Genomic DNA, 144,179 nt, shown 5'->3' on the forward strand with positions numbered 1-144,179 from the left:
AATATTCATGATAATAGAAACAATATGGTAATAGAATTTTACCACCACATGAAACCCAGGAGATCATTTAACTAAACCCTTCATTTTAGGGGTGAATAAATTATAGATCAGAGATGTGAAGAAACAGTTATTTGTGATGCCTTTGCTGTCTTAAAGGGATTCAGTATCTGTAGCTTATTTTTTTCCTAAAATTTAAACTTAATTATCCTCTTAAATCCCTACTTGTGATTTGGCTTTCATCACTTTCTAGTGGTTAGTGTGATTTGGGTGAGAAAACTTAGGTGCAGAGAGACGACTTGACCAAAGTCAGAGATTGAGGTAAACTAGAGAAAAACCTGGTGTTGAATTTTAGAGTGCTAATCCAGGGAAAAAATCCCTTTAAAAAAAAAATCTGCACTCACTTCTTTTAATACTGGAAAAAAAGATAATAAGAATCTTCACTTTTCACATGTTTTTTGCATAGATTAAAAACTTTTTTTATCTTAATTTTTTTGCTTAAGTGTAGTTGACACATAATATTACACTAGTTCCAGGTGTACAACATAGTGATTCAACAAGCTTATATATTATACTATGCTCACCACAAGTGTAGTTACCCTCTGTCACCATTCAAGGCTGTTCTAATATCACTGAGTATATTCCTTATACTGTGCCTTTTATTCCTGTGATTTATTCATTTCATAACTGCAAGCCTGTATTTCCCACGTCCCTTCACCCATTTTGCCCATCCTTCCACCTTCCTCCCCTCTGGCAACCATCAGTTTGTTCTCTGTGTTTATAGGTCTGATTTGGCTTTTTGTTTATTCATTTTTTAAAAATTCCAGTTATGAGTGAAATCATATTGTATTTGTCTTTCTTTGCCTGACTTATTTCACTTAGCTAATACCCTCTAGGTCTATTTGTGTTGTTGCAAATGGCAAGATCTCATCCTTTTTTATGGCTGCATAGTATTTTACGCAGCACCTCCCTTATCCGTTCATCTATTGATAGACTCTTAGATTGCTTCCATATCTTGGCTATTGTAAATAATGCTGCAATAAACATAGGGATACATATATCCTTTCAAATTAGGGTTTTCATTTTTATTTGGGTAAATACCTAATAGTGAAATTATTGGATGATACCATATTTCTATTTTTAATTTTTTTGAGGAACCTCCATAGTATTCTCCACAGTAGCTACACCAGTTTACATTCTCACCAACAGGGATTCCCGTGGGCAGATTCCTTTTCTCCACACCTTCATCAACACTTGTTATTTCTTGTCTTTTTGATTTTAGCCATTCTGACAGGTATAAGGTGATATCTCCTTGTGGTTTTTATTTGCATTTCCCTGATGATGAGTGATGTTGAGCATCTTTTTATGTGTCTGTTGGCCATCTGGATGTCTCCTTTGGGAAAATGTCTATTCACGTCCTCTGCCCATTTTTTAATCAGGTTGGCTGTTTTTCTGGTGGTGCGTTGTATAAGTTCTTTATATATTCTTAGATATTAGCTCCTTATCAGGTATATCATTTGCAAATATCTTCAGTAGACTGCCTTTTTTGTTTTATTCATGGTTGTGCAAAAGCTTTTGGCTTTGATATAGTCCCAATAGTTTATTTTTGCTTTTATTTCTCTTGTCTCAGGAGACGTACCTAGAAAAATGTTACTACAGCCATTGTCAGAGAAATTACAGCCTATGTTCTCTTCTAAGTATTTTTTTATGGTTTCAGGTCATACACTTCAGTATTTAATCCATTTGAGTTTATTTTTTGTGTGTGCTATAAGAAAGTGGACCGGTTTCACTCTTTTACACATAGCTGTCTTGCTCCTAGCACCATTTATTGAAGAGACTGTCTTTTCCCCATTGTATATTCATCATCCTTTGTTATAGATTAATTGACCATATAATCATGGTTTATCTATGGGCTCTCTGTTCTGTTCTGTTGACCTATGTGTCTGTTTTTGTGCTAGTGCCATACTATTTTAATTACTATAGCTTTGTGGTATATCTTGAGATCGGGAATTGTGATACCTCCAGCTTTGTTTTTTTCTCAAGGTTGCTCTGGCTATTTCAGGTCTTTTGTGGTTTCACACAAACTTTAGTATTATTTGTTCTAGTTTTGTAAAAAATATTGCTGGTATTTTTATAGGGATTGCATTGTATCTGTAGATTGCTTTGGGTAATATGGACATTTTAACAATATTAATTCTTCCAATCCAATTCCAGCATGGAATAACTTTACATTTGTTTGTATTGTCTTCAGTTTCTTTCATCAGTGTTTTATAGTTTTCAGTGTACAGGTCTTTCACCTCTTCGGTTAGGTTTATTCCTAAGTATTTTATTCTTTTTGGTGCAATTGTAAATGAGATTGTTTTCTTAATTTCTCTTTCGGCTACTTCATTATTGGTGTATAGAAACACTACTGATTTCTGGGTATTGATTTTGTGTCCTAAAACTTTACTGAATTTACTTATTCTTGTAGTTTTTGGTAGAATCTTTAGGGTTTTCTATGTATAGATCATGTCTTCTGCAAATAGTGATAGTTTAACTTTTTCTTCACTAATATGGATGCCTCTAATTTATTTTTCTTCTCTGATTACTGTGGCTATCAGATTTCTGGCTCTGATTTCCAGTATTATGTTGAATAACAGTGGTGAGAGTGCACATCCCTGTCTTTTTCCTGATTTTAGAGGAAAAGCTCTCAATTTCTCTTCATTGAGTGTTAGCTGTGGGTTTTTCATACGTGGCTTTTATTATGTTGAAGTATGTTCCCTCTAAACCTACTTTTTATCATGAATGGGTGAGTTGAGAGTTTTTATCATCAATGCATGTTGAATTTTTTCAACTGCTTTTTCTTCATCTCTTGAGATAATCATGTGATTTTTTTTATCCTTAATTTTGTTGATGTGGTATATCATGTTGATTGATTTACAAATACTGAACTGCCCTTGCATCCACAGAATAAATCCCACTTGATCATGGTGAATCATCATTTTAATATATTTTTGAATGTAGTTTACTCATATTTTGCTGAGGATTTTTGCATCTGTGTTCATCAGGTATATTGGGCGGTACTTTTCTTTTTTTGTGGTTTCCTTATCTGGCTTTGGTATCAGGGTAATGCTGGGGTTGTAAAATGTTTTTGGAAGCTTTCCTTCCTCTTCTATTTTTTTGAATAGTTTGAGCAGAATAGATATTAATTTTCCTTTAAATGTTTGATAGAATTCACTTGTGTAAGCCATCAGTTTTGGACTTTTGTTGTTTGGTAATTATTAATTACCAATTCAATTTTGTTGCTGATAATTTGTTCAGATTTCGTATTGATCTTTAATATTTCATCTGGTCCAAAAAAGACTCTGAAAAGTCAAATATATCCTGCAAATTTTGTAAAACAACTTTTCAAATGGCTTACCTGGAGTGACATGTTGACTTATTAAGTTCAGATAATTTTTTAACTTGTTTGTCTTTTAGGGGAAAGGGGTGGTTATGATTGATTTCAGTGGAAGACTTCAAGTTGGATTGATGCAACCAACTTAAGCAAACCCTTTTTTTCTGAATTAGCTCATTATCTTACATGAAGAATGAACAAGTTTTAAAAGTAATCTACTACTGACCAGTATTATTCCCTTTATTCCAATAAAAACATAGTTAAGAATAATGAAGTGATGGGATTATGTAGGACTTTTTACAATAAGCATGTGTTACTTTTATTGTTTTCTTAAAAAATATATCAGAATTAAAATAATGTGGGTTTATGGTGATTTTATTTTCTGATCAGATCACTTATTAGTGCTCCCATAAGACCATGTATCATACATAACAGCACCACTGAATTTCATTTCTATTTAAATTAATAAAGTTGCAGGAATCCTTGACACCAGAATACAATGACTGACAGTCATATCCTAACCTTGTGAAAATGCGGTAATACTCATTTGCACTGTCTTCTCCACAGAGACCATGTCTTATTTATTTTGTATCTCCAGTTCATAGAACAATAATGCACTCAATGAGTATCTTTTGAATGAATCTATTTATCTATCAAATTCTATAATCCTGGTATACATTCTGAGTTCCTATGGGTAGGGCAAAATTCCAATTCTAAATGTATATAAAACAGAGTAGTGTCCTAATTTGGCATTATAGATCCATCATATATAACTTGATACAGCTGTTAAAAGAGAGGAGGCTGCAAGGCATAGTAAATAGTAGAGAATGCACCCTTCTCAATGCTGATGACATGGTTTTATTAATACAGACCACGATTTTCCTTTAGAGCTGCTGAACCTATTGCCTACTTACTGTCAGAACAGTTTAACATCAACTGTGCTACAGCGAAAACCATTGTATTTGACAGACATTCTCCAGTATTTAAATGAACAATACTAAGTAACCCCATACAACAGGTCAACTCATTCAGCTATTGGAATGTATATTTTGCTGTTAACTTACGCTGGTGGGTCCATGAGGATACAATTCTACTGAAAAAAAAAAAAAAAATAGACATTCACCAAAGGCCAGGCTGAACTGCTTTTATGGTCAAAGCAGCCCGTTGGTAGTTTACAGAGTGCCTGGCTCTCTAGGAACCACCCTCCTCCCTGCTCAGAAAAGGGGATCCTAATCCCTCCTGCCAGCCGCCTTTGCCTCCCTCAAGATTACATGAGTCTTTAGATTCTGAGGAAAGCTGCCAGCTGCCTTGACTGGAAAAAAAGATAAGAGAAACCTTGCTGAGGAGAGGGAGGGGCCAAGACTAGGAGGGAGTAGAGTGGAGCTCCTGGAGGGAGCTGAGGGGATGAAACCCAAAGAAGAGATATGCCCGCAAAACAAGTTGGAATAGTGAACAAAGGCTCTTCAGTGCCTGGGCTGAGGTAGAATAACAAGGGGAGAACCCCATGGTGGTGCAGGAGGAAGATGGCGAAGGGGTGAGGTTACTGATTGCCAGGGGAAGGGGACAAAGGGAAGAAGAGCTCAGCTTCCTCATCTGTTCCTCCCTTTGCATCTAAGGTCTACATTGCAGGGCTGTACCTTTGTTTCTACCAGTTGGGCAACTGACATAAAAGAGAAAGCGCAGACACCACTGAGAGCAGTTGTTTTTTTATTTTTAAAAACAATTTTTTTTAATTTTTTTTTCAATGTTTATTTACTTTTGAGACACAGAGAGACAGAGTATGAACGGGGGAGGGTCAGAGAGGGAGACACAGAATCTGAAGCAGACTCCAGGCTCCGAGCTGTCAGCACAGAGCCCGACGCAGGGCTCAAACTCACAAACTGTGAGATCATGACCTGAGCCAAAGTCGGATGCTTAACTGACTGAGCCACCCAGGCGCCCCTTTTTAAAAAAATTTTTAATGTTTATTTATTTCTGAGAGAGAGTGAGAGAGAGAGGGAGAGGGAGAATATGAGTGGGGGAGGGGCAGAGAGAGAGGGAGACACAGAATCTGAAACAGGCTCCAGGCTCCGAGCTGTCAGCACAGAGCCTGACAGAGGGCTCAAACTCACGACCATGAGATCATGACCTGAGCCAAAGTTGGATGCTTAACCTACTGAGCCACCCAGGCACCCCAGGAGCAGTTCTAAAGCAACAGAAATACTGTGGGCCCATCAGGGAGATGCTGTTCCTGAAGCAGTTATTGGAAGTGTGAACAAAGCCTGGTGATAGTTAACACCAGCCTTCAAACCTTCTCAGGCCCAAATTGTCTTCCACCATTTATGGCACAAGACCCTAGGGTCTCAAGTGAATACTCATCCGAGGATTTGAGCAGAGTCAGTATTACTTTTTGAGAAAATAATTTGGCCTTGTTTATTAGGAAAACCCTGTGTCCTGATTCTTCACAGAGGTAGAGAATATCTAATAGAAAATGTCAGGCTGCTAAGGAACTTTAAAAAATAAGGTTGTTTTTTTTTCTGCCATGTGTGGCATTTTAAAAGGCAGTATGAAATATTGGCATCTCAGATCCCGGTAGAGGATTCAATTATGACATGACAGTCATTTGCTTGCCAAAGCGTGGCCGCAACATCTGTTATGTTAAAGAAAGCTGTTAGGGCAGCTGGGTCAAGTAAATTCTGTAGAAAAAATTTCGTTTCAATGGAAAGCTGGCCTTGTGCATAGCAATCCCTTCCAGATGATAAGATAGATTCTAGCCCAGTGCAATGTCTTTGAGCTATTCTGCCACAGTGGTAGGCAACTGATAGATACGTATATTATGTCTGATCCAGCAGTGATTTTAATTTACTTCCTCCGCCACATGAAAAAAGTAGTTTGGCCCTATTTACAACGTTCCTTTAATCCTTGTGAATTTGTGCTGCTTTGACTTTTCCTTTGAACTGGTTTATAACATCTCTCTGGTTCCCTCATGTCATATGATTAAAAAAAAAAAAAACCTCTATAACCCATGTTCATTTTAATGGCTGTATGGGAGCCATGATTTTACCATTTTCTGAAAATTATTTTTTAACAGCTCTCTTCTCTGCTAGGCTCTCAAAGCACTTTTTCTCTACTAGAGGTAAGAAGAGAAACTAATATTTACATATTTTACCAAATGTTCTTCAAGTGACCCAAGGAATCTTTGAAGTCAGTTCATCAGGGAGAAAATTATTGCAGCCCAGCTCAAGCTCCACCAGGAGGCTGACACTTTTATTGTAAGCCTTGATGTTCTGGTGCTTTTTCAGGTGCCTCTGTTCTTATCATACGAATTCTTGTGAGCTGATTTCGCCCTGCTCTCTGGGGAGATAGCTTCAGGGCTTCTGAGCACCAGTAAGGTGAAGTTTGCCAGTTGCCCCCTCTTTTTGCTTATTCTGGGGCACTGTGACCTGCCCTAAATTGTTTTTGAGGAAGGTAGACTCTATTAATTCATAAAATAATTGCCATGCCCCTCCCTTTTCCTGCTATCAAATAGCCAAAATTCTTAAGGTTGCTCTGATGTTCAAAATGACAAATTTTATCTGAAAATGACGTTTTCAGGATGCAAGGAACTGTTAATAACTATAAAGAACACTTATTTCGCAAATTTTGTTCAAGTGTGGAGTGGAGTATTTTGTGTTGGTTTGCACTCAGCTGCAAGGACCAAGCAAGACAAAACCTCTGTCTTCAAGGAAGTCATAGGGGGAAAAAAGCAACAACAACAAACAAACAACTCACACATACAACTAACTATAAAATAGTGGGAGAGATCATCCAGTAGCAGTGGCCAGCAAGGAGACAAGGGCACGACAGAGGGACACCGTGCCCTTCTTTGACGTGCAGAAAAGCTGGGTCTTAACTTAGATCATTGGATGTCAATCCGAAGTGTTGAGCAGCCTCACAAGATTCCAGGTCAATGCCATGCTTTTGAAAAAGAGTAGATAGAATGTATGCATGGAATCAGTGGTATCCATGCAGAGAGAGAGTGCAAGATAGAATCTGATGATTTTGTAGAAGGTCTGCTTCAGCAGAAAACGATGAAACGTCTGAGTGGCATCAGGACACAGCAGGATAAGCTAATAAAGGGAGGGGAGTATACACCCTTGCCTCACCACCTGGGCAAGGAGGACCTTAGGCCCTGAGCTGAGCTACTGCTCCTGGTGGCTCCAGGCTCATTTTCATGTTATCTCTTCTCCACTGAAAAGCTCATTTACTGAAAACCTTTTTGTGAAGAGTAAGATTGTTCTATCCTATTACAAAAATAATAATAACGTGAGATCAGGGCTATACTTAGCAGTATGAATGCAATGGGAGAAACAGGATGGGGCCAAAAAGTGAATATAATTGCTTGGTAAAGAAATTTATCTAGAATTTTAATTGAACAGACTTGAGAGTTGTCCAGTCAGTTTACAGATGAGGAAACCAAGTCCCAAAGATGTTATATGATCACAATTTTTCCAATGATGTAAGGGTAGAGACATAAAAGTGTGTGCTCACACCATGATTGAATAGCACATACATTTTACCTCTGAAGCTACAGCGGCTTTTTTTGGTCAATACAGTGAATTAGCCTGCAAAACGTGTTGCTGTATCTCTAGTCAGTCTACTTGTGAATGTAAAGAAGTCATTTGTAAAGGCTTTTGGCAGGCTAATGTGTTAGGCCTGGGGGAGAATTTCTCAGGTTTTGCTGGATATCCCATTATCTGAGCTGTTATCTAAGCTTCAGTTCTGGGAGGTCTCCTGGGCTAAAGCAGACAATCTAGTAACTGGGGAAGCTGAGATGGGTAGTGGTTGTGGTACCGCTAGCAGGATTTATCTCCTGGATTGGCCAGAATTAAGTGGAGCAAGAGCTACAGCTTTTTTGGCCAGGGTTCAGGGCTGGGCTCCTATCCCAACAGGGAGCTAGGGTGAAAACCAGAAGCTGGGCAGGAGGCCAGTCAGATGAAATGGTAACTGAATTCCTGGGGGTCTCCATTTCCCTCCAGGAACACTGGACAAACGAATTCCGGATTCTGTTCATTCATGGGAAGGAAGCTTCAAATGTATTGATAGACTGAGCCATCCCCAACTCAGAGCTCAGGTGGGGAGCAGTTGGGTAGGGTTGGGACAGTCAGGGATTGACAAGGATGGGCACTATCTTTTATAGATTTGGGGTTTCTAGGGCCACCTGGGTGGCTCAGTCAGTAAAGCATCTGACTTCAGCTCAGGTCATGATCTCACAGTTCGTGAGTTCGAGGCCTGCATCGGGCTCTGTGCTGACAGCTCAGAGCCTGGAGCTGGCTTTGGATTCTGCGTCTCCCTCTCTCTCTGTCCCTCCCCTACTTGCACTCTTGTCTCTCTCTCCCTCAAAATAAATAAACATTAAAAAAAATTATAGATTTGGGGTTTCTTATAAAAATATTACCTATAATAGTAGGAAATCCAGAAAAAGATAAAGAGGAAAAGTTAGAATTAACCATGAATTCATAAGACAATATTATAGATATTGTTAAACTGATTTTCCACTCAATATATTGTGCACATTTTTGAGATCATTAAGTGTATATTTTTATTAGAAATAACTTATCTTGGGGCACCTGGGGGGTTCAGTTGGGGCACCTGACTTTGGCTCAGGTTATGATCTTGCAGTTTGTGGGGTCGAGCCCCATGTCAGGCTCTGTGCTGACAGCTTGGAGCCTGCTTCAGATTCTGTATCTCCCTCTCTCTCTGCCCCTCCCCCACTCGCTCTCTGTCTCTCTCTTTCTCTCTCAGAAATAAACATTAAAAAAAAGAAATAGCTTTTCTTATTATACACATATAATGGATAATTGTCTAAGCTGGCATTAATTACCCCTGTTTGTGTAATTAATCTTAATTCTAATCACAGATTGAATTTAACAGTTGAGAAGGATGTGATAGTCATCTTGTCACTCTCCCTTTACAGATACAGAAACTGAGGTCCAGTTTGATTCAGTGATTTGCAAGTTTGAACATTGTAGGTTTTTTTTAATGTTAATTTTTGAGAGAGAGTGTGGGGTAGGGGCAGAGAGGGAAACAGGATTGGAAGTGGGCTCTGTGCTTACAGCAGAGATCCCAATGCAGGGCTCAAAATTCACGAATCGTGAGATCATGACCTGAGCCAAAGTTGAACGCTTAACCAACTGAGCCTTCCAGGTGCTTCTGAACACTGTAGGATTAAACAGAGCCAAGGCTAAAATCACTCCAGTGTACTTTCTGTGATACCTTGAATTATTTATTTATTTCACAGGCATGTGGCTTGTCTGCATTGCCAGACTATGAGTTCCTTGAGGAAAGAGCTAGTGTTATGTGGTGCCTTGCTACTTCAAGTGTGTCTTCAGATCAGCAGTAATGGCATCATCTGGAAGCTGGTTAGAAATACAGAATCCCAGACTCCACCCCAGGCCCAATAAATCAGAATCTACATTTAACAAGATGCCTAGGTGATTCATATCCACACTAAAGTTGGAGTAGCGCTGAAGGAATGGTCATTAAATATTTGTCGTTGTTATGGTGTTTGGTCCCCATCTTCACCTCCCATGGGGCAAATTCATGTGTTGAAACCTAATTTTCACTGTGATGATGTTCAGAGGAGGGTCTTTGAGAGGTTATTAGGTCATGAGGGCTGAACCCTTTGTCCATGAACCAGGAAGTGGGTTCTCACCAGACACCAAATCTGCCAGGGCCTCTATCCTAGACTTCCCAGCCTCCAGATGTGAGAGAAATAAATTGCTGTTGTTTATAAGCTACCCAGTCTCTGGTATTTTGTTATAGCAGCCTAAATGGACTAAGACAGTGGTATTAATTGTTTTGCTCATAGCAATGGAAACTGATTTCAAGTGCTTGAAAGCAAAAAGGAGAGGGATGGCATTTGTTGGAAGAGACTGATGTGTTATGGAGAATTGAAAAACAGACCTTGGGGATTAAGCTTCAGAGACCTTAGAGATAGGATTTGGTTGACTTTTTCTACGGGGCTTTAGCATAAATGTGACTCCTGGTAGCAAAGTCTTTCCATTCCGAGTTGTAAATGCCAGAGAGACAGAGAGAGAGAGAGAGAGAGAGAGAGAGAGAGAGAATACCTTCCCTTGAACCAGGTTTATATTCTCTTCATCGGTGCCCAAGATGCAAGGTCATGAAGCAGCATGGCCATTGGACCCCACCCCTGCAGCCATAAGCCATTCCTGGAGACGGAGGGTCGTTGCAAGATAGGCACCATTATAAAAGTTGCTGGCTGTAATTTTAAAACTAAAGTGGTCACGTTTTCTGCTAATAATTGAGCATAGAAGTATGAGAAGAACCTATTTTTAGTCTTTTCCCTTCTGCAGCCCCTGTTTCTCTGATTTTCTTTGTTGCTGTTTTTCCATCAAAGAGATCATACATTCTAATGATTTCAGCAATTAACATTTTGCTAGTGACACCCAAATGTACTTCCAGCTTGAATCTCTTTTCTGAGTTCCAGCCTCATATCTCCAAATGTTCTGTCACTACTTAAAGTTCAACATGGCCAAAATTGGGTTCATCATATGTCCCTCCCAATCTCTTTATTTCTATCAAGATGCTACTGTTTTCCATGATAACTAGCATCTGTGGCTCCTACTTTGTTTTTCAGATTTCAAATCCTGAACTTTAAAATGTAGATTTCTTTAATATCTTCCTTCTATCCTGACTGCTAACCAGAGTTCAAATCTTCATCCACTCTGATTTAGATCATAGTCTGTTACCTGGCCATGCCCCTCCTTCTTTCAAATCTTTCTTTCTTACCATTGCCATGTAGAATTTTCTTAGATTCCACTTGCATCATACTACTGCCCACCTCAAAAAATACTGAATCCTAATTCAGGGTATTTTATTTTTCAGGATATTTTATATATAGACATAAAATAAAAATATATAGATATAAAATATAAATATATAGATATAAAAGATCTAATTTGGTCTAACCGTTCAGGATCCAATCCAAAAATATAAAATAGATATATAAAATATAAAATATAAATATATAGATATAAAATATAAAATAGATTTTATATATAGATATAAAAAATATATATATCTTGTGGTTGTCACCATAACATTGGTAACTCGGAGATCCCCACTGTTAATGATCTACTTAAAAATTATTTGAAAAGAAATTTTTCTAGAAATATTCTATGAGATAGATAGCCAACTCTATTAGACATGAATAGCATTAGACATTCTTTATGTTGACATAAAGAATAATGCGTTAGCATAACCATCGACCTGTTAGAGGAAAAACTATTTCTTCTACTCACACCAGCATTTCTGACACCCAGCCTGTGGGTTTTGTACACCAAGAAATTCTCCAACTCTCTGGACACCAACTGGATGTCCTATAATTCAGTTAGGACATTAACTACCTGGAGCTAGTGTAAACTCCACACGTTAAGGGCGCTGGCCCATAAGACTGCACCCCACTTGGGATGCCAATTGCACCTCTAGGCTGTCACCTGTGCTTCTGACTGAATGGCTATGCATCAGAGGTTCCCATGATCCCTTCCCCAGGTTTGATAATTTACCAGAATGGCTCAATAGAACTCAGGAAAAGTGCTTAATTTATTAGATTACTGATTTATTATAAAAGGATACAACTCAAGAGCAGCCAGTTGGAAAAGATGCATAAGACAAGGCGTGCAGTGCCTCCGTGTCCTCTGGGCAGGCCACCCTCCCAGCCCGCCTAGATATAGACATGCTCAGGAACCTGGAAGCTCTTGAAACCCTATAGTTAGGGTTTTTAGTGTAGGTTTTATTAAGTAGGCACCATTGATTAAATCATTAGCCATTAGTGCTTAACTCCAGCTCCTCCTTCTCCCCTCCCCAGAGATCTGGCTGCAAGTTCCAACCCTCTAATCACCTGGTTGGTTTCCCTGGCAACCAGCCCCCAACCTAAGCTATTCAAGAGCCCCAGCCACCAGTTATTTTGTTAGCATACGAAAAGACACATCATTTTGGAGATTCCAAGGGATTTAGGAGCTGTAAACCAGAAAACAGGGACAAAGACCAAAATATATATTTCTTTTAATATCTCCGTGTCACACCTATTTGTTTTTTTTAACTTTTTATTTTGAAATACTTTCAGAGTTTCAAAAAAAGTTACAAAAATAGAGAGTTTCCATATGCTCTTTATTCAGGTTCCCCAAATATTAATATGTTCTAACCGTGGTATAATAATCAAAACCAGCAAGTTAACATTGAAACAATATTAACTAATGTACAGACTTCATTCACATTTTGCCATTTATCCCACTAAAGTTCTTTTTATGGCCCAGGATCCAATCCAAGATTCTGCACTGCATTTAATTGGCATGCCACTTTAGTTTCCTCTAATCTAGGACAGTTCTGCAGGTTTCATTTGTTGCTCGTGACTTTGACACTTTTGAAAAGTTCTGGCCAGTTATTTTTGTGGAATGTCTTTTGATTTAGATTTGTCTGATACTTCCTCATGTTGAAACATGCATGTTGAATTATGCCTCCGTGCAAGAATACCACCAAAGTGATGTAATATCCTTTTCAGGCCTATCAGGAGATACATGACATTGGTTTGTCTCACTGGAGGTGATAATTTTGATCACTTGGTTAAGAAGGTGTCTGCAAGATTTCTGCATATACAATTACTATTTCGCCTTTATGATTAATAAGTATTTTGTGGGAAGATATGTTGAGACCATGTAATATCCTGTTTTTTACCATCCTTTTGCTTACTAATTTTTTAATTCATCAATTATCCTAGCCTACAATAATTACTAAGTCAGGTATTGCCAAATGATAATTTTCTTATTTCCATCATTCAGTCTACATTTATTAGTTGGAATTCTGCTGTAATAAAGAGCTGTCTCTTTTTCCACATGTACTTATTTATTCAATTATTTTTGAATTTATTCAAATATTTATTCAATTCACAAGTCAGTATGGACTTGTGAATGTTTATTCTATGAGTTATAACCTATTATATTACTACTTATTTTCTTGTTCAAATTGTCCATATTTAGCTATTAGATTCCATTCAGAAGTTGGCTCCTGTGACCTTTCAACATGCCTACATCATTTTGTTGTTGCTGTTGTTGTTGTTGTTGCTTACTTTTCGGCCAGAAAGTTCCAGCTCATCTTGTATTTCTCCTGCCCTAGTCCTGGAATCAGCCATTTCTCTCCACATCCCTGGTTATTTCTATTGCCATGAGGAGAATGACATTTGGAAACCAAGATCTGGGTTCCTGGTGTGTTCATTCCTACTGTAGTGTCATTGCTTCTAGGCCTCTCAGTGGACAGAGCTGGGAAGTGTATGCATATATATATATATATATGTACATATTTATGTATGCATATACATATGCATATATGTCTACTTCTATAACATTAACTTTTATTTTTATTTTATTATTATTATTTTTTTTTTAATTTTTTTTTTCAACGTTATTTATTTTTGGGACAGAGAGAGACAGAGCATGAACGGGGGAAGGGCAGAGAGAGAGGGAGACACAGAATCGGAAACAGGCTCCAGGCTCTGAGCCATCAGCCCAGAGTCCTACGCGGGGCTCGAACTCCTGGACCGCGAGATCGTGACCTGGCTGAAGACGGATGCTCAACCGACTGTGCCACCCAGGCGCCCCAATATAACATTAACTTTTAATGTGCTTTCTGTGGGGTCATAGATAGGTGACTTGTAGCTATCTTTAAAAAAATTTTTTTTCAATGTTTTATTTATTCTTGAGAGAGAGAGAGAGAGGGAGAGCATGAGCGAGGGAGGCACAGAGTGAGAGAGGGACACAGAATCTGAAGCAGACTCCAGACTCTGAGCTGTCAGCACAGAGCCCGAGGTGGGGCTCAATGAGGAGCCATGAGTTCATGACCCAAGCCGAAGTCGGATGCTCAACCAACTGATCCACCCAGGCACCTGACTTGTAGCTATCTTTGTGGATATCTTTTACTGGTTCACTTTGTATTTAAAAAGAAAATATGAAATAATAGTTAGAACTGGTTTAGCTGCATAAAATAAACAATGTTTGAAATATTTCCAAACAGTATTTGAAACAAGATAAAGGTCGATTTTTCCATTTTTCTATTTTATAAAAGAAGTTTGGAAGTAGACAGGGTGGAATGGAAGTGTCACAGTCATTAAGGACCTAGACACCATCCATGTTTGTGTTCTACCAATCCTAACGTGTGGCTTCTGTTTTCAAAGTCATGTCACAACTTCAGATAATGGTCCAATATGTCTGTTAGAGTTCCAGCCATCACGTCCACATTTCAGGCTGGAAAAAAGTAGAAAGGAATAAGGGCAAAAGGAGTCTCTGTCCCAAGTGACTCAACCCTTTCTAGAAGTCACCTGACAACTCTGCAGACATTTCACTGGCTACCCCATCAACATATAAGGCCAAGAAGTGATAACTTTTAATTGGGACATTGTGGCTAGAATGAAAAGTTTCATGACCATGCATTGCTGGGCCCACATTTGAGGTGGCCCCTGTCAGCTGAAGTGGCCTTCTTTGGATATAATGTAACTTTCCCATAGAGTAGAAATTAGTCACCAATTGTTTCCATGGTTTCCATTGTTTCAATGGTTGTTTCCATCCCATTCCTCCCATTGAAGACTTAATGGCCTGGTGTGGGACTAGACCTATAGCAATTGACTGTAATATGATATATTAAATGCTATTATAGAAATAAGTACAAGGTGCTATGAAGGAATGAATAAGTAGCTATAGAAGTCTGGTAAGTCTTTACAGGAGTGACGTTTGAGCATGTTTCAAAGGAAAGGGCAAAGAATGAACATAGGTCATTTTAGACAGACGTGGAAACAAGAGAAAGATTTTATATTCATTAAATACAGGGTCTTTAAGTGTGATTGAGAAAGAGGCCTGGATTGGAGATAAATTGTGGAGAATAGGTGATGCAACAAATATTTATTAATTCAACAAATATATATGGCAGACACTGTACTGGGCAATGGGGATACAGTGGTGAATCAGATAGACATAGTTGTTACCTTCTGGCAACATTATGAATAATGTAGCAGGGAGGACAGAAATTGAGCACATGGTGAAATGTGGGCATATAGTGGGGATAATAGAATAATACCTATTCAATATCTAAATAATAGAATGACATCTACTCTGAGAGGGAGGGAGCAGGTATGCAAAGATGGTAGTAACATTTAAGCTGAGCCCTGAAAAATATATAGGGACTGGAAAGAGGAGGTTGGAAGAGATGGGGAAGAGGCTAGGAGAAAATTCTGTTATAGTGCTGGACATCTGGATATCCACATGGAAAAGAAATCAAGTTGGACCTTTATCTCACATCATACATTAAAAACCAACCCCAAATGGATCAATGCCCATATGAATATAGGAGCTAAAACCATAAAACTCTTAGAAATAAATGTAGGAGCAAATATTCATGACCATGAATTTGGCAATTAATTCTTAGATATGACACCAAAAGCATAAACAATAAAAGAAAAAATAAATTAGATTTCATTAAATTCAAAAGCTTTTGTGCATCAAAGCACAATATCAAGAAAGTGAAAAGAGAGCTACGCAATGGGAGAAAATACGTGCAAACATGTATCTGACAAGGGTTTAGCATCCAGTATATAACCTAGTCTTACAAATTAATAAGACAAACACCCCAGTTAAAATATGGGCAAACGACTTGAACAGACATTTCTCCAAAGCAGATATACAAACAGGCAATAAGCTTTATATGTTCTCTCTCTCTCCGTGTATATGTATTATACTCAAAACCATTAGTCATTGAGAAATGTAAATCAAAACCACATGAGATACATCTCATACCTACTAGGATGCTTATATCTAAATATCAGATAATAACAAGTGGTGAGGATGTGGAGAAATTTGAACCCTCATACATTGCTGATGGAATGTAAAATGGTTCAGCTGCTATGGAAAACAGTTTAGTGGTTCTTCAAAAAGTTTAGTTAAGCTACAGAGTTACCATATGACTCACAATTTCATGCTTAGATATTTACTCCAAAAGAACTGAAAACAGGTATTCAAAGAAATACATGTACCAGCATGTTTTTAACAGCACTGTTCACAATAACCAAAAGATGGAGACAGCCGAAAGGTCCATCAGCAGATGAAAGGGTAAACAAACAGTGGTGTATATGCACAATGGAATATTATTCAGCCATAAAAAGTGATGAGGAATGGATACATTCCACAACATGAATAAATCCCCCAAATGTTATGCTAAAATGAGAGAAGCCAGACATAAAGAACTACATATTATATGGTTACATTTATATGAAGTATCTAGAATATGCAAGTCCATGGGGACAAAAAGCAGTTTATGGGTGCCAGAAGATAAGGAGAGGTGGGAATGGGGAGAAACTGCTTAACGACTAAAAGGTTTTACTCTGTAGTGATGGAAATGTTCTGCAACAATATAGAAGTGGAGGTTGAACAATATTGTGAATTTACTAAATTCCACTGAATTGTTTGCTTTAAAATGATTAAATTTCTTTTATGTGAATTTCACTTCAATAAAGTACAAATTCTGTTATCAGTGGTCTATAAAGTCCAGGGCAATGGAAACAGTATGTGGGAAGGCAGAAAGGCCCAAAAGGAATTTGAAGAATTGAAATAAGATAATTGTAGTCAAACATAGTAAACTAAATTGAATCACGAAAATATAGGATGGAGAAGTAGGCAGAAGCCAGCATTAAGGTGATAATAGTAAGAGATGTGTTGATGGGAAGTAAGAGGATGAATGTCATAATGTAATTCATGTTTGTTTGCTTTTAAAAATCACTCTGGGGGTGCCTGGATGGCTCAGTCAGTTAAGCATCTGACTCTTGATTTCAGTTCAGGTCATGATCTCACAGTTCATGAAATTGAGCACCATGTCAGGCTCTGCACTGAGCTTGGAACCTACTTGGGATTCTCTCTCTCCTCTCCCTCTCCCTCTCCCTCTCCCTCTCCCTCTCCCTCTCCCTCTCCCTCTCCCTCTCCCTCTTCCTCTCCCTCTCCCTCTCCCTCCCTCTGTCCCCTACTCCCCACTCTCTCTCTCTCTCTCACACACACAATAAATAAACTTTAAAAAAGAGATCACTCTGTTTGCTGTGTAGGAAATGGATTTTAGGGGGTCATGGAGCATTCAAGGAGTCTGATTGGAAGGCTATTTTAGAGATCTAAGCAATAGACAATGGTGGTTAGGTCTAGGAGGGAGGCAATGGGAAATAAAAGGACTTGAAGAGATTAAGAGCTTGATGTTTGATTAGATGTAGAGGTAGGATTGCCACATAAAATATAACGTGCTCAGTTAAATTTCAGTATTTGGGAAATATTAACACTGAAAAATTATTCATTGTTTACTTGAAATTAAGATTCAATTGAAGGCCCTGTATTTTTAATTTCTAAATCTGGTAACCCTACATGAAAGGTGAAGGACATCTAGGTTTCTGGCACCAGCATCTGGCAGGTGATATCTCTCTTTTCAGAATTGGGAACATGGGGGAAGGAATCTGTTTTTCTTGGAGGACGGCACGTCACACATTCAATTTGTATTGTAACCATATAGATTGATAGAATCACTCAAGGAATGTTTGCAGAGTGCAAAGAGAAGAATGTACAGGAGGATATAGGATTATCTATAATTAAAAGATGTTCAGAGAAAAAGAAGCCAGTGTAGGAGACTGAGAAGGTTTTCTAAGACTGGAGGATGGAAACCATGATGGTGGTGGTGTGGAAGCCCAAGTCAGAGAGAGTTTTATGGAGGAAGTACTCTATAAGGTAGAAGTTACAGAGAAGTCAAATCAAATGAAGACTAAAAAAAGACCAGCAATGTTGGCAGTTAGGAGATTTGGGGAGACTGAAACAAGAATTCCTTTGGTGCACCTGGGTGGCTCAGTAAGTTGAGCTTCCAACTTTGGCCCAGGTCATGATCTCATGGCTCACAAGTTTGAGCCCCATGTTAGGCTCTGTGCTGATGGCTCAGAGCCTAGAGCCTGCTTCCAATTCTGTGTCTCCCACTCTCTCTACCCCTCTCCAGCTAGCACTCTGTCTCTCTTTCAAAAATAAATAAGTAAAAAAAAAAAACATTTTAAAAAATTAAAAAACAAAACAAGAACTCTTTTAGTGTGATGTTGTAGGGGGAGGGTTGTGCAGATCTAAATTTCATGGGTTATGGAATGACTAGGTAAGGAAATAGAAGGAACTACACATTTGGTAATTAAGGGAATGGTGCTAGAATAGCTAGTCAGTCATGGCAGTAAAGAACATCAATTCTAAATGCTATATTTTGTCCTCATCTGTTAATTTTTTTCTGAAGGGCACTGAAGCAAAAAAATTAAGATTCCATCTTTAAGACCATAGACAAATACAAAATGAAGGAGTGTGGATTTTCAAGATATTTCCTTTTGTTTTGCAGAGGAAGACCAAAACTCCTTATATCTGACTCAACTATGATATAACTAGTAGCACTATAGCTAGAATCTAGACAAACACAAAATGAGTTTTCTTTTTCCTTTCTTTTCAAGATTTATTTGCTTTTCAGTTCCAGTGATCTAATATAGTTGTTCTCTTGAATATCTGATTAACTGTACTTATCACTTTATAATATGTAGGGCAGGTGTGTTTGTGGATCTATGAGCCAGAGATAGAAGAGTGCATCTAAATGCTAAGTCAATTAGCGTTGATTTGGTATATAGTGAAGCATACCATGTTATAAGAAAAATAAATATAACTTAAAGGCGAAGAAACACTAAACACCCAGTTAATTTATGGTGAAGCATACTTAGTTTATGATTTGGGTACATACTTTAACTAGAACAGTGTTCTGTGCTCATTTTTATTAAATACTGTAGGTGTTTGCTGGGGCATGAGGTAATAACCCAAATACAATTAAAATGACCATAAAATTAGGGTCTCCACATAGGCTCCCAAGGATGGGTCTGTTTGAGGCTTCTAGTCATCAGCATTGGGTGGTCTGCTATTGGTGCATGATACTTAAATAGAGCTTTTTCCCCCTTAGGTCTGTAAGGTGTTAAGGTGTTTTTATAAAACCCCATAAACCCTTGTTAAACACTTTTTTTTTTCATAAAGAAAACTTAAATCTTTATTTCACATGTTTTCTGTGGCACTATTTTGGCATTTTAACAAGTCCTTTAAAGAATCACTCTAATAATTGCATACACCTCTGGGATAGGGGTGGAGGGGTATTTATTCAGGGTTGTTTTTTTTTTTTTTTTTTATGTCAAACTGCCTGACACACTAAGCAATGAGCACAGCATTTTGGTACATTTTAATTTAATAAGGAAAAAGATCAAAAGATTCTCCAGGTGGAGAAAGTTAGGCTAATTTGGGTATTGTATATTAACTGATTTAAAGGAAGGTTTACCTACTGACTGAATTGACTATGATTCAAATATTGTAAATTATTTACTACAATGAGGGCTTCCCTAACACTAAACACTACAGAAGAAATAGCAGCACTTTTACCTACCCTGACACTCCTCATTCCCTTTTCCCACTTTATATTTTCTCCATAGCATTTACTACCTTTGAACATAATGCATAATTTATTTGTTGTATCTACTATTTTTAGTCTGTCTGAATGTAAACTCCATGAGAAAGAGACTTTGTCTTTTTGTTCACTGTTTTATATCCAGTGTCTAAGACAGTGCTTGTGATATGATGGTATACAATAATTTTGTTTAATGATGGAGGGAGGGGGGCGCCTGGGTGGCGCAGTCGGTTAGGCGTCCGACTTCAGCCAGGTCACGATCTCGCGGTCCGTGAGTTCGAGCCCCGCGTCAGGCTCTGGGCTGATGGCTTGGAGCCTGGAGCCTGTTTCCGATTCTGTGTCTCCCTCTCTCTCTGCCCCTCCCCCGTTCATGCTCTGTCTCTCTCTGTCCCAAAAATAAATAAACGTTGAAAAAAAAAATTAAAAAAAAAAATGATGGAGGGAGGGAGGGAGGGAAGGAAGGAAGGAAGGAAGGAAGGAAGGAAGGAAGGAAGGAAGAGAGGGAGAGAGGGAAGGAGGGAGGAAAGGAGGGAGAAAAGGAGAGAGGGAAGAAAGAGAGGGAAGAAAGGGAGGGAGGGAGAAAGGAAGGAAGAAAGAGAGGAATGAAGAAAGGAAGGAAGGAGTGAATGAATATATTATATTTCATTTGTGTTCCAGGATACAGCATGAATTCAGCTCTCTGAGTCCAGATTTCACATGCATGTAAGTTTCTTTCACTTAAGGATCTCATTTCTCTTTCCTTTAACTCCACATCTTGAGTCACAAAATCTTGGCATCATTAAGAATAATATTTAAAAAAAAGAATAATATTTGTATGTTATAGGAATCATGTGATGTCAGACCATGGTTTTTTTATGATGTCATGAGGCAGTATTCTCTATAAATGCATTTGCACTCTAGAATTTCTTCCAAGTAGAAACAGGTGGTTATGTTAACTTTCTTTTTTTTTTCTTTCTTTCTTTTTTTACTTTAAAAGAAAGAAAACACTTCAATTCATAGCAATGTTGATATTTGCAGACTGTATTTATTGAAAATATTTAGCTGGGGAGGAGGATTCTGGGTAGATGGAGTAGGAAGCATCAGAAATCTTTCTTCTCACCTAGACAATAATCACACTGCAGAATCTCTTCTGTAACTATTTTGGAACCCTGGAGTCTATTGAAGGCTTGCAGATTCTAAAGGAAGGCTTGGAAGTTAATTTCAATCAATTTCAACTCTTAGCACAGTAGTAGCCCCCCTATCTTCCACTCCCAGGTCAAGACAGGCAGCTATGCAGATAATCTTTGAGCAGCTTACATGCAACTTGCAGGAGCCAGGGTGAACATTAAAGACCCTGTCATTTGTTTATTTATTTTTAATGTGTATTATTGAGAGAGAGAGAGAGAGAGAATGTGTGCATGCGTGTGTGTGTGTGTGTGTGTGTGTGTACGTGTGTGTGTGTGTGTGTGTATGTGTGTGTGTGCAAGCGGAGGAAGGGTAGAGAGAGAGGGAGACAGAGAATCTGAAGTAGGCTCCATGCTGTCAGTGGAAAGCCTGATGTGGGGCTCGAACCCACTTTAGATCATGACCTGAGCTGAAGTCGGCCACTCAACTAATTGAACCACCCAGGCACACCAGGACCCTGTCCTTTAAATATTGAATATCTGATATTGAGTTCTGATTGCTGCTTCTAGTCATGTAAGTGCAGACACAGAAGTGGCCACCCACGGTTGCACCCCACCCCCCACTCCATTGCTGTAAGCCTTTCCCTCTCTGGCACAAATGAATGCCAGAGGATTTGATGAGCTGGCACTTTGTTTCATTTATTACCCATAATTTTTATCTTTCTGCCCTTATGAGAGCCACACATTAAAGACTAGGACATTCAAAAGCAGCTGCATAATAAAAGGAAATTAGAAAGTCATTTCACATGCCAAGGGAAAGGTACAGGCTCAGAAAAGGCCTACAAAGACCTTGTTTATATTTCAGGCTGATCCTCAGCAAGGAGATTGCCTACAAGGATCAAAACAAAAATAAAAAATAGCAAACCCTTGAAGGAGAAGAATTTGATTTTGAGAGATACCACATTATTAGATTCAAATGTCCATTTTCAACAAAAATATCTCAAAGCATATAAAGAAACTAAGCAGAAAAAAAACCTTTACCCAAGAAACTAAGCAGTATTGCCCATTCAAAGGAAAGAAAGACTTTTATGCACTTCAAAAAAGAAGAAGAAGAAGAAGAAGAAGAAGAAGAAGAAGAAGAGAAAAGAAAAGAAAAGAAAAGAAAAGAAAAGAAAAGAAAAGAAAAGAAATATACAAACAGAAGCTATTCTTGAGGAAGACCAAAAGGCAGATCTACTGGACAAAATAACTATCATAATGATGCTCAAAGAATTAAAGGAAGATGTGGGAAAAGTCCAGAAAAAAAATGTATGTTCAAAATGGAATATTACCAAAGACAGAAAATTTAAAAAGAAGCCAAAAAGAAATTCTGTAGTTGCAAAGTATAATAAGTGAAGTAGAAATTTCACTAGAGGCATTCAAAGGCAGATTTGAATCATAGGAGAAAGATTCAGCAAATTTGAAGATAGGACAATTGAAATTATCGAGTGTGAAGAACAGAAAAAAAAAATAAGAGAGCCTAACGAACCTGTGGGACACCATCTAGTGGACCAACTTACACATTGTGGGAGTCCTAGAAAGAAAAGAGAGAAAGGAAGGGAAGGAGAGATCATTTGAAGAAATAATGGCTGAAAACGTCAAAAAATTTGATGGAAGACATGAAGACAAACATCCAAGAAGCTCAATGAATTCCAAGTAGGGTGATCAAAGAGATACACACCAAGACACGTTATAATCAAACTGTAAAAAAGTAAAACAGAATATTGAATGCAGCAAGAGGAAAACAAATGGTTACACACAAGAGATCCTCAGTAAGATTTTTTGCAGATTTATCATCAGAAACATTGGAAGTCAGAAGGCAGTGGGCTGATATATTCAAAGTATTAAAAGAATCTGTCAACCAACAATCTTATATCCAGCAAAACTTTTCTCAGAAGTGAGGGAGAAATTAATACATTCCTAAATAAACAAAATCTGAGGGAGTTCTTTATCACTAGATCTGCCCTGCAAGAAATATTAAAGGGAGTCCTGAAGATTGAAATAAAAGGATGTTAGATAATAACTTGAAGCTGTATGAAGAATAAAGATTTCAACAGTGTATAACTCCACTTTTTATTTTCCACATGACTTAAAAGACTAATACATTTTTAAAATTTATTGGTCTAAAAGCTAGTGTTATTGAGAATTTTACTTGTAACCACACATTTTGTTTCCTACATAATTTTAAGAGACTAGTGCATTTTTAAAAATAATTATTGATTTAAGTTCTTGGACACATAATGTACAAAGACATAATTTTGCGACATTTACCGAAGGGGTGAAGATAGAACTATAAAAAGCAGAACTTTTGTATCTTTTTGGAATTAATCTGATATAAATTCAAATTACAGTGTTATAACTTTATGATGTTAAATGTAATCTCCGTGGTAACCACAAGGAAAATTGTTATAGGATATACATAAAAGAAAATTAGAAGATAATTAAAACATTTCACTCCCCCCAAATCAACTAAATACAAAAAAAGATCAAATGCAGGAAATGAAGGATAAGAAAGTTATAAAGCATATAGAAAATAAATAGCTAAGTGACAGAAGTAAATACCTAGTTATCAACAATTACTTATTAGACTTTCTAGTCAAAAGACAGATGTTGGCAGACTGGATTAAAACACAGATCCAGGGGCACCTGAGTAGCTCAGTCAGTTATGCATCTGACTCTTGATTTCAACTCAGGTCATGATCTCACAGTCATGGGATCGAGCCCTCATCCCATGAGCCCGCTGAGCATTGGATTCTCTGCTTGGGATTCTCTCTCTCTCTCTCTCTCTCTCTCTCTCTCTCTCTCTCTCTCTCTCAAAATAAATACATAAACTTTAAAAAAAAAACACCAGATCCAACTATATGCTGTCTATAAGAGACTAACTTTAGATCCAGATACTCAAATTGGTTGAAAGTGAAAAGGTAGAAAAAGTTATTCTGTGCAAATGTAACCAAAAGAGAGCAGAGGTAGCTAGCTATATTATTATCAGACAAAATAGACTTTAAATTTAAAAAGGTCACAAGAGACAAAGGGAGACATTATATATTAATAAAACATTTTATACAATAAAGATAAAACCATTGTAAATATTTATGCATTCAATAACAGACTATCAAAATATATAAAGCAAAAATTGACAAAATTGAAGGGAGAGAGAGACATTTCTACAGTAACAGTTGGAGACTTCAATACTCAACTCTCAATAATGGATGGAACAACTACACAGAAGATAAATAAAGAAATAGAGGACTTGAACAACATAATATATCAACTAGATCTAATATATGTATATATATATGTGTGTGTGTGTGTATATATATATATATATATATATATATAATACTCAATAAGAACATAATACACATTCTTCTCAAGTGAACATGGAAAGGTCTCTGGGATAGACATATGTTAGGTAACGAATTTTAAATTTAAAACAGATTTTAAAATATAGGTATCACATAAAGTATCTTCTTTGACCACAACATGATGATGTTAGAAATCAATAACAGAAGGAAAAGTGGAAAATTCCACATTTGTGAAAATTAAACAGCCAGTGAGTCAAGAAGAAATTACAAGGGAGTTGGAAAATAGTTAGAGACTGTTAGAGACTGAATGTTTGTGTCCTCCTAAAATTCAGGTTGAAAACCTATCCCCCGGTATGGGTTTATTTGGAGATAGAGGAGCCCTAAGGAAGTAATTAAGGTTAAATGGGGTAAAAAGTGTGTGGCCCTAATCCACCAGGATTAGTCTCCTTATAAGAAAAAACAACAGAGAGGTGCCTCCTCCCCCTGCCCCCTGTCTCTCTCTCCTCCCACATTCACCAAGAAATGATCATGTGAAGACACACTGAGAAGGTAGCCATCTGTAAACCAAGAAGAGAACTGAAAGTAGGAAACTGAACCCTGCTGGACCTTGATCTTTCTAGCCTCCAAAACTGAGAAAATAAATTTCTGTTGTTTGAGCCACACGGTATGGTATTTTGTCATAATGGCCTGAGCAGATATATTTGGTGCCATGAAGTAGGCATGCTGATTGTAACAAATACCTAAAGTTGTGGAAGTAGATTTGGAAATGGGTAATGGGTGAAGGCTGTAGGATTTTGGAGATATGTGCCTTTTGTATTGTTTTGTTTTGTTTTTGAGAGAGAGAGAGCACAAGCAGGAGGGGGCAGAGAGAGAGGGAGGTGCAGAATCTGAAGCAGGCTCCAGGCTCTGAGCTGTTGGCATAGAGCCTGTCATGGGGCTTGAACTGGTGAACTGTGAGATCATGACCTGAGCCGAAGTTGGACACTTAACCAACTGAACTACCCAGGTGCCCCAGAGACATGTGCTTTAAAAAGCCTAGATTTCCATGAAGATGCTGTTGGTAGAAAAATGGATGTCAATGGTGATTCTAGTGGGATCTCTTAAGGAAAAGAGGAGAGCTGGAGAGAAAACCTCCATTTTCTTAAATAATCATGAATAGAATATTGGTAGAAATATGGATTTTAAAGATCACTCTCAGATGGAAGTGAAGAATAGGTTATTGGAAACTAGAAGAAAGGTGATCCTTGTTACAAACTGGCAAAGAAGTTGGCTGAATTGTGTTCTAGTATTTTGTGGAAGATAGAACTTGTAAACAATGAAATTGGATATTTAGCTGAAGAGATTTCTAAGCAAAATGTTGAAGGCATAAACTGGGCCAGGAGCTGAATGTTATGGACTGAATGTTTGTGTCTCCCCAAAATCCATATGTTGAAGCCCTAACCCCCAGTGTGGCCGCATTTGGCGATGGGACCTTTAAGGAAGCAATTAAGGTTAAATGAGGTAATAAGGGTGGGACCCTGATCCAATACGATTAGTGTCTTTGTTAGAAGATACATCAGAGAGCTCTGTCTGCCACCACCATCCCCTCCCCCACATGCACAAAAAGAGTTTACATAAGCACACAGTGAGACAGTGGCAGTCTACAACTCAAGAGTTCTTACCAGACACCAACTCTTCTGGTACTTTGATCTTTGACTCCCAGTCTCCAGAACTGTGACCAAAATAAATTGCTGTTTTTTAAGCCACCCAATCTATGATATTTTGTTATGGCATCCCAAGCAGACCAAGACAGAGACAAATGAAAATGACAATATGCCAAAACTTATGTGATGCAGTGAAAGCAGTGCTAAGGGAGAATTTATGGTTGTAAATACTTACACTAAAAAACAAAGAAGATTTCAAACCAACAACCTTTACTAGAAAAAAGAGCAGACTAAACTGAAAGTTAGTAGAAGAAAGGACATAACAAAAATTAGAGCAGAGATAAGTGAAATAGAGAATAGAAAAGCAATAGAGAAAAATCAATGAAACCAAAAATTGTTCCTCAAAATGATCAACAAAATGGATAAATTTTTAGCTAAAAAGACTAAGAAAATAAGAATGAGAAGACTCAAATTACTAAAATCAAAAATGAAAGTAGGGACATTACTGCTGATTTTATAGAATTAAAAGGATATGAGCGTACTATGAATGTATGCCAACAAACTGGATAATTTAGATGGAATGAACAAATTCTTAGAAACACAAAACTATCAAGACTGAATAGTGAAGAATTAGAAAAATCTGAATAAATCTGCAACTAGTAATGAAATTGAATCAGTAATCAAAGATCTCCTAAGAAAAGCTATGGACTTGGTGGTTTCTCTGGTGAATTCTACCAAATATTTAAAGAAAAATTAACACGAGGTCTTCTCAAACTTTTTCCAAATATTAAAGAGGAAGAAATATTTCCTAACTCATTCTGTAAGGTCAACTCTACCCTGATAAAGGTAAAATAAAAGAAACAAAAGCCAAATAAAGAAACTACAGGAAACACACACACACACAACACAACATGAAAAAAATGTCTCTAATGAACACTGATGCAAAAATTGTCAGCAAAATACTAGAAAACTGAATTCAAACAGTGTATTAGAAGGATTATACATTATACACATTATACCAAGTGGGATTTATTCCTGGAATGAATCATCAATGATCTAAGGATGATTTAACATGAAAATCAGCCAATGTAACATACCACATTGACAGAATGAAGGGAGAAAAATGTATGAACATCTCAATTGAGGCAGAAGAAACATTTGACAAAATTCAATAACGTTTCATGATAAAAACTCTCAGCAAACTAGAAGCAGAAGGAAACTACCTCAATGTAATAAAAACAATATATGAAAACACACAGAGAACATTATTCTCAGTAGTGAAAGGCTGAGCCATTTTTCTTCTAAGATCAGGAACAAAGCCAGCATGCCTGCTTTTACCACTGCTATTCAACATAGTAATAGAAGTCCCAGGCAGAGCAACTAAGCAAGAAAAAGAAATGAAAGGCATCCAAATTTGAAAGGAAGAAGTAAAATGACCTCTGTTCATAGATGGTAAGATCTTATATGTAGACTCTTTTTCTGCCCAAGGCTCTAGGGGGATACACTTTTATTTCTCTAGCTCAGTAAGTAGAATTTCTCTAGTCTCTTTTTATTTACAAAGAAGCCCTCCTAGATTCTTGGCCTTACTCAGGTAGCTCAGTTTTACCTTCCTGTGGCACAAGGTTTATCCGTGAGTTTCCATCATTTCCCAGGCTTAAGACTCTATCTCCTAGCTGGTAAGGCTCCTCACTGGCCCTCTGATTCCCCCAAGGAGCCCCGTATCTCCGGTGTCAGCTGACCCCTGGTGTTAGTTTTCTGGGGCTCCTGTAGCAAAGCACAACAGACTGAGTGGCTTAAACCACAAAAATTTATTATCTCACTGTTTTGGAGATTAGAAATGTGAGATCAAGGTGTCAGCGGGGTTGATTCCTTCCGAGGCCTGTGAGGAAGGATCTGTTTCATGCCTCTCACCTAGTTTTTGGTGTTTTGCTGATAACCTTTGGTGTTCCTTGCTGCATGGGATATCCCCCCAATCTCTGCCTTCATTTTCACATGGTGTTCTCCTGCATGTGCGTGTCTGTGTCCAAACTTCCCCTTCTGATAAAGATCCCAGTCATGTTGGATTAGGGGCCCATCCTCCTCCAGCTGACTTTAATCCTAACTTAACTAATTACATCTGCAATGAACCTGTTTCCAAATGAGACTGTATTCTGGGGTCCTGGGGGTTAAGACTCCAATATATAAATTTTTATTTTCTGCATTCTTGTTATGTTCTTAGCTCTCTTTCAGTTGTGCCTAGTAATAAAGAAAAGGTAAATTTTAAAAATAACTGAAAAGAACTTTTAGAAATGAAAAGTATAGTCATGCTGACATAACAGTTGTTAGGCACAATTGAAGAAAGAGTAGTAAACTGAAAGAAAGCTGAGAACATAACAAGAATGCAAAAAAATTTAAAGAATGAAAAAAAAAAGATGAGAAAAAAGGTGGTTTAAAAACACAGATTTTAATTTAAAATTAATCTGATTTTTTAAAAGTTTATTTATTTATTTTTGAAGGAGAGAGAGAGTGCAAGTGAGGGAGGGGGCAGAGAAAGAGAGAGAGAGTCCCAAGCAGGCTCTGCACTATCCGTGCAGAGCCCAATGCAGGGCTTGAACTCACGAACTATGAGATTATGACCTGAGCTGAAATCAAGAGACAGATACTTACCCATCTAAGCCACCCAAGCACCCCAAAATTAATCTGATTTTAATTTGAAACTTAAAATGAGGAGATGTACTATTTGCTTTCTGAGAAGTTGCAGAAGAGGAGATGGGAGGGACAGAAAGAACTGGTGATTCCTGTAAATGAAGGGAAAATGGGAGAGAAATTTTCAGAAGTGAGAAAGGCATTGATTTAAAAAAAGATGCTCAGTGTGGTTAATTCCTAATTCTTCAGGAGTTAACACAAAAGAGTCTTGCTTCTTCCTACTGTCTGGGAGGGAAACTCTAAGAAAGATCCTTAATTTTGTGTTGGTATTTCTGGGAAAAAGAGTTGCTGGCCAAGAGGTTGAAACTACTGGCTAGGAGGTAAAAAGACTTGTCTGAAGACTTCTCACATTTTTCTCCACTTCCAAATCACATTATGTTACAATAATACAAACTATGTCCTTTTAGTTGTTGGATGATATATTATCCAAGTAAAATTTAGTGTATTTGTCATACTGAGCAGTTTAATGAATTAAGTAGTATTATAAATTCAACTACTCATCAAAGAACATTTAGAAAATGTTTAGACTAAAGCTATGGCCATACATATGTAGGGTGTGTTTTATAATGCTTAACTAGTAGGTGGTTCTTATTCTGAATGTAATACTTGTTTTGAAATTTAAATAATAAACAATATTTTATACATATTTTTGCTTAAAAGTCACATTTTGTCATATTTGGCTGCAAAGCATATGGTGGAATCAGCACAGTGCCCATCCAATGGAAATATGAACAGGACCACACAAAATGGTTCCACTGTGTCATTTTGTTCAGTGTGGCTTCACGAAAATAAACTCTTCTCACCACAAAAACTTGCTTGTCATTTCCCACTTTTTAAAATGATCTCTTCTAACTTCATTTCCAGCACCTTATCCCTTTTCTAACCGTTGTCTACTCCAAAGTGACTTGAAGATTTGTTTATTTTGATTTGGAATCCCTCATTCTTCATTTTTTTTTTTTTTTTACCACATTTCTAGCTATAAAATGCATATTATTAAAACATGTTGAGCCTTTGGGATAGTTTGATGTTGGTAATGTAAGATTTTTGGCTCATTCATTTAGAGTTCTGTGGTATTTATATTTTTGGTGTATTTTATATTTTTTCTATGTGTTTTAACTCTTAGATATTTTCTTTTAGCACACAATTGAGAACTGACCGAATTCTCCAAAACATTCAGCTTAAATTTTATTCACATTTCTTTTTTATCCTGTTTATCAGACAGTAAATTTGTCAGCATATTTTCTATCCAGGAGTCTTAGCTGTTCTTGATGCTAACCTAAGACACAGAAGTCAGCTTCCAAACAGGCATGCATTATTTCCGCATCTTCTAAATAGGTGGGAGACAGAGTAATAACAAAATGTTCCTTACATAAGCAGAACAATTTTAGCAGAGTCTATTTTTAATCATTCACAACCTAGATTTTCTAAAGGGTAATACCCTAAATAGGATACAATATTCTAATAAGGTTTTGGTACAGAATATTGTTGAGGGGAAACTTTAAATGCCTATTATCATTTATTTTAATACCTTCCTATATCACATAATTTTTAAAATTTATTAGTTTTTCAACTTCAACAGGATTGAAAATTGGGCCAGATAATTTTTGGTTGTGGTGAACTTTTGTTGTGTACAGGATGTGTACTATATCCCTGGCTTCCATCCACTAGGAGCTAGTAGCACCCTTCATTGTGATGGTGAAATATGTCTCCAGCTGTTGCCAAATGTGTCCAGTGGGGCAAAATCATCCCTGGTTGAGAATGACTGACTTAGGACATTAGGTTACCCATTCTACTCATGGTTAAATCTAGCCCCTTATCTTCCAACCTTATCTTCTTTTCTACTTAAGGTTCACCTGTCAAATGTACTTTATTCTGGTGTTAAAATATACACATTTTTGTGTCTTCGTTTTTACTCATGTTGTAGGAAATTCACCCATTTTATCAGAGTCATTTAAACTAATTTTTAACAGAGCACAAACCACTACATATTTTTAATTCCTTTATTCTGAATATTAGTAATGATAAGAAATGTAGGGCTTAAACCTATAAAACACAGCTTGGAAGATTTCTCCAAATTGATAATATATCACTGGTGGTTGCCTTCTGAACGTAACTCCCATGTGGATCACTCACTTGTTTAGTATACACATGACTCAAAACCTATTTTTCTAAATGTCTTTGTTTTGTAAACAATCAAAATGCCTTAACAAAATCAGGAGAGGTTACACCTCTCTTTGGTAGAAGCATATTAAGTCTCTCAAAGTTTCTTTTTCACACAGTCACATTGGTGGCTTGTAGTGATTGAGTGGAATCATGCTTGAATATATACAGCAGAGCACTGTATAGTCTATGCTGTTCTGTGAAAATGGAGTATGCTGAGAATGGCCAGGTCTGTCAATAAATGCCCCTTTTATAAATCATGGATGGTGGGAAGTGGCACTTCTCTTAACAGGTGTAGAAAACCTTTATGGTTGGGCTGTGAATAAGCATTACGCATCTTTCCTCCCATATTCCTTCCATACCTTCCTTCCTTTCTTTCTTTCTTTCTTTCTTTCTTTCTTTCTTTCTTTCTTTCTTTCTTTCTTTCTTTCTTTCTTTCTTTCTTTCTTTCTTTCTTTCTTTCTTTCTTTCTTTCTTTCTTTCTTTCTTTCTTTCTTTCTTTCTTTCTTTCTTTCTTTCTTTCTTTCTTTCTTTTCATTCATTATGTGTCAGGCATTGAGAGTACAATGATGGAAACAATAGGGACATTGCCTGCAGTAGCAGGAAGACTGATTTGGGGAGTAAAGGAAGATAAATGAACACGTATTTTATACTAGAATGTGCCAAATGTAGTGATAAAAGGAGCACACCATATTCCTAGGAACGTCTAGGAAAGGTGATGCCAGAGAGTGCTTCTCAAAGTGATGTCTAAAGTCAGGATTAAAGGTGGAGTAGGAATTATTCTGGGGAAAAATGGGAAGGATGTTTTAGGTGAAAGGAGTGGAATGAAAGAAGAATGAGTGGGAAAACTCAAATGGTTCAGTCTAGATGGAAAGTTCTCCTCTGTGATCAGGACAAAATCAAGTAGGAGACATTGAATATACTAGAAGACCACCCATGATTTATATAAATACATGTGTCCACAGCTCGTGACTATTTGTTTATTCCTTCCAGATTTATACTGGTAATGGGAATATCTAAAAATTGCCACATCATTTTTTGAGTGAACATTTCTTAATGGAGACATAGGTAGTTTTTCTAATGGAATATTAGCAAAAAAAAAAAAAAAAAAAAAAAAAGCTGTTGCCTCACATAATGACCTTACTGTCAAGTTGGCATTAATTTATTCTCATATTTCCTTATGCTTTCAATACCACATTATGCTATTTTATACCAATATTTCAAATTAAGTCATACCTAGTGAAAAAAGAAGGCAGCCACTATGTAACCACTGTTTAAATTCCAAGGAAATTAGTGCTCCCTCTCATTTATTTGTAATAGCTCCAGTCTCCTTTCTTCCTAGGTCTTTTTTCTTTTCTAATTTATTCTTCCTTTTTTTTTTTTTTTTTTTTTTTTTTTTTGTTACTTTAGAACTCCTGTCTTCATCTTACTCTATCTTATATATAGTTATATACTGGACTAGACCATATCCACTGTGCTCTAAAGAGGATGAAGAATTACACAAGACAAACAATTTTCATGTCTGCTTCCAGAGGGATAGATCATTTTTGTGTCCATTTTTATAAGTCAAAACCAAAGACTATTTCTTGTTCATCTTTATTTAGTAATTTGAAAAAATTAAGCCAAGACATTGATCACTACCTCAAAATAAGAAGCAATTACTATCATACACTTTGCAGATAAAAAAAGGGGGTAAAAACAAAGAGTAGATTTGTAGTAAATCAAGGGACCTATCAATAAGCAAACTTGGTGCATTGAATTGACTCTGAGTGTTGTTTATAAATAATATATAAAATATTCTTTCAAATGATCCTTCTTATAGTTGAAAAACTGTGATGTATTCTTTTCCATTTCAATGATGACATGGTAGATATTTCTAGAATTTGCACTGGGAAGACATAGTTTGCCATCTAAAGAAATTCCTGTTGGGGTGCCTGGGTGGCTCAGTCAATTGAGCATCTGACTTTGGCTCAGGTCATAATCTCACAGTTCGTGGGTTCGAGCCCCATGTCAGGCTCTGTGCTGGCAGCTCAAAGCCTGGAGCCTGCCTCAGATTCTGTGTCTCCTTTCTCTATCTGCCCCCCAACCCCCGCCCCACTTGTGCTCTGTCTCTCACTGTAAAAAATAAATGAACATTACAAAATAAATTTTAAAAAAGTAAAGAAATTCTCTGTTATCATAAGTTTGTGCTGCAAAGTCTTTCTTGGGAAGAATTAGTTCATATCATTAGGCATCAGTATCGAGGGTAGCCTGAGAAAAGAAGTGGGATGGCCTAGATTTTGTGATAGGCAGAGTTATGGGCCCCCAAAGATGTACATGTCCTAATTTTGAGAACCTGTGAATATGTGATGTTACATGACAAAGAGGAATTAAGATAGAAGACAGATTTAAGGTTCTTAGTCAGGTGACCTTAAAACAGGGAGATTATCCTGGATTTGGGAGAGTCTGATATAATCACAGGGATCCTTAAAAGTGAAAGTGGGAGGTAGAGGAAGAATCAGTGTCAAAGTATTGTGATAAAAAGAGGACCCCACCAGCCACTGCTGGCTTTGAAGATGGAAAGAGGTCACGAGCCAAGGAATGCAGGCAGCCTGTAGAAGCTCAAAAAGGCAAAACATGGAGTCTCACTTAGAGCCTTCAGAAAGGAATGCAGCCTATTGGCACCTTGATTTTAACCCAGTGAGACCTATATGAGACATTTGACCTCCAGAACTGTAAGATAATGAATCTATATCATTTTAAGCTACCACATTTGCAGTAATTTGTTATCATGGCAACAGGAAACCAATACAGAATTATAGAGAAGAATTGGGATGAGATGGAAGATTCATCCCAGTGGATTCAATCATTTCACCTATTCTTTTGTAATTTAAGGGGAAAAATGTAAGAATAACTAAAGCATTAATGTATCAAAGAAAACCTCTTCTACCTAGACATATATACCCTTTGGTAATGGCAAAATCAGACTTGATTTAAACCAAATGCACCTGAGTAAAGGACTTATATTTTGCTAAATTCAGTCAACTATTGTCAAGTATTTGCTGAATTTCTTACAGCCAATTATTATTATTATTACTTCTCTTTCTAGGGGGAAGAAAAATATAACCATACTCAAACCTATTGATAGCTTATTTTTTTAAGTTTATTTGTTTTGAGAGAAAGAGAGAGAGAGAGAAAGCATGAGTAGGGGAGAGGCAGAGAGAGGTAGAGAGGGAGAGAATCCCAAGCAGGATCTGCACTGTTAACATGAAACATGATGCAGGGCTTGAACTCTTGAACCACAAAATCAAGACCTGAACTGAAATCAAGAGATGGACACTTAACCGACTAAGCAACTCAGGTGCTCCTTGATAGCTGATTTTTGATGATGTCACAGAAACTACTGGATCCATCACCACACACACATTATGAGTTCAGTATTTCCTGTTTGGAATTTTTGTCATCTTGAAGTTTTCAGTGCTTTATGGAAATAGTGTTTTCTAGGATTCTGGTTTAGTGGGTAATGTTAGTACTATTTACTATAAAGTTCCCCAAGCTAAGACTTGGAGCCCCCTGCTACTTAATAGAATTGGACATGAACACTGACACAGACATTTAGAATATTCAGTGTCATTTTCCTCAGCTGGTCCATCAGTATTGCTGACATTCACCCCACTAAATATATGTGCAATTCATGATGTCCTGTTCCAATAGCAAAGTGAGAACTTTAAGCTATGTGGAGCAAATTTATTTCCTAACATATTACTTTTCAGAAAAGAAAAGCATTGGAGATTTCTTGTTTGCCACTAGGAAAAAGATATTCTTTTGGCTCTGGACTTGACATGAGGACTCTTTCTGGAATGTCAAACAGTTATTTATTTCTGCAATTATATGCCATGGTAAAAGATAGCTCCTGGTTTTTCTTTTAACCCCTATTATTTCATTTCATTGCATAAAACTATTAACCTAGGGTCATGACAGGTATGGTAAATTGATGGAAAAAATGGCCCCAATTCTCCATCCCTCCCTATAATAATACCCTTTGCAATATAGTCTATTTCCTGCTGAATCTGGGCTGGCCTTGTGATTTGCTGTAGTCCAAAGAATGAGGTATAGCACCCGTTATGAGATTTGGCCTTAAGCCAAATAAGCATTTCAGCTGTATCTCTCAGACACCTGTCTCCACAATGAGGATAAGCCTAGGCAAGTTGCTTAAGGAGATAGACCACATGGAACTGAGCCAAAGAGCCCCAGCCTCTAGGAGCCAGCACCCAGAAGCATGAACAACACCCATAATTGACCTATGGTTCACTAATGAGGTAGGGGGGGCACCCAGACAAGACAGAAATGCTCAGCTGAATCCAGCCCAAACTGTTGACTCAAGGAATTTTCAGGTAAATAATTGTTGTTTAACACTACTACATTTGGGTTCGTTTGTTAATGCAGTCATTAAAAGCTAATTGATGCAATAGGTTTTACAGTGGTCTGTGAACCCTCTGAAATTTTGTGTATAATTTGGTGTGTATGTATGTTTTTCTGGGAAAACCTTTTAGTGTTTAGCAATTCTCAGACAACTGTGGCCCAGAAAATATTTGCAAATTGTTGCCTTACTGGTTTAGTGATAGGGTTAATCACATGCTGGATATCAGACCCATTCACCTATTGAATGAAACTGCTCATATTCTGATGAAGACAGCTTGTTGTTAGATTAAGAATGAAAAACCAAACAGTCATTGTGTGTGTGTGTGTGTGTGTGTGTGCGCGCGCGTGCGCGCCCTTCCACACTTTTGTCAATTGAGCTAGAAAGCTTTGGGTCTCTTTTCAAGGTATATGCTAGCGTACCTTGGTATCACCTGAATCTTTTGTGCACTGTTTGTGATTAAATGCTAGAGTATTAGATTAAAAGATCAATTTCAAATGCTAATAACCCCAATCAGATTGCTACTGCAGATTACAAATATGTTCTTCTTTGAAGAATTTGATGTTAAAATACTTTCATAGTCCATGGCTTAGGATAATTTCTTTCAACACTTGCCACTTCCATCCTCACTCTGAGCTAATAGACTCCCCTCTTACTTTATAGAGGAAAGATAAATCATCAGAGGGGGACCTTCTCAACTCTTGTTTAGGACAACGATTATATGAACTAAATAAAACCTATATAACATATGAATAATTGCTTAGCTAATGTGGCTAATGGAAGCTTTAGCAATTGTTTAATTGTTTTAGCATTGAAAAGCTTTTTTTTTTTTACTGGATTTTTGTCCCCAGGTTTGTAGGCTATGTCATTTTTGTCTGATGTCTGTGGTGTCCTTTGGTGAGCTGATGAGGCCAACACACAGGGCTTTGCTTGAATGTGTAGTGTTTGCTCTGCACTTATCTACCATGTGCCAAGGCTTGAGAGCTGTGCATTTTCCCCAAACTCAGATCTTCTGGCTCATTGTCAGTCAAGTCATGCCAGAGGTGCTAGCCAACAAAAGCATATAGGGAAAATAAATTTGTCATAGGAAAAGTACAGAAAAGTGATCACTTTCGGGCAGGACTACAGTAAGAACACTGTTAGGCTGCATTTCACTAATGTCAAAAACAAAATTCCTTGCCAAATATCTTTTTAAATTTTTTTTTGGCATGTGTCAATTAAAACACAAATGTTTGGATACTTTCACCATATAGTTAGACCCAAATTTAGTTACATACATAATACCATAGACATTTGCAAGAGTTACTTATCCAGGAACCATATTTTAACCCTTCCCCCCATACCCTACCCAACTGTGGTTTTGCTAGCCAGCTCCCAGATGTGAGTAGTTGAGAGGTGGGGGTCTGGGGATGTGGGAGGTTTGAATTTCAGTAAAGCATAGCAGGTGTAATGGTGGTCTCAGAGAAACACCTCCTTTCTTTTGACAGAATAACAGGTTATTTCACTGAGAAAAGACCTGGGTTTTCTCCAGCGCTTGCACCTTACAGCTTCAAATACATACCACATGGAGAGGATTTCCAGAAGAATACAGAATGGCTGCTATAAACACCTAGTTGCTGGGAATGGAGGTTTCTATCAGATCTTTGTCTTTTCTCCAAGGTAGAACATAATAGTAATAATGTCTGCCGTCTTTATGGCTGTGAAATTGCTTTGAAATGTATATAAAAAGATAAAAAGGTAAGGGAGCCTACAAAAGATTGATGTCTTAGATATTTAAATACTCTTTTTCAAAGACAACATTGTCTACTGTGCATGCAACTGTCAGCTTATAGGAGGTTTTGTCACCCAAAGAACGTAGAATGGAATAGGAAGAGAAATCTGAGGTGGCCTTCACATGCCATATTTGCCACAAAGATAATTTCTGATGTTGCTATAACAGGAACTTGTCAATGTGGTGGGCTCAAATGCTGATGCTGTGAGAACCAGGTGTCCAAACTTCCTCAGGGAGGTAATGATAGTGAGCAAAGGAGGTGGTGCCTACCACCCAGTAAAAAATGAAACAAACCACACATAATGTCCATACAATTCATAAGCAGTTATGAGAGTCTCTTTACTGCTTCCATATTCCCTAAGTCACATGTTCTTTTGTTACATCTACATCCTTCCCACCCCCCCCCCCCAGCAAAGTAGTCATTAGTGTTCATTTTCACTAGATATTATCTGCATAAACATTTTGGATTTGCAGGATGGGAGATACGCACTGTGTTTTGCCCTGACCCACATGTTAAGAAAGGCTATGTTTATTAGATGTTATCCTCAGAAGATGGCCATGATTTAGGGATTGCTGCCGTGCTTATCCTGGGAGGTACATGTTGGAATGAAAAAATCCCACACAAAGAGATTAGGCACAAGTTGAACTCTGAAATTGCATGCTCTGTTTCCTTTTATTTTTATTTTTTAAGAAAATGATCTCAGATTTTCCTCTTGCATCAACCCAAGATAGTCTTTTGAGCAACTTATAAAATTTCAGCTGCCTCCACCCTCTATTTTTGGATTGCTTTTGTTTTCTAACTCTTGTGGCCACCTAATTATTTACTAGTGGTTCAAGAAGTGTCATAAAGCAGCAAACTTATTTTGTAGTCATGCATGAATAGTGACACACAGATGTGCACTACATAAATTTATCTCTAAATCGATTCTAAGGTGACAGGAAGATAATCTACAGTTGGTGTAACATAGAGAAACTTGTTTTAACTATTTTTCTTTTCAGTAAGAACTTTTAAGAAGTTTCTGTAGCAGATGAACTTTGATAAGTTTTTCTGACTTTTTCTTTTTCCTTTCTTTCTTTCCTTCCTTCCTTCCTTCCTTCCTTCCTTCCTTCCTTCCTTCCTTCCTTCCTCCCTCCCTCCCTCCCCCCTCTTTCTTTCTTTCTTTCATCTTATTTGAGTATAGTTGACACACAATGTTACCTTATTTTCGGGTGTACAACATAGTGAATCAACATGTTTATACATTATGCTGTGTTCACTACAAATATAGCTACTGTCTATACTGTTACATTGCTATTACAGCATCATTGACTATATTCCTTATGCAGTGCCTTTTATTCCCCTGACTTATTCATTCCATAACTGGAAGCCTGTGTATCCCACTGCCCTTCACCCACTTTGCCCACCCCCATCCCCTCCCCTCTGTCAATCATTAGTTTGTTCTCTGTATTTCTAGATCTGATTCTGCTTTGTTTTGTTTTGACTAATGAGTGAAACCATGACCTAATCAGGTCCTGGTGTTCTCTTTCTCAGTATGACTTATTTCGCTTAGTGTAATACCCTATGGGTCCATCCATGTAGTCTCAAATGGCACAATCTCATTTTTTTTAATGTAAAATATTCCTGTGTGTGTGTGTGTGTGTGTGTGTGTGTGTGTGTGTACACCATATCTTCCTTATCCATTTGTGATTGATGGACACTTAAGTTGCCTCCGTATCTTGGCTATTATAAATAATGCTGCAATAAATATAGGGGCACATATATCTTTTTAAATTAGTGGTTTTGTTTTCTTTGGGAAAATATCCAGTAATAGAATTGCTGGATCATATGGTGTTTCTATTTTAAACTTTTGAGGAGCTTCCGTTCTGTTTTCCACAGTGGCTGCACCAATTTACATTTCCACCAGCAGTACATGAAAGTTCCTTTTTCTCCATATCCTCACCAAAACTTGTTATTTCTTGTCTTTTTTATTTTAGCCATTCTAACAGGTATAAGGTGATATCTCATTGTGGTTTTTATTTGCATTTCCCTGATATTGGGTGACATTGAACATGTTGGTCATCTGTATGTCTTCTTTGGAAAAATGTCTATTCAGGTCTTTTGCCCATTTCTTAATTGAATTTTTTTTTTTTTTTTGGTGTTGAGTTATTTACCTTACTTATATATTTTGGATATTAACCCCTTGTTGCATACATCACTTGCAAATATCCTCTCCCATTCAGTTGGTTGCCTTTTCGTTTTGTTAATGGTTTCTTTTACTGTGCAAAAGCCTTTTATTTTGATGTAATCCCTTGATAATTTTTTCTTTTTCTTTTGTGCTGTACGAATATAGTCAATTATTTTCTTTTTCTAAAGTAGGCTTCATGACAAATGTGGGGCTTGAACTCATGACCCCAAGGTCAAGAGTCATACACCTGACCAATTGAACCAGCCAGGCACCCTATAGTCAACTATTTTTAAAGTTTACCTTATCTTCATCTCAACTAAGGAGTTACAGAGACTGTGGGCTCAACTTTTTTCTCTAATTTTGTTTTTGACAACTGCGTACAACTTAGAAGTAAGAGTGAAGGCAAAGCTTGAGTCTCTAGAACAAATTTAGGTCTCTGAATTGTCACCACTGACTGTAAACTGGATTGCAATCCTGGGATATAAAAATGTTCATATTTATGAAAAGCTGGTGGGATCATATGTTTATAACTTGAGCTGTTTTTAAATGTCATTGAATTTGATATTGAAAAGAATTCCATTGTGAATCTTGTCTTTTTGTTTTTTGGGTTTTTGGTGGGGGGAAGAATTATCTAGGAATCTCTTTTGGTATAGATGCAGACCATCCTGTATTTTTGGCTTAGGTGATACACACCTTTTATCAAGACTCCCTGCATCCTAGCTAGTAATGTCTGTATTGAGAGTTCCATTTTATTACTTACAAAAAATACTGTACTCTAACATGACTTCTGAAACTTTTCCATTAAATTACCCTCAGTGGTAGAGAACATGAGCACTAACTTTGTCTGCCCTGGGGAAGTCTAGGCCTTGGCATGTTTGAACTTTCTTTGAACATTTTACCTTCAGTATTAATTCTGTATTTATGCTATGATTCATAATAAGTCCTTGCTTATTTTAATTAAAAATATTTTAATTACTTGCCATTGTGTAAACTTGGAACAATAGGAAGAGGTGTCATGTTCATTCTGTTCCACTCCAGCACACGCAGCAGGGCTTGAGGGCAGGAGACTGGATTCACATTCTTCATCCTCTCATTCATTAATATATTTAGCAAGATTTTTTTTTTTTTGAGTGTTTACTCTGTGTTCAGCAGTGTGCAAAGTGTTAGGGATAAAGAAGGCAGATTCTTTCTTCAATTATCTAATAGTTTAGTGGGAAGAATAAACATGGAGGCTCGTAAGTATAATAAAGTCTGTCAATACTGTGATTGAACTGTGTACAGAACACAGGGCTCCACTGCACAAGAGAAAGAGTATCAAGGAAACTTCATTCTGACAGGTGTGAGGTGGTATCTCATCGTGGTTTTGATTTGTATTTCCCTGATGATGAGTGATGTTGAACATTTTTTCATGTGTTGGTTAGCCATTCCGATATCTTCTTTAGAGAAATTTTTATTCATGTGTTCTGCCCATTTCTTCACTGGGTTGTTTGTTTTTGGGGTGTTGAGTTTGATAAGTTCTTTATAGGTTTTGGATACTAACCCTTTATCAGATATTTCCTTTGCAAATATCTCCTCTCATTCCATAGACTGCCTTTTAGTTTCATTGATTGTTTCCCTCACTGTGAAGAAGCTTTGATCTTGATGAAATCCCAGTAGTTTGCCTTTGTTTCCCTTCTCTCTGGAGACATGTCTAATCAGATGTTAGCAAGGATGCAGAAAGAGGGGAACCCTCTTGTATTGTTGGTAGGAATGCAAACTGGGGCAACTACTCTAGAAAACCCTATGGAAGTTCCTCAAACAGTTAAAAATAGAACTACCCTATGACCCAGCAATTGCGCTGTTAGATATTTACCCAAAAGATACAAAAATACAGGTTTGAAGGGGTAAATGCACCCTGATGTTTATAGAAACATTATTAACAATAGTCGAACTGTGGAAAGAGCACAAATGTCCATTGACTAATGAATGGATAAAGAAGATGTGGTATATCTGTCTATATCTATATCTATATCTATATCTATATCTATATCTATATCTATATCTATATCTATATATCTATCTATGGTTTTATACACACACACACACACACACACACACACACACACACACACACACTGGAATATTACTCAGCCATAAAAAGGGATGGCATGTTGCTATTTACAGTGATGTGGATGGAATTAGAGTGTATGATGCTTAGCAACATAAGTCAGTCAGAGAAAGACAAATACCATAAGATTTCATTTATATGTGGAGTTTAAGAAACAAAACAGATGAACATATGAGGGGAAAAAAGAGAGAGAGGGAAGCAAACCCTGAGACTCTCTAACAATAAAGAACAAATTGAGGGTTGATGGAGGGAGGTGGGCAGGGAATGGGATAAAAAGGTGATGGGTACTAAAGAAGGCACTTGTGGTGAACACTGGATGTTGTATGTAAGTGATGAATCACTAACTTTGACTCCTGAAACCAATATTACACTATATGTTAACTAACTAGAATTTAAATACAAATTTGAAAGATAAAAAAAAAAGAAAACTTCATAGAGGAGGTCACATTTGAAGAATATCCTGAAGGTGAGTAAAATGTTCAGCAGGAGAAAAACAAAGGGCATTTTATTTATAAAAAAATGTTTTTAATGTTTATTTATTTTTGAGAGAGAGAGAGAGAGAGATACAGAGTGCAAGCAGAGGAGGGGTAGAGAGAGAGGGAGACACAGAATCTGAAGCAGACTCTAGGCTCTGAGCTATCAGCACAGAGCCTGACATGGGGCTCAAATTCACAGACCATGAGATCATAACCTGAGCCAAAGTCAGACACTTAAATGACTGAGCCACCCAGGTGCCCCAAAAGGGCATTTTAGACAGAGGAAGCAGCATGAGAAAAGGCATGGAGGTGTGAAAGGGCTTGAGTTTTTGGAGGAGTTTCAACAGGACTGGTACTTGGGCATGCAGTATGAGGGGAGAGAGAGAAGGTTAGAGACAGAAGTAGAAGCCAGATTATGTTGGGCTTTATATGTCACAATTCAGCATGGAATTTATCTTAATAGAGAGTCAGGAATCCCTAAAGAGTTTTAGCAGCACAATGGATAATGAATTGAAGAAAGCAAGATTTGAGGGAAAGAGACGGGTAGGTGACTGTAACAAGAGTCCAGGTGTAAAATAATGAGAACTTGAATGAAAGCCCTAAAAGTGGGATGAAGTCGAAGGGACATGAATAAGAGATGTTACAGAGATGTAATTGACAGAACTACATCATCAATTTGATATTGAAGGGTAGGAGAGAAGACAAAAGGAAGAGAAGAGTTTAAAATGGATTCTGGATTTTTGACTTGGAGGATGGCAAGTAGTGCCTTAACTTAATACACGAGGAAGATCATTTTTTATTTGTTGATTGATCCTGGATGTTTCCTTATGCCCAACAGAAGTGGCACATTCGCTTACCAATGACAGCCTGCGTTGTGGCGGCAGGAAGCACATGTGATGCATATGAGTCAGGTCTCTGTGGTTCACATATTGCAGACAGATTTCTGCTGTGCCTTTGACAGAGAGATGATGACTTCCTCAGCAATTGAAGTGCCCAAAGATCTCTAGGGTCTGCTACCTCTGCTCTTTGCCAGCCTTCTGTTGAGGTCCTTCTTCTTTTATGTTGCCCAAGTGTCTCCAGCTCCAGCCTTTACTAACCCAGTGCCAAACGTTTTATGCAACATTTTGGGCATTTCCTCTCTCCCTCCCTGTCTCAGCATGTAGCTGTCATATGGCCAAGCAACCTCTAAGTGACGGTGACTACTGGTACCTCTACACTTGCTGGCCACGCTTCTGTAAATGCAGTCGATGAGGAAATAATGAGCCAAACAGACTTAGACAGTTGCTCACTCATGGCACGGCATCAGCTCTTCTTATTCCCCAAACTGTGTGGACAATGTAGAGCAGACTCAGTGAATCCTAAGCATACCATCATCTGTCCAAGCTGAGGAATTCTCTATGCAAAGGAACCTCCCGATCTTTTAGGGGGGCTGCTAGCAAAGCTCCCCAATCTTTGCCCACAAGGGAAAAATTATCTTCATTTTCCTGGGCAGGAAAAGTGTCTTTATTTTCCTGACCCAGAGCATAACACTTTATCTTTTTTTTTTTAATGTTTATTTATTTTTGAGAGAGAGAGACAGAGTGCAAGTGGGGGAGGGGCAGAGAGATATGGAGACACTGAATCTGAAGCAGGCTCCAGGCTCTGAGCTGTCAACACAGAGCCTGACGCAGGGCTCAAATCCACGAACTGTGAGATCATGACCTCAGCTGAAGTCAGACGCTTGACTGACTGAGCCACCCAGGTGCCCCATCACTTTATCTTTGTCTTCCAAGGTTGTTTGCTATACCAACACCTTGAGAAGATGGTCTGAGATGCATGGCTGAAAGTGCCATAGAGAATTGCCTTCCAAGAATGACTCCCATTTTCACCAGTTTCTGATGGTGGATTCAGAGTTTAATTTGGGGAATATTAAAGTTGATGTGTTCATGGGGTGTTAAGGTGGATATTCCTTAACATATAGCCAATAAGCAGTTGGCTATATGTACTTAGAGCTTCAGGGAGGGGGTTGTGTCAAGAAATTGATTAGCTTTTTCATCCATATGTGTGGTAGTTAAAGCCATAGAAGAAGATGAGGTTCTCCAGAGAGCAGGTAAATGAGATGAAGGCCAGGAGTAGAAAGAACCTTGGGTATTAGTAATGTTTATGTGACCAGGAAAACAGAAACAACAGAGGAGTTTATGAAGATATTGGGCAGGGGAGAAAGAGAATTAGGAGAGTTACACCTTAGAATTCAAGAGAAGGATAATATATTCCAAGAAGAGAGGAGGCAGTAGAGTCAAATACAACAGTAAGGTCAAATAAGATGAAAGTTGACAAGAGTTCACTGGCTTTAGCAATTTTGAGAACACAGGTGACCTTTCCAAGAGCATTTTCATTGGAGTGGTAGGTAGAGCAGTTTGACTGCAGCAGTATGAAATATGAGAGGGAACGAACAAGAGGGAATAATGCCTATTTTTGAAGTGTTTATCTGAAAAGGAAACAGAAAGGGGTACAGAGTAAACATAATTAATTAATTAATTAATTAATTAAACATTTTTAAGATGGGAGAACATTGCAAGGATGTATGGCTAAGGGAAAAGAGGCAGTAGAAGAAATGAACTGTAGGAGAAAGAAGAGCTAATCGATACAGCAAGATCTATCCCTGGCAGGGACAGTATGTTAGTGTCCTATGGTTGCCGTAACAAAGTACCAAAAACTTGGTTGCTTAAACAATCAGAAATTTATTTTTTCACAGTTCTGGAAGCCTGAAGTCTAAAGTCAAAGTCTTGGCAGGGCCACCTCTCTCTGGAGCCTAGGGGATTGGGGAGACCCTACCATGGCTTTTCTAGCTTCTGATGGCTGCTGGCTGTCCTTGGCATTCCTTGACTTGTGACCGCATCACCATAGTCTTTGCCATCATCTTCACCTCAGCTTCTCCCCTGTGTGTTTTTGTCTTCTCCTCTTCTGTTTCAAATCTCTCTTTGCCAGTCTTTGACAAGGACACTTGTTAATTGAGTTTAGGACCCACCTGGGTAATCCAGGATGATCTCCTCATCTTAAGATCCGTAATCACATCTTCAAAAACTCTTTTTTCCAAATAAGGAAATGTTTACATTTCCAGGGATTAAGCTCTGGACATATCTTTTTAGGGACTGCCATTCAAGCCACTACAGAAGGGATAAAGAGTAAAGGTAAAGGGTGAGTCTGGAACTGGAAATGGCATATGAAGAGACTGGAAAAGGGAGTTAAGATAAGTATATAGAAATTGGAGTTGGTGGATCAGAAGACAGGAAAGTTCAGACTGGAAAGCCTCAAATTTTTCTGTGAAGCAGGAGGCAAGGTCATCTGTTTGGAGAAAAGGCAGTGGGGATAAGACTCAGTGTAGGAGAAAAGTGAAATATTATAAAAGTGTGGGAGGATAAGTTGACAAAGAACAGGTAAAAGTCAAAGAAGGGGGAGCAAAGGTGTTGGGGACCATATATTTATAGATCTTACATTTGTAGATTTGACCATACATTTACACATCTTTGGTTATATTTTTCATCAATATCATGCAAAAGCAACTACAACAGCAAAAACAGTAAAGTAAAACAAATGCACATGAAAATAAAGCAGCAGCCTGCTAACTCAGTCTAGACTAGCCCAGCAAATTCACTGCTTTCTCATCATGAAACCTAGGGAAACACTGATGGTGACTAACTCACAGCCAGAATTAATGTGGGAGAGAAGGGAATGAAAGCCTTCAGTCATTGGGAGGGAGGTCTATGGGGAGCAGGGCAAATTGAGCTGGATTTTCTTTGGCTTCTGATCTGAAGTTTCTCCAGAAAAGGCTTTTCGAGGAAATGAGAGAAATGCCAAGAAGGGGAGTGTGCTAAATGTGGGGTAGATAAGCCTCTGAACATACTGTACTTCTCTAAATGATCAAACCATAGGAACAAACTTCAGTTTGTAACTTTAGCCTTATTATCACTTAAAAAAAATTAACACCTGCCATGTGTTGGCCTCCATATTGCCCTGAATCCATATTTGGTGGAAATAGTGCCTGCATTTATCTAAATGACTTCAAGAAGTTCTGATCTTTCATCTTTCCACTGTGTATCATCAAACCCATGTCTAAATATCCAGACTGTTTTAATGTGACCGGAAGAGGGGATTAGACATTTTTCAGCCATCTTTCAGATATAGGTAGATCAGTGAGTTTAAATGAAATCTTGATATTTGGATTAATGGAACAGAGATAAGGGATGAGCAAGAATTTTTTTTTTTAAAAAATGTTTATTTATTTTGAGAGAAAGAAAGAGAAAGAAAGAGCACACAAGCAGGGGAGGGGCAGAGAGAGAGAGAAAGAGAGAGAGAGAAAGAGAGAATGCAAGCAGGCTCCATGCTGTCAGGGCAGAGCCTGATGTGGGGGCTTGATCCCATAAACCCTGAGATCATAACCTGAGCGAAAATCACGAACTGGATGCTTCACTAACTGAGCCATCAGGTGCTTCCCCCCACTTTAAATAAATAAATATATATATATATATATATATATATATATATATATATAGAGAGAGAGAGAGAGAGAGAGAGAGAGAGAGAGAGAGAGAGAGAGAAAAGTCCTGGGGTGACTCAGTCAGTTAAGTGTCTGACTTTGGCTCAGGTCATGATCTCACAGTTTGAGTTTGAGTTCCACATCAGGCTCTTTGCTATCAGCACAGAGCCTGCTTCAGATCCTCTGTCTCCCTCTCTCTCTGCCCCTCCCTGCTCATGCTCTCCTCTCTCTCAAAAATAAATAAACATTAAAAAATTTTTTTAACATGTTTATTATTTATTTTAAGAGAGAGAAGAATTTCATTTTCAGAGCCTGTGATATTAATTTCTTGGTTCCTCAAGTTGCAAGCTAAAATGATGTAGTTATACTACACTGTAGTTGCTGGATTTCTATTTTGTATAGGATCCCCCAGGCACCGGGAGCCAAAGGAGTAACTACATATACCTTGTGGTAGTGCTTCTCAAACTTTAATGTACATATTCATCTCTTGCAAATCTTGTTAAAATGCAGATTCTGTAGGTTTGAGGTGGGCCTGACATTTTGCATTTCAAACAAGCTCTCACATGACTCTGATGCTACTGGTCCAAGGAATATATTTTGAGTAGCAAGAGGTTAAGACTATTTAAAAAACTTGTGGAATACTTACATGGGATCCCAAAAGTATGTGGATTGGTAGCTGTCACATCAGAAAAAAATATAGAATACAATAAACTTGCAATGTTTCCCATATCTTTTGAGAAGATCCATAATTTTTTTAGCTTCTCAGCAAGTCTTCATATTGGCCATAAATCCATTCAGCTTTCTCTGTGGTGAATATCCAGCAATTAAAAGGAGCCAAAATATCTACTCTAAAGATGGTGTGAAATTTCTTAGTTTTGAGGTTGAAAGGGCTCAGTAAATACATCTCTAGGAACGTATAGGGTTTTTCTTTTCTTTTTCCTTTCTTTTCCCTTTTCATAGTAAACCTCATGATGAAACTGGACAATCTCTTGAGAAGGAAGAGCTTTCTAAAGTCAGGATTTCAGTAGTAGTTTGGAGACACTACAATTTATTAAACTATAGTCAACCCTTGAACAATGTTGGGTTTAGGGGCCCTGGCCACCTGTACAGTTGAAAACCCCTGTATAACTTTTGACTCTCCCCAGAATTAAACTACTAATACCCTACTGTTGACTGGAAGTCTAATTAATAATATAAACAGTAGATTAACGCATATGTTGCATGTTATATGTATTATATATGCTGTGTTCTTACAATAAGACTGGAATAAAGAAAATGTTTGTAAGAAAATCATATGGAAGAGAAAATACTTTCCAAGTACTATATTGTATTTATCGAAAAAAATCCACATATAATTGGACCTGAGCAATGCAAACCTTTGCTGTTCAAGGGTCAGGTGCACTTGCAGATTTAGCTATCCAGAGAGAATTGTATCAGTTCCTCATTTAGCATCCATTTTCTCTTTTCTTCTTTTCTACTAGAAACCTGCTTTTGTGAAAGTATTGCCCCCCAAGTCCCCCAACACCATGGAGCCATGAACCTAAGGCTTAACTGATGCCTCCCCAGCTCTGACAGTAGGGCTGGGTTTTTTTTAAGGGTAATCTCATTCCTTTTGCCAGTGGTGGTTTAGAAATGAGATGTGAAAGCTTCAAAGAGAGCCTCTAGGATACATTTTCTTGCTCCTAAGAGAGATCCATAGAAAGAAAAAATCTGTCATTTGTATTTTATCAGGATATGAGCCCTGGAACTACTAAAGTCATCTTGTAATAAGCCTGAGAATAAAGCCAACCACAGTGGAGAGAAGGATAGAACTGATAACATTGTTAGCCACTGACTTAGCCAGCCTATAGCCCTCTCTACTTCTGGACCTTTTATTACATAAAATAATTTGTTTGTCAGTATTCTGGCTAGTTTGATTTGAGATCTCTATTACTTATAACTGTAAACATCCTTCTTTTTCTCTTCACACTAAATAAAGTTGAGAAAGATGACAACTGGAGAACAGTCATCTCTGAATCATTGCTTCTGGAATCCCCAAGAGGAGCACAATGCAATGAAACTTTATAACTACCTTATTCAAACCATATAAACTCATTTCTGTTATGTTGAAATAATCAACCACATTGATTCCCCTCAACTAGGTGAATAGATGAATTTCTTTAATTTGAACAAAGTTTTTCAAAAGAGGTGTTATTTAAAAAGTCAACTTTCAAATGACACTGAGCAAATGAGAACTGAGCAGGTTTTTAAAACACTGATTTATTTATTTTTATTTTCTATTTTATGTACTTTGTGTGGCTTCTGATGAGTGGTCCTAGATTATTCATGACTGCTTCTACTGTGGGTAGATATATTTTAAGAAAAACAAGTCACCAGCCACTCTTTCTGCACTTTGAACACACACATTGCCAGAGTGGATACTGTACCAATGTGAAAAATTAGAACTCACATTACAGTTCAGGCTGCTGCAATGCTTTGACACTGGCTTCTCCCTAAAGTAAATAGTCTTAGTCTGTTGATCATTTTTTGTTAAAACTCCATTTGTGAGTGTTGTGAAACATTAAATAACCCGTACATTTGCACCGCTGAGTATGATGCTGTGTGAAGCAAAGGGTTTGAAGAATGACTTCTTTATAATAGCATATGGCAAATCTCTCTAATGAGAGGCCATTTACTGGACAAGTCTCCTACATGTGCTACTTGACAGCAGGTGTCTGGAGAAAATCCTGTGAACATTTTCAAGTATACTGTTACTGGTGATTGGCAAGAAAAGATAAAGATCTGAATGTGGAAGACTAAACCAAAAAGGAGAATAAAATGCAAAACGATAATGAAAGAGAGAGAAAAAAGAAAACCTAAAAACCCCACCTCACCAGCTTGTTTCTGCATTAAGGAAGTGTATAAATAACTCCATTAGAGGGCACTAAACATGACATATTACCTACAGAGAAGAGAAAGGTCTTATTGTACTCAAACCACTAAGTTAGCTAAGGCTCCTTTCTCAATAGAGAATGGATGTTAGTGACTGGCTCACGTCAGTGTGGAGTTTAATTAAACCACTCAACGCTAGTCTGCAGAAGCTGAGAATGAAATTTATTGAGGGAAAATATTCATTTGGACAAGTTTTACATGAGATTTTTGCATCCCATGCTTAATGTCAGGTGCAAGGCTGTCACTCATAATTGTGTTTTTGTGCGCTGAACAAAGGCACCTGGTCCAAGAGGTGAGTGGGGGCTTCAGTCAAAGCCACATTGCACTTGCCAAGTTGAAACCCTGGCTAATGACTACATTTGCTGGGAGAAAATTGCATTTTTTTTTTCATTACACAAAGCTACTTTCTTTAGTTAAGCCATGTGCTCTCCTTCAGGGGGCATCTTTTACGAATTCACCACATGGGAGGGAGGGAAATTTTTTTTAATGGAGTTTTCCTAATTTGTCCACCAAGGGGAGACACCTTTTTCGTCTTTGGCACAAAAGCACATATAAGTTAGCAGCTGCCCTGTTCAAGAAGATTGAGTCTCTGCTCCCAAAACTGGACCATACGAAAAGAATAGAGTGTAGTTGGGCATTTAGCTACTGTTCTGTTATAGATTACTCTAATACTTTGAGAACTTTTATTATTAAAGGGTAGATGTGGTGTTATGATCTGTGTGCTATTCCAAGAATTGGCCTACTCTGCTCGTGAAAGTTAATAAGCTATAGGAGAGAGGAATAGACTTATGTCCCTAAGAGGTGGAATCTATAATCCTACCCTTCCACTGCCACCCAGTGTCCCTAGTCTCAGCAGTCTTAGGAATGGAAAATGAGCAAAATTAATGGAGACTGTTTTTTCTTTTATTCCATATGACATATTACACTTTATGTGTGACTAGAGAGGGAGCAAAAACAAATCAGTCAAGAGCAAAAGGAAATCACATGCACAGTCTGTTTTTTCTTTTTCTTCTTATCAAAGTTTTAGTGGGGATTTTTGACTCATTTATTAATTCTCTTGCTTGTCAAGATCAAGAGAGAAAAATATATTCCTCCAATAATTCTATTCTTTACCAACATGGTCAATTCAATGTTTTCTTTAATTGTTTGCTTCCCTTTCCTTGTAAGAAGATTGTACATTTTTACCCTGCAGTTCTCACCCATTGAAGAGTATTCTTCCTTGTCCCACCCATTGATAGTGGGTTTCACCATGTGACTTCCTTTGGCCAGTCATATTTGAGTGTATATAATAAATGCCATTAAGTGGTCAGCTATAACATTGTCTTTTGTGTGCCATGAGGGCAGCATGCTGTAAATAGGGGCTGCTTCTCTAGCCTGGGTCTGAGGATGAGAAGCCACGTGGAGTAGAGTCACAACCCACCTTCAGCCTACATGTAACACAAGTACTAAATAAACCTTTATTTTATAAGCCACAGAGATTTGGGGGATCATTCATTATTACAGCAAAGCTGACTGGGTAGCCAGGAGTGAAATGCTGCATAACCAAAATCCTAAAAGATATGACATTGATTTCTGGTGAGTGTGTGACAAGGAAACTTTAAAGATGGGGGGAAAATGGCAATCTTGACATGGAGTGGTGAATGTTTGGTATAATGGCTATCCATAATGATTTGAAGGTAGATAAAACACTTAATATACTTGTGACTTTAGGTTAAGGTGTGGTGAAATTGAATGTCACTAATGTGCTGTGGCTGTTATTAGGTGCATTTGACAACTATAAAAAAGAAATGAAGAGATGAACTAAGTAAGCAATGAGAGGATGAGAGGACTCAGGGATAAGAGGAAGGAGAGAATTAGAAGTGTTAGAAGTGTTAGAAGTGTTGAAGTTGCAGGATTGGAATATGTCACTGTTTTTCTTACCTACCAATAAAAGAATTTAGAAATACTTTGAGCAACAGAGGCCAATTAAAATTCAATCTTGGGCAGAAGAATAAATCAAGAGGCATGGCTACCACTCCCCTTGTTAAAATCTGTAAATATTTTAAGGTGCCTCCCTCCCCTTGAAATAAATCCTTTTAGCTGGACAGGAGAAAAGAGATGGCTCAGAGAAAAGAGGTAAGGGCATGTCTATGCAATAAAAGATCAATATGCTCAAACCTCTTATGGGGAGAGGCTCTTAAAAAATTATAGTAGCTATTGTCACATGGATCTAACTGAAATCCAATAGGTACAAAGCCAACAGCTGTGTGTGTGTGTGTGTGTGTGTGTGTTTGCATTTGTGTGTGTGTGTGTGTGTGTGTGTGTGTGTATGTGAGAGAGAGAGAGAGAGAGAGAGAGAGAGAGAGATTGAGATTGTCAAAAAAGCTACCACGGGCCTGAATTTGAAAAGAACTTGACTGCAAGATGCAAAAGCAAACTTTTGGGTCCCTGAATGTCTATAGGTAGAAAGCAGGCTGAGAAAGATGCTGGCCCTTAAGAGCCTTCTTTCTGACTAGTTCTCCCCTCCCACTCCCATTCAAGAATTCCTTCTATTCTTGATATCTGCTTACCCTCAGTATCTGATTAAATAATTCTTCATCTCTTACCCTTGACATCTGATCACCCTGGCTTGCCTTCAGCAAGAATCCTGTTATGTTTGTTCAACAACTACCCTTCACACCCTCCTCTTAGTAATTTTCCATCCACCCCTTCATTCTTCTCACTGACTGTAAATCCCCACTTGTGTTGGTTGTATTTGGAGTTAATCCCAATTTCTTTCCCTATTGTGATAGTCTTGGCACCTATTACAATAGTCCTGAAGTCTTCCTTACGGTCTTAACAAGTGTCAGAATAATTTTTTCTTTAACAAGGCTCCACCATGAAGGAAGACATATTTTCAGTGACCTCTTAAGATGTGGTCAAGGAGGATAATGAAAGAGTAGGGTCTCTTAGAAGGTAGAATCAAGAGCCATGGAGAAAAATGGGCTGAAGAATTACTTTCAGGAACTAAAAGTAGAGCCAAATCTAGGAGCATTTCCTCTCCACAGAGGAAGGTTTTGCAACATTTGCCCAAAGAATTTTAGAATTGCTATTGGTAAGTTACTGCTATGTAGCTCTCATTCTTTCCCTTTCTGAAGAGTATTTGTTACTATTATCTTATTCCTCAGCTACTATTATATCTTACACATATAACTTGTGTTTTAGTCCATATATCTCTGAAGAAAGAGTAGATATGCCCCGATGTGAAGTAGAGACAATCAGGAGATCCTGGACTTCAGATGTGCTTTCATAATTATGTGGGATTTTGCATGTGGAGAGGACAAAAGCAACTCTTCGTGATCCAGAGGGTAAACTCTGGCAGATTACATATTGTTCCCCATCTATTTTTTCTCCCCTTCCCTCAAAGAGGATTATTCATACTCACATATTGCCATGTGATTTGTGGTAACCCTCCCCACCTGACCCTCCCACCATGGGAGGGATATATTTTGTGGAAACAAGCAAAGACCACCCAATTGAGAATAAACAGAGGCTATTTATTCAGATTTTGCTGTATAGCAAGGCAGTCAGCCTCCATCACTAGCATTTGGCAGAGATTCAAAGGCAGGCAGGGGAGTAGGAGAGGGATTTTATAGTGAAAGAAGGGGAAGGCTTCAGGTATGCTGATCGGATGTTGTTGGCATGGGGAAGCTGGAGACAGATCGAACTGGAAGTGGGGAATATTATGTGATTGGTTTGGGAGCATATTTGACTTTCTTTGGTTGATCCTGAGTTGGAAGCAGGGGCAAAAATTTCTGATAGTCATTGACTAAGTCCTGACCATGTGGACCAATTACTGTAGACGTTGTGGTTTGGCTTCCTGGACTGTTTGCTGCCCAGGTTATGGGTCAAAGTCTTATTGCATAGGTCTGCTTGTCATTCACTTGTATATTCAGTCTCTCTACTTTGTCTCACTGACATTGAACTTAGCAGTGGGACTTCTTTGGCTAATAAGAGGTGAGTGGGCATCATATATGTCATGTTTGAGCAGAAAGGTTGAGAGTCATTGAATGTTTGACTCTGCCCTAGACTCATGGAGCAGAGCCACAGCCTGCACTGCCTATTGTAGTGGACCTGAAGTCCACATGAAATGCTGGTGAAAAGATAAAGCTTTGTTTTCTAAGCTATTATCAATTGAGATTCATTTTTTAGGGAACAAAGCTAATTAATACTGTCACCTTCGGGTTTGGATCAGAGAGACTCTGATAGGGGGATGGTTCTGCTTTAAGGAATACCTAAATTAAAGGTTAAAGGCACGTTTTTTCTACATACTAAGAAACAGTATGTGTGCACCAACAAATAATAATAACACTGATAATAGTGGCTAATGTAGGCTGGCTGGGTTTGAGGACTCAGAAGGGGGTCCCACAGGACCAGCCAATGGGGCTGTTGGCTTTTTGTAGGGCAGCAATCAAATGCAATCCAAGAGGAAGTGAGAACAGGGTTTATCGAAGACATAGAAAGAGTACAGATACAGACAAAGCATCTGAGAGACTCAGAAAGGAAAGAAGGATGAGTCTTGTCTTTACTTGGGGCCTGGGGTTTTTATTGAAGATTGTGGTCTGGTACACATGTCTTCTCAGGCATCCAGGAACAAAGATGAGTGTTTCAGTATCATCCATAAGTCACTTATGCCCTGGAGCCAGGGGTCTTGGTGAGTCAGTGGACTTGGAGAACATTCATGACGACCCTGCTTGGTCACTCCTCAGGTGTTATCTGTTGTGCTGAAAGACTCCAAAGAAATCACTAACTCCTTGACCTTTATAAGGAGGACATACATTATCTGTTCCATAAGCCATGCATAGGGTAGGGGTGCAGGTCCTAGCAAGAAGAGAAGCAGAAAAAGGAGCAGAAAAACATTCCTTCATGGTGTCCTTCAGCTTCCCTGTCTCACGATTACCATATATAGTTAATAATTCTGAAATCTGCATGTGATGATCTGAAGACAATGTTATTCATCAGAATTCCTCTTTTAAAAAAAAGGAGGGCTATCTTTGCTAGAAAAATACTGTGGTGACTCATAAGGTGAGACAGTGAGGATGTAGGCATGGGCAGAGTCACTTTTAGTGAGAGAAGGAGTGTTTGGGTTGTTGTTGAACCAGAAAGAAAGGGAACTAGGAAGCTAGGGAGACAGGAGAAGGAATGAGTGAGGTGATGGGAGACTGCAGCACCCTGAGTTGTCCTCCCTGTGAGCCCTTCCCTCTGCATCCCAAGTGCATTTGTGCAATTTATGCAATATCTGGGTCCAGAAACTTGGTGAGATCTTGAAGGTGCCAGCCTTCCCTTCAGATTGATATGCTGAGGTAAGCTGGTGGGTGCAGATATATAGAAATGGAGATGATTAATGCACTGAGCCACTGGAAGTTACAGGAAGTTGTAGAAAGGGCTTTTAATCGTCATGGGCTGGAGAGTTGGGCTGAATTCAACCAGATTTCTAAGTTTTAGAGGGCTCCTGCTGATAGATAAGTGGTGGTGATGAGAAAGTATAAGGCAAGCTGAGGGCCAAGCACAAGCTGGCACAACTGCCACCCCCCAGGTGGAATATGTGTGACATTCCTCAGGTACTCCTGGCTACCCAAGAACAAAGGAAAGGAAAGAAAATAAATGGTTAACTGATAGAGTCTCCATCAGTTTGCAAATATCTTAGTCAAATTACAAGAAAAAGGCAATCTTATCAACAGCCTAATCTCTAGGAACTCCCTACTATCTTAATGATAATGCTTTGCTAGAGGGAAAAACAACCTTAGTTTGACAATAGTTAGGCCTCCAGTATTCTGTGAGTTTTCTTTGGCATATGCAAATCCCTTTAAGAAACTCCTCTGACTTTATCTCCCCCAGCTCCACAGTATATAACCAATCACTCTTTACAACCCCAGGGCAGCTCTTCCTGCCCTTGAGTCCTGTCCCCTTGTTTTAATAAAAATCACCCTTTTGCACCAAAGACGTCTCAAGAATTCTTTCTTGGCCATCGGCTCTGGATGCCCGTCACTACAAAACCCCATCAGTGGTAATAAAAGTCCATAAGTAAATCTAATTCCCATTTCACTGATGAGGAAGTTGAGACACATAACAATGACATAACTTGCTTTGAATCACGCAGTAAGTAGTTTGAACAGTTGCAATGTAAGTATGATATGAATTCTCCAAAGTCTGTGCTCTTTGGTGTCTGTTATTTTGGTTCCATGCTAAATTTAAGTTTTGATGATGAATTTATAGCATTTCAGAAAAATTGTAATAAAGGTAATTATTTGTGGAAATATTTCCATAAATTTTTCCTTTTATTAATGAAATTCTAGCATTGTGCCTTCTTTAATGTATTCAACACATTGTTTTTAAAACCATAAATTGTTCATGCTACTTCTGGCTTGAAATCCTTTGGAGGTGAAGGATCAAGTCCACACTTCTTGCCGAGGCACTTATCTGACCTGGGCCACCAGGCCATGGCTCCAGTTTGAGGTCACACCAAACTTTGCCTCTGTCTGAATTCCAGCTGTACTGGCTTCTTCAAAGGCACCCCTGTACTATTGCATTCTCCCCCATCCCCTTGTCAGAAAAGGAAAAACACCTTTCACAAGACTAAATCCTGCCTATCTCAGATTTCATTTTACATATTTCTTCTTCATTGCAACCTTTCCTAACTACCTGTCCACTCCCTCCAGATTAGGTTGTGTTCTCTTGTTACCTATTCTCAGAGCCCCTTGTCCTTCTCCTTTGGAAGTACTGGTCTTTGGTTGTAGCTATAAAGCTGTGTTAATAATATAATTTCTTACTGGTTTAATGAGAGGGAGTGGAATTGTAGAGGTTACAAGGGAGAGTGATGAAGCCTAGGTTCAAGCCTCAGTTCTAATATTTATTAATTGGGAGGGCCTGGCCTGTTTACTTTTACTTAATTGCTCTGTGTCTTGTTTTCCTGTTCTGTGTAATGGGCATGGTACGATAGGATTTACTTCTGGGAAAAAATGGTTTCTCTACAGTCTCACGCAGAACACTTCTGATACCAGATGTGTGAATATTTTTTTTCCCACAATGGTACAATTCACTTCTCTGTTAGACATGAACTGGTTATCCTACAATTTAACTCGATTATGACACTAACTGCTTGGAGTTAGACCAAATGTCACACATTGAGGGCTCAGTCCCACAAGACTGCCCCACTTCAGATACCAATAAAACATGATGAGTCCCCAGGTTACCCACAATTTCTGTCAGATTTGGCTACAAACAGAGGTTCCCAAAACACCCTCCTCAGGTTTGATATTTTACTAGGATGACATACAAAACCCTAGGAAACATAGGAACTTCTGTCCTTCTGGACTTGGGTGTGTTATTCTCCCAGCACATGGAGGCATTCACCAACCTGGAAGCTCATCAAATCTCATCTTTCAAAAGTTTTTATAGAGCTTTATTATTCAAGTCCCTAGCCTAACCCTCTTTCTGAAGGTCAGTGGCTGGAGCTGAAATTTCCAACCCTCTAAGCACTTGGTCTTTCTGGTGACCGGCCCTATCATGAGGCTATTTGGGACTCCACCCTAACTCATTAGTATAAGTCAAATGTGATTAAAATTACTTATGGATAACAAAAAACACTTCAATCTCTTAGGAAATTGCAAGGGTTTTAACGAATTATATACAAAAACCAAATATAACAAAGGATGCTCTTATTACCTGTAGTACTCAGGAAATTACAAAAATTTTAGCAGTTCTGTAACAGGAACTGGAGAAGAAGACTGTATCTATATATATTTTTTTAAGTTTTAATTTTAAACGGTTTTTTTTTATTATTTATTTAAGTAATCTCTACATCCAATGTGGGGCTTGAACTCATGACCCTGAGATCAAGAGTTGCATGCTCTTCTGACTGAGCCAGCCAGGCACCCCAAGTTTTTATTTTAACCTCTCCATGCTTATCACAAATGTAGTCCTTAATCCCTCTCACCTATTTCACCCATCCCCCCACTCACCTCCCCTCTGGTAACCATCATAAGTTTGTTCTCTATTGTTAAGAGCCTATTTCTTGGTTTTTCTCTCTCTTTCCCCTTTGCTTATTTTTTGTTGTTGTTGTTGTTGTTTATTAAATTCCACATGTGAGTGAAATCATATGGTATTTGCCTTTATCTGTCTTATTTCATGTAACATTATACTCTCTACCTCTACTCATGTCATTGCAAATGGCAAGATTTCGTTCTTTTTTATGGCTGAATAATATTCCAGTGTGTGTGTGTTTGTGTGTGTGTGTGTGTGTATGTGTGTGTGTGTGTGTTATCTTCATATCTTCAATCTTATATATATCATATCTTCTTTATGCATTCATTAGTTAATGGATAATTTGGCTGCTTCCATATCTTGGCTATTGTAAATAATACTGTTAGGGGGCATGTATCCCTTTGAATTAGTATTTTTGTATTCTTTGGGTAAATACCTAGCAGTGCAATTGCTGGATTATATAGGGTGGTTCAATTTTTAACTTTTTTTTTTTTAAAGTTTTTTTTTTAATTTATTTTTGAGAGAGAGTGGGAGAGAAAGCAGGAGAGAGGCAGAGAGAGAGAGGGACAGAGGAGACAGAGAATCTGAAATGGGCTCTGTGCTGACCACAGAGAACCTGACGTGGGGCTTGAACTCACAAACTGTGAGATCATGACCTGAGCTGAAGTTGGATGCTCAACCAACTGAACCACCTAGGTGCTCCCAATTTTTAACTTTTGAGGAATCTCTATACCATTTCCAGAGTGGCTGTACCAGTTTGCATCCCACCAACAGTGCAAGAGGGCTCCTTTTTCTCCACATCATCACCAATACCTGTTGTTTATTGTGGTTTGGTTTTAGGCATTCTAACCAATGTGAGATGATATCTCATTGTAGTTTTTTTTTTTTTTTTTTTTTTTTAGTGTTTATTTATTTTTGAGAGAGAGAGAGAGATCGTGGGGACAGGTCAGAGAGAGGGAGACCCTGGATCAGAAGTGGGCTCTGTTCTGACAGCAGAGAGCCTGATGTGGGGCTCAAACTCATGAACCACAAGATCATGACCTGAGCTGAAGTCGGGCACTTAACAGACTGAGCCACCCAGGTGCCCCTTATTGTAGTTTTGATTTTCATACCCCTGATGATAAATGATGATAAGCAACTTCTCATATGTCTATTGGCCATATGTACGTATTTGGAGAATGTCTGTTCATGTCTTTGATCCATTTTTAATTGTTTTTTTTTTTTTTTTTTTGGGTGCTGAGTTCTTTATGTATTTTGTATACTAATCCTTTATCAGATATGTCATTTGCCAATATCCTCTTCCATTCAGTAAGGGTTTCCTTTTAGTTTTGTTGATTGTTTCCTTCACTGTGCAAAACTTTTGTTTTGATGTAGTCCCAATAGTTTATTCTTGCTTTTATTTCCTTTTACTCAGGGGACCTATATAGAAAAAAGTCGCTATGGTCCATGTCAGAGAAATCACTGTCTGTGCTCTCTTTTACAATTTTATGGTTTCTGGTCTTACATTTAGGTCTTTAATCTATTTTGAATTTATTTTTGTGTATGGTGTAAGAAAGTGGTGCAGTATGTTGCTGTCCAGTTTTCCCAGCACCATTTGTTGAAGAGACTGTCTTTTCATTTGGATATTCTTTCCTGCCTTGTCAATTGACCATATATAATTTTGGGTTTGTGTCTGGATTATCTATTCTGTTCTATTGACCTATGTGCCTATTTTTGTGCCAGGACCATACTATTTTGATGACTACAGCTTTATAATGTAACTTGAAGTACAAAATTATAATGCCTCCAGTTTTGTTTCTCTTTTTCAAGTTCACCTTGGCTATTCAGGATCTTTTGTGGTTCCACACAGTTTTTAGGATTCTTTGTTCTAGTTCTGTGAAAAATGCTGTTGGTATTTTGAAAGGGATTACATTAAATGTGTAGGTTGCTTTGGGTGGTATAGACATTATAACAATATTTTTTCTTTAAGAAATTGTTTTTAATGTTTATTTACCTTTGAGAGAAAGAGAGAGAGAGACAGAGGCATGAGCAGGGGAGGGAGACACAGAATCTGAAGCAGGTTCCAGACTCTGAGCTGTCAGCACAGAGCCTGTTGTAGGGCTCAAAGCCTTGAACCATGAGGTCATGACCTGAGCCGAAGTCAGACACTTAACCAACTGAGCCACCCAGGCACCCCTCATAATATTCTTTTATAATTATTTGTATTTCTGTGGTGTTGGTTGTTATTTCTCCTCTTTGTTGATTTGGGTTATTTGGGTCCTTTCTATTTTTTTTCTTGTTAAATCTGGCTAGAGGTTTATCAGTTTTATGGATTTTTTTTCAAAGAACCAGCCCCTGGTTTCATTGATCTGTTCTATTTATTTTTTTAGTTTCTATATCATTTATTTCTGCTCGAATCTTTATTATTTCCTTCTTTCTGCTGGTTTTAGGGTTTTTGTTATTGTTGTTGTTGTTGTTCTTTTTGTAGCTCCTTTAAGTGTAAGCTTAGGTTGTTTATATGAGATTTTTCTTGCTTCATGAGGTAAGCCTGTATTGCTACAGGCTTACCTCATAGAAGTGCTTTTGCTGCATCCCAAAGGTTTTGAATCATTGTATTTTCATTTTCATTTGTTTCTATGTACTTTTTAATGTCCTCTTTTAATTCTTGGTTGACACATTCATTGTTTAGTAGAATGTTATTTAACTTCCATGTATTTGTGGTCCTTCTAGATTTTTTTCTTGTGGTTGACTTCTAGTTTCATATAGCACTGTGGTCAAAAAAGATGCATGGAATGACTTCGATCTTTTTGAATTTGTCGAGGCTTATTTTGTGGCCTAATATGTGATCTATTCTGGAGAATGTTCCATATGTGCCAATACACTTGAAAAGAATGTGTATTCTGCTGTCTTAGGGTGGAATGTTCTGACTATATCTGTTAAATCCATCTAGTCCAGAGTGTCATTCAATGCCATTGTTTCCTTCTTGATTTTCTGTTTAGATGATTTGTCCATTGGTGTAAGTGAGGCATTATAGTCTCCTACTATCATTGTATTATTATTAATTAGTTCCTTTATGTTTATTATGAACTGTTTTATGTATTTGAGTGCCTTCATGTTGGATGCATTAATGTTTACAACTATATCTTCCTGTTGGATTGTCACCTCTATTATTATATTGTGTCCTTCTTTGTATCTTGTTACATTTTACATTTAAAGTATATTTTGTCCAATGTAGGTATTGCCACTCTAGCTTTCTTTTGACATCCATTTGCATAATAAATGTTTCTCCATCCTCTTACTTTCCATCTGCAGGTGTCTTTAGGTCTAAAATGGGTCTCTGGGGTGTCTGGGTGGCTCAGTCAGTTAAGAATCTTACTTCAGCTCAGGTCATGATCTTGCGCTTTGTGAGTTCAAGTCCTGCATTGGGCTCTGTGCTGACAGCTCAGAGCCTGGAGCTTTGGATTCTGTGTCTCCCTCTCTCTCTGCCCCTCCTCCCGTTCTCTCTCTCTCTCTCTCTCTTTCAAAAATAAATAAACGTTAAAAAAATGTTTTAATGGGTCTTCTTGTAGGCAGTATATAGATGGGTCTTATTTTTTATCCATTCTGTCACCTTGTGTCTTCTGATCGGAGTGTGTAGTCCATTTACTTTCAAAGTAATTATTAATAGATATGTATTTATTACCATGTTAGTACTTGTTTTGTGGTTGTTTCTGAAGATTTTCTCTAATCATTTCTTGTCTTTCTTTCATGATTTGCTGGTTTTCTTTAGTGATATATTTTGACTTCTTTTTATTTTTAAAAATTTATTTATTTATTTGAGAGAGAAAGTGGTGAGCAGGGGCAGGGAAAAGGAAGAGGGAGAGAGAGAATCCCAAGCAGGCTCCACATTCAGCACAGAGCCTGATATAGGGCTCGATCTCATGACCATGAGATCATGACTTGAGCTGAAATCAACAGTCAGACACTGAACCAATTAAGCCACCCAGGTGCCCCAACTTCTTTCTTTTTATTCTTTGCATATTTTTTAGTGGTTTTTGTTTTGTCGTTACCATTACAGTAGTATATAACATTTCTGCATATAGCAATCTACATTAAGTTGATAGTTGTTTAAGTTTGAACCCATTCTTTACTCCTCTCTTCCTCCACATTTTAGGTATATGGTATCATATTTTACATATTTTTATCTTATGAAATCCTTGACTGATTTTTTTACAGAAATAATAATTTTTACTGCTTTTGTGTTTCCTACCTTCATCCTGTTGTTTTTGGCCTTTCCTTTCCACTCAAAGAGTCCCTCTTAATATTTCTTGCAGGGCTGATTCAGTGGTCATGAGCTCCTTTAGTTTTTGTTTGTCTGGCAATCTTCTTATCTCTCCTATTATGAATAATAGCCTTGCTGGATAGAATATTCTTGGCTGCAGTTTTTTCCCATTCAGCATTTTGAGTAAATCCTGCCACTCACTCTGTCTCGGAAAGTTTCCACTGAAAAATCTGCTGATAGCCTTATGGGGTTTCCTTTGTATATTTCCTCTTTTGTCTTGCTGCTTTTATTTATTTTTTTATTTTTTTTATTATTATTATTTTTTAATATATGAAATTTATTGTCAAATTGGTTTCCATACAACACCCAGTGCTCATCCCAAAAGGTGCCCTCCTCAATACCCATCACCCACCCTCTCCTCCCTCCCACTCCGCATCAACCCTCAGTTTGTTCTCAGTTTTTAACAGTTTTAATGCTTTGGCTCTCTCCCACTCTAACCTCTTTTTTTTTTTTTTTTTTTTTTTCTTTCTTCCCCTCCCCCATGGGTTCCTGTTAAGTTTCTCAGGATCCACATAAGAGTGAAACCATATGGTATCTGTCTTTCTCTGTATGGCTTATTTCACTTAGCATCACACTCTCCAGTTCCATCCACGTTGCTACAAAAGGCCATATTTCATTTTTTCTCATTGCCACGTAGTACTCCATTGTGTATATAAACCACAATTTCTTTATCCATTCATCAGTTGATGGACATTTAGGCTCTTTCCATAATTTGGCTATTGTTGAGAGTGCTGCTATGAACATTGGGGTACAAGTGCCCCTATGCATCAGTACTCCTGTATCCCTTGGATAAATTCCTAGCAGTGCTATTGCTGGGTCATAGGGTAGGTCTATTTTTAATTTTTTGAGGAACCTCCACACTGCTTTCCAGAGCGGCTGCACCAATTTGCATTCCCACCAACAGTGCAAGAGGGTTCCCGTTTCTCCACATCCTCTCCAGCATCTATAGTCTCCTGATTTGTTCATTTTGGCCACCCTGACTGGCGTGAGGTGATACCTGAGTGTGGTTTTGATTTGTATTTCCCTGATAAGGAGTGACGCTGAACATCTTTTCATGTGCCTGTTGGCCATCTGGATGTCTTCTTTAGAGAAGTGTCTATTCATGTTTTCTGCCCATTTCTTCACTGGGTTATTTGTTTTTCAGGTTTGGAGTTTGGTGAGCTCTTTGTAGATTTTGGATACTAGCCCTTTGTCCGATATGTCATTTGCAAATATCTTTTCCCATTCCGTTGGTTGCCTTTTAGTTTTGTTGGTTGTTTCCTTTGCTGTGCAGAAGCTTTTTATCTTCATAAGGTCCCAGTAATTCACTTTTGCGTTTAATTCCCTTGCCTTTGGGGATGTGTCGAGTAAGAGATTGCTACGGCTGAGGTCAGAGAGGTCTTTTCCTGCTTTCTCCTCTAAGGTTTTGATGGTTTCCTGTCTCACATTCAGGTCCTTTATCCATTTTGAGTTTATTTTTGTGAATGGTGTCAGAAAGTGGTCTAGTTTCAACCTTCTGCATGTTGCTGTCCAGTTCTCCCAGCACCATTTGTTAAAGAGACTGTCTTTTTTCCATTGGATGTGCTTTCCTGCTTTGTCAAAGATGAGTTGGCCATATGTTTGTGGGTCTAGTTCTGGGGTTTCTATTCTATTCCATTGGTCTATGTGTCTGTTTTTGTGCCATCTTGCTGCTTTTAATATTTTTTTATCACTATATTTTGCCATTTTAGTGACATATGTACAATATGTCTTGGTGTGGATCTGCTTTTGTTGGTTTTCTTGGGGATTCTCTGTGCCTTCTGGATTTGGATATCTGTTTCCTTCACCAGATTAAGGAAGTTTTCAGCTATATTTCCTCAAGTAAATTCTCCGCCCCCTGTTTTCTCTCTTCTTCTTCTGGGACTCCTATAATATGAATGTTGTTACGTTTGGTGGAATCACTGAGTTCCCTAAGTCTAGTCTTATTTGGAATAATTCTTTTTTTCTCTCTTTTGTTCAGCCTGATTACTTTCCATTACTCTGTCTTCTATCTCATTGATTTGTTCCTCTGCTTCTTCCGTCCTGCTGTTCATTCCATCAAGCATGTTTCTCATTTCATTTATTAAGCCCTTTATCTCTGCTATATTTTTTCTTGTTTCTGTGTTAATGGTCTCACTGATGTCCTCCACTCTTTTTTCAAATCCAGTGAGTCTCCTTATGATCATTGCTTTAAATTCTCCATCAGGCATTTTACTTTTATCTGCTTGACTTAGATCTCTGGCCATGGCCTTGTCCTATTCTTTCACTTGGGACAAACTTTTCTGTCTTCTCATTTTGTTTAAGTCTCTGTCCTTTTTCTCTGTGTTAGGAAAGTCAGCTACATCTCCTGTTCTGGAGGGTAATGGCTTTATGAAGGAGAGATTCTGTAGTGCCCTGAAGTGTAGTGTTCCCTGTTCCTCAGGGTCTTGTGCTTCTGGGAATGTTTTCAATGTGTGCCACGTGCACTCTGCTGTTGCATCCTGACCACTTTATCCTTCGGGCCAGTAGTCTGCAGAAGCGCCCTTGACTGTTGTGAGCAGTGTTTGGTCTCTATACTGAATGTGGCTCATTTTAACTATGTGTGCTCTGTTCTGCCCATGAAATGAGACCCATTGCCACTTCCACCAGAACTGAGGCCTTGCAAAACCCCTTGGTTGGGAGACATGGTGTTAGCAGGAGTTTGGGCCAGTATTCTAAAGGAGGGGACTTGTCATACTGAGACCTAAGCAAGCATGACTGGGAACAGCAGTTCTACCAGAGCACAGGAGAGGCTGGGGGTGGCACTCAGTGTAACCAAGTTAGGTAGCAAGTGTTGATGCTGTGCTTATTTCTGTAGGTGGCTCTGTGTTTATGCTGATGGGTAGGGGATGGAAATGGCACTGGCCAGTTCCTTTGTTCCTATAAGAGTCTCTCTGTGAACATTGTGTCTCTAGGACACACTCCAAGAAGAGCAAATAGCCTCCCCACTGTGTGCCCCAGCACTCCTCAGATTGCTGTTTCCATGCTGTATGTCTGCTGGGTGTTTGCCCTGCATTTTCTCCAAGAGTAACCACAGTGCTCTCTGAGTCCTCCCAGAGCCAAGCATGCTGACCCTCAAAATTCCAGGCTTTAAGACCTGCTGCTTGCAAGAACTAAAGAAATTCAGGCCTTTTTGCTTTCCAGGACAATTGCTGTCGGGATTCATTTCACTTGTGCACTACCCTGTATGTCAGTCTGTCTCTCATCCTTGGCTGTGACCATGGCTCCCTCCCCACTGCAGTGGCTATGATCCATTTATCTCCCAAGCCTCATCTCCACACTTCCTACTTTCTTCGATATGGCTTCTTCTCTACTTTTAGTTGGGGGTTTGTTCTGCCAGTCTTCAGACTGATTTCTGGGGTATTTAGGATGATTTGATAATTATCTAATTGTGTTCATGGGACAAGGCAAGCCTAGGGTCCTCCTACTCCACCACCATTTTCCTTCCCTAGAATATATTTCTTATTATACACTGCTTCATATGCATGTTGTGAGAAATAAATGAGTCAGTTTTATGGAGTGCTTTGTATAAAGGGGGATCACTCTTAAACTTATGTGAAAAACACTCTCAAAATAGGTTACCTGGGGGAAAGGCAAATTGAAAGATGAACTGGATATACACAAATACATACATGTACACTTCTTTTCAGTACTGAAGGAAATTAGTAGACCCAGAGATAAACTGATTGAAAATATCATTTTGTAATACAGTTTCTTATCTGTGGCTGAATATTATGGTCATTAAAACACAAGTTTAAAAAATGGGTTCTAGGATCCACTGATCTACTTGATGAATTATGTGTAATTATTGCTTTGTTAACCAGTGTGAACAGAAGGTTATTGCAGTTGAAGGTCAAAAACTTAAAATAATAAATTCAGCTCAGGAAAAACATGTTAATAGAGTCCAGAATGCAGTATTTTATCTGTTTAAAAATGTGAGCCACATGATATACCCTAATCTTTCTGTATTGGCTGACTTCATTTCTTGTAGTCCATAACTATACTATAGCTTCTTGCCTTCCCAGAATAGCTAAAACAATTTTTAACAATGCTGTGAGACTTACCCTACCAGATGTCAAGGCTTATAAAAATTAAGTCAATGTGGTACTGCTGCAAGTTTAGAAAAATAAGCAATGAAACTAACTAAAGGACCCAGAAAAAGACATGTGCATATGTAGAACCTTGGGATAGGACAGAGGTAGCATTACAAGTAGTGGGGTAAGGATGAACCACTTAACAGTTCTGAAATAATTGGTTATCCATATGTAAAACATAAAATCAGACTTCTGTCTCATAGCTAAAAAGATAAATTCCAGTTTTATTACAGACGTAAAAATGAAAAAGTTCAAAACCTAAAAGAAGACATAAGAAAATATCTTTATGTCATATAAGGCAGAGAAAGCATGGACAATGAAAGGAAAAATCGATGTATTTAATACATTAATGTGAAAATTTTTTGTATGGCAAAAATAACATTAGTAAAATGAAAAGACATGCCACTAGCTAGAAGATAGTTGCAATTGCAATGATACAGTGCACGTCCTATATGAAGAATTCATAAATCAATAGAGATAAGCAAGTTAACAGAAAAATGAACAAACCATATTACCTACCAGACAATTCATTAAAAGAGAAAACTGAATTACCAATCAATGTATGAAAAATCTTTAATTGGGGAATTGCAAATTGAACTAAGATCCCTTTTTTGTACCCATCCATATGGCAAAAATTAAAAATGTCACAATCCCAAATTTTGGTGGAATTTTTTATGGGAATGTAAATTGGCACAGAAATTTGTAGACTATTTAGGCAATATTTAGTAAATCTAAAAATGTATGTATATCATGACCCAAAAATTACACTCCTGGGTAACTTTCACATATATGCTCTGTATCAGTCTGGGTTTATCTTCGAGGTACAGAGTCTGTTCTAGCTAATTAAGTAAGATGGCATTTATTAGAAGTAGATTAATGGCTTTATAATTATTGAAATGGCTGAAAACTCTAGGTTGTGGTTTCAGGAATGACTCCCCAAGATCACAACCTGGTCAACAAAGGAGCTGCTGCTCCTCTGTGATCAGGAAGCTGCTGGTTCCAAAACCAGATTGCTGCTATCAGGGTCAGTAAGTTGTCACAGGAGGTAACTGTCATAATCAGAAAGCTGCTGCTGTTACTACTGGGTTCAGATCAATGCCATGCCTGTGATGATCCACATCACCAAGACAGATAACTTGCTCTGGCTCTTGACACCTACAAAGCTCATGACTAGCCACTGGGACTCGGCCAACACATAGTCCGTGATCACGCTTGCCAGTAGAGAGGACAGACACAGCAGAAATGCGGGCTGTGCCTCACTTCTCCCTCCCAAATCTAGAGTTCATCTGATTGGCAGAATAGAAATCACTTCCCGAACCTAGTTGTAGAGGAGAAGGGGAATTGTTTTTATCTGTCTAGTGTCTGCCTGTGTGAATCTCAATCTGCAATATACTACATTGCACCTCTGTGGTTATTCAACACACAAAAATGCCCTTCTGCCTTGACCTAGATTTCCAAACAACAGAAAACAAAAGCTTAACTCATTTTTTCTATCACTCATACAAATAAAACTCACTCATCTTCCCCTAATGGGAGAAAACTAAAGTCCCATCAATCTTTGCATGTAATTCTGGGGATTATTCATTCCTTCTTTATTTCAGTTACAATTCTATCTTGACATCCAGTGACATATGAACTAAGTTGTCAGAACTTTGAATTTTTATGAGGTTTATCTTCTATGTACATCTTATCTTCTAGCATACATCTGTCTTACGAAGATATTCAGGGTAACTGTCATCCCTTGTTCATCAGGTCTTATCAGTCTGATGTCATCCATGTAATCACCAGCATGACCTCCTGCTGGTGGGAGGTAAGATGATAAAGGATTCTGTGACTAGACCTGGAGAGTTAATTAGCCTTGAGGCAAGATGGTAATGGTACATGCCTATCCCTGCCATGTGCAATTGAAGGGCTTCTGTTGTTTTCTGTTTACTGGGATAGGGATAAAGAGTTGCTAGATCTATAGCTGCTAATCAGGTGTTTATCAGAGTCATTTCTAAATTAAGCTTGCCTTATGAACTGAATGTAACCCCCCAATATTTATGTGTGGAAACACTAACCCCCGATGTGATGGTATTAAGAAGTGGGTCTTTGGGGAGTTAATTAGGTTTAGATGAGGTCGTGAAGGTAGAGCCCCATAATGGGATCAGTGCCCTTGTAAGAAGAGGAGGAGACTAGGGGCCTCTCCCCTAATGTGAGGATCCAGCAACAAGGCAGCCCTCGATAAACCAGGAAGAGGGCTCTCACCAGACCCTGAATCCATGGTCACCTTGATCTTGGAATTCCCAACCTCCAGAACTGTGAGAAATAAATGTCTATTGTTAAGCCATCCAGTCTATAGTATTTTGATATAGCAGCTCAAGCAGACTAAGCCAGTTTTGGATAATCCACTATTATTTTTTTAAGAATGTCTTTTGCACAACCTAAATAAGAGAGATAAAGGGGGATGTGATAAGAATCACCATTCTTATATCTTTCAAATCTTTGATGGTAGCATTAATTTCTGTGATTCCTCTTAGAGATTTGGTATTATCTTTTGTTTCCTATTGTGGAAAGGAGCAGTAATTCCAGAAGCTTCGCTTGACTTTCCTACATATATAATACATCACACAGGTCAGGAAGCTATTGTGAGAGTTCTTCTGGTTGTCATTTTATTCTTTTTCTTTTTCTTTTTAAGTTTTATTTATTTAAGTAATCTCTACACCCAAAGTGGGGCTTGAACTCACAACTCTAAGATCAAGAGTCATATGCTCTTCTGACTGAGCCAGCCAGGCACCCAGTATTGTCATTTTTTTTTAAGTCTGCCTACAGGAATAGGAAAATAACTATAGGATGTCTTCAAGAACATGCTGGGTCCATTGTGAGATGGACTTGAATCAAAATTCCATTTATCACTTGACGCTAATAAGTCCCCTTCTTAATAGTTGACCACAGTGGCAGTATAGGGCCCCAGAAAATAGCATTTACGCAGAGCCAGCATGCAATAATTCCTTAAGATATGAGTAGTTCCCTTTTTTCCAGTACAATTTCCAGTACAATTATCCCAGTAAATGTCAACAGAAAGGCTAGGTTCAATATTTATAGGATGGACTTGGGGCACCGTCTTGGATTTCTTCCTTAGGTATTCTTGGTTTCTTCAGTCATGGGGTTCTTGTGCTTAGATCTGGGAACTGGGTTAGAAACATTGATTTTCTATAATTTTCACTTAGGTGAAGCCTCCGTTTATCAGCCAAAAAAGTTTTTTTGTTTTGGTTTTTGTTTTCGTGGGAGATACATAGAATAGATAAAACCATTCTGACTGTCACTGGAGCCCTGCTTTCTATTGAATAGATCTATTCTTTAATCTCAGATCATTACTTACTGCCACATGGTTTCTGCTACTCTGAGATGGCCTTATCCTTATTTAACTCACGATTCTATTTCTAGGGAAACATCTACTACCTTGATCTCTCGTCTGCAAAAGAATGACACTACAGTGATCTTCAATGTTTTGGTAAAGAGAGGGTCCTCTGAATCCTTTCAAGGCTCACAGCTAATGTGTGGGTAAGTTAGTCATGCATGTTAAATTTTCCCCAACTTTCCTTTCTCCAAAGTCTCTGCCTTGCATCAAGGAATTCTTAGTGCCTAACTTTAGTTAGGCTACCAATACTTTAGTTAAGGCTATCATTGAGTTCAGGTTCAGTTAAACAATTGAGCAAACACTTTAGGTTACTCCCAACTGTGAACTGGAATACTGAATCCAGATTCTCTAGTAAATACATCCCTGTTGATAAATTTAGCTTGAATGATCATTCTCAGAATTCATTCCCACAATTCTCTAGACTTTTATTAATACAATTTAACAAAATCTCGACACTATTTTGTTATCTAAGGTTTCTCTTCCTTAGTCATACTTTGTACATACATAGGATGTGACTCTTTGACTGGAGTGAATAAGGACTAGAAGGGTGGACCATAAGAAGAATTAGCATTTCTTGCAAGGTAATTATGGTAGATGCAGTCACATTTGGTCTTTAAGCATGGCAGATTTATCTGACAGAGGCGGGGGGGGGGGGGTAACTTGCTAGACTGGAAAGTTCAGTGGGGCTTGTATGTTCAGATACTCAGACATCTAAATCCATTCAAATGTTCCATTCCAATTCACCGTGTACCACTGTTTCCTAATTAATGTGTTTTTATATAAGAGGCCAAATGAGGCTGAATTTAACCTAAGTTGTATTTTAGCAACCCGTCTCATCTGATTTTTAGTTACATCTGTCCTGCAGGTGCAAGAGGTAAGGCGTTCATTTAAGGCAGTTGTTCTCAAACTGGTTCCTGGACCAAAAGTATTATCATCACTTTAAAACTTGTCAAAAACGGGCATCCTCGGGCTCTGCCTTAAATCAACTGAATCAGAAACTCTAAGGGTTTGGGATCCAGCAGTCTGTACTTCAACAAGCCTTTCAGGGATGCTTATCCATGTCGCAGTTGGAGAACCATTTTTTTAGGGCCCTTGTAAGAGTTCTCTGATCCTTGGTGCACTGAGTTAAGAATTTAAAATATGGAGCTTGTCCTTCTCCTCCTCCGCTTCCTCCTTAACTCTTGAATGCAGTTAGAATTAGTCAACCCACCCCACATTTTGTTTATTCCTCATTCTCACCTAAGGGGCTGTGCAGCAGCCACCTGTCCTGCCAAGCCTTCCCTTTAATAGGTATTTCATTCTCGGCAAGCCTAATTTATCATCTATTGCCAAGGGGATTATCATAGCTTTCAAAGCCATGCAGGTGAGATAACCAACTCCAGCAGTCCATTTCTTAGAAATTCTGTTGTGTGCTGCCATACCTGATACTAATTACCTAATCTTTCAGAATTCTATTGCAGAGGACAGAATCCACTGTAACTAATTTAAGCAACTGATTTATTACTGAGAGAGAAGAATCTAGTTGTTTGGGGGACATGAGTTTCATACAAAACTTGGCAGCTTTTTTAGGACAAAAAAAATACAGCATCACAAATACAAGATTTGGTATGAAATTCAAAATTTATTCATAATGAGAAAAGAAATTGCAACAAATTATGAATTGTAAAATTGTAAAAGCTGACATTTACCACAAAGATCACAAAATCCAGTAAAGTAGTATAATATTTTTATCAATCAAATACTTAATGTATTTTTTCTACATTTTTTTGCCTTATACATGCCTTGATTGCCTCTTTATTTAATAATAATTTTGTAGTGTCATTTTTATATAGAGAATAAGAAGATAACTTAGTCCTTCCTTTGTTGTAACTGTAATTTTGTTTTATTATCGATAATTTAGAAAATTTCTTTCATTGGGGTGCCTGGGTGGCTCAGTCAGTTAAGTGTCCGACTTCAGCTCAGGTCATGATCTCACGGTTCGTGGGTTTGAGCCCTGTGTTGGGCTCTGTGCTGACAGCTTAAAGCCTAGAGCCTGTTTCAGATTCTGTGTCACCCTCTCTCTCTGCCCCTCCCCCACTCACACTCTGACTCTTTCTCTCAAAAATAAATAAACATTAAAATTTTTTTAAAAAAGAAAATTTCGGGGCGCCTGGGTGGCGCAGTCGGTTAAGCGTCCGACTTCAGCCAGGTCACGATCTCGCGGTCCGTGAGTTGGAGCCCCGCGTCAGGCTCTGGGCTGATGGCTCAGAGCCTGGAGCCTGTTTCCGATTCTGTGTCTCCCTCTCTCTCTGCCCCTCCCCCGTTCATGCTCTGTCTCTCTCTGTCCCAAAAATAAAATAAACGTTGAAAAAAAAAATTAAAAAAAAAATGATCTTGCTTATTAAAAAAAAAAAAAAGAAAAAATAAAAAAGAAAATTTCTTTCATCCTTACAACTCATTATTGATAATGCCATATGTTTTTAGAATTATTGTCACAACTGGGAAAACCACTGTCAAATCTCTTTCCTGTATAAACTATAGTATTTGGAAGTCTGCTACAAATTAGCTTCTGGCTCTGTCGGTTTTAAACTTACTCCTTTGCTACTCACTCTTATTATGGTGATAATAAGATCAGTAGGACACTTCCAGACCTCAGTATGATCTCCGGATCTGTCCCCTCCTGTTACAAAGGTATGTCTTTTAACCCAATCTAAATATATGCCCACCTCAATTTCTTCTTAATTGGATCTCAAAAATGCCTAAGGCCATTCCATCAGCTCTAGAAACAAATGTAACTGAGGGGAAGTTTGAGAGGGAAGAGATAATAGCCTTAATTTAGAGTAGTTAAAGTATCTTACTTTTGCAATTTTTATAAAAACACCTACCAGCCAAGGGCCCCTGTGCAGTGAGGATCTCTGAAGCTTAAGCTTCACGGTAAATCCATCTCTAATGATAGGGTAATGAATGACATTATTAGTAAGATGAAGAGACTCTTGGTTGAGCTTTCGGGTATGACGTCCAAAGTCTCACTACAGAACAGATTACTGAGGCCAGCTCTTTTATGATCAGGAAGCTGCCAGCCATAGAACCAAACCACCCACTACTTTGAGCAGGAAACTGCCACAAACAGGAAACTATCGTGTCATCAGGAATCCCTTGCTGCCAGTTCCAGACCCACAGCAGGTCTGTAATGATTCACACTGACAGAATGGATGCACTGTGCCCTGTCTCTGAAACCTCACAAAACGACTATACACTAGGACCCCTGCCATCTCTGTCTATAAAAATCCAATACCTCTATGACCATGCGAGTGAACAGCAGCAGCATAAATGACAGGCATTTAGTGTCTATCTCACTTCCATGCTGGAAACCATTCATGACTGCCTTTGACTAGCCAAACCTAAATCATATGTGGATCTCTTGCTATAAGGAAGGCTGATAAATGTAGCTTCTAGCTAGATACTGATTTACAGAAGGAGACACAAAAAGGAACATTGGGTAGATATTGCTCACTGGTGTACTGAATGAAAAACAAGACATGTAATAATAGCTAACATTTATTGAATACTTACAATGTTCTCATCCAAAATAAAAAAAAAAGGTGGAGGAAAAAAACCAAACAACTCTGTTTGTCAAAAGGAGAATGGATACGGGCTTCTGGGTTGTTCAGTCAGTTGGGCGACCGACTTCGGCTTAGGTCATAATCTCGAGGTTGGTGAGTTCTAGCCCCGCATCGGGCTCTGTCCTGACAGCTCAGAGCCTGAAGCCTGCTTCAGATTCTGTGACTCCCTCTCTCTCTCTCTGCCTCTCCCCTGCTCATGCTGTCTCTCTCTCTCTCTCTCTCTCGAAAATAAATAAACAGTTTAAGAAAAGAAAAATGGATAAATAAATTGATTATTCATATAATAAAATGCTATTCAAAGTTAAAATGAATGAAGCTACCGGATTCAATAGGAATATCTCCTACAAGTATAATGTTGAGTTTATTTTATTTTTTTAAAGTTTTTGTTTATTTATTTTGAGAGGTGGGGGGGAGGGTCAGAGAGAATAGGAGAGAGAGAATCCCAGGCAGGCTCCGTGCTGTCCTCACAGATGCCTATGTGGCGCTTGAACCCACCAACCGTGAGATCATGACCTGAGCCAAAGTTGGACACTTAACTGATTGAGGCACCCAGGTGCCCTATAATGTTGAGTTTATAAGAAGCAAGTTACAGAATGATTCATGAGAACGATAGTGTTCATGTAAAGTCCAAAGCACAGGAAACCTATACAAATAGATATATATGTAATAAAAGTATCAAAACAGGAGGGGCCCCTAAGTGGCTCAATGGGTTAAGCATCCAACTCAGGTCATGGTCTCACTGTTCGTGGGCCCAAGCCCTGGGTCAGGGAGGCTGCTTGCAATCCTATCTTCCTGACTATCTCTCTGTCCCTCCTCCACTCTCTCTCTCAAAATAAATAAAGTTTAATATGGGAATAATCACCAAATTTGGGCTGGTGGCTTGGGAATGATACATGGAAGTAGTAATTACTAGAGTTACGGGATTGTGTCCAGGTTCGTTGCTGCACAGTTCAATGCCAGGGGACACGCTTCACTTAGAGTACAATGTGTCCACCTCCGTGGGAATCATTCATATTTCACTCTAGGAAGAACAGTGCCTTCTGCATAACAGTTGCTGGGCATGCCAGCCTCCAGTGTACTGGGAATGCTTTATGGTTTTTAAGTTTGGTGAGACGGGTATACTAGTATTCATTTTAATATCCTCTATAAATTTGTATTTATAAGAAAGTTCTTTAAGAAAATATTCTATGAATTATAATACAAAGTTCTAATTCTGTCTATGAAATGCTGTGTAACCTGATCTGGGAAAAATCATTTTTCACACCTATGAATTCAGTAGTTAAGCTCCACTTTGCAGTTCTTGTTCTCAGGATTTTTTACTGGAAGGCTAGACACATACCATTTTCTCAGTGGTAGTTCTCATTTTAGCAGTTCTTTGGCACTGAGGGGCCAAAAGAGGCTAAGAGAGCTAACAATAAGTATGTGATAAGTGATCCAGCTTCTAATGAAAATTTTTAAGAACTGACTCATGGCACATTTACTAAACACTTTGAGGTCATTGATTTTCATTGGCATTGCTGCTTGGACTCAGGATTCTGATAATTGAAAAATAATTTTTTGGTTGAATTTTTGTTCGTATTTTGCACCTTCACCTAAAATACAATGATAATCATTACTAACATTTATTGAGTACTTACTATGTACTAGGCACAGTTCTAAGTGCTTTATATAGACACTTAATCATTTAAAACCGACGCCTATTTTAGGAGATAGGTACGATTACTATCTTCATTTTACAGATGAAGAAGTTGAGTAATAAAGATGGAAGAATGTATCTTAGGTCACATGGCCAAAAAAGTGATAGAGCCGAATCCAGATATAGCTGATCCAAAAGTTGTAATGTCCTGTCTCTAAGACACACTTCCCTAAGTTCTTTCTGACAGCTCCTCACTCAGATGGTACACTTCCCCCTAACCTCACCTTCCAGATTAATGCCCCTTAAATATTTAATATCATAGAAGATATAATTCACATCCAACGAAGAAAGAAGTCATTCTGGAATATCAAGTTGAAGATTTGTCAATAGATGGAAAGAGAAAATTCTAATGTTATTCTGGAATTCAATAAAATTTATACACACTCACACATGTATTAAATTCTCTTTCAAATGAGGATTTCTGAGTATTAATTTCATATTCACATAGTCTGGTGAACATAGCCTCTTACAAATTTCAAGCCTATCTCTCATTGTGTTTTGCAGTTTGTATAGCTGATTATTTGACTACTTCTGAAATTATTCCCCAAAGCTACATCGAAGAGCCCACCTCAAACATTACCATCTAGTACACTGATCAGAGAGTAAAACTTCTGGCAAGTAGCAAAGGGTGTTCGTGGAAATATTATGTTTTCAAAAAACAAACAAATATAAGCAGTGAGACCTAGGGTCCTAGGTCAAAGCTTTGAGGTATTTTGTGCATCATTTTCTTGGGTGTGGGTCAAATACATTCTATTTTAATCGCGCATTTTAGAGACATTAAAAATGATTTCTCTGAATGCTGACAGGAGAGGAAAACTCACAGAGGTCCTTTACACTCAACCTTGGCCGAGCAGCAGTAGCTGGGGGGAGGTGAGAGGTTGCTGTGGCAATGACCTGTATTACATAATGCCTCCCGTCTGTCCACAGATGTGTGAGTTTGCTCACATGTTTTATTAGATTTTTATTACACTTTTATACAACTCCAGCCCATCTGCATTTGCCAGCCGGGCTGCAGTTTCTAAAATACCTAATCCATTAGTTATTCCATATATGCAGATATATATTGACTATGTTCTCTGACCAAGTCTCTAGTGCCATTTGGGCAATACCCACACGTTGTATGGATATAATACAAAGGATTTGTAGGGTAGGCATTGCAGGCCTTTTGATGATGACGATGACAGTGATGATGATGATAGTGAGGACAACGGTGATGTCTGTCTGGATCAGCTCAGTGCCAAAGGCTTTAAATGAGAGTGAGTGTTCTGTGGTAACTTTAATCCTATTCCAGTCCACTCATGATTGGATCTACAAAGAGGGGAGACAGAGAACACAACAACAACAGCAGCAATAAAAACAAAACAAAGAGTTCACACTAAATTTTAATAGACAGGGTGGCAGAATTGAAGCGTTCTGATGAGAACCTCTTTTGGGCTGCAGACTGCTGACTTCTCCTTGTATGCTCACATGGTGGAAAGCAGGGAGAGGAATGAATCTCTCATGACTCTTAAAAGGGTGCTAATTGCATTCACAGGGACTTAGCCTTCATGACCTCATCTAACCCTAACCGCCCCCCCACAAGGCCCCACCTCCTAATACCACAACATTGGGAAATAGAGTTTCAATGTGAATTGGAGAGGGAGGGGGGACACAAACATTCAGTCCATAGCAAACTCTATATACATTTTTTTTTTACTCATAAAATTGTTTTAAGCATATTTGTTCTTTGCAACCCCATCAATAATTTGGCCTTGAGAGAACTGGAACAAGAGTTATGACACCAATGATAATAGCACCTTCGTCAATTTGAGATGTCACTACCACTTACAGTTTGGCAAGCCTGGTATTAAAGCGAGACCATTTGTCCTCTACATGAGAAGAGCACTGTGTCTATCTTGCTCACACCCCAGCTCCCAGCATGATGCTGAGTATGTGGTAGGCCTTTAATAAATGTGTCCTGAGTAGATGATGGGACAGATATAGATTTTAATTGGGTGTGTCTTTTCCAGCTGGCTCGTAGTTACTGCGTGCTTGCCGACTGAATAGATTTCTAGTCTACTGTCAACTTTAAATTTTGTGGTAGAATTTTAGTTAGTCATAACCATCATTCGTCATGAAAATGCAATCTTGGAACTTCTCTGAGAGCCTGAGAAAGCTTCATATTGTATAAGAGATTCTATGCTGGATAATAGTGGCTTTTCTTAGGCTGGATTATTCATATGGTTAGTTGGAAAGATCTGCATACTAAAGCAGGATGATTTTTATCTCTTGATTTCAGGACAGGATTTGTAGGAGACTGATTTTTTTTTTTTTGTTGTTGGTGGTGGTGGTGGTTTTTACTTAAACTCAGAAAGCTTTTGGGCTTTTAATATCCATTTCTGGCAGCCCTCTTTCAATAGATGGAGTGTCTCTTCTTTCATAGTCACAGAAGGAATTGTTTCATTCAGATGCCATTTGTGAATATAATACATTTCCAGGTTGTTTGTCCCATTTAAAAATGTGTTTCACATATATTGGAAAGCAAGAAATAATGTCCTCTCTTTTATATTTTAGCATGTGCAAAACTCATCTTGGTGTTTTTTCAGTTTTGTTTAAAAGGAAAACAACAACATCGAAGACATCATGAAATAGCATTCATTTGGTGTGCGGGTCCCTGGCTTTCTAGTTCTGACTCCATGCTTCTCTGTGCCAAATTCAGTCAGAAGGGGAGAAATAGTTTGCAGGTGTCACGGAATTCCAGTGTTTCACTTGCACTGGGTAACCCTGGGGAGGAGAATTTCCATATATGTAGCCAATGTTGATTTGTCTAAAGAAAGCATCCTTGAGTCTCAGGCTGAAAATAAGGTATTTGGTTGTATGAGAGGATGAGCCCAGCAGTTGGTAGCCCAGCAGGAGATTCTTCCCTGAGAAATTGTGATTATTTTCACATGCAAGGAGAGAGACACATGAATATCATTTTCAAACCTCTATCGGACTAAACACGCCAACCAGAAATACATCTACCTACATCATTTTCAAAGAAATCCAGTGGGGGCTTTGACAGCATGTGAGCTATTTCCATTGACCTTCTTTCCCTGAATGTTTCTCACACTTATTTGCTCTCTATTTTCATGTTTATAAAACGTGTTCCCAAGCCCTTTAGGATAAAATCAACAATAGTGCCCAGGGCTCCAGCTAGAGATTCCCAGTGGGAGGGTCTGAACCTTTTGTTCCGGGGGATCTAATAGAGTGCGAAGCTGACACAGAAATGGGAGGACCATTCAGCGAAAATTAAAGTCTTTGTCCCTTCATTAGTTGAACTTGAACTTCACATTTCTGAAGTTCTACTAGGTTACTTTCCTCTAAAATTCTGATTTAATCAAGGTGAACAGGGAAGCTCATTAAAATCTTTCTCTTTTAAAGAGATTGCAGAAAAAATCCCATTTGTCTGGTATAGCTAACATTCCTGATTTTTTAATGAAATTTTTGAGTTGATTTGAATCTCAAGTGTACATTATTCTTAATCATTAAAGAAGGTTACTGTTTTTTGTTTTTTTTTTTTTTAATTCTGTGAGAGACTTCATTTTATTTATCAGTTTACTGACTTTCTCAGCCTTATTGGGAAAGGTGGAAGGTCAACAGCTGGGCCTTTATGTGATTAATGAGCTAATGTGATTAAATAAAATTTATTTTCATTACCTTTCATTTGGGGAAAACATGAAGGTGGGAGGAAATTTTGACAGTAAGTTTTATTATTGATCTCTTGAGTTTCATGTCAGACTTGCTGCGTCTTATTTCTAAAATGAGCTTGTTTCTTGCTTCAGTTGACAGAAAAAGGTGAGAATTATTAAAATGCAGTGATCAAGGGTATGTAGATAGGTGTCTTGGGCATTTCTGTGACCTGATCATACAACTCTTTTGTGTTTCCAAAATGCAACAAAAACTTATTGTCAAAGCCAGTGAAACTCTGAGATTCTAATAAAACAGATTCTAACCATGACATAGTATCTTTTTCTTTTCATTGAGAATGGAAATTTCTCTTCTTTCTCCCTCTTTTACTGCTCCAGTCATCAAAACATGATCTCAGTCCTTCCCTATGCAAAGTGAAGAATGCTATCTTTTGATGTTTTATTATATTTTTTACATAACACAGAACTCCCTATATTATTTGTCTCTGAATGTGCAATATCTTGCTGCACACGGGCAGGAAGTAATAAAGACTTCATAAGACCCTCCGATTTTAAGTGAATTAGACATGTAATAGGCTGTTACTGTTTTATTACTCTGATCAGAGCAGGTGTTTAACGTAATGATGGTGAATAGGGGAGTGAACTATGAACATGCCATTGGGTAAATTGACATCAAATTCAGATTTTATTTATTTTTTATTTTTTTATGTTTATTCATTTATTAATTAATTTTTTAATGTTTATTTATTTTTGAGAGAGAGAGACAGAGTATGAGCAGAGAAGAGGCAGAGAGAGAGGGAGACCCAGAATCTGAAGCAGGCTGCAGGCTCCGAGCTGTCAGCACAGAGCCCAACACAGGGCTGAAACCCACAAACCACAAGATCATGACCTGAGCCAAAGTCAGATGCTCAACCTACTGAGCTATCCAGGTGTGCCCAATTCAGATTTTATTTATTTAAAAAAAAATTTTTTTTTAACGTTTATTTATTTTTGAGACAGAGAGAGACAGAGCATGAACGGGGGAGGGTCAGAGAGAGAGGGAGACACAGAATCGGAAGCAGGCTCCAGGCTCTGAGCCATCAGCCCAGAGCCCCATGCGGGGCTCGAACTCATGGACCGCGAGATCGTGACCTGAGCTGAAGTCAGACGCTTAACCTACTGAACCACCCAGGCGCCCCCAAATTCAGATTTTAAAAAGTGAATTTATATACACTGACTTATCTTAAGCCAAAAAGAAAACAAAAAACAAAACAAAACAAAAAAACCGCCAAACCAACAAACAAAAAGCTTCAGAAAATGTTTGGGGGAATACCTTTATCTGCCCATGGCAGACTCCTGTGGGAATAAAAAGGAGAATAAAGCATAAGGTCTGGCTCAAAGAATCTACTTATAATGGAGAAGAGATATTGAGTTATAAGCAGCTGTAGCAGGAGGCAAATTCTTCCATTTCTTATGCCTCTACTCTGATTCTACCCAGAGACCCCCAAATTCAGATGCCTACAAGGAGCATGCAGGTAAAAAAGATTAGTGAAACCAGTGAAAGCGGTAGCTAATTGAAGGACATTGTAAAGGTAGCCATTGCTTTTCAGTTCCCTCTAATTATTGCCAAATGAAAGCATGAGACCAGTGTTGTAATATCTTCTAATTTTTCAAAAGAAGCTGGAAATTGATTTTTTTAGGTTTATTTATTTTTGAGAAAGAGACAGAATGCCAGCGGGAGAGGGGCAGAGACAGAAGAAGACACAGAATCCGAAGCAGGCTCCAGTCTCTGAGCTGTCAGCACAGAGCCTGACATGGGGTTCCAACTCAAGAACAGTGAGATCATGACCCAAGCCGGAGTTGGAGGCCCAACCGACTAAGCCACCCAGGCGCACCGGAAATGGATTTTTTTGGATGAAATTTCCCAATTTTTAGGTATTGTCAGATAACACTTTTTAAAAACATTGTGTAGGGCAAACAAAGCTCATTTGTTGGCTCAGTCCAAAGCAGGCTGCCATTTGTGACTCTGCCTTTCTCCCTGTCTTCTGGTTGACTTCATCCATTCCCATGGGGTTTATGCCTATCACTTCAAATTAGATATGTTTTGATAGCCATTGGTGCTTGCTGGTCCCACTTGGGTAACTTTTGAGGACATTTCTTGGTCTCTCCACCGTTGTCCTTCCTGCCCTGAGGAGGTGTTGGTTCAAGTAGCATTGATCATTGTTGAGGCTGGTCTGCAAGAAGTGTGTACAGGATGTCGAAGGCATGGAACAGAGACTCACCTCGCCTGCATTTGCAGTCCCAGTGAGAGAACACTGACCTCAAGCCCAGCTTGGGCTCATGGGGCTTGGCTGGGAAGGACACCACTCTTGCACCAGGTACTGAGAAAAGGCTTGTGATTCTTTTTTTTTTTTTTTTTTGAGAGAGAGAGGGCACAAATGAGTGAGGGCAGAGAGAGAGAGAGAGAGAGAGAGAGAGAGAGAGAGAAGGGAGAGAGAAGTGGGGCTCACCTGAAGGAAGTGGAACTCGTGCTCACCCAAAGCAGGGCTTGAGCTCACCTGAAGTGAGATTCATGCTTTCCCTAATTGGGGTTCACCCAAAGTGGGGCTTGGGCTCACCTGATGCGGGACTTGAACTCATGAGCTGTTAGATCATGACGTGAGCTAAAGTCAGATGCTTAACCAACTGTGTCACCCGGCTGCCTCAAGGCTTGTGATTCTTTAAGCATCCCCTGACCAAGGTATGTATTTCTAAGATGGACCCCAGTATTCTCATGATTAGAACATATACATAACCTTTAATTTTCTCCTCTATGCTAAATTTCCCTCAAGTAGACTCCTCAAATTCTGTAACTCAGAAGTTATAGTTAATAATCCCAAATCTTCAGCTTTCACCATTTTTGTAAGCTGTATACCTGGTGCACACATCTTTCACTGAGCATGTCCAAATTAGGGTTTTTAAAATCTCTCTCCAACACACTCCTTTGGTGTTCTCTCTTCAGTGAATGTTACTGCCATCTCCATTCATGCAGTTAAGAAGTGTCTTCCCGTATTGTTTTCTCAACTCTGTACCTAATCAATTAGTAGGTCCTGGTGATTTTACCTTCTACCCTCTCCTTTACATCCTACACCATGGCCCAAATTCAGATACCCATCATTTCCTGCCTGTAAGATTGCCAGCTTGCACTAGATTTTTTTCTCCAAGCAAGCCATTCTCTTCTCTGCCACCAAAGACTTCTTCTAAGATGCAGTTCTTTCATTATTATTATTCTTTTAATTTTTTTTAGCATTTATTCATTTTTGAGAGACAGAGAGAGACAGAGTGTGAGTGGGGGAGGGACAGAGAGAGAAGGAGACACAGAATCTGAAGCAGGGTCCATGCTCTGAGCTGCCAGCACAGAGCCCGATGTGGGGCTCAAACTCACGGACCCACGAGATCAAGATGAGCTGAAGGTGGACACTTAACCAACTGAGCCACCCAGGCGCCCCTAAGATGCAGCTCTTATTATGTTTTTCCTTTGCTCGAAACCTTTAGGGGTAGATCCTTACAGTTATAAAATTCAAATTTCCTAGCTTGGAATACAAGCCCTTACCATCTTGACTTTAGTTTTCTCCAGTTTTATCTTCCATACCTTGACCTTAACTATGTATCTCACCCTGCAGCTGCACCTATTTGCTTTTCTTTAAATAAATCAGCATTTTTAACATTTCTATGTTGTTGTACCTGCCATTCCACAGCCTGAAAGGCTCTTTCTGTGTGTGGGGCTCCTTCTCACACTGGGAAAGAATAATTTCTTTGAGAAAGCCTCTGAATTCCTCAGGAGACTTAAAAGTTTCCTTCTCTATTGCCATACTGCCTGGCACATGCTTCCATTATTGGCTCTGATGCATTATATTATAATTTTTTTTTAATAAATGAGTCAATATCTTTCATGATTGTACTGGGTTAACTTCTTGGGAGGGACCAGCTCCTTGGAGAAACTGATGAAAACTATGAGCTTCACTTCTCCCACAGGAAAAACACTTGAGGATACATGCCAAATATCACATGTAATTTCAGAAAAGTCAAGATCTCTTTTAAGTTCCTCAGTGGGCTCCAAATTAAAAAAAATCTTGTCCAAGAAGATAAGTCTTTGAAGGGCAGAAATGACCATTTCCCATCTTTTCATTATAGCTAATAGGTAGTTGTGTTGTTACCTATTACCACAATACAACTGCCTAACAAACGACCCCAAAACTTAGTTACTTAAAGCAATAGCTATTCACTAGCTCCTCGCTGTGTGAGTTGGCACTTAGTGTGTTTTCAGTTGGGTGTCTCTTCTGCTCTTAGCTCAGTCTGCACAGGCACATGTGGTCAGCCACGTGTATTTCAGGTGGCTCTGCTTCATCATCTGGAGCACCTCAGCTGTCTTCCATGTGGTCTGTCATCTAGCCTGGCCTTCTCCTGTGGGGTCGTCAGGGTCCCAAGTGACGTAGTACAGGTAGGCAAGACTTGCTAAGGACTAGGCCTAGAACCTCTGCACTATCATCTCTGCTACATTTTATTGGCCAAAGACAGTCCCAAAGCCAGTCCACGTTCAAGAGGTGGAAAAACAGACTCTCCTCCCTGGTGAAGTGAACTGCAAAGCCACACTGCAAAGAGCAGATAGGCATAGGAAACAGGGCCATTTTTTGTAATCCATCTACCATAATAATACAGTAGTATTCTCAAAAAGTTGTTGAATAAAATTTGTTAGAAATGGACCCCAAAGTACAGAGAAAACAGATAAGATGAAAAGAAGTGAGGAAAGGCATTCTAAATAATGAGAATGATATAACTTTTATGAAACCTTCCCTCTGTGGTAGGTTTATGTGAAGGGAGAAGTCAGATAAAAAGAAAATAATGTAGTGTTTATTTATGTCATTGTTTACTTAGTCCCAGTATATTCCAAAACAGACTTGAGAAAACTTACTTATGAAAGCAGAAGTATATTAAATATTATAAGGGAAAATCTACATGTATAGTGTTATTTCAATATTAAAGTGTTATTGTTGACTGTAGATACATACTTTGAATTCTTTCATGGACAGCATTTAATACAAAGAAGAAAAGAGCTACATAGTATTCCTATGAGTAAATGAATTGATCTCTGTACTCTGAGGAGAACAATACCTAAATCATTCTTATGGATGAATTTATCTTGTATTTCCTTGCCTTTACTGTAAAGAAAGGGCTTTCTTATCTGTAATCTTGGTCTTCTGTATCAGTTTTAGACCATTTGCTTTTTCTTTCTTTATTTTCTTTCTTTATTTTAATTTTATATTTTTATTTGAGGGAGAGAGAGAGAGAGTGCTCAAGTGGTGGGAGAGGGGCAGAGGGGGGGGGAGAGAGAGAGAGAGAGAGAGAGAGAGAATCTTAAGCAGGCTCCACACTCAGCGTGGAACCCATTGAGGGACTCGATTCCATGGCCCTAGGATCATGAGTGAAAATCGAGAGTCTGACACTCAGCTAACTGAGCCACCCAGGCACCCCATAGAACATTTGCATTTTAAATGAAGAGCAATACATTTCTTCCTAACTGATTTCCTAGAATTTTTAGGACAGTGTTCTCTAAATTTCTTATCCATATCAGTGCTCACTTTGGCAGCACATGTACTAAATTTTATACCTGTTATCACTAAAAAAAATTATGTATGAACAAAAGTAATTTATTCATGAATTTATATATATATATATATATATATATACTATTTACTGATATGCACATGATAAAACATATAGAATAGAAACTAACATAGGCTTAAATGAGATGAAAAATATTTTAAAACTTATTTTCCTTTGTTTTATTTGTGATACCAAAACCCTTTTCACTCTCAGTAGTGAGAGGTGTGTGATTTAATATGCTTCAGTACTTTTTCTAAATCATGGTTTAAAGCCTTGTGATGTAGTGAAACAAAAAGCTGGCTCTGTTTTGAATTTTTGACTGTCTTATCTTAAAAAGATGCTTCGTAAGTATTTGTAGATCCAAATGAAAAGAACTCTTCATTGGCTAGGCTTACAAATCATGATATGCATTGTCCTCCTATTTTTCAGTTATGCAAATGCTTGTTGAAATCTTAGTAAAAAATTCATCTTTCTTAATGTCAGCCTATTGTTCTTACAAGCTAATTGGAAGTTACTATATATTGTTATTGTTTTACTAATTGTATTCTAAATCATTAAACTCTTTGATATATTATTAAATAGCTTGAATATTAGATTTTTTAAATAATCTTTTTTTAACCTTTCTTTTAAAGTTTGTTATTTTATTTTGAGAGAGAGTGTGAGCATGTGAATGGGGAAGGGGCAGAGAGAGAGAGAGAGGGGGAGAGAGAGAGAGAGAGAGAGAGAGACAGACAGAATGCTAAGCAGATTTGTACTGTAAACACAGAGCCCGATGGAGGGCTTGATCTCAGGAACTACGAGATCATGACGTGAGCCAAAATCAAGAATTGGACTCTTAACTGGTTGAGCCACCCAGGTGCCCCAAATATTAGATTTTTAAGTGTAATCGTTTCATTCTAAAAATTTACATAGGGCTACATTTGTATAATTATCTGCAACAACACATTCAGTGATGGGAAACTTTTAAGTATGTTTCAAAATGTTCCCAATATAGCTTGAGTTTCTTTAAAAAACAGTTATTATTTTAGCTGTTGTAAAAATATCATTACTTTGGAAACAGATTGTGTGTGTGTGTGTGTGTGTGTGTGTGTGTGTGTGTACGTATTCTTTGTTCTTTAAAAAAAAAGCAAATTTCGGGGCACCTGGGTGGCGCAGTCGGTTAAGCGTCCGACTTCAGCCAGGTCACGATCTCGCGGTCGGTGAGTTCGAGCCCTGCGTGGGGCTCTGGGCTGATGGCTCAGAGCCTGGAGCCTGTTTCCGATTCTGTGTCTCCCTCTCTCTCTGCCCCTTCCCCGTTCATGCTCTGTCTCTTTCTGTCCCAAAAATAAATAAACGTTGAAAAAAAAAATTAAAAAAAAAAAAAGCAAATTTCTCAGTGGTAGAAAATATTTTCATGATTCTTCCATATCTCACTACAAAATTGTGTAAAGACTCCTCTATACTTAAGACAATTTTAACTGTAATAAAATACATAACACAAAATTTACCATATTACCCATTTTTAAGTATACAGTTCAATACTGTTAAGTACATTCACATTGTTGTGCAACCTGTCTCCAGAATTCTTTTCATCTTGTAAAACTGAAACTCTAGTGACTAAATAATGGCCCCCCATTCTCCCTTCCCCTAGCCCCTGGCAACCCTGTTCTATCTCTGTCTATATCAGTTTGACTGCTCTAGGTACTCATGTAAATGAAATCCTACAGTATTGTCTTTTTATGACTGGTTTATTTCTCTTAGCATAATGTCCTCAAGGTTCATCCATGTTGTAGTATATATCAGAATTTCCTTCCTTTTAGGGCTGAATAATATCCCATTGTATGCATATACTATATTTTATTTATTCATTCATCTGTCAATAGGTACTTATGTTGCTTCTGCCTTTCTGCTTTTGTGAATGGTGCTGCTGTGAATATGCGTATACAAATAACTCAAGACACTGCTTTTAATTATTTTGGGTATATACTCAAAAATGGAATTTCTGGGTCATTTGGTGGTTCTAGTTTTAATTTTTTTTAAGTTTATTTATTTATTTTGAGAGAGAGAGAGAGGGAGAGAGAGAGAGAGAGAGAGAGAGAGAGAGAGAGAGTGAGAGAGTGGCAGAGAGAGAGAGTGAGAGAGAATCCCAAGCAGGCTTCACACTGTCAGCACAGAGCACTACGTGGGGCTGAGTCTCACAAACCACAAGATCATGACCTGAGCTGAAATCAAGAGTCATGGTTAACCAACCAAGCCACTCAGGCACCCTTCTGTTTTTAATTTTTGAGGCACTGCCATACTGCTTTCCATAGTGGCTGCACCACAAACAATGCATAAGGCTTCCAATTTCTCCATACCCTCTTCAACACTTATGGTCTGTTTTTTGATAGTAATCAACCTAATGGGCGTGAGATGGCTGACTCCTCCATATTTTAAAGGTCTAGTTTTTATAAAAGTAACCATGTCCATGATATTTTATAGTATTTTCTTTCAGTAGCTTACCTATGAATGGTGGAACAAATACATTTCACTTGTGCTACCTCAGTAAACTTATCCCAGAAACTTACTAAAACATTCCAGTCAAACTGTTTCATCAGTGGATACACTTTCACAGTACAATTTTCTCTTAAAATACTGTTTTTGCTAAGTATACTATTGATACTTTAATGAAAACTCCATGAGGGTAAGAGTGGATGCTTAATAAATACTGGTTGAATGACTGTTGAGAAGATACATTCTCTAATATATATATATATATATATATATATATATATATATATATATATATATAGTGGTGCCTGTGCAAGTATGTGCAGATATGCACACACACATACACGCAAATCATTGTACAGTTAGCTTTTGAAACAGGATCTAGCAAGTGCTAGTAGCTGAGATACATAGAAACACCTATATACTCATTCATTTATAAATCAAGTCCCAACTTTCTGTAACATACTTTAATTCTTATTTCTTAAAAATTTAGCAATTTTTTCAGTGTTGACAAAGGGATATACCTTTGTTTGTTGTCAGATTGTTTCACATATATCATCTTGCCATTTTAATACAAGGGAAAGAAAAAAATGAGGGGAACTCAGTACTATGTGGCTTTTGTATTTTGTTATTAAATAAGAAATCTCAAAAGAAGCTTCTACACATCTATCAACAAGATTAAGAAAATTTTTCAAAATAACATATTGGGTATAGTATTACTTTAAAATGTAACATAAAGTTATAGAAGCTTGTCTCCAGTTTATTTTATAATTACTTAAGTATTTTGCCAATTGTGATACGTTCACATTCTTATTAATGATATGGGAAGAACAAGTTCATTATTATAAAAGTGGATATAAATGTGCATTTTAAATAAACAATTTTTGGAAAATTTTCAGTTTGCTTCTTTCCAGAAGTAATTGAATAATTTTTCTTAAGTGTATATGATGCCAAAGCAATCACAGTCTTTTTTTTTTTTACACCTCACGCTATGGCCCACAAAGAGGTAAAAATATAAGAGGCTTTAGTTCCAACACTTTGTTGTTATTGTCTTGGGCTTGGATTATTACTGTTATCCTCAATTTGTGACTGCTTGGTAGGAATAGTTTTAAGCCACCTATTAATTTTGTGAGGTTAAATTTTATTAAACCAGTTAAATCTGTGTAAGGGGAACATGCAGACCAGGACAGATGGTGATAACTGAACCGATGGGTGCGGCTATAGTGGCGACTGCTGGCTGTTCCCCATGATCATCCGTTTTCCTCTTCTTGGGCCCATAACCACGTTCCATTTCCTGGCCTCCTTTGTGCTTAGGTGTGGTTATGAGACTAAGTTGTAGTCAGTGGAAGGGGAGCTGAAATGATGTGTGCTTCTTCTGGTCTGGGCCTTTAAAAAACCTCCTAAGACTGATTCTCCAGGTCCCATCATCCTTCTCCCTCTGGAAGAAATGCAGATGGCTATGCTGACCATAAGCAGAAGTAGGCGGAAGTGCCTGTAAAACGTGGGCTATCCAGCTGATTTCTTTGATCCCCAAAACTCATTGCTAAGCCAGAAAGAAACTTGTGCTGTGTTGAGACATTACATGTTTGGTCTATTTATTACTGCCACCCGTCCTACCTGAACTGATACAGCACCTGTCATACCCTTAGCACTGTTGACCTAAGCTTTCTTTCAGGAAGACTCACAGTCTTCAGGTGCTACATGACCATCTCTGTCTGTACCAAGTAAGGATACCTAGGGTCATTCTTATGAATTATTAATGAGGCTTGCTTTCTTTCTTACCGTTTAGCTAAAAAGTCAATAGAAATAGAGTTTTAATATTTCTTCCTATATTCTGGGATATGACTTCAGTTAGCAAACTATTGCTTTAACTAACTTGAATTTAAATAAAAGATACATGAAAAAAGAAATAAAATTTTAAAAAACATTGAATCACTATGATATACACCTGAAACTAATAAGATAGTGTATGTCAATTATACTTGAATAAAAAAAATTGAGGTGTGTAACATATGCACCAGATTTCAAACACTTAATATGAAAAGATAAGAATGTAAAATATCTTATTAAAATATTTTATGCTGATGAAAAAAAGCAAAAAGAAACTTGACTGTGCGTTTCACATTTCTTCATTGGGTCAACTTTGTAATTGCTACACAATGACAACCTAGGAAAGAGTTTGGCATTGTTAGGAACGCGTTATTTTGTAAGAAGAGGAAGAGAGATCTGACTCTCATTCTGTTGTCCTGGCCATAAAAACAAAAGTGGCATGAAATGGGACTTTGATGTATTTTCCATTGTTCATGTGCCCTTATATGGGATTTCCTGAGTGGTCGTCTTTATTCCATAAGGTCATCTGTCATTAATTTGCCATGTGCGAAGAGCTTTGGTGTTGCTACCACTTTATTTCTTTTTTTCCTTTTCTCTTTTTCTTTTCTTTTTCTTTGGCAAGTGATGGGAAATAGAGCTACACTTGAGTTCCATTCCCATTTGGTGTGAGACTGAGCAGCCTGATCTAGCCTAGATCTCTCTCTCCCTGAGATTAGCTTTTGCTTATGAAAGAAATGTTGCTTCAGTTAGTCCTATCCCTGCCCTCCCACCCATGGAATAAATCACAAACGCAGAGAGCTGCAATCCAGTTGACCCACTGCCATGAAATAGCTTCATCCGATTTTCCTGGCCTCTTCCCCACCTGCCCATCTTCCTCTTACATGAATTGGTATTAAGCAAATGTATAACCACCCAAAGCAGACAGCACTTTTAGAATGAATAGGGCAGGCTGAATCTCTACACCCTCTTTGACAGAATTAAAACTGATGAGAAAGTAAAACATTACTTCAAATGTTTGCTTAAGGATCGGGAAGTTGGGCCCAGCCCCTTTGTATTGCCAAATGTTACATGGAGCATCGTAAAATCAAATTCTCACATCTTGTTGTCCTCCCATTAGATCACATTAAACTCTGGCAGCGAGGCCAGCCCGCCTTGGTGGTTTTCTGATTTGTGGTTTGCACTTGGCTCTCCTCGCAGGCTTTAAAAATGATTTTATTTTGCGAACAGTCAGTGATAGTCAGACTCTAGAGTAAACTTGCCTGGGCCAACATTTGCAGTAATAACATTTCACGTTATCAAGAGTTTCCTGAAGGACTGCAAAGAATGAAAACAAAGAAGAGCTTTTCTGGTAGTGGTTGTTTTTCTTCAGATGCTGGTAACCTCCCGCGTGGAGAGGCAGTGAATTTAGGCTTTGGAGGGCTTCACATAAGCATCCACAGTTCCTTGCCTTTAAGGTGAAACTAGAGAACTGGAACAGATTTGAGTTTTCTTGTTCCCTGGCTTGTTGAACATGTAACTGATTCTCCCTTTTTCTTTTCTTGGGTGGTTTTTCTGATTATCTCATTCAATCTTTTTGTGGCTCTTTGTGGCGTGGGAGGTGGAGGGTGGTAGGGTGGGGAGAGGTTGCCCTGGGCAAGGGAGGGACTGTGGAGTTTAGGCAAATCCATCTGAATATTCCAAATAAGGACTTTCTCAATGTTCTTAGTGTTTTCCACCAAAAATGTTATGCTGTTTTTATAATGAAATGAAAAACCGTCTTGAGAATAAAGCATACAACTGGTTTTCTAGATGATCTGATGGTGATAGTAATAATGAAAATGACGATTAGGGTTATAATTCATGAATGAAAAATAAATGAGCCTATGAAATTAAAAATGAATGTCAGATAGGAACACATTACCTCGAGGTGTTTGAAGATTCATTTTTTTATGATTTAAATTGTGATAAAATGTACATAAATTTTACCATTTTAACCATGGTTAAAGGTACAGTTCAAGGGGATTTAGTATATTCGTTGTGCGACCATCACCACCATCCACCTCCAGAACTTTTTTCATCTTGCAAAACTGAAACTCTGTACCATAAACAATAACTCCCCATTCCGCCTTCTCCTCTGCCCCTGGCAACCAGCATCCTGCCTTCTGTCGCTATGAATTTGATTATTCTAAGTACCTCATGTAGTATCAGATAGTTCTGTCCTTTTGTGACTGGCTTGTGTCACTTAGCATAATATCCTCAAGCCTTATCCATGTTGTAGCTAGCATGTGTCAGAATTCCCTTACTTTTAAAGACTGAATAATATTCCATTCTATATAAATACCATATTTTGTTTATCTGTTGTTCATCCACTGATAGACACTTGGTTTTGCAGACTCCATTCTATCAGTGGGGTTTGGATAGCAAGGATTGATGTTTTGGAGAGAACTGAATAGTCATCCAAATTATATTGGTTTGAAATTCTTATAAGCCAAGCCAAATGGAGAAAACTGTATCAATAACTTCATCAACATATATTTACTAAATGTCATAAGTGACCTCTTTCTTTCTGTAAAAAATATAGTCTTTTATTATTACAAAGATATGTCATTAAAAAAAAACTAGAAGGTACAGAAAAGTATGAAGACAAATATAAAGGACACTTGTAAAACTAGCCTTGTTAGCACAGTGAGTATTTATATGAAAACTGATATCAATCTAAATATAAGTACTGTGGATATGAATATAAATAGACATTTTGTATTTCTGCAGAACTGGGAACATGTTCACATGCTTGCAAACTGCTTTTCTTAATTCACAATATATTGAAAAAATAAATAAATATGGCCTTACTTGGTAGATTTTAAATAGTTTGTTTGTTTTTAATTTTTTAATGTTTATTTATATTTGAGAGAGAGAGAGAATGTGTGTGTGTATGTGCACGCGTGCGTGAGCGTGGGGGAGGGGCAGAGAGAATGGGAGAAACAGAATCTGAAGCAGGCTCCACGCTGTGAGCTGTCAGCACAGAACCTGATGCAGGGCTCGAACTCACAAGCAATGAGATCATGACCTGAGCCAAAGTTGGATGCTTAACCTACTGAGCAATCGTTCCTCTTTAGTGCTTTTTGGGGCTTTTCTCAGAAACCCTAAAACTCTGTTGTGGGTTGTATTTTAACTTGCAAATGATGTTGAAACCCTAACCCCAAAGACCTTATTTGGAAATAGACTTCACAGATGGTCAAGTTAAGATGAGGTCATTCGGGTAGGCCCCAACTCAATATGACTGGTGTCTTTAGCAAAATGGAAAATTTAATCACAGATTTGCACATACGTACAGGGTGAACATCAGGTGAAGATGAAGGCAGAGATCAGGGTGATGCTTTTACAAGCCAAGGGACACCAAAGATTGCCAGCAAACTCAAGGAGCCAGGAGAGAAGCAAGGAAGATATTCTTCCTCACAGCCCTCAGAAGGAATTAACCCTGTGGACACCCTGATCTAAGATTTATAATCTATAAAACTATGAGACAATCCATTTCTGTGGCTCTAAGCCACCCGGTTTTTTGGTACTTTGCCATGGCAGCCCTGGAAAACTAATACAGACTCCTGGAAGCATGATTTGAAAAACACTACTTTATATAATTATTTTATAAGCCCAGAGGTATTCACTGTATGGAAGTACATAATCTACTTAATCATTCCCTTAGTAATGTACGTAGTGAGAGACTCCCAATGTTTTAAAGATGAAGCTTTGAAGATCCTTTTAGGGGAATCTTTGTGTATCTGCCCTGTTGTTTTCCTCAAAATAATTTGCCAGAGGAGGAGGGATTATTAGGTTAGGTGATAGGAACATTTGAAATTTTGTTACTTATTGCCAACATGCCCACTGGAAAGCTTGTAATAATTTATTCTTTCTCTGTAGTGTCAGAGTATATGTATTTCTCCATGTCTTTACTGGTATAGTCATTCTTGCTTTCTAAAAATCTATATGTGATACACACACACACACACACACACACACACACACACACACACATGCTGGAATATTACACAGCCATAAAAGGTTGAAATCCTGCCATTTGCAACAACATGGATAGACCTAGAGGGTATTATGCTAAGTGAAATAAGACAGACAAAGACAAATACCGCATGATTTCACTCATACGTGGAGTCTAAAAACCAAACCAAATGAATAAACAAACAAAAGGCAAAATCTGGGGCACCTGGGTGGCTCAGTCAGTTGAGCATCTTGACTCCGGGTCAGGTCATGATCTCATGTTTTGTGAGTTCGAGCCCTACACTGGGCTCTTCACTGTCAGTGCAGAGCCTGCTTTGGATCCTGTATCCCCATCTCTCTCTGCCTCTCTGCCACTTGTGCTCTCTCTCTCTTTCAAAAATAAACATCAAAAAAAAAGAAAAAAAGAAAAGGCAAAATCAGACCTATAAATACAGAGAACAAACTGATGGTTGCCAGAGGAGAGGGAGTGGGGAGGTGATGGGCAAAATGGGTGAAGAGGAGTGAGAGATACAGGCTTCAGTTATGGAATGAATAAGTCACAGGGATAAAGAGTACAGAATAGGGAATATAGTCAATGGTATTGTAATAGCCTTGCATGGGGACAGGTGGTAGCTGCACTTGTGAGCATTAGAGTTGTTGAATCACTATGTGTACACCTGAAACTAATGTCACATGTGTCAACTATACTCAAATTTTAAAAAATAATAAAGGAATTAAATTTAAATTTTTATCAAAGTAATACATGCAGGTATGTAAATAAGTAATGAGTTTTACAACAAAACCCAGCAGTCCCAGCTGCATCCCCGTCTAGCCCTGCCACTCCCCAGGGGCATTACGTCAATTCTTACAGCTGTTTCCTCTGGTTGTCACATTTATATTTCTAAATAATATGCTTGTGCTACTGCCTGTTTTTTTTATTTAATTTAATTTTTTTCATGTTTATTTATTTCGAGAAAGAGAGAGAAAAAGTGCGCTTGAGCGGGGGAGGGGCAGAGAGCGAGGGAGACATAGAATCCAAAGCAGGCTCCAGGCTCCGGGCTGTCAGCACAGAGCCCAATGCGGGGCTCAAACTCAGGAACGGTGAGATCATGACCTGAACTGAAGTCAGTTGCTTAACTGACTGAGCCACCCAGGCGCCCCTATTTTTAAATTTCAGATATTATCTACGACTTCCTATTATGGAAGATAAGGAATTAGCTTTCTTGTATGAATGACCCCTCCCACTACCCCATTCTCCCAGAGAAGTTAGATCACAATTTTGGTTAAATCAACATTCAGAGATTACATTTATGACCGTATATATTATTTGCAGCTGAGTCATATAGTATCCTATAATTCAATTATTTTTCTTAAGTAATTCTCCCTCCCCAGAGTTAATAGTTTACTCATTTTTTTCTTTGCTTAATTTTCTAGGTACTTATTACTAATTCATATGAAAAGTTGTCCTGAAACCTACGCCATCTCTTCTCATTATATTCCAACTATGTTCTATCAGTTTCTTTCTTTGTTTTTTTAATTGGAATTATCCTTCCTGTAGCCATTCAACCTCCTGCTTCTTTACCCTCTAGATCTGCTTCACATCTGTCTGCCTGGATTTTCACCATAATTTGGGGGCTTTCCTTTGCCTTTCTGCAGTGTCAGATCACCTGTTTCCTGGATCAGAGGTCTTCCTATTCCCTGATTGGCTGCCTTGCTCTCCTAGAGTAGTTTCTGCTGAAGAGTGACCAAAGTGGCAGAACTCTTCACTTTAATGGAAATGCTTGCTCTTTATGATTCATTGCAAACATCATGCAGGTTTCTGGTAGTATCTTCTATCAAATTGCTTTGCTTAAGAAGAGGTTTTGTTAGCAGGAATAATTGCTAATTTTGGCAAATGCCTTTTCACATGTACTGAGATAATCGTATCATTTTTCTCTTTTAAGCTCTTATTGTAGTGAATTACATTTAAAGACAGACTAATGTTAAACCAACCTGGCCTTTTTGTGAAAAAGACTACTAGTTTATGATGTAATTCTCTTTGTAAAATGTTGAGTTAAATTTCCTAATAGATTATTTGGGATTTTTGTCTCTCTTTGTCTTTGGGTTTCTTGTTTTGTTTGTGGGTGGTTTCTTCCCCTCTATTTTTATCTGGTTATGATTCAGTGTTATGCTGTATTTGCAGAATGAACTGAAAACTTTCCATCTCTTTCTATGTTCTTTAACAGTGTAAATAGTACAGGAATTATCTGTTCTTTGCAGGTTTAATACAACGTGCCCAGAAGATTGTCTGGGCATTGTGCCCTTTTTAGGGTTTTTATTTCCTCTTAAATTTCTTTTATGGTTATTGGTCTTTTCAGGATTTTGATTCCTTTCTGAGTCAATTTTCCTTACTTAGTTATTCCTACAAAATAATCTATTTCAACGAATTTTCAAATTTATTTGGCATAAATGTGTATTTGATGTGCTCATAATTAAAAAAAAAAAATGTTCCACATCTTGTTTCTCAATTCTAATATTGATTATTTAAGTCTTTTTTTTTTTTTTTTTTTACCATGGTCACATTTGACAGTCTGTTTATTTAATTGCTCTTTTTAAAGAACTCTTATCAAAAAACTAGATTTTCATGTGGTTATACACTTATTTTTGTTTTCTACTATTATGCTTATTAACTTATCTTTTAGTTTATTTGATTCTCCTCCTCTTCTCCCTCTCCCTCCCCTCCCCCTCTTCTCTTCCTCCCCTTCCCTTCCCCTTCTCCTCCTCCTTCTCCTGGTCTGCCTCCTTCTCTCTCTTTCTTTCCCTCCCTCCCTCTTGCTCTCTCTTTAGCTTCTTGAGTTGATATGTAGTTCATACATTTTTAGGATCTTACCCTCTGCACCCAAAATGCAAGGTTTTTCAGTGTTTGTATCATTTGGTAGATTCTGCAAATCTATCAATGTAATTTATGACAATATCAAAATAGATATTTCTCTTAATGCTATCTTTTCCTGTTTTTTTTTCTGATATTAATATTAATACTCAAGCATTATTTTCCTAGCAAATCTTCCTAGCTCTTTACAGTAAATCTTTCTGCATCATTTTCTTTTCTTTCTTTTTTTTTTTTAATATTTTATTTTTAAGTAATCTCTATACCCAACATGGGGCTCAAACTCACAACCCCGAAGTTGAGTCACATGTGCTACCAACTGAACCAGCCAGGTGCCCCTGCATTATTTTCTTTTACAGTGTGTATCATAATCATCATATAGCTGGTCCCTGCCTCCTGTCTCTGCAATCTGAATTTTTCTGTCTTTTAATATTATGATTAATGGTATGTTTGGGTTTATTGTTTCTTTCCATTATATTTACCATGCATTTTTTTCGTTTTTCTTTCTGATTTAATGCCATTGTTTTCCAGCATCCAGTGTTAGTAATGAGGAAGTACATACCAATCTGATATTCATTTATTTGTGAACAATTCACTTATTTTACTCTGGACACTTTTAGGATTTGTACTTTATGCTTGGAGTTCTGCAATTTCACCAAGACCTATTTAGGTATTTTTTCTTCATTAATTCTGAAACTTTTAAATCTATGGATTCAATACTTCGGGTAATTTCCTTCTTTAATTTTAAATAATCACTTCCAATCTCTGTTTCTTCTGAAATTCCCATTAGAGATAGGTTAGAACTCCTACATCTGTTCTCCATGTCTCCATTTTTCTTCTCACATATTTCGGTGCCATAGTACTGTATTTGGGGATAATCTTTCCTCTTAATCTTTCAGCTAAAATATTTGACATTAATTCATGTCCATTTCCCCTATTCAGTCTCTATATTGAATTCTTTAAATCAATAGTTATATCTCAAATTTCCAATTATTTCTAAAATAATTTTAGATGGTTTTTCATATCATACCTGCTTTATCTTATGGATGTAATATTTTCAAATCTCTCTGAGAATATATACATGTGTGTGTGTATGTGTGTATGAGTATATATATATATATACATATATACATATATATATACATATACATATATATATATATATATATACATATACATATACATATATATATATACTCCAACTCACAACCCTGAAATCAAGTCACATGTGCTACTGACTGAACCATTTAAAAAAAAACATTTAAAAAAATGTGTGTGAGTATATATATATATATATATATATTCTCAGATATATATATCTCACACACACATTTAAAGACTGAGTTTTCTGGGGGCACCTGGGTTGCTCAGTTGGTTAAGCCTCCAACTCCTGAACTCGCCCCACATTGGGCTCTGTGCTGATAGTGCGGAGCCTGCTTAGGATTCTCTCTCTCTCTCTCTCTCTCTCTCTCTCTGTCTCAAAATAAATAAATAAACATTAAGAAATAAAGTTTTCTGGGGCGCCTGGGTGGCTTGGTCGGTTAAGCGTCCGACTTCGGCTCAGGCCATGATCTCATGGTCCATGAGTTCAAGCCCCGCGTCAGGCTCTGTGCTGACAGCTCAGAGCCTGGAGCCTGTTTCAGATTCTGTGTCTCCTTCTCTCTCTGCCCCTCCCCTGTTCATGCTCTGTCTCTGTCTCAAAAATAAATAAACGTTAAAAAAAATTAAAAAAAAAAAAAGAAATAAAGTTTTCTGATGCTTCCCTGAAGCAAGGCATATAGTATAGCATTTTCTTTTTTTTTTTTTTTTTTTTTTTTTTAATTTTTTTTTTCAACGTTTATTTATTTTTGGGACAGAGAGAGACAGAGCATGAACGGGGGAGGGGCAGAGAGAGAGAGGGAGACACAGAATCGGAAACAGGCTCCAGGCTCTGAGCCATCAGCCCAGAGCCCGACGCGGGGCTCGAACTCACGGACCGCGAGATCATGACCTGGCTGAAGTCGGACGCTTAACCGACTGCGCCACCCAGGCGCCCCAATATAGCATTTTCTACATCTTCCCTGGTGAAAGTCCACCCTGCTGAGCCACACATCACTTCCATCTCTGCTATCAGGGCCAGGGTGTCTGTATGCCCAATGTGCAGATTCTGGGGTAGCCAGGAAAAGAGGCTGACTGTAATTCACAGAACAGGTTTTGTCCTCTGACATGGTGGGCTTCTCCTAGTTGAGTACCCTTTGGTGAGCATGCAGTGGAAAACAATATTCTCTTCCTCTCTGCCATTTTTGAAGAGGCCATTCACAGGCCTTTCCTCTAGCCCTTCTCATAAAAACAGTTCTCTATTTTTGTCTCTTTTCCATCTATGACCATCTGGCCAAACCATATTCTGTTGCCTATGGACTGCTCCAGATACACACCTCTCTGTAACTTTCCATTCAGGCAAAGTGGAGAACTAGGTCACAGCTTAAAGTTTTACCCATCAAATATATTTCTCCTTCTGCTGGTCCTCCTGCTGGGCTACTTCTAACTGGGGATTTAATGTACAACAGTCCAGTTTTAGCTGGTGGCAGCAGCAAAGCTATAAACTAGCCTGAAGTGTTTTTTCCTTCTGCAGTCCATTGGTTATAAGGAACTCCTCATAAAGCAAAGGCTATTAGCTTGGGAAAGGTTGCAGTATGGGAGGAGTGGGTGCCATGGGCATCTGAGTCACTTGCTTGCATAATTTCAGTATCTGCTTTCCCCAATGGCCACTCCAGTTCTGCCACTTTATAGTTCTGGCATCAGATAACACCAGGTCTGATTGGCAGTTCAGATCTTATGTCACTCAGTATTCCAAGAGTAGGCATTTAGTCTAGTCACTACTAGGACCCAGTAACAAGCCAGAGACTATTCCCTGAAATACTTACTGCAGAAGGTATAACGTACTCCAAAAACTTTAGGGTTTTTCCCATCAAGGCTTGTTGGAGGACTCATCTGCATTTTTAGCAGACATTTTAAATATTATTGGATAACCGGGTCATAAAGCCAGAGCTTCTGGAACTGCAGCCTGGATGAGACATAGAGCCTTCTCTTACTCTGGGCCCTACTCAAAACTGGCAGCTTTAAAATTTACTCAGTTTAGGGGCACCTGGGTAACTCAGTCAGTTAAGCATCCAACTCTTGATTTTGGCTCACGTCCTAATCTCATGGGGTTCGTGAGATCGAGCCCCATGATGGGCTCTGCACTAACAGTGTGTGTGGAACCTGCTTGGGATTCTCTCTGTCTCTGCCTCTCTCTCTCTCAAAATAAATAAATAAACTTAAAAAAATAAAATTTATTCAGTTTAGTAAATTTTTGTTTTAATAGCCCCCAATTAATGACCTGCATATATCCACATACTTTGACTTGTAGCTTTTTAGTCTCTTCCTACTCTGACTCTGGCTTGGCTTGGCTGTAAGATTTGTCATGGTCAATAAAAGGTAACTTGACTCAGGAAGAGGCTAGAAAGGTCCTCCTGTGTTTTTTTCCTCCTCTGAGTCCTCAGGTAGGCTCCAGCAGGTAGGCTGCTGGAAGATTTGAGACCATGCGGAGGAGGGCTGAGTTTTCCCAGCTGAGATCATCCCCGTCCCCAGATGACTGATAAGAAATAATAAATGAGTTTTATTTTTAGCCACTAAATCTTGGAGGTGGTTTGTTTTGCAGCATTATTGAGGCTATAGATAGCTGATGCTCTTGGTAAGCAGACAGGAGCAGCACATTCAAATGTGGCCCCTACGTACATTGCCTCTGAAAGTGAAAGAGGCTACCAAATTCTGCCTTTTTCATATTGCCAGGGGAGTCAAGGTGCAGTGACTTATCATTCACTTTGGAGGAGCTCTCCCTCCTCCTTCTGAGGTCTTACTGACCTCAGAAAACTGGACTCGTGAAAGCTTTTCTGAAATGTCCTCCAAATTGTCAGCCAGCCCCATCACACAAACCTGGCTTCTGTCTTCCTCCACCTCCCACATTTAATGAGAGAACATCTCATTGCTAGAATCTAAATCGAATATAAAACCTTAGCTGCAAAGGAGTCTTACAAATATAATATTTAGCTCTCCAGAGCCTGCCAGCTGAGGCAGGATACAGAATAGAAAAGTCTGTGAGTAGATACCAAGTGCCAGTAAAAATATTTAGTACGTTCATAACCTGCATCTTGAGAAAACACTGCTGACTGAATCTACCTTTTCAGCCCTAGCACTCACTTTTTTTTTTTTTTGTATATCTTCTTCCACAGCCAAACAGGACAGCCGGGGAATCTATGACCAGTCATTTTCTATACTCATACCAAGCTGTTTCCTCTTTGCAACCTGCCAGTTGAAATCCTGTCGATCTGTCATTGCTGTCTCAAACACCATTTCCTCTAGTTAGACTCTCTGCAGACCTCCAGGAAGAGATGCCTCCTCCTTTCTTTAAAATTCCTTCACCAGGGGCACCTGGGTGGCTCAGTCGGTTGAGCATCTGACTCTTGATTTCTGCTCAGGTAACGATTTCATAGTGAACTCGAGCCCTGAGTTGGGCTCTGTGGAGGCTACTTGGGATTTCTCCCTCCCCCCCCCCCCCGCCCCTTCCCCACTTGTGTGCTCTTTCTCTCTCTCAAATAAACAAAAAAAATTCCTTCATGTTTGGTACTCTCACGACACATGCTTTAATCATCTTCTGCAGTACAAAGACCTTGAGAATTAGGGCTCATTTCTTAATCATCTTTATAACCTATGGGATACTAATAATGTATTTTGGACAATGTGTCTTCTCAATAAACATTTGTTGATACAAATTGAAATACATCCACGCTATGGTAGATACTGTGCTAACTGTTGAAATGCATATGGATGGTGCCCTTCAAGGACAGACTGATGAAATTGGACAATATTTTAGCCCTGTGCCTTTAAAGAGGACAAGATTTATATTTTATTTTATTTTATTTAAAAAAAATTTTTTAATGTTTATTTTTGAGACAGAGGGAGACAGAGCATGAGCGGGGGAGGGGCAGAGAGAGAGGGAGACACAGAATCTGAAACAGGCTCCAGGCTCTGAGCTGTCAGCACAGAGCCTGATGTGGGGCTCGAACCCACGAACCGTGAGATCATGACCTGAGCCAAAGTCGGACGCTTAACCAACTGAGCCACCCAGGTGCCCCAAGATTTATATTTTAAGTGGGGCTACAATTAGTAGGTTAGTTTCTTTCACAACCTACCGGACGAAATTCAATGCGAGAAGTGTGGAGGAGAAGTAAGGGAACTTATTTCCTTAGAGCTTATTTTAAATGAATAAGGTTTTGCTATAGGAAGTACTTGAACCATAATAAAGAGTTAATAAAATAGTCACACATTTCCTTTACTTCCTAGTCAATCCTAGCTTAATCACTATGAAAAAGAAGTTTTTTGACTATATTAGTTATGATAGGATATATTTATTCTGTCTTCTCTGCAGTTTCTATGTACAATTTCCTAGTGCATGTGATTATCAAGTTCCATGACAAGTAACTGGTTATATCCCTTTCCAGCTCCCTTTTCTCATTCTGATGGAATAGACTCCTGATTGATTTTGACTCCAGATGGACCATCTTTAATTGAGTTAGCAGTTGAATTGACAGTCACAGAGTTTTTCCTCTGCCATGTTCTATTAATAGGGGAGAATGGGTGGAGAAGAAACCTCTTGTGCCATATTCTATTCAGCCGCTGGTTGTGCTTTGGGAAACGGAGGAAGCCAAGAAGGAAAGGGAGAGGTACAGTCTGTGGTGACTTTGAGTCCACCGGACTGTGGGTATATAAATTTCTCCTCTCTCTGCTGAGTGAGACTGATGTTTTGGAGGTTTACAGAAGATGATCTTCCTTATATGAAAACATGCATGTCAAGTGTTGTATTCAGACATGAGTGATGACTGCCCTCTGTTGTTCCCAAATTAGGAAAATGGAGACTCCAAAGCTGGGTGCCAGTGGAAAAATCAGCAAATATAACTGTCACTGAGGAAAGCAGTTCAGTGAGATTTCGTTTTACCCTTTGCCAACCTCAACTCACCAATGTGCAGGCTACATATGTTTAGAATTAGCAAGTAAGGTTTTATCCTTCATTTCCCCGTTTCCCATCCCCCACTCTTGAGGCTGCTTGTCCAAAATGGAACTAAGCTCCCAGACTCCTTGGAGGTCCACCCATCTCTCAATACAGGTGCAGTGGAAACCTGTTTACTGAGCTCTCATTAGGTCTGGAGCTGTTTTATATTCCTAGCTCTCTGGAGGGCTAATGAGCTTTTAAGGAACACTTGCAGCAACTCCAGATTCTACACAGCAACCTAATTTTTCAGAGAATGTTTTCAAGAGTACCTCGTAGGGGGGCAAATTCCTTGTCCGTGTAAATGGAATTGTGAATATGAGAGAAATTAATCCAACATCTACATTTACTTCCTTTTTTTTTTCAACTGATATGCCCAAGCCCTAATGCCTTCATTTCCCTTCATTTGCAGCAGCAAAGCCTCCTTGACCAGAAAAATAAATGTGCAGTTGGCAAGAGCTGAATAGAGACGTCTGCTTAAATGATTTTTAATTTATGTTAAAATGCTAAGAGCAGTTTTCCAGGTCCCTGTTGAATACCTCACAAAATTAAGTTTTTTGAAGCCTACCTTTAAAAAAAGAACTAGGAGATTTAAAAACATTCCTTTTAATTTTAGCTGCCCCAACTATATCTTTTATTCTTGCCCTATTGGGATCCAGCAGCTAGTTAGGAGTTTATACTTAGTTGGTCTTAGAGCTCTGGTCTGGAAGTCAAGGACCTATCTTCTTTTCTTGACTCCAAAACAAAAAGTGGTGTTAGCATGAGCTTATCAAACTGTACCTCTGCTTATCTTCTTATAACAATGAACAGTGATTTAATGTAAAGAATCATAACCATGTCTGGGCGCCTAGGTGGTTAAGTGTCTGACTTCAACCCAGGTCATGATCTCACGGCTCTTGTGAGTTTGAGCCCCATGTTGGGCTCTGTGCTGACAGCTCAGAGTCTGGAGCCTGCTGTCCCCTCTCCTGCTCATGCTCTGTCTCTCTCTCTCTCAAAAATAAATAAGCATTAAAAAAAAAAAAAAGAATCATAACCATGCCTTTAGAAAATACTTAGCGTTTCTTGGTATTTTTACATTTGCAACATGTACTATCTCTTTTGATTGGTGTCTTCCTGGAACAAAACCACAAAATAGTTGACTATCTAAACTGTGAAGTCTTGGGGCACCTTGGTGGCTCAGCCAGCTAAGTGTCCGACTTTGGCTTAAGTCATGATCTCGTGGTTCATGAGTTGGAGCCTCGGGTCGGGTTCTGTGCTGACAGCTTGGAGCCTGGAGCCTGCTTCGGATTCTGTGTCTCCCTCTGTCTCTCTGCCCCTCCCTGTTCACATTGTCTCTCTCTCAAAAATAAATCATTGTGAACCCTTGATACTACTGATTGTTATGGCCTACGTTTTATACCAGGCTGACTTTTCTCTGCCACTCAACATGCATCTAAGTTAAAATTGTAACAATATTTCTTTTTTTTTTTATTTTTATTTTTATTTTTTTAATTTTTTTTTTCAACGTTTTTTTTTATTTATTTTTGGGACAGAGAGAGACAGAGCATGAATGGGGGAGGGGCAGAGAGAGAGGGAGACACAGAATCGGAAACAGGCTCCAGGCTCTGAGCCATCAGCCCAGAGCCTGACGTGGGGCTCGAACTCCCAGACCGCGAGATCGTGACCTGGCTGAAGTCGGACGCTTAACCGACTGCGCCACCCAGGCGCCCCTGTAACAATATTTCTTGAACAAAGATACAGTCACGTACATACACACCAGGAGATAAATGCTTAAAAAATAAGAATTATCATAAATGTTGAAACTAAGTAAAAAATGTGCAATTTTAAAGAAAATTTGTAGATGTACTCTCCAAATAAAAAGAAATACCTTTTAAAATGATCTTTACAGTGATACTACGTCATTACTTAGGATACTAGTCACTGATTATTATTCTTCACTGAGGTAGTTAATCATCCATGTATTTTTTAGTTTTTTAATTTAGGTTTTTGCCTATTACTGTGCTAAGTTCCATAGGAGATATTAAAGACATACAAAGTCTTGTCCTCATGGAATTTATAGTTTAGTTTAAGGGACAAGATTAATGTGCATGGAGGTGTGGGTATAACACAAATGATCAGTGTTAAATGAGGCATGCTAATTCTAAATGCAAGCAGCCCAGAGAAGAAAGGCAACTCAGGAATGTAAACGATCTTGAACATTTAAGACTTTGGCTAGGTAATAGAGGAGAGAGAGGGCATTTTCAGATGTGAAAACAGATGAAAGACACAAGGGAGTTCTATAGCTTGATATTCAATTCTCCACCAGTTATGTCCATCTAGATGACTCAAATCTAAAAACCAAACTCAACGGAACTTACCATCTTCTCTCTGAAACACTCTCCTTTTGTGTTCCACAATTCAGCAGATGACACCGGTATCCACCCAGTTTCTTAGACTAGAAAACTGGGAGTCATCCTAAATACTCCCCTCTCCCTTTCCTCCTACATCAATTCTATCATTCTCTTTCTGTTCTGGGACTGCATTTCCAGAACTTGTTGCCGCAGAACTGAGATTAGTTTAATATTGTTAATAACTCTGCTCCTCCCACTCATTGCAATCTTCTCTTCCATTAGCTCCTTTTAAGAGGTGTATCCTTTTATTTCCATCTTGGCCTAATGCTTTGATTTAGATTGACTATCCAACTCTAATCAGGCACTTCCCTGAGTTAAAGCTTCTGATTTAGTCTCCTAGTGTCCTGACAAGGCAGTCCATCCCTGCCCATCCCAACTAGCTGGGACCCCAGAACTCTGGTTATAATCTCAGCTTTCCTGACCCCCTCTTGTCTAACCCTACTCTGTCTGCCTTAGGTTAGGTGTTCATCATCTTTCTCCTGATGTAGTAGATTGAGTTAATATGTTCAGCAAATATCTACTGTTCTCTTCCTTACCCTATGGGTAGAGATGGAGCATCCTGTAGACATTGAGCTTGGCCATGTGGCTTTGATGAGTGTGGTGTGGGCATCAGGGATGGTGTGCTAGCTCTGAGCAGGGACTTTAGGAGACATTGATTATTCCTGCCACCTCCCCTGCACTCCTGTCACCCATCAGTAGAAGAGCATGACCCAGAGAAGCCATTGCTCCTTCATCCTGTGTCCCCAAATGGAAGATCCATGGAGCACACCATGAATGATCTGCCATGTCTTGGAGCCAAGCCAAGCCCCACTCAGCCCTGCACAGCCCCCCTGAATTAAAACCAACCCACAACTGACCAGCAGACCCATGAGTAAGAGTTAAATGTTCATTGTTGTAAGATACAAAGGTTTTGGAGGAAATGAGTATTTGTTGTTGTAAGCCACTAAGATTTTGGATTGTGTATTACTGTGGCAAAACCTGACACATATATCTGAATTTCTGCAAAAACCTCCTACCAGTCTTCAATCTTAACCTTCCCCCCGTCTATCCTTTACATTGGATTAAATAAAAATTCTTCAGTTAGCTCCCATGTGCTACAGGATAAAAATCCAAGATGGAATAAAAGATTTACCTGCCTATCCTCACCTCTCGCTATTCTTTTTCTTTTTTTCTTTTAATGTTTACTTATTTTGACAGAGTGCACACAAGCAGGAAGGAGGGGCAGAGAGAGAGGAGAGAGAGAATCCCAAGCAGTTTCCATGCTGTCAGTGCAAAGCCAGACTGGCAGGGGGAGGGGGGGGGAGGGCTTGATCTTACAAATGGTGAGATCATGACCTGAACTGAAATCAGGAGTCAATCAAGAGTCAGATGCTTAATCGACTGAGCCACCCAGGCACCCCTCACCTCCCACTATTCTGGATCTTGCATTTTAAGCTCTAGCCATTCCTAAATACCCACCCAACATTCCTAGAATTCACAGTACTATCTCTCTGTGTTCCCTTTTACAAATGCTGTCAATTCTGAGCCAAATACTTCTCCCAGACCCCCTCCCTCTGCCGCCCTCCATTAAGCCCTTTCACCTGCAAAACTCTTAGGAGGTTGAAATTCCCTGGCTTCCCTAAACTCTCAAAACGATTTGCACAGTTCCATGATTGCACACTATGGTTTGAAATCAATTATTTTGACACATCTCTTTCAGTTAGGTTGTGAACAATCTGCTGATAGGACGTTTGTCTTTTCATGCTTTCACTCTCAGGACTTAACATTGTTCCGGGAATATTTTAGATACTCAATAAATTAAGCAATGAATGTTTAGGTGACTTTGAAGTCAATTCTGCTTAATGTCTTTCTCATCTGGTTGAACCATGTTCACTTAATGTATACCATGAACTTGGATTAGCCCACATCTCTCACCAAGGTGCTACTTCTCAAACTAGACCTGGAACATCAAGTGAACACTTTCACGTAACCAATGACCAGGCCAAGAAATGAAGCATTCCTGGCACCTTCCTTTCTCTTTTACCAATCACTATAGCCTCCTCCCGGATGTAAGCACTGTTCTGACTTCCATCACCGTAGATTTGTTTTGTCTATTTTAAAACAATATATAAATGGAATCATAACGTATGTGCACTTTGTGTCTGGCTTCTTGTGCTCAACATTATAATTTGTGAGATTCATTCAAGCTCTTGTGAACAGCAATATTTCATTTTCACTGCTGTATAGCACCTCATGGTATAAATATAACACAATTTGTTTCTCCATTCCACTGTTAATGGATATTTAGGTTGTTTCCTAAATGCATAAAGATGCTGTGAACATTTTTGTTTATGTCTTTTGGTGTGCACGTATGAATTTCTGTTGAGTATAACTGTAGGAGTGGAATTTCCGGGCCACAGGGTATGTGTGTGTGTGTGTGTTCACTTTTGGCAGATGCTTCTACACTCTTCTCAAAAGGGTGCTAATTTATGCTCTCATCAGTGGTGTGTGAGTTCCTCTTATTTTACATCCTCACCGACTCCTGATATCATCAGTCGCTTTCATTTTAGTAATTCTGGTGGACAAACTGTGGCTTTAATTTGCCTTTCTCTGATGACTGATGATGTCATATTAAAAAATATGTTTACTTACCGTTTGGATATCTTCCGTGAAATTCCATTTTTTCTGTCAGATTGTATGTCTCTTATTTATTTACAAGAATTCTCTGAAAGCAATTGCTAATATTTGGTATAGTATGCTTTGCTTCTATCTTCACAAGACAGACTGGCTTGTAATTTTCCTTTTTTGTTATATTCTTGTCAGTTCTGAGTGAAATTTATTTGGTCCCATAAGATAAGTTGGAAAGTGTTCTTTTTCTATTCTCTGGAAAAGTTTAATGTGAGAGTGGTGTTATTTCTAATTTTTTCTTTAAGAATCCATATACATAGTGCTTAAGCATATGAACCTTGGAATCAGATTTCTGGGGGTGAATCTCGGCTTTGCCACTTATTGTGTTGGGAAAGTTACATAACCTCTTCGTGCCTCAGCTTTCCCATCTATCAAGTGGGGGTGATAAAAGTACCAGCTTCATAAATTCATTGTCAACATCTTATGAGTTTTATACATAAACTTCCTAGGAGCAGGTCTGGTACATAGTAGGAATTTACTAATTATTAGCTATTGTTACTATTTATCCATCTGATCAATGCTTTTGCTCGTGGTGTAGTGTTTTGTAGAACCAGACACTGTATTCTCTTAGTGGTGTTAGTTCGGCAATAAGCCATACATAGGTTGGGGAAGGAAGTAGAAACTTTTAAATGGGATGCCAAAATCAAATTCTTCTTCACACTTGGCCTTTTCCCAGGCATATTTTTTCCTCTCCTCTATTTTTCCAAATAGAGAAAACTCTATTTTGTGAAATGTCAGGGAAGAGACATAAGAAGCTTTCTGTGGAAATAGTACCCAGAAAAAGACACGGATCTTAGTCATGGTACTTTCTTGGGGTTTTGGCAATGTCCTAGGTGGGTGTAGTTCCACATGGCAAATATTCCAGTGGTTAGAGGGAGTCAGGACTTTTGATTTGCACTGCCTGGGTAACTAACCTCAGAGATCCTCAGTTTTTCTTTTTAACAAAAGGAAGCCCAGCCTTCCCAGGGTGTGGTTTGAATTCCTGATTTGGTGGTTGTTAGGGGCTCTGGAAATACTGCACAGCTTTAAAGCAATGATAGAGTCATTACTATGCAAATCTTTTTTTTTTTTTTTTCTTTCAGCCTTTGTGTCACTAAAATACCACTTAAGTGGGATGTCTGTTTTCATCTGGTTTATATCTAAGATTGAAGACACATGGCTCTCTGATTAACTCTGAAACCATTAACACCACAGCTTCATCAGAAAAACCACAGAAATTAGGGTTAAATGGGTCCTCCTGTGATTTTCTCTAGTCCTTTTCCAGCTTTATTGGCTTCTCTCTCTGCTTCCCCTACGTGTCTCCGTCTACTTTTTACTTGGGAATGAACCGTCTGTCCATCTCAGACCTCCCATACCTACTCCCACCTCGACACACATATTCTTCCTCTTGCCCAGTTCCTGGCTGCAGAATGCAGGCCATGCCCCTCTCATCCTTCTTTCTGAGCAATGAAAAAATAGAAAGATAACAACTGCCATGGATTCCTCTTGTTGGTAGGTGTCTGGTCTGAAGAGAATAATTCCACCTTGTGCAGCCACAAAAATATTTGCCATTGCAAAAAATAATTTTCATAATTCTGTGCTTCTGCTTAACCTCAGTTGTTTGAAGTCCTACTTATTTTCTGTAATGTAGATCAAATAGTCTTAGTGATGTTACTCTGATGTCAGAATGAGATGATGGACTTCCTTTGCATTTTGTTTCTACTCAAATTTTAATATTCCTATCTGTCACAGCTGGAATCTCAATTCAAAATCCTGGAAGTGATGGGGTGCCTGGGTGTCTTAGTTGGTTAAGCATCTGACTTCAGCTCAGGTCATGATCTCACGGTCTGTGTGTTTGAGCCCCACGTCGGGCTCTGTGCTGACAGCTCAGAGCCTGGAGCCTGCCTCAGATTCTGTGTCTTCCTCTCTCTCTGCCCCTCCCCCCTCATGCTCTGTCTCTCTCCATCTCTCAAAAATGAATAAACGGTAAAAAAAAAAAAAATCAAAATCCTAGATGTGAAAGCAATGTGGAAGCAAATGGTTTTATTTTTTATAACAAGTTTTTACCTTGTTACAGTCCCATCGTTGTTTTTCTTCCCCCCCTCTTCCAGTGGCTGCATCTAAGTTTGGATGTGGCAGAGACAGAATTAATGGCCCCAATTCTTTACCATTTCCTTATCATGTAGCTGTGTATTGCCCTCCAATTGTAGACAAGATTATCCACAGCCCTTGACTCTGGGATCTGCTTTAGTCAGTGGGATATTGGCAAGCATGATGTGATCAGAGTCTTGAAACATGTATGTAGAGTTGAGTTTCTCTCTCTCCGGCCTTCACTGTCACCATTAGAAAAAAAAAAAAAAAAAAAAGCCTGGCTTAGCCTACTAATTCCAGGAAAAGTGTGAGAGACATGTATAGCAGAACTTATCCCCAGTTACAGCAGCCTAAGTCAGTGAACTCCGAGCTGACCTGCAAGCATATAAAGTAAATAAATGGTTATTATTTTAAACCACTGAGTTTTGGGATAGTTTGTTATGCAGCATTTTTATAACAAGAGCTAATTGATCCATTAGGTAAATTAGGGTCAAGAGAATGGCATCTTAGTAAGATTCTTTGATACATCCATGTCCCCATCTATTCTTCGATCATAAATCCATTGAAATCATTGTCATGTTTTTCTCATGTTGACCAAAAGGTCCTTAGAATTCAGATCTTCTCTCTCTCAGCTGCATCTGTGATCTTCTTGTGCCTTACTGGGGCATGGGAAACTCAGGCTATTTGAGGCCGGTTTGCTTGGTTACCCTGGGTCACGTTGAGGCAACTCTGAAGGACATGTTACTTCTCTGGTCTCTACCTGAGATCTAAGGTATGGTTTCCTCTGATATTTAACCCCTTAATATATCTGGGATTTCTGTTATTTTTTCTTCCCCACATAAGACTCAGTAGGTAGAAGTGGAACATGATGAATAGGGTTCCTTATCAGAGAAATAACCTAAGTCCGAGGTCTGTTATTTCTCTAAATTTTCCACCCCATCCCTCAAACCTTTTATCTTTCCTGGGGCAGCAAAACTAATTGATTGTGTATTCTTCCAAATCTGTTGTTTATTATGCAAAGTTTGGATCTTGGAATGTTCAAAGCCTTAACTGGGAAGTCTAGAATTTGACACTTTTGTTCTCTTCATGCAATTAATGTCTTATGGTAAAGTTCTGTTGCTTGAATGAAGGAGGGTTATGGGGTAAAATTGTGAGGGGGGGAAAGTATATGTTAATGTAGCACAATATTACCCTCCTGTACATTCTGTTATCAATAAAAAATGGAATTGCTAACCCTATTAAGCCTCTCTCCTGAATTTCATATCTATATATCCAGCTGCCTATTTGAGACCGCATCCTAGGTGTCCTGTAGAGATCTCAAGCTCAACATGTCCAAAGTGAATACATCTTCTTGCCTTGATGCAATCACTCTCCAGGTTTTCTTATTTCAGTAACTTGGCATATTTATTCACCCAATTGTTTGGGAAGATCCTTGGGAAACCTTTCTGACTTGTGGCTTTCCTTCAAATGTTACATCCAATCATCAATGTACATCCTGTCCAGACAAATGTCACTGTCATTTCTCACCTGGACTACCACAGCAACCTCCTAAACTGTCTCTCCACTCCAGCTTCTCCTTTTTTCCTAGTTAATTCTTCACACAATAGCCATCTTCCCATAATATAAACCAGGTCATGTCAGTCTGTGCTAAAAGTCCATTTATGCATTTCTGTTGCTCATGAGATGGAATTCAAAACTCTTAATCTGGCCTTTAAGGCCCCACTCTATGTGTGTCTCCAGCCTCACTTCTTGTCACTTCTGCCCCAGCTCTCTTTGCTCTTGTCAATCTTCTGTCAGTATCTTGAATAATTTATGCTTTTTTTTGCTTCCAAGCTTTTGCTCAAATTCTTCCTTTTCTGGAGGAGTCTCCCCATTTGAACCTCCCACACATCACACACTCTTCCCTAGCTAATTCTTATAGTTCAACTTAAATATTATGTCCTAGAAGACTCCAGCCCTGATTTCTCTGTACTCCATGATGTACTTGTATATCATCCTGCTATTTTCTAAAACTCTGTTACAATTACTGATTTTTCTTTAAGTAATTTTTTTAGTTGAAGTATACATTATACAAAAATGTGTACTAATCATAGGTGTATATCTTGATGAATTTTTATGAAATAAACACACCCATTTTATTACCCATCCAGACCAAGAAATAGGACATTAGCAGCACACCAGAAATCCACTTATGCCTTCTTCCAAGAACAACTGCCTTCAAGGTAACCACTATCTTGACTTCTGCCATCATAGATCACTTTTGTATTTTCTTTAATTTCACATACATAGAATAAATAAATTAGTATGTATTTTTGAGGTCTTCTTTTGCTCAATATTATGTTTGTGAAATTCATGGTTTGTATGGCAATAATCTTCCTTTCCCATCCTTTTCAATGAGTATACCACAATTTATTCTTTGGTTTACTGACATTTGGGTGTTTCCAGTTTTCAGCAGATATGAATGCTACTGCTACAATTAATATTCTTATATCCTTATATCCATTCTTGTTTTTGTCTTTTGCTTTTGAAGATCTATACATTTCTATTCTACATATATGTAGGAGTGGATTGCAGGGTCATAGGGTAGACATATGTTTAGCTTTAATAGATATTGCCAAACAATTTTCCAATGACATTGTACTTATTTAAACTCCCACCAGAAATGTATGAGAATTGGGGTGCCTGAGTGGCTCAGTTGGTTGGGTGTCCCAGCTCTAAGTTTTGGCTTGGGTCCTGGTCTCGTGGTTTGGAATAGAGCCCCACCTCACAGCCTGCTTTGGATTCTCTCTCTCCTTCTCTCTGCCCCTACCTGGCTTCTGTGTGCTTGTGCTTGCTCTCTCTCTTTCTCAAAATAAACGTTAAAAAAAGAAGTGTATGAAAATTTTAGTGACTTTACATTCTTGCTAACATTTGGTACTGTCAGTATTTTTTATTCAGTCATTCTTGTGTGTGCATAGTGGTATCTTTATTGTGTTTTATAATTTGCATCTAATGACTAATGAAGTTGAATATCCTTTTGTTGGCCATTTGTATATACTGTTTTGTGAAATTCTTATTCAAGTCTTTGGGCTACCATTTTTTTTTCTTATTGATATGTGAGGGGTTTTGTGTTTGTATATTTTTTAATATGTCTTGTATGTTATCTCCTAGTCCTTGGCTTGTCTTTCAGATTTCTGAGGGTGTCTTCTAAGAACAGACGCTCTTGATTTTAATGAAGTATAATTTATCAATATTTTTCTTTGTGGATTTTTGTATCTTATTTAAAAAAAGTATTGCCTACCCTAGAATCATGACTATATTCTTCTGTTTTCATTTTTCTAGAAGCCTATTGTTTTAAATTTAGTTCTACTACCCATATAAAAATAGTTTTTGTGTATGGTGTGAAATATATAATTATAAAAATGAATAAATATATTTTTCATGTCCAGTTTATTGAAAAGACCATACTTGTAATGCATTAATTTCATCATAAACAAGTGTGGGTTTGTTTCTGAACTCTGTTCTGTTACATGGTTGATTTAATTCTGTTAAATGGTAATTTAAAGTCTCTTCTTCTACTTGGACTACAAGTTCCATGAAGGCAGGAGCTATGTGTATTTCTTATTAAATAGTATATTCCTATTTTTTACAATATTACCTGGTGCTCTCTACAGTTTTTCTGAATATTGAATGAATTGTCATCTTTCATAAAGTTTATTTTATTTTATTTTTTTTTTAACGTTTATTTATTTTTGGGACAGAGAGAGACAGAGCATGAACGGGGGAGGAGCAGAGAGAGAGGGAGACACAGAATCGGAAGCAGGCTCCAGGCTCTGAGCCATCAGCCCAGAGCCCGACACGGGGCTCGAACTCACAAACTGTGATATCGTGACCTGAGCCGAAGTCGGAAGCTCAACTGACTGAGCCACCCAGGCGCCCCTCATAAACAGTTTAAATGATAGGATGCATTCACAAACTCATAATCATCTGTGGACTAGTATTAAAATGCTAGCTACTGTTATCTATTCTATGGTTTAAGTTTAGTTGTAAGAATGGTGATCTCATGCTCCCCCAGAAGACACATACAGAAATATTTTCATTTTTTGCACATGATTATGTGTACTTAAAATATATTAAATCATTCATTTTGTGGAAATGCTATCAAGCTAAGAATTTGTTATTGATGCTAATCTTTTCTTTCTATTGTATTCTGTTCTTTCTACTCATTATTGGTACATAAACTTTTCTTCTATGTGTGTGCTCTACCTACATTTTAAAAATCTTTTGATTACATAAGTATTACCTGGATACATTCATTTTTATAAAAATTAAGACATTATGGAAAACAGTATAGAGTTTCCTCAAAAAGTTAAAAATAGAACTACCCTACGATCTGGTAATTGCACTACTTGGTATTTACCCCCAAACTACAAAAACACTAATTCAAAGGGATACATACACCCCTGTGTTTATTGCAACATTATTTACAATAGCCAAATTATGGAAGCAGCCCATAGAGGAATGGATAATGAAGTTGTGGTATATAAATAAATAAATAAATAAATAAATAAATAAATAAATGAGTATTATTCAGCCATAAAAAGAATGAAATCTTGCCATTTGCAACATGATTGGAGTTAGTGTTGTGCTAAGTGAAGTAAGTCAGTCAGAGAAATACAAATACTATATGATTTCACTCATGTGGAATTTAAGAAACAAAAGAAATGAGCAAAGCAAAATTAAAGAGAGAGAGAGAGACACAAACCAAGAAACAGACTCTTAACTACAGAGAACAAGTTGATGGTTATCAGAGGGGAGAGGAGTGGGGGATGGGTGAAATAGGCAATGGGGATTAAAGGGTGCACTTATTGTGATGAGCACTACTTGTTGTATGGAAGTGTTGAGTCACTATATTGTATACCTGAAACTAATATAACACTGTATAACTATACTGGAATTAAATAAAGTTAAAAAAATTAAGACATTATAGATAAAACTAAGATCAGCACTTTCAATCTCATATCCTTTTCCTGTTTATCAGTTATGATCATTGTTGTATTTAACAATGAACTATTGGATAATATATAATAATATTACTATATTTCCAGTAGTATATTGGAATGTTTATATATACTTGAATATATTCCAATACACTATATGTAACATACAGTATAAATAATAATTGTATAATAATTACATATTATATAATATTATGTTGTATAATATATATTGTAGTCTACATTGCACATTATACTTTATAACATAGAGGCTTAATGCAAAGATTATCTGGATTCAAATGTAAGTTCTTCCACTCTGGGCGAATTACTTAACCACTCTGTTTCAGTTTTCTCATCTATAAAATGGAGATAATAGTCCCTATATCACTGTTTCTATTTTTGCTGTAAGAAGTCAATGATCTTCAGAGCACCTGAGTGGCTCATTCGGTTAAGCGTCTGACTCTTGATTTTGGCTCAGGTCATGATCTTGTGATTCATGAGTTCAAGCCCTATATCGGACTCTGTGCAGACAGCACGGACCCTGTTTGGGATTCTCTCCCTCTCTCTCGGCCCCTCTCCTGCTCACTATCTCAAAAATAGATAAATAAACGTTAAAAAAAAAAGAGGTCAATCATCTTAAAAAAGTTTATTTATTTATTTTGAGACAGACAGAGAGAGGAGCATAAGCAGGGAGGGGCAGAGAGAGAGAGAGGGTGAGAAAGAATCTGAAGCAGGTTCCATCCTATCAATGTGGAGGTCGACACTGGGCTTGATCCACAAACGGTGAGATCATGACCTGAGCCGAAATCAAGTTTGACGCTCAACCGACTAAGCTACCCAGGTGCCCCATGAAGTCAATGATCTTCTAAAGAAATACAAAATCAAAGAAAGTGTCTTTCATATTTACTTACATATTTACCATTTCTGATGCTGATTACTCCTTCGTGCAGTTACACATTTCTATCAGGTATCTTTTTCTGTTTGAAAAACATCTTTTCTTCTAGTGCATGTGTGCTGGTGATGTATTTTCTAAGCTATGATTTGTCTGCAAAGTATTTTACCTCCATTTTTGAAACATGTTTTGGCTGGCTGTAGAATTCTACATTGATGTTTTTGATTTTGATAGTACTTTATATATGTCATTTCACTATTTTCTAGTTTTATAGTTTCTGACAAAAATCTTTTATAATTTTTATAGCTTTCTATGTAATATGTCTATTTTTCTGGCTTATTTAAAAATTTGTCATGACTGTTTTTCAATAATACCGTTATAAGGTAGTTGGTGTGGTTTTTCCCTATGTTTATTTTACTTGATGTTTGTTCAGTTTCTTGGACTTTTATGTTTATAATTTTCACTAAATTTAGAAAATATTCATCCAGTAGTTCTTCAGATATTTTCTGTCTTTCCATGCCCCCATATTTTTTCCTACTGATACTCTAATTATTGGCAAATTAGTCTGTTTGATACTGTCCTACAGGTCACTAGGGTTTTATTCATTTTTTTGAAAATCCTTTTTTTCTTTGTGTGTTCTTCATTCTTTGGATATTTTCTCTTGCTATAACTTTATGTTCACTGATTTTTCTTCTGTTAATCCCATCCTTTGTATTTTTTTATCCTTTAAAACTCCATTTAGGTAATTTTTATATCTTTAATTCTTCTCATTATGTTCATTTTTTTTCCTTTAAATCTTTGAGTATGTAATATTAATTATTGGTATTTTAAAGTCATTGTCTGAAAATTTATCATACTCATCATTTCCTGTTCTTTTCTATCAATGGATTTTTATCGTGGTTATGTGACATTCTTATGCTTCTTTAAATTGTTTTTTAATGTTTATTTATTTTTGAGAGAGAGAGAGAGAGACAGAGTGTGAGTGGGGGAGGTACAGAGAGAGAGGGAGACACAGAAATGGAAGCAGGCTCAGGCTCTGAGCTGTCAGCACAGACAAACTCACGGACTGTGAGATCATGACCTGAGCCAAAGTCAGAGGCTTAACCGACTGAGCCACCCAGGCGCCCCTCTTACGCTTCTTTAGATGCCTGATTATTTCTGATTTCTCATTGGATTCCACACTCCTGATTTTGTTCTTTCATTGTATTTTGTTCTAGCAAGATCAAATTATGCAGATCAGTTTCAACCTTTTGATTCTTTTAAACTTTGCTCCTGTGGGTTTAAGACAATCTTTACCCTCGGGCTAGGTTAGCCCCACTCTAGAGTCTGACTTTTTTGCCGTCTCCACAGAATGCTCTGCGTATTATGAAGTTTCTCCACTCTGACTGGTGAACTGTTCATAGCCCCATTACGGGAATGGTTCACCCTATTCCCAACCTCACAGAGTTTTATTCTGTGGTTGTGTAGATCATCACTCTTACAAAAGAGGACTCCTTTGCAGATCTTTATAGTTGTCTCTTTACAGTTTTCTCATCTCTGGCACTCTGCTCCATAAATGTCATTTTGACTTCTCTGAATTTCAATTTCTGTCTTCTCAACTCAATGAGGATACTGGGCTATGTATAATTCCCTCCTTGAGCTGCCTAGAAACTGCTATCTGGCGGAAAGCCAAGAAAATCATAGGGCTCATCTTGTTTGCTTCTCGGGGGTCACAGGTCAATGCTGCCTATTGTCCAATGTCTGAAAAGAGTTGTTTCATTTACTTTGTCTAGTTTTCTAATTATTTACAATGGGAGGATAATTCTCCTAACAGTTCCATGATATTTTATTTTCTACACATTTAAACATTATTTTATTCTTCCTTTCTTTTGGAGCAATTAAGGTGTTTTTTTGTTTTGTTTTGTTTTTGTTTTTGTTTTTTTTGGTCATTGTGTAATTTTACTATTTTGGTTGAGAAAATGTCCATTCTTCTGATGGTTACTCTTGAATTTAGGGAACTTTCAAGAATCTGTGGATCAGGGTTTCCAGACACATGTCACAAGCTGTGCACTGAGCAACTCCAGGGAGAATTATTTACATGTACTTTACAGCTGGTATACAAGAGGATCTTTACATATCTGATCATATTTTTTCTTTACTGTTGGATGATAGTTTGTCTGAATATAGAACTTATGTTCAAAGTTATATCCCTCTAGATCTTGAAAGGTATCACTCCTTTTTAAAAACAGTCACCTATGTTGCTTTTAAAATGCCTGATATAAATTTGCTTCTCCTTCTGTTCTAGATGGCCCATTTTTAAGGTAGCTTATAGGATTGTCTAATTGTCTTTGATGTCCTGGAATTTTAGAGACTGTACTCAAAAGTATAGGTTTTAAAACACTTGTTCCTGCTTGGCAGTCTGTTGGGTTTTTCCATTTGAGGCCTCATGATATTTTTAAGCTCTATGATATAGAAACTGTATTAAGGATAGAAAGTGTGTGTGCTTGTGTTTGACATGGGGGAGAAAAGATAGTCAAAGCCTCATCCTCCATTGTCCATTAAGGACATTGAATAGAATAGATATGCCTGCAACTTAGCATAACTATTTTTTAAAATATTTATTTATTTTGAGAGAGAGAGAATGCAAGTGGGGGAGGGACAGAGAGAGAGAGAGAGAGAGAGAGAGAGAGAATCCCAAACAGGTTCTGCACTGTCAGCACAGAGCCCGACGTGGTGCTTGAACCCACAGAACATGAGATCATGACCTGATCTGACATTAAGAGTTGGACGCTTAACCAATGGCGCCACCCAGGTGACCCTAACTAGGGATAACTATTTTTTTCTTTTGGGTATATACTTAGAAGTGTAATTGCTGAATGGTGGAGTGGGTAGATAGTTAACTTTAGGAGTCACTGCTAAACAGTTTTCCAAAGGAGTTGTGCCAATTTACACTTCTACTGGCAATCCAGTTGCCAGACATTCTTGTCAACTCTTGGTAAAATTGTCAGTCTTTTCAGCTTTTTTCATTCTGCTGTCATGTGATGGTATCTCTTTGTGGCTTAAAATGACTTTCCCTGATGAGTAGTAACTTGGGGTCCGTTTCCATATGTTAATTGGTTATTTGTATGTCTTCTTTTACAACATATCTGGTCATTTCTTTTACTCAGTTTAAAACAGTTTTTAAAAGATATATTCCATATGTGAGTCCTTGTTGGATTTTTGTGCTATAGATACATTCTCCTACTCTCTGACCTGTCTTTTCACTTTCTTATTCTTGTCTTTTGATGAACATAAATTCTTAGGATTAAATAAAATCCAATTTAATAGTATTTTCTTCTATGGTTAGTGCCTTTGCATCTTGCTTAAGAAGTATTTTTCTGCCTGAGGTCATGTATATTTTTTCAAAAGCATTTTTTATATGTTTTTTTTTCTTTTTATATTTATGTCTATGATGAACTCAAATTGTTTTTTTTGTATGGTATGAGGTAGGCCTCAAGGTTCGTTTTCTCCATATGGATATCAAATAGTTCCAATATCATTTACTAAAAATTATCATTTTTTTTCATTACAGAATTTCAGTGGCAATTTTTTGCGTTGGATTTATATTTAGTCCATATTCTACAAATTTGATTGTATTTATGTGTTGGTTTAAATGTGATTCTTTTTTCCATTCCATTGGTCCAATATCACACTCTCTAAATTACTCTAGCTTTATAATACGTCTTGCCATCTGGTGGTATTGTTTCTCCAAATTTGTTCTATTTCAACATTTGTCTTTCTAAGTTCTTTAAATTTCCATATATTGGGGCGCCTGGGTGGCGCAGTCGGTTGGGCGTCCGACTTCAGCCAGGTCACGATCTCGCGGTCCGTGAGTTCGAGCCCCGCATCAGGCTCTGGGCTGATGGCTCGGAGCCTGGAGCCTGTTTCCGATTCTGTGTCTCCCTCTCTCTCTGCCCCTCCCCCTTTCATGCTCTGTCTCTGTCTCAAAAATAAAAATAAAAAACGTTGAAAAAAAATAAAAAAAAAAAATAAAATAAATAAATTTCCATATAATTTTTTCCCCTCCCTGGTATTTAGCTTTCAATTTCACTGGATCTATAGATAAGTTTGAGGAAAATCAAATCTTAATCTTTAAAAAAAGTTTTTTTTAATCTTTATTTTTGAGAGAGAGAGAGAGAGAGAGAGAGAGAGAGAGATGAGTGGGGGAGGGGCAGAGAGAGAGGGAGACACGGAATCAGAAGCAGGCTCCAGGTTCTGAGCTGTCAGCACAGAGCCCAACACGGGGCTCGAACTCATGGACCGCAAGATCATGACCTGAGCTGAAGTCAGATGCTTAACCAACTGAGCCACCCAGGCAACCCCAAATCTTAATCTTAATCTTAAATTCTTCATCTTAATTAAATCTTAATGTTGAATTCCTCCAATCCATTAGTATGTTCCACGTCTTGATTTATTTAGGTCTTCTTTACTGTCTCTTTAATATTTCATAGTTTCAGTATAGTGGTCATATACATCTTTTGTTAGGTTCATTTCTAGTTATTTTATTTTTTATGAGATTGTATACAGTATTTTTTAAAATTTAGGGGTGCCTGAGTGGCTCAATTGGTTAAGTGTCCGACTTCGGTTCAGGTCATGATCTCATAGTTTGTGAGTTTGAGTCCCATGTCAGGGTCTGTGCTGACAGCCCAGAGCCTGAAGCCTGCTTCGGATTCTGTGTCTCCCTCTCTCTGTCCCTCCCCTGCTCTTGCTCTGTCTCTCTCTCTGTCTCAAAAATAAACATTAAAAAAAGGTTTTTAAAAATAAATAAATAAATACATACATAAATAAAACGTCAAAATAAATAAGTAAGTAAATAAGTAAAATTTCAATTTCCAGTTGTTTTTTCCTTAGGTCATAGAAACACAATTACACTTTGTATATTGATTTTGTTTTTAGTGACACTCTATTTATTTTTGGGACAGAGAGAGACAGAGCATGAACAGGGGAGGGGCAGAGAGAGAGGGAGACACAGAATCGGAAACAGGCTCCAGGCTCTGAGCCATCAGCCCAGAGCCCGACGCGGGGCTCGAACTCACGGACCGCGAGATCGTGACCTGGCTGAAGTCGGACGCTTAACCGACTGCGCCACCCAGGCGCCCCGTAACACTCTAAATTCACTTATTAATTCTAATAGTTTGCAGATCATTTTGAATTTTTTATTTACATAGACATGTCTTCTGCAAATAAAGATAGTGCTTTTTCTGTTTTCCAATATTTTTATCTTTCCCTTCTTTTTCTTTGTCTTTTTCTTTTCTGTTGTATTGAATAGGGCTTCCTATACAATGTTGAGAATATGTGATGATGGTGTACATAGTTGTTTTTAGACATTATTGGCTATCACCACTGAAGATGTGGCGCTACTGTGACCTAGTGGGTACAAGCCAGGGATGCTGCTAAATGTCCAAAATTCACAGGCTATACTCCCACGTCAAAGGATTTTCTAGACTCAAATGACAATAAGTTGAGAAATCTTGGTGTAAAGGAAAGCAGACTAACATCTCATAGACCTCAGGGAATGGCTACTGATAGTCATAGCCTTGACCCTGAATCCTTAGGAAAACATTAGATTATGATCAGTGTGCCCTAAAATATAATGCATTCTAGAAAGATTTATGTAAAAGTGGTTAATATTTGCAACACTTTGGGGCTTTCAGACATGTTTCAACTGTCTAAAGAATTAATTTATTTGAAAGATCTTATTTCCAAATAGTGCCAAATGCAGGAAGTATTGCAGAAAGTCAAGACCTCTTTACAATTTTTGTATTGCTCAAGGTAATTTAAAAAACATTTCTGGCTTACTGGATTGATATTTGCACAAAGAGATTATTTTTTTAAAAAGTTCTAAAACAAACTGTGGTTTGGACTTCAGGGCCCCAATGACCATTCTTCCTCTCTATAGAGTCTTTTACACAATAGTCAGCCTGGACCTTGGACCTAAGCAACATTTGTCTATCAGCTGGGAGCTCATTCAAAAGGGTTCCTCCTGCAGACCAGTCATTCCTTTCACTTTCCAACCTGGGGCAGACTCATTTGGCGCATGGAAAAACCAACTAAATTTGGTGTAATTGCAGCAGGTTTCTGGAATTCATCTGAATGGCATGGAGGAGGAGTAGGAAGGTGTCATAGAAGAGAATTATGCAAAAGTTCAGGAAAGGATAAAATGTGCTGGAAATAAAATGAATAAGCAACGACATCTGGAAATTGATTGAAAAAAGGCAACAACTGAAAGTGCATCTGGGGAAGAGAAAACAGGACCCAGATCGCCACAGATCTGGAAACATCAGGAGCCTAGAGAAAGTTCTATTATAAAGAAAACAAAACAAAAATCCCTGTGGCCTGGTGACACGCATTAGAAAACAAACAAATTTGGGTTGACTTTCTGACCAAGAGATATCTATCTATATTTAAACATGCATTGTGAGCTACGAAATATGTGCAGAAATGAAGCCCAGAAGAGTCAGAAATTCCAGGGGTAAGGAAAGATGGCACTGCTGTGGCAAAATACAAAACGGTGCAGGGTTGAGTGGAGATGGTCTTTGTAACTGATAGGTCACATATTAGGCAGCAGTAAACAAATTTCATTGACTCTTTGATCACTGCATTTATGTCTCACATTCCACCTGTCTCCTTAATGAAATACTTTTTTGAGTCCTGGGTCACAATATCATCAAGATGACACTGGCTTGTGATGTGGCATTAGTGTATTTCTAAGTGTATAATGTAACACTGAATAATAGCCACACTGGCACTGCTGGCCATAAATCATGCTATTATCTGCTGGACCTCAATGTCATCATTTAAGTCACAGAGGAATGAGTGTGTACTACAATCTTAAGATACAAAGTGAATCTGTCATATCAAATCTCCAGGGATGATGAGGTAAAGACCGCCAGAGCTTCTGGCTAGTGATTCTTATGGAGACTCAAAACCAGGACAGAGTGCCTTTCACTGCTGGGATTGTGATGGCACTATTTGTCAAGAACCCAGTCGTGTTACTCAGGAAGCTAACAAATTTTTTCCTGCGGTAGTATTTTGGTGCTTTGCTTTCAATATCTCTTCCCTTTAGTTGTTTTGGTCCACTTTGTAATGCTAAACCTTAAAGTTTAAAGAAAAGATACTATTTTGTAGTGCATATTATACTAATCCGTGGAGAGGAAGACGATAAGGAAGTCATCTATTCGTAAAGCATTTGCCTGTAAAGGCAAAAATGACACAGTACACAGATACCTCCTGTTATGGGTTGAATGCCCCCTAACTTCATATATTAAAGTTGTAACCCCCAGTATCTCAGAATGTGACTGGATTTAGAGAAGTAATCAAGTAATTAAAGAAGTAATTAAATTAAAATAAGGACATTAGGGTAGGCCCTAATATGACTGGTGTTCTTATAGGAAGACAAGATTCGGATACAGACACACACATAAGCAAGACCATATGAAGATACATGGAGAAGACAGCCATCTACTACCTAAGGAGAGAGGCCTCAGAAGAAACCAGCTCTGCCAAGACCTGAATCTTGGACTTCTAGCCTCCAGAACTGTGAGATAATAAACCTCTGTTGTTTAAGCCACCCAGTTTGTGATACTTTGTTATGGCAGCCCTAGAAAATGAATATATCCACATAGAATTTGATATATTTTTCTGGATAAACAAATATTTTCTTTATGTTTAAGTGGAGTATTAAACAAATACTGAGTGTTGTAAATAAAATGAAGAGATAATACCAAATAGCCTCTACAAATTTTCCTAACATAAAATGGACATAGTGTGAATTCACCCTCCATGATACAAACGTTGTCTTAATTTGAATTTTCATAGACTCAGCCCCACAGACTGGGATTGGAGTATATTCACTATTTGGAAGTGACAGCAGGAAATCATGCTCAAGAAGTAGAGAAGTAAAACAGAAAATTTGGGTTAAAAAGCAGACTGCCATCATAGGCAACTGGGGCTCAATCCCACTGAAGACCTCTGGAAGAGAGTATAGAACATGCCTCAGAACTGTTGCTCTTAAAGAGTGAGGCAGGTGCAAACAATAAAATATCTAGTAAAAAACTTAACCAAAGAGATGAAAGACCTATACTCTGAAAACTAAACTACCGTGATGAAAGAAATTCAAGACAATGCAAAGAAATGGAAAGACATTCCATACTCATGGTATGGAGCCACATCAGACTCTGTGCTGATGGCTCAGAGCCTGGAATCTGCTTCAGATTCTGTGTCTCCCTCTCTCCCTGCCCCTCCCTCACTCACACTCTGTCTCCATCTCTCAAAAATGAATAAATGTTAAAAAAAATTTTTTTAAATAGGGGCACCTGTGTGGCTCAGTCGGTTGAACGTCTGACTTCGGCTCAGGTCATGATCTTGCAGTCTGTGAGTTTGAGCCCTGCATCAGGCTCTGTGCTGACAGCTCAGAGCCTGGAGCCTGCTTCGGATTCTGTGTCCCCCTCTCTCTGTGTCCCTCCCCAGCTCATGCTCTGTCTCTCTCTCTGTCAAAAATAAATAAACATTAAAAAAAACTTAAAAAAAAATTTTTTTAATAAAAGTAACTACCCTACAATCCAGTAATCGCACTACTGAGTATTTTCCCCAAAATACAAAAATATTAATTCAAAGGATTATATGCACCCTTGTGTTTATTGCAGCATTATTTACAATAGCCAAACTGTGGAAGCAGCCCAAGTGTCTATCAATAGATGAATGGATAGAGGTCGTGTATACATACAATGGAATATTATTCAGCCTTAAAAAAGGAATGAAATATTGCCATGTGCAACAATATGGATGGAGCTAGAGAGTATTATGCTAAGTGAAATAAGTCAGTCAGAGAAAGACAAATACCATATGATTTCACCCAGTTGTGGAATTTGAGAAACAACAACAACAACAAAAAAGAACAAAGGAATAAAAGAGAGATAGAAAAACTAAGAAACAGACTCTTAACTACAGAGAACAAACTGATGGTTACCAGAGGGGAGGTGGATGGGGGAGGTGAAATAGGGGATTAAAGAATACACTTCTCATGATGAAAAAAATTAAGTTATGACATCCATGACTAGCCTAGCCCCATGCCCACTACAGCATAAACAATGGTTGCTCACCATCAATATCACCATCGTTAAGATGGCTGTTATTACCCTGGTAGACGGCTGGAGTGCTCTGAAAACCTGGCCCTCCACAGCTCAGTGGTAACAGGTTCTTTTGGGGTGCCTATGATAACCATGTTTTTACCCAATTACAATTTGTTTTTTATCTCCCCTTACAAGAGATTAATACTGAATCAATTCACTCCAACATAATCTTTAAAAAGAAAAAAATATAGTCTCATCAACCAAAATATCCAGGCCACCTGTCCATATTTCCTGGCTGGGAAGAAGTGTTCAGAAGGTGCTCACTCACATGAAAGACTCCCATCAGAGTCGTCTTCCCAGAGTGTGTTAATTATTTTCAGTGTCTCATGGAAGCATGGGTGACATGTCCCAGCTAAAGGCACCAGGGATGAATCAAGGGTTATCAGTCTTCTATGCACTAGCAAGGGGACCTCAGGCTGTTACCTGCCCACAGTTGGGAGTCCATCTTGTAGAAGACATACCAGGCCCAATGAGCCCACCTAAATGAACACTAAAGCTGAGCCTGAAACCCTCAGTGAAAGAGCCTACATGAGCATTTGGGACTTCCGGAAGGGATGTAAGGGCCCAGAGATGGTAGAGTGCTCCCAGGAGATAAATTGGTGATTTGGGGTAGCAGTCATGAAACTTAGTTGTTGAAGCTGACTTCAACTTCAAATCCCGCCCTTGTCTCTTATTACCCTTGTGACTTTGGACAGATCTCTTAATACGCTACTTACTCCAGTTCCCTGCCTTTAAGGAACTGGAAGGTAAATGGGGACACGGGTGAGCAAGGGCGGTAATTGCAAGAGAATGATGTGTACTGTCCTAGAGGTAAACCCAGGAGATAGTGGGAGAAAAGAAAAAAACAAAACAAAAGAAAAAAATGAGGCAGGTGTAGTATTTATGCATCAAATCCATTTGTCATTGCTTGAAAGCTGCACCTCCCTGGTAGCCCTCTCCTATTCTGCTCAGGCAGCCAGAGTCCTAGGCAGAGGGTCTCAGCTGCCTACAGTGAGTACTCAGGCTTCCATTGAACAATGAGGTCCACGGGGATATGGACAGGGCACTGAAGGGACACTGTACATATGCTTTCTGTGTGCTAGTGTCTCTTTGGAGGAAGCCTGTGATTCAGGTGGTACTGCTCTAGCGGTAGGCCAGGGGCTTAGGCTTGCTGAGCCTGCCAATCAAGTCATTTCACCCCCACAACCATAGTATTTGGTTCACAAGTCCCAAGCCAGAACACAGAGCTCTCTCCAGGACTTTTGCCAGCAAAGAGGCTCCCTCTTTACACTGAGATTTCTAGCTGCAAAGCTGATGAAGGTGGAAGCTACCAGTAGCTATCTCTAGCTCCAGGTCAGGAGAGCTGGTCTGAGGTTGACATAATCATACCGAAAACTCATCAAGAGATGGTACACAGGATATGCCCCAGGATCCGGGCTTAAGCTTGGGCGTCATACATGAGTCCATCAATTCCCTTTGTTTGCTAAAATTATTTGATTGGGGTTTTTGTTACTTCAAACTAGAAGAGGCTCATCTTTTTTTATTTTTTAATGTTTATCTATTTTTGAGAGAGAGAGAGAGAGCGAGGGAGGGGAAAGAGAGGAGACACAGAATCTGAAGCAAGCTCCAGGCTCTGCGCTGTCAGCACAGAGCCCGACACGGGCCTCGAACTCTCAAACCATAAGCTCGTGACCTGTTTTTTTCTTTTTCTTTCTTTCTTTCTTTTAGGCTCATCTTCTTACCAATAAAATTATTTGTGCATCATGCATCATATATATATATACATATATATATATGTATATATATATACTTTCACTTTTCTTTTTCAGATTTTAACATTTTAGGATACTAATAGTTTTGTTTTAAGTTACGGTAAAATATACTTGACATAAGATATACTTTTGTTCAGTTAACTCAGGCTGCTGAGCTAGAATACCATAGACTGAGTGGCTTAAACAAGACAAATATATTTCCACTGTTCTGGAAATTGGGAAGTTTGAGACCAGGGTGCCAGCATGGCCAGGTTTGGGTGAAGGGCTTCTTCCTGCTCTCCAGATGGCCACCTTCTTGCACTATACTCATGTGGCCAAAAGAGAGCAAAAGACCTTTCTTGTGTCTCTTTCTATAGGGCCACTAACCCCATTCATGAAGGCTCAACACTCATGGCTTAAATAATTCCCAAATATCTCACCTCCAAATGCTATCACATTGACAATTAGGGCTTCAACATACAATTTTTGGGAGGACAGAAATATTCAGTCCATAGCACCATTTTATCCATTTTTAAGTGTCATTAAGTTCCTTCATCACTGATGGTGATGGTGTGCAACCATCACCACTCTTCATTTCCAGAACTTTTTCATCACCCCCACCAGAAACTCTGTGCCTATTAAATACTTACTCACATTGTCCCTTTTCTTGGCCCTTAGAAACCAGTGTACTACTTTCTGGCTCCATGAATTTGCCTCTTCTATATACCTCATAGAAGTGGAATCATACGATATTTTTTGTTTTGCATATGACTTATTTCACTTAGCATAATGTTTTCCAGGGTCATCTGTGTTGTACCATGTGTCAGAATTTCATTCCTTTTTCAGGCTGGCTAATATTCTATTTTATGTATATACCACATTTTGTTCATCTGTTTATTTTTCTATGGACAGTTGGATTCTTTCTACGTTTTGGCTATTGTGAATAATACCACTGTGGACATTGGCATATGAGCATATTCTGCCAGCAGGAGCTCAGATCAGTCCTGAGGTGTCATTCAGCAGTGTAAGGTTCTGGGCTCTGGGGTCAGGGCCTGGCTTCCACAGCTTCAACATTGGCAAAGAGCCCCAGTTTCTCACTCTCTCTTATTCCTGCCCGCTGCCTCCTTACTTTTATTTATTTACTTACTTATTTACTTATTTTCTTCCAAGTTTTTATTAAATGCCAGTTAGTTAACATACAGTATATTAGTTTCAGGTGTAGAATTTAGTGCTTCAACACTTCCATACAACACCTGGTGCTCATCACAACAAGCGCACTCCTCAATCCCCATCACCTATTTAATCCATGTGCTCCCCCTTCCCATGCCCTGCCCCGGGCCCCACCCCTGCCCCCCACACCTCTCCTCTGGTAATTGTCAGTTTTTTTCTCTATAGTTAAGAGTCTGTTTCTTGGTTTGTCTCTCTCTCTCTCTCTCTTTTTTATCCCTCTATGTTCAGCTGTTTTGTTTCTTAAATGTCACATATGAGTGAAATCATATGGTATTTGTCTTTTCCTGACTGACTTATTTTGCTTTTCGTTATACTCTCTCACTTCATCCATGTCATTGCCAATAGCTGGATTTCATTCTTTTTTATGGCTGAGTAATATTCTACTGTATATACACATACCACATTTTATATCCATTTATCAGTTGATGGACATTTGCCACTTACTAGCTTTTAATCTTTGGCTAGTTATTTACAATCATAATTATACCTATTAATAATAAATATAATACTTAGTAATATGATAGCCATGATCATGAATCCACACTGTGCGAATAAAGCATTAGAACTATATGTGTATTCCAGCTAGTTGTTATAGTATTAAAGGGTGGTGTGTCAAACGATTCTTTGCAAGCAACAAAATCTAGCTCTGACTAACATAAACAAAACAAAACAAAGGGATATTTATGTGAAAGCTCCTCAGGAGTTCACCAAACTGATGGGGAGATAAGTTTGGAAAAAGCAACATGAAGCCATTAGAGGGGGCTCCTAGAAAGACAGAACCCCGGCTGTTTCCTCTCTCTTTGAGTCATTCCCCTCGATATTCCAAGTTTCAGAAGAGGGAGTCTGATAAGGTTGATCCTATACCAACTCATCCTTGGGTGGGGTCAGGTTGGGCGTGTTGAGAAAAGAGTAGTCAGGGAGGAGGAGGGGGATCAGCAGCAATGGAAAGGATGTTCCCGGATCCCTTTGACTTCTGAAGCCCAATCCAGGGCATCTGAATTTACCATATCACTAACATGGCACACAGTGGGCGAGATGTAATTCCCCAAAGGAAATTAGAATGTCTTTTGGACTTACCACTTAATTTTTTTCACATACACCCTAAAATAGGAGAATGAAAACTCTTGGATTAGAGTAGTGCTTCTCAAATTTTAATGTGCATAAGAATCACCTGGGGAATCATGTTAAAATGCAGATTCTGATTCAACAGATTTGAGGCAAGCCTGAGATTTTTCAGGTACTAAACTCGCAGGTGATACCTTTCGTGCCGACCTATGAACAACACTGCAAGAACAAGGCATTACAAAATTGTGTGTGTGAGCAATGATTTGATACTAATAATTCATCTTTTTATTTTTTATGTTATATATAATTTAAAATTTCTTTTACTGAGATACAATTCACATACTGTAGAATTCATCATTTATAGTGTACAGTTCAATGGCCTATAGTATATTCACAAGGTTGGGTGAATATTCATCACCATCTATGGGGCCCCTGGGTGGCTCAGTCGGTAAAGTGTCTAATTCCTGATTTTGGCTCAGATCGTGATCTGGATGTTCATGAGATAAAGCCCTGTGTTGGGCTCTGTGCTGACAGCACAGAGCCTGCTTGGGATTCTCTCTCTCCCTCTCTCTCTGCCCCTCCCCTGCATGAGCATGAGTGCTGTCTCTCTCTCAAAAATAAGTAAACATTAAAAAAAAATCATATTTCAGAACATTTTCATCATCCCCCCAAATTTCCCCTATTAGAAGTCATTCGCCATTTCTTCCTTTCCTCAGCTCCTGGCATCCACCAAACTCCCCTCTGTCTCCATAGAGTGGCCTATTCTGGACATTTTATATAAATGAAATAATACAATATGTAATCTTTTATGTCTGGGTGCTTTAACTTAACATAATGTTTTCATGGTTCATCCATCCAGTGCAAGCCTGAGACTTCATACATTTTTATGGCTGAATAATATTCCATTGAATGGACATCCCACATTTTATTTATCCTCTCATTAGTCCAGGAACATTTGGGGTTATTTCCATTTGGGGGCTATTATTAATAGTGATGTTGTGCACATTTGTGTGCATGTTTATGTGTTTACATACTCCAGATCTCCTGCATATATATCTAAAAGTGAAACTCTATGGTTAACTTTTTGAGGAAGTGCCAAACTTTTTCTCACAGAGGCTGCATCACTACACACACACCAACAATAATACTTTGCATCCTCATCAACACTTGTTACTATCAGTCTTTGATTACAGTCATTCAAGTGAGTATGAAGTGGTATCTTATTGTGGTTTTTAATTGCATTTCTCTAATGGCTAATTGTGGTAAGCATCTTTTTATGTGCTTATTGGCCACTTATATATTTTATTTCGTGAGATATCTATTCAAATCTGTTGGCTATTTTTTGCTTGATCTGGTCTTACAGCTTTTTTTGAAGTTTATTTATTTATTTTGAGAGAGAAAGCAAGAGTGGGGGAGGAGCAGAGAAAGAGAGAGAGAATCACAAGCAGGCTCTGCACTGTCAGCATGGAATCCAATGTGGGGCTCTAACTCACAAATCGCGAGATCATGACCTGAGCCGAAGTTAGATATTTGGCCAACTAAGCCACCCAGATGCCCCTCTTTTGTCCATTTTTAATGGGGCTGTTTGTGTAATTTTATTGTTTAGTTATAAGAATTCTTTAACACTTCTGGATACCATTTGTCCAAAAGACTATTCTTTTTCCTGTTAAATGGTGTTGGCACCATGGCACTTGTCTAAATCGACCATAGATGTGTAGGTTTATTTCTGGATCCTCAATTCTATACCATTGATTTATATGTCTGTCCTTAGGCTAGTACCACACAGTCTTGATTACTATAGCTTTACAGTAAATTTGAATTGGGAAGAGTGAGTTCTTCACCTCTGTTCTTCTGTCAGATTTTTTGGCTATCATGAGTTCTTTACATTTCCATATGAATTTCAAAGTCACTTTGTTAATTTCATCAAAAAAGGAAACTTTCTTTGGGTTTAGTTTTACCCTCCTAAGATGAAAGGATAGGTTATTAGTTTGAGGCCTTCTTTCTTAATATAGGCATTTTACAGCTATAAATGTCCCTCTAAGTACTGCTATAACTGCATCTCATCAGTCATGGTATGTTGTGTTTTAGGTTTATTCATCTTTTTTTTTTTTTTAGGTTTATTCATCTTTAAGCATTTCCTGATTTTCCTGTATTTCTTCTTTGAAGAATTGCTTTTTTTTTTTTTTTTAAAATTTTTTTTTTTTCAACGTTTATTTATTTTTGGGACAGAGAGAGACGGAGCATGAACAGGGGAGGGGCAGAGAGAGAGGGAGACACAGAATCGGAAACAGGCTCCAGGCTCCGAGCCATCAGCCCAGAGCCCGACGCGGGGCTCGAACTCACGGACCGCGAGATCGTGACCTGGCTGAAGTCGGACGCTTAACCGACTGAGCCACCCAGGCGCCCCGAAGAATTGCTTTTTAAGAAGGTGTTGTGTAATTTTCACATATTTCTGCCGGTTTCAAATTTCCTTCTGTTATTGATTTCCAATTTTATTCTATTGTGGTCAGAGAACATATGACCATGGTACAATTTCAGTCGTTTTAAATTTATTGGTATTTGTTTTATGTATCAGTAAAAGCATATGATCTAACCTGGAAAATATCTCACATGCACTTGAGAAGAATGTGCATTCTCCCATTCTTAACTAGAGTCTTTAGGTATAGTTAGCTTAGAATGCTTTTCAAGTCTTCTATTTAACTGTGGATTTTTTGGTCTCTTGTTCTATCTATTATTAAAAGTAGAGTATTTGAAGTCTCCACTATTATTGTTGAATTGTCTATTTCTCCTTCAAGTTTGTCAGTTGTTGCTTCATGTATTTTGGTGCTCTGTTGTTAGGTGCAATTATCTTTGAGATAGGAGGGAAAAAGATAAGTTCTAAACAAAATTTCATTTATTCTCTTTTATTATTACCCATGTATTTACCTTTACCGACTTTCATTTTTCTTTATGTAGATCTGAGTTGCTGTCTAGTGTCCTTTAATTTCACCTACAAAGTCTCTAGTATTTTTGTAGGGCAGGTCTCTGGTTCATTTATTTGTTTCTTGTTTAATTAATTCAGAAAGAAGATGATGTAACCATATGGATAGCTATGAAATCTTTAGAGATAACATAAAATGATAAAACAATAATTAGTCCTTGTTACAAAAAATATTTTGCATTCTTTGGAAATACTGTAGTTCTTTTATTTTGAGCCAGTTCTATAGGTTCTCTTGTTTCTAAAACTGAAAAAAAAATTCTTTTTTGTAAGAGTGATGGAAAAACCTTCCTGAATGTAGCAATACTAATAATTAAATTATGAAAAGCACTTCAGTCTTCAATTATGAAATAAATTCTTTGTGAAATCAAATCTAAGTCTGTAAACAATGGTGTTTGTTTAAAAAACTAGAACAAATAATGGAAAGTTTAGATAAAGGCACAGAACATAATTCTTGAATATTGAGTGGTAGGATTGTCTTTCATAACTCCTTCCAAAGTGTTTTATACATATTAATTTAAACCTCACAAGTTTTCACTGGTAGATCATTTATCCACAAGTGTTTGCGAGTAGATCATTTATCCCAGAGATAGAGGATGGAAGTGAAGATACAACTAATGGAGTCTAGAATTATAATTTTCTTACCAGAAGCAAATGTTATTTCAGAATGGCCCTGGACTTTTAAAGAGAACTAGCAGGCTTCTATAGGCATAATAGCAGTTGTATTTAATCATGGACAAGAAGAATCCAAAATAAGCCTTGGCACACAGCAAGTGTATTTAGTGGCCTTGCACCATAGAAACATGTCAATTTGCAATGTACCATAATCCCACACTATTTCTGATCTTGCCCATCACAGACTCTCTTGTTTCTTTGGCCAGGTAGGCAGGGAGGCAAGTGCTCTCCTTCAAGTCACTGAGGAACTGATTGCTGTCATAACACATCTGTTGATATCATTTGGGCCAAGCATGTATTGTCGATCTTACTCAAGAATAGTACTTTGCTCAAAGCCCTTTTGAAGAGTTCCTTCCCAGCATGACTCATCAGGAAGTTTTCTCAGAAACTTAGTGGCTATCTGTGAGGTCCAGCCACTAATGATCTACCTTCCTGTTCGGGCAGGATATTTTCCCTTAGCCAACTAAAGAAATCCTTTTTATAAAGAGTCCTCCTGCTGAGCTTTTGGAGGATTAAGTGCCTAGTTGAGTGCCCTCCACCAGGCAAAGCTGGAATGGATTTGGTTGATTTCTTAATTCTGTGGAATCCATTTTGAAAACTGTCAACCAAAGCAGATTAACAGAATGATTACCTTGGCTATTTGTAGATTCCACCCATGGTTCTGAGGGCTTGATATCAAGTCTTTCCTATCTTGAATGTGATGCACTGAACAAGGAAGAGCAAAACAACCCATTTCGATGAATCTTGATACTTTATGAAAATCAGGTCTAAGACTAATCCAATATGATTTTTCAAGAGAAGTCTTGTTGATAGACAAGCTATTTTCTCAAGGTCTTTCCATCTAGCTGGTTACCTAAGGTCTAGTTTATTTACTTCTTCCACTAGGTGGCAGGACTTTTAAGCAATGTTGCAACTGTGTCCCAGAAAGTTCTCTTGGAACAGAGAAGTTAGAATTGTCAACATTTGATGCAGGTCAGAAAGTTTAACTGGATTATGCCTCTGGGTTTCTATGATTACCTTGCTTTACATTCCTCCTGTAATGCAGTTTATTTTTCCAGACAAACAATGCATTAAGAATGTGCTTTTGCTTTTGGCATGATGTCTCAGTTGCAGAAATTATTTTAATCACAGATCCGTGACTGCAACATCTGTGGTTTCTTGTTTTCAGGAGGGAAGAGGAGTGCGCTATGGACTCTGAAATGACAAAGGAGATAATCTTTCATTTCCATCTAAAATGTCAAGGGAGGAGGTTGGAGTGTTTGGGCCTGAAAATACATAACAAGAAATAAAAGGTATGATATTTAAGATGTGGAAAATACTACAAATGTATAAGAGAAAGTCAGTTGCTTCTGTGAATTAGTTTTTGTGGATTATTGGGATCAAATTATGTTTTGCTTAAATTTCATTACCGAATAATGGCTCCTTTGGCCCATAATTTAAGGTGAGTGGCATTTGGGGTGATCCTGGCTAATTGAGAAATTAGTCAAGATACTCTAGAAATCGTGTCATCAAATACAAGGGAAAAATATTTTCCCAGCTTTCTGAAAATAAACTGGTGAAAAATGAAAAGGTCAAATTGCCATAAGCCCTTTGGCTTTTGTTATGGGCAGTTGTGAATAGCATCACTCACTCTCAGATAACTGGAGCTTGAGTTACATGAAATAAGCCTTTGGAATTAAGTTGATGGGTGGTCTTCACTTTAGTTTGTTACTCTGGCACTTGGGTACCAATACTTAATATTCATGATTAAGTCCAAGGAGGAAAATGCTTGAAATTACAACCTTCTTTTGTGTTTGGAGAAGAATCTAGTTTCAGCCCAACTTTTCATTTAACCAACATGTTTTAACCTTCCCTAACAGAGAAGGGGTAGAGTTCCAAGTACTATTAAATGTTTACCTTTGGTTCACTTGCTGTAGAATGTGACAGGTTTACAGATGTGTTTCCTGTATGAAGACAAGGAACCTGTTTCTTTCTCTCTCCTGCAATGCAAAACCTCACAAAAGCCTATATAATGCGGATACAGCTGTTGGGAAAGTTCAGGCATAGAAACTCCCCAAATGTGTAATCTATTGTCTCTTTGGCTGCTCCTGTGAATATCTGGCTTTCATAGACAGGTGCCCTTATTTATAAACACCTCCCATGAAGACAACCAAAGGCATAAGCGGTGCCTGTCAGGGTGAGTGATGGGTGTAGTGGGAACGAATAAATGGGTGGGATGGTGGTGAGTTGAAACCTGAGCTCTTCTAATCCCTTGGAGCAGGACACCTGGAAGCTCCTCATGCTACTCCCCCCTCACGGCCCCTGTTTTTTTCAGATATGGGAGGGGGGAGAGAAGTAAATAAACAGTGTGTGTATGTGGGGGAGGGGGATGGGATGAAGAGGTGTTTGGTGTGTTTTCATCCCAGAGAGTGAACTTCAAAAAGCCTCTCATGACTGAAAACAAAGCTATGAGGGGTGGTGCTTTGCTTTTCACTTTGGTGGCCCTTATACTTTACAGGGCATGCCTTTGACCCACTGCCTGCCAGCCAGGCTTCTCTTTCCTGCTTCTTTTGCCTCTTGAAATTCTCAGAGTTGAGGCCAAATCTTCTTAGTCTGCTGTGTAATCCAGTCACCCTTTGGTGACTTTGGAAACATCGGTTGGGTCTTCCACAAGGCTGATACATCATGCATGGGTTTTCAGACTTGTAAAATGAGAATATTCTTTTCTCCTTTATTTTGAATTTATGGCAATGCCCATCAAATCCAATAGTTTGTGCTTGATAGTTTAAATAAACTGTTATAGTAGCATGACTCTGTATGCGGTTAGTCCTGAGAAATGAAGCTTAATTTAAATACCATTAATAAGCTAATTTTTTTCTAAGACGCAAAGCACTGTATAGACAGTTCCTATGTTGAAGAGGAAAGGCTTTGGAATTAGGCACATTGGGTATAAATTTCTTTTTCAGCATTTATTACTTGTAAATGACCTCGGACGAGTTATTATACTTCCTTGTGCCTTAGTTTTCTTCCTCTGTAAGGTAGAGGTATAATATCTCTCTTTAAATGCTGTGATTGGGTGAGTGAATAATAAACGAGCAGCACTCATTCTGATGTGGAGCGCTGGTTCAGTGCATGCTAACTCCTTCCTTCAAAGATTCTTGGCAGAACCTGTTTTAAAACAAAGATTAATGATGAAGCAGTGCCTCTAAGACGTTACCTTCTGGGTTGTTTTGAGTTTTCTGCTGGTTTCACACTCTCCTGGAAGAAACCCTAGGTACAAGAAGCTCAGTTAAAGACAATGTATGATGAATGGGAAAGGAAGAGAACATGAATGGTGTCCTAATCAGGAAGATTTTTTTTTTTTCTGGTCATAGAACTTTTGCTTGCCCCTATTAATACCCATCTCAAGAGATAAAAGCAGGTGTGTCCCTTTCTCTACCCATGTGACACCACTTTTGAAGAAATTGATGTACTCTTTCTTGCCTGTTTGATAGAAATCTAACTCCAGGAACAATAAGATAAGAATATTAGAACTGGAAGAAACTACCCTTATTATTGAAACAGAATGTCAGAGGACCCAGGACGAGTTTGAGAACCAGAGATGCAACATAGTAAGTTCACAGCGGAGCAAGGATTAAAGTCCAGATTATTTGATTTTGAATCCAATATCCTATATTTCAGAAAGGGTGTTTCACCGTAAGTGGTTTTTTCTTCTCATCAGCTGCTACTCTTGGTTGACTGGAAAGATGAAAGCCAACATTAAAAAGGTGGACTTTTTTTTGCTTGTCTTCAAACAAACCTTTATTGACTTGAAAGAGAGGAGGCAGATGGGTTCAAAGTGGAAAACAAGAAATGATCCAGAATGGTTTTTCCAGGCTGCAATTGCCACAGCATTTTCTGTTCGGGGCAAATATTGTAATATTGAATCATGAGTTTGTCATTGATCCTTAATGAATGATAAGCACAGACTCACTGATTTGAGGAGCGTTTAATTAATGTAACTTGTAGGAAATCAGAGGGAATATTTATTAAAGACGTATAAGGAGCTATCTCACATGGGTTTGTTTTGACTGTTGAACATAAGTAAATAAATCATAGCGAGATTTCTCAGGCTTTACAACTATGCATTCAAAATTAACAACCAGTTTCTGGCCAAAATCTTCTCTCTAACCTGGGTTCCGTATCTTGTTCCAAGAGCAGTGTACTCGGCCAAGCATACCGGATGGGGCATCTGCAACAAGGATTGGAAAGGAGAATTTTGCCCTGAGTTTGAAGGTGTTATTTTTCCCATGGTTTGATTTGCCTGGCATTCTTTGCCTGGCATTTTTTCCTTTTCCTTTGCAAGGAAAGGGAGAAATGAGGAGTGTTAGTTGCTGACGAAGTCAAGAGGGCGCTGAGGCTGGCTGGGTTTATTACTTTTGGCTGATACACAGTGTGATGTGGTTCTACTTCCTATTTGCAGAGCCTTTCTAGAAACCTGGGCTCTGTTCTTCAGTGAGTCCTCCTTGTCGGCTTACATATATTTAAAAAGGGAGAATGAAGGTCCAAAAGAAGGAAAGGAATTTTAAAAAGCAGTTTCTTAAAGAGAACAGGGAACCCCACGGGTAAGCAGTGGATCAGAAGGGATAGTGCAGAAGATGATTCTCAGCGTGTAAAACGTGCCCATCGTTCCCAGTATAGAATTTGTGGAACGTGTACATGTAATGTCTCTCTCATAGCCCACTGGAGGTAATAATCATGGTGACAACAGCATCAGACATGACATGTGTGTGGCACATCCCAGTTTATAGATGACTCGCTTGCACATATCATTTCATTTAAAGGATGAAGGGATGGGACACACAGCAGACTTCTTGAGTAGTCATGTGAAACCCCCCCAGGGCTTGGGCCCCAGGACGTCACACCAGTGCAGGATAGAGGAGGAGGCACTGGGCCTGGCATGTAGGTATCTGGTTTTGGCTCTGCTCAGCCATCGAAGCTTTGAATACAGGATTAGCCCCTCAGCCTGTTTTCTCATCTTTAATGCCATACAATTATACGAGATGATCTCTAAGAATGCTCCTGGCACTAACATTTGAATTCTGTGATCCAGTTCCCTCGATGGGGAGAAACTTTCATCTTAAAGAAGGCATCTTTTGAATGTAGAAAGGCTGTCTCTGTTCTTGGAGGAAGCTCCATATTGCAGCCAGCAGTTTGTTCTGAGGTTTACACTTGGTTTACGAAACCATTATCTTTTCAGGCATGCAGCAAGCTAAAAAAAAATATTGCTTTCATCACCACCATTTCTATTTTGAAACAGAAAATTCTCTTTGAAAAGATTTAAATGGGAGTGTGTATTTCACATATTGTGTAACTACCCCCCGGTGTAACAAGTCTAACAAAAACAAGGATCACTTATCGGATGCCATAAGCCAAGGCTTTTTGAATGTAATTCTAAGCCAGGAATATCTTCAATCTGCACACATAAATACTTATGTTACTTAAAAAGAAGTTTCTACATGGCCAGGCAAATATAGGAAAATGAAGAGCATATGTGCGTATAGGAAAGGACAAGCTAGCTGTGATTCGACGATGATCTGTGTGTGTGTGTGTGTGTGTGTGTGTGTGCATTCATGCACACGTGCACATGTATGTGTACGTGTGCGAGAGAGGGAGAATTAAGGAAGGTGGCATTGAATCATTGAAGGAAGGTGGTAAATTCAGAGTTAGAAAATAAAATCATAGAAATCTTGCTTCTTTAACTTGGGACTTATGATTCCACTGCATACTTGTTTTTATACACACCTTAAAAGGTGATCTTAAAACCAATGGGAGCAAATTTAAAGTAGCATGGGAGAGAGAGGGAAAAAAGCCAGTGAGATTATTGCCTTTAGTAGAATATCAGTTTCTAGGTTTGGGGTTTTTAATTATATTTCTCCTTAGTTTCGAGAAAACTTGGCTGTTTGTCGTTAGGAGCTATAATCTTTCCCAATGCCAACTATATGCTTCTCTTTTTAGTAGCTTTTTATTATTCATTTTAAGTAGTCTGTGTCACAAACATTTAAAAAATAAACTTATTATTTTGGAGTAGTTTTAGAATTGTGGAAAAGCTGCCAAGACAGTATGAAGAGTTTCTAAATATCTGTCACCCCGTTTCCCCAGTGTTAATATCTACATTGCAATGGCACATTAGACAAAACTAAGAAATTGATATTGGTATGATGCTACCAATGAAACACCAGACTTTATACAGATTTTACCTGTTTTTTCCATTCATGTCTTTTTTCTGTTTCAGAATCCAATCCAGAATACCATGTTGCTTTTAGCCTGCTATGTTTTATTTGGGCAAGCAGAAGGGTCTGGGGAGAGACCCACAACTGCCTTTAAGAGGTGTTGCCTTTTTCCTAGGTTTTCCTTCCGTGTTGCTCTAGAGGTAGTGTTGCACAATGCTTAGCTAGCCTCTGCTTTTCTGACCAGGCACTGATTGCCCCCAAGATGGCTTTGGTTGGTCCTCCTTGACAGTGTCATTTGCAAATCTCTATCAGGGCACTCTTCAAGCTGGGCTGCAGTCTCACTCACAGGTATCAGGAGTCATTTAGCCTCAAAGGCGCATCGCAGCAGAGAAGAACTGCTGCTCAGTCAGACAGTGTAGGTCGTTCCATGTGGGTTCCGTGGGGCAGTAAAGGAGTCTTGAGTCCTTTGTTTATAGATGGTAGCTAGACCCTAAAAATGTAAGCCCCATGAGGCAAGGGATTGTTTCCATTTCGGTCACTGCCGTCTTTCCAGGTCTACCTGGTGCCTGACCCAAAGTCAGCTCTTAATAAATATTTGTTGAATGAATGAGTGAATGCGTAAAAAGGTGAGAAACTGCGGGGCTACAGGAACACCAGCAGAGACAGGGAACACCATGGTTGGCAAAGTAAGGGCATTTGGCTCTTTCCCTCCCCACCCAGGCGGCCTTGGCAGTGAGGAGGAAGGAATCCTCCCCAGTGGGGGGCAGTTTGGAGTTCTTCAGCCCGCTCTTCGTTGGAAGGCTCACTTCCCTGCATCACACCTGGCTATATTTCAAAGATTAATGAACAGCATCTTGTCAGATTTAATATATTGCACTTGGGGAGTTTACTTTGACGATGTAATCATAAATTCCCTGAGCTGCGAATTATACTGTAAGGACTTAAATGAAGTTCTAGTGAGAACCAAAGAAACAGGAATCACCATAAAATGTAAAAAGTGCCAGTTTTGAGAGAAAACTGTAAATTTTCTAGGACATTAGGTTTCAAAAGAAGGATTACACACAGACTAAACAAAGTAGAAGTCATAAAAATTTAAAGACACCACAAAACATAACAAAAATAAGATCCTTTTTAGTTATGACAGAATTCTAAAAGGAAACTTACACCAAATTATGCCACCCAAGCAGAGCCATTAATTAACCTAATGAGAAAATATGTTCCATTTCCATGGCCAAAGCATGTCAGGAAGTCTTTGACATTTTAAAATAGGAAAGAGAGAGAGAGAGACAGAGAGAGAGAAAGAGAGAGAAAGAAAAAAGAAAGAAAGAAAGAAAGAAAGAAAGAAAGAAAGAAAGAAAGAGAAAGAAAGAAAGAAGAAAGGAACAATTGCACCAATTCTAAAAAGTTTCAAAAATTAACTTATCAGTTCAGGAAATCTGAGGTACTTTTGATAATATCCTCAATGACCCCTTGGGGAAATTTTTGCAATTGTTGCATAAATGAAATGTGGATTACAAAAGCGGTATTGGGAAAAAGAAGTTAGAGTCAAGGGAACAATCAGGAAACTAAGGATCAGAATCTTAAGTGTAAGCTTAGCCACTGACCTTTGGGCAGCACTTCACAAGATGAATTTGAGCCATGTGGAGAGATAATGCAATAACCTCCCGTCAACCCTTTTCCCCCAAAACCTACAATGACCCGTGTAAAGACTAAAGCAAAGCGTGAAGATATAAAAGTATGTATTGTGAAATAACAACAAAAATTCCCAAAGCCAACCCTCTTTCTGTTTCTTAGTAATTCTGTTGGTTTCGTGATTAATGTTGCTTACGTTACAACTACAGTTGTTTCCTTTCTGGATTACCTTTTTTTTTTTTTATCCCCCTTCTTCCTGAGCCCCTTCAATGACCCAAATCTCTCTACCTGCTCTTAGCCTTGAGCCTAGTTATGAGCTCAGAGTGAGACCTGGGCAATTCACAGATGCTCTTTTCTTTTTCATCTGAGAAATGGAGATAATGATATTTCCCATATATTTCACAGAAGTTGTTTCAAGGATTAGTGAGGTCATTTGGGCAGGGTGCTTTGAGGTCTTCAAATGAAAAGGCTATAAGAGCCTAACATGTTATTAGTCAGCGTTATTCAATTGCTGCACAGTCTTGGACTACCACAGTTATAGTCAAGAAGGCATTAGTCAGGGGTTTATGCGTTTCTCCCCAAGATTACTCTTAAAACTGAAATTGCAAAGTGGTCCCAGTTGTGAAAGTTGAAACCAGAGTAGATATGAAGGCTCGAGGCCTGATTCACAGGCATCCCGGGTGGTGCTATGTGGCCTGGACAGGCTCCAGGTTTCACCTTCTCTGGTGACCTGAGAGGTAACCTGCCCTTTCACACTTTCAGAGGTGATAGACAGTTAACAGGGTCTTGGCAGCCCAGGAAATTTTGCCTCAAGGTCTGAGGTCAGAGATGTTTTTCCAGCCTATACAAGGAGGGCAGTCTAATTCTTGCTAGCCTACTGATCCTGCCAATCATTTTAAGCGGCCCTCCATTTGGCTTACTCCATTTGAGTAGAAGAAACGACTCACGTCCACCATTTTTCAGTCTGAGACATCACTGAGCTGTCTACTCACCTCCCTTCAGGAATAGCCACAAGGCCCCTGGAAATGTTCAAAGATGTACCTAGACTTCACAGACTCCAATGCCCCTTAGCTTGGTGTCCGTACCTGGGCATCAAGAGCCTGGCTTTCAGGATTTTGGACTTGTCCCAAGATCATATTATTGAACCCAAAGATCTTTAAATGATTAATTTTTTTTTTGTAAGTTTGTTTATTTATTTTGAGAGAGACAGAGACAGCATGAGTGGGAAAGGGGCAGAGAGGAGAGAGAGAGAGAGAGAGAGAGAGAGAGAGAGAATCCCAAGCAGGCTCCACACTGCCAGCGCAGAGCCTGACACAGGGCTTGGACCCACAAAGCCATGAGATCACGACCTGAACCTGAACCAAGAGTCGGACGCTTAACTGACTGGGCCACCCAGGCGCCCTTGAATGATTAATCTTTTTAAATACGAAAAATGCTGAGGATTTTTATATGGAAGCTGCATCCTGATGAAGATAAAACATTTTGAAAATAATTTAAACTCTAAACTCTAGATTTGTGTTAGATACATCAAATTTGTTGATTTTAGAGTTGTTGATTATTAGATCAGAGTTTGGAGTCAGGGCTAAAATTCTTAGGTGCATCTGAGTGGGGGAATCCTGACAGTCCCTCGTTTCTCACACTTCACGGTACGTCAGAATCCCTGAAGTGCCCGTTAAAACACTGAGTGCTGAGCCTCACTACTGAAATTTCTGATCCAGTAGGTCTGAGGTGAGGCTTGAGAATTTCCATTTTTAACAAGTTCCCGGGTGATGCTGACGCTGCAGTCTGGGGACCATGCTCTGAGAACCACTATCCTAGGGGCATGGGCTGTAGAATCTGGAGTCTAGACTCTTCCTACCCCAAGCATGGTCCTGGACAAGATCATTGGTATCACACAGAAACACAAAGCTTCGGGTCCCACTCTAGACCTATTGTATCTAAATCTGCATTTTATAAGGTGCCCGGGTAATTAGTACAGACATGAAGGTGTGAGAAGCACCACTCCCAAGGCCCCTATACATTTGTTATCACCCAGTACATTGTCAGTTGTTCTGGATCCTCACAACAGAAAGCTCTCTGAGCCACGTAGCTTTCAATTTGAATACGGCTCTGACTGAATATGACCGAGGACCCCCTGAGAGTCAGCTTGTGCAATATAGTATAGGTCTTTTTCACCTCTCACTCACATCTCATCAGAGAGTGAATTGAGACCTATAAAAATGGCCAATGAACAAAATCCAATAGCTTAAGTGCCCTGATAAGCTTGCTTTTACTGCAGCCACTAAAAACACAAGCAGAGACTCTAGTCCTTCTATAATCACGAATGAGGTGATTCCTTTGGAGCCAGAATCCCATGAAGCAGACGGGAGCTCCTGGGTGTCCACCTTCTCGCCCCATTGTACAATTCCGTAGAGCAGAAATGTCAGTGCTGCTCTTGGCAGGGCTAGCTGCAAGTCTCCCTGTGTGAAGGCAGGTGTTCAGCATCAAATAACACTGCCCTGGACCTGAGCAACCCAGAGAAAAAATGTAAGTGAAACTAAACAGTTATGATAAGAACCAGTCGACCACCCGGTCCACCCTGCCCAGCTCATCCCACTCCCCTCCACCTCCCTTCTTTGCTGACAGAACTCAAATGTCTGGGAATGTCTGTAGATTCCAAATGCTGTTTAAAAAACAGACTCCACAAACCTCAGCTTTATTGAAGGCACTTACCACAAAAGACTTCATCCAGAAGAACCCATGGAGATAAGCTAAGGACAGGGTTTGCGGGGTTAAGAACAGGGTTTGCAGACTGCGGCGTATTAAATGTGCAGGTTAGGCTACGAAATCAAACATTTGGTGTGTCTTTTGTGGTTTTGCATTGTTCTAGAAAGTCATCCATTCAACAAGTCTATACCCAGTAGTAGGGTCTGTGGGGAAATACCAAAATGAAGCTTCTTGTGGGGGAAATAAGTACGAAGATGTAAAACTAGAGTGCAAGGTTGAGAGAGTTTGAGACCAGACATCTTGGTCACCAGGAAACTCTATAGAGGATAGAGTGCCAGTCTCTGAGATAAAAGAGACACATGCCACAGCAATATGAGCAGACACTGGTGGTTGAGATTGTGGATGTGCTGTCTCTTGATGTCACTTAACTTCAGTTTCCAAAGGATACTGAGGCCCATTCTTTGAATTAATGATCATATAGCAAGAGAGTTGTGGCTTGGAGGGATGGGCCTTGGGCCTAAGGCATCTGGAGTAATGGTTTGGACTGGTGTTAGTTAGTGGATTTAAATCACCCAAAGGCTTTGCAATGCACTTAAAACCCCAGCTCCTTTGCAGGACCTACAAGACCTTGCATAACTGTCTCCTACCCACATCCAGCCTCATTCTTCCCTCTGCTTCCAATGCTTCAGCCAGGCTGGCCTCCATGACCATGACTAGTACTTTCCTCCCTCCAGGTCTTGGGTTTTGCTTCTGTCTGGGATGCCCTTTTCCAGACCTCTTTACATCCTTCTCTTGAGATGGGATTTCTGTAGCCTCCTTATTTGAAGTAGCCCTCACTCCCAGTTACTCTCTGTGCCATCACCCTGTTCATTTCCATTTTAACTGTTCTATTTATCAATTACTATGCAGCAAATCACCCCAAAACTCACTGGCTTAAAGCAAAAGCAATCATTCTATGATATATCTCTAAATTTCTTTGAGACAGGAATTGAGGAAAGGCTGGGCTGAGTGGCTTCTGCTCAGCAGAAGCAATTGCAGTTAGGAAGTGACCGGAGCTGGAACAGCACGTGGCTGGAGCAGGGGGGTCTGGATGGATTTCACTCTCCTTCGTGTAGTCTCTTAGTCTCTCTAGGCAGGCTAGTTTTAGCTTCTTCACAGCATAGTGGCCTCAGGGTAATCCAACTGCTTACATGGTGGCTGAGACTTCAAAAGGCCAAGTGTTCCTGTGAGCAAAGTGGAAGTTGCATAACCTTTTATGACATAGTGACATTGAAAGTCTTACAGCTTCATTTCTATGTTTTATTGACCCAGATTCAACGATGGAGGAATAAACCTCCACATCTTAATGGGGAGTGGCTCTAGGAAAGCATGTGGGATGGGAGATCTTGTTACATGCAACCTTGGAAAGAAAGTACAATCTGCCACAAATCCATTTGTTACAATATGTAATTATACTGTTTATTGTTAATTTCTCTATTATGTCTCCCTCCTTAGAATGTATGTTCTCTGAGGCCTGGAGCCTAATCTGTCTCGGTTATTCCTGTACCTAGCCCAAAGTGGGTGTGCAATTGTTATTTAGCTGAATGTTCAACGAATGCCTAAATGCCAGGATAAATTGATGCTTTAACTCAATTTTTTCAAGAAACCAAAACACATCATTTGTGAAATACCTTTCCCTTTGACCCACCCAGTTTCTAAAGGATGCAGCAATCACTACACAGCAGTGGTAAGAAGCCTCCCCTACCCCTTCTTCCTCTTAAGCTGGCATTTCTCCAATGGGGTTTAGTTCTCATTCAGAAGACACGGACGTTCTGAGACTCCTCCTGTGTTCCTTGGCCTTTTTGTCCCCGAAGCCCACGACCCAGACCCACTTCCTAGAGGTGCAGCCTCTGCTATCAAGTGCCTGCCTTCCCTCTAGTCTTCTGCCCTATCTAGTTTTTCTAGAAGGGCAGTGGTTATGTCAAGGGAATTCTCTGCTACAGATACCTCACTGTATGATCTTTTGATCACATTTTACCTAGCCAGATAGTGAGACATTTGGCTACTGATTGGCTTTCCATATGATTGTTTACATCTGGGTAGGAACTACTTGCTGAACATTTTTGGGCGCCCTTTAAGTTTTTGCCCTTAATTAGCTCAACTTTCACTACATGTGCCTCCAGTGTTTTGTTAAATCCCTTGGAAAGAGATTGGGGGACAAGTGGAATTGAGATTGAATAGGTCCAGTCAAAGTTTTCTAAGTATAGTTTTTGGGGGCAATCTCAAAACTGCTTTTTTTCATACACAAAATGCACTTTGTCTCCTAGAGGAAGAGTAATGGTGGTTTTCAGATGAAAATTCCTTACAAATATCAGCATTGCTGTTTTTCTTTTATAATGAGGAGAGAAGCAAACTGGATAATGAAGTAAGACCGGCAGTACCAAGTTCTAATCTCTAGAAGCTCCATAATCTGGCTTTGCTTCTATGGCACTATGGTATATCCAGGTTGTATCTTTTTGTTAGGAAATTTAACTTCCTAGAACATGAACTAAATATATTATGTTTGGACTGGTATGATAATGCCATACTGTTATTGGCCCAGGCTACCTGCCTGCAAATAAACTTTTCTGAATCTGGGTATGTATTTTGTTGTGGCTATCTCTGCTCCTGGTGAGGTAGATCATGAACACAATAATGAAAAGAAGACGATCCTTCCTGAACTGGAGTTGAATAGACAGGCTGATCAAAGAGCCTGGAAGCCAGAGCTTATGAAACAGTGATGGTGGCAAGTTGTATGGCTGACGCAGGGGTCCAGTCAGCCTGCATATGGGAAGTGGGAGATGGGAAATTTAACAATGCCCAGAGTGACAAATGATGCTGGGTTCATTTAATGGACTAAGTGGAAATCTCATCTGGAATTTTAATTGTGACACAAGATCTCACCATCCTCTCTTGACCCAGGCTCCAAACACAGGCCTTAGGTAAATAACCAAAGTGGGTTGGATTTAAACCAAAAAATTGGCTTTGCCAGGTAAATACTTTAGACACATATGTTATCTTTTATGTCTA

General features: G+C 38.5%; 1 long non-coding RNA gene and 1 pseudogene across 1 annotated transcript; both read left to right on the forward strand.

Moving 5' to 3' along the window:
* The first annotated feature begins 4,877 nt into the window (after positions 1-4,877).
* On the forward strand, positions 4,878-11,186 carry LOC112858840 (NADH dehydrogenase [ubiquinone] iron-sulfur protein 5 pseudogene; annotated as a pseudogene).
* A 9,351-nt stretch (positions 11,187-20,537) lies between these two features.
* On the forward strand, positions 20,538-121,200 carry LOC147581727 (uncharacterized). Its single transcript, XR_015250194.1, has 3 exons — positions 20,538-20,584; positions 69,019-69,135; positions 121,186-121,200. It is a non-coding gene; the product is annotated as an uncharacterized LOC147581727 (long non-coding RNA).
* The last annotated feature ends 22,979 nt before the right edge of the window (positions 121,201-144,179 follow it).

This window comes from Puma concolor, chromosome B1 (genome assembly GCF_028749965.1).
Source record: "Puma concolor isolate L17-30 chromosome B1, mPumCon1.1.hap2, whole genome shotgun sequence".
Classification (NCBI taxonomy): Eukaryota; Metazoa; Chordata; class Mammalia; order Carnivora; family Felidae; genus Puma; species Puma concolor.